Source organism: Dermacentor silvarum, chromosome 2 (assembly GCF_013339745.2).
Source record: "Dermacentor silvarum isolate Dsil-2018 chromosome 2, BIME_Dsil_1.4, whole genome shotgun sequence".
Lineage (NCBI taxonomy): Eukaryota > Metazoa > Arthropoda > Arachnida > Ixodida > Ixodidae > Dermacentor > Dermacentor silvarum.
Genome location: NC_051155.1, coordinates 135,240,277 through 135,379,961, shown reverse-complemented (window position 1 = coordinate 135,379,961; position 139,685 = coordinate 135,240,277). Strand labels below are relative to the sequence as shown.

General features: G+C 46.8%; 5 protein-coding genes and 2 long non-coding RNA genes across 9 annotated transcripts in view; 2 read left to right on the top strand and 5 right to left on the bottom strand.

Moving 5' to 3' along the window:
• LOC119441803 (uncharacterized) overlaps nucleotides 1-12,846 on the bottom strand; it is a 458,799-nt gene extending 445,953 nt beyond the window's left edge. Inside the window, exon 1 of the mRNA XM_037706422.2 lies at nucleotides 12,603-12,846. The gene's annotated coding sequence lies outside the window, so the exon portion shown is untranslated. The remainder of the gene's footprint in view (nucleotides 1-12,602) is intronic.
• A 5,279-nt stretch (nucleotides 12,847-18,125) lies between these two features.
• Nucleotides 18,126-42,476, bottom strand: LOC119441802 (phosducin-like protein 3). Its single transcript, XM_037706419.2, has 6 exons — nucleotides 42,293-42,476; nucleotides 41,608-41,746; nucleotides 39,611-39,698; nucleotides 29,861-30,004; nucleotides 25,940-26,148; nucleotides 18,126-22,011 (listed from the first exon to the last, which is right to left on the bottom strand). The coding sequence occupies exons 1-6, from the start codon at nucleotides 42,296-42,298 to the stop codon at nucleotides 21,884-21,886; spliced, it is 714 nt and encodes a 237-aa protein (XP_037562347.1). The 5' UTR covers nucleotides 42,299-42,476; the 3' UTR covers nucleotides 18,126-21,883.
• A 1,923-nt stretch (nucleotides 42,477-44,399) lies between these two features.
• Nucleotides 44,400-45,568, top strand: LOC125943162 (uncharacterized). Its single transcript, XR_007465606.1, has 2 exons — nucleotides 44,400-44,597; nucleotides 45,477-45,568. It is a non-coding gene; the product is annotated as an uncharacterized LOC125943162 (long non-coding RNA).
• A 23-nt stretch (nucleotides 45,569-45,591) lies between these two features.
• On the bottom strand, nucleotides 45,592-52,434 carry LOC119441800 (sulfotransferase 1C2). 2 transcript variants are annotated; one of them, XM_037706418.2, is made up of 3 exons: nucleotides 52,272-52,434; nucleotides 49,602-49,689; nucleotides 45,592-46,675 (listed from the first exon to the last, which is right to left on the bottom strand). In XM_037706418.2, exons 2-3 carry the CDS (start codon nucleotides 49,659-49,661, stop codon nucleotides 45,719-45,721), a joined length of 1,017 nt encoding a protein of 338 aa, XP_037562346.1. In that variant the 5' UTR covers nucleotides 49,662-49,689; nucleotides 52,272-52,434; the 3' UTR covers nucleotides 45,592-45,718. The 2 variants fall into 2 exon arrangements, with proteins under 2 accessions (XP_037562346.1, XP_037562344.1); XM_037706416.2 differs by having other exon boundaries at nucleotides 49,602-49,693; nucleotides 52,272-52,433.
• LOC125943161 (uncharacterized) lies at nucleotides 46,072-103,510 on the top strand. Its single transcript, XR_007465605.1, has 3 exons — nucleotides 46,072-46,123; nucleotides 69,052-69,192; nucleotides 103,454-103,510. It is a non-coding gene; the product is annotated as an uncharacterized LOC125943161 (long non-coding RNA).
• On the bottom strand, nucleotides 68,525-73,923 carry LOC119441799 (sulfotransferase ssu-1). Its single transcript, XM_037706415.2, has 2 exons — nucleotides 72,933-73,923; nucleotides 68,525-69,612 (listed from the first exon to the last, which is right to left on the bottom strand). Exons 1-2 carry the CDS (start codon nucleotides 72,987-72,989, stop codon nucleotides 68,653-68,655), a joined length of 1,017 nt encoding a protein of 338 aa, XP_037562343.1. The 5' UTR covers nucleotides 72,990-73,923; the 3' UTR covers nucleotides 68,525-68,652.
• LOC119441798 (sulfotransferase ssu-1) lies at nucleotides 68,525-113,945 on the bottom strand. 2 transcript variants are annotated; one of them, XR_007465604.1, is made up of 4 exons: nucleotides 113,709-113,945; nucleotides 105,626-105,713; nucleotides 102,863-103,873; nucleotides 68,525-68,601 (listed from the first exon to the last, which is right to left on the bottom strand). XR_007465604.1 is itself a non-coding variant. In XM_037706414.2 (3 exons), exons 2-3 carry the CDS (start codon nucleotides 105,680-105,682, stop codon nucleotides 102,914-102,916), a joined length of 1,017 nt encoding a protein of 338 aa, XP_037562342.1. In that variant the 5' UTR covers nucleotides 105,683-105,713; nucleotides 113,709-113,945; the 3' UTR covers nucleotides 102,789-102,913. The 2 variants fall into 2 exon arrangements, 1 of the variants encoding a protein (XP_037562342.1); XM_037706414.2 differs by lacking the exon at nucleotides 68,525-68,601 and having other exon boundaries at nucleotides 102,789-103,873.
• Nucleotides 113,946-139,685: the final 25,740 nt, after the last annotated feature.

The window sequence follows — 139,685 nt, the reverse complement described above, 5'->3', positions numbered from 1 at the left end:
CTGGCGAACGCTCCGCGGGGAAACGAAAAGCTTAAATAGCTGTTAAAAGGAAAAGGGGGGAGACGCGTGCAATGTTTTGTCCATAAGACCTTCTTGGCAAATTCGCCTCGTGAAGCTAAATTACGACTCGGGTTCAGCGCTCTCGATGTTTAGTCTATTTATTTTTCTACATTAACTATCACGAGCCTTTTTCGGTTGATCATTCCTGGCGTAGACCTTACCGTTTATTTTTTTTCTCCCTCTGTGAAGATCTGGTTCACAAATTTTTTGACGCTAAAGTATGCTGTATGAAAGCACATCCTATTCTTCAACACTGCATATGTTGCATCCAATACACATAACACATATTAAAGGGGTCTCACGTGCCAAAACCACGATCTGATTGGGAGGCAAGCCGGAGATAGAAGTAGTGCGAGATTTTAAGAGCAAGCCAATAAACACTTGTATATGCTAAACCGCAATGCAACACGTCGAGGCCCTCCGCTGTGCGCACCTCGTAAGACGCGCATTTCGCAAAGTGATGGAAACCACGACACCTGTCCCTGATGGGGACGAGCGATTGCACGGCCGCTGCTGTTCGGCAACCTCATTTCCGTGCTCTCGCAACAGTGGCGTGGCTGAGCGCAGAGCACGGTGTAAGATATACACTCTTAAGAGTACGAGGAATAAGGATTATAAACAGGGATAAGGTGCCTCAGAAAGGCTGGCCAACGTTTCGATAGGAGGACCTATCTTCGTCAAAGGCGGCCTCGTCATCCTCGGCGGGTTAGTTTTAAAGGGTTAGTGGAGTGACGTCACGTCGATGTCCGCTGTGGCTGTCTGTAAAGGGGGAGACTGAAAAGAGAATGAGCGCCGGCGCTTGACTGGCTAGGCGCGGTTTCTAAGACGAGGGGACAAGAGCGGGAGAGCGAGAAAGTGACAAAAAAAATTATATATATATAAAAAAAGAAAAGAAAACCACCGTCAGAGGGGGTTGGGGGAGCAAGAGGCGAGTGAGCGTTCGGAGGAGTCGTGGTTGGCGTGCGTTTGGGGTCCCTGAAGAGCCGGTCAGTGTGCAGGTCACAATACGAGTTGAAAGCATGACTTGAGTAGCGTAGCATCAAGGCATCGGGTAATTTTGTGGTTGACAGGGAGCAGCTTGGTCCGTCAAGGGACGTTAGCCTCACTAGTTCGCCCTAGGCGTTGTCGCGGCGGTATACAGAATTGGCGAGACCTTGAGTGGTCAAGGCGCCGAAAAAGGTATCCTGGCGTCTGGGATTTTGGACTGTCTCGGTGTGGATCTCGTGTGGAGAGAAGAAAAAAAAAAAGGAAAACGCGCGTTTGAGGGCGAAAAAAAAAAAAACGGCGCAGGAGGGTGACAGTGTAGAAAAAATATAATTAGAAATTTAAACCTGGGGGGGGGGGGGGGGGGGAGACAGGTGTACTTGGAAAAGCGCTCGTATGGTTGATCAATGCGTAAAAGCATGGAGGACGATAATCAATTGAGTGGTAGGGGAGATGCAGGGAAGAACTGGAAATGGAAGAATAGGTGAGGTTGAGGGAAAAAAAAAAGGAGAAAAAAAAAAACCCGCACAGGTGAGTGACAGCGGAAGAAATATAATTTGAAACATGAACACTGAGGGGACAGGTATACCTGGAAAAGCGTTCGTATGGTTTATCAATGAGTAAAAGCATGGAGGAGGATAATAAATTGAGTGGTAGGGGAGATGCAGTGAAGAACTGGAAATGGAAGAATAGGTGAGGTTGAGCATCGAGATTAGCTGGAGGTTTAACTTGTTTTGCGCCTTTGTTAATGGTATAACAATTTAAGGTTTATGTTACTGCTTTTAGAGATTCTAAGTTGCCACGCGATAAATTCATCCCCGTGGGGTGCAGGCATTTAAACTTGTGTATGAGGTATGATTCTGTATATTTTCTCTCGCGAGGTGAACGAAAATTTGTTTGTAGTATATAGAGTCTTGCTTCATCAAATATATGGCCGTGCTCATTGAAGTGGCTGGCTACTGCTTTAGGTAAATTGTGTTTTGTATCTGCGCGATGGCCGTTGAGTCTCGTGTGCATTTCTTGTCCAGTCTCACCTATGTATTGCTTGTTACAAGTGGCACATTCTAGACAGTAGACTACGTTGCTTGACGTGCAGGTGAAATTCGCAGTTACCTTGTGAATGTAATCTGACGCTGTACTTTTTACTGTAGTAGTAGATTGAATATGTTTGCATGTGGAACACCTGGAGCGGCCACAGGGACCGGATGTTGGCTTCGTCTTTGTCCTGAGTTTGGCGTGTACAAGAATGTCCTTGAAATTACTGTTCCGTCTGTAGGCTACTCTGGGCGGGTCGGGAAAGATCTTAAGTTTCTGGTTGCTGGTGAGAATTGGGTGGTATTTCCTGAGGATATTGTTCACGTTGGGGAGTGCGTTTGAGAATTTAGTAGTAAGAAGAGGCGTTGTTGTCCTTGTGATCTTAGGGCGGGGTTTGAGGACCTTGACTCGATCAAGCATGGTTGCAGCGGTGTAGGCTTTCTGAAGGGCAGTGTTCGGGTAGTTCCTGCTTGATAGGGTTTCCTTAAGGTGATCGAGTCTGTCTATGTAGTCATGGTTTTCAACGCAAATGCGACGAAGTCGTGTGGCTTGACCTTTAAAGATGCCTTGATGCTACGCTACTCAAGTCATGCTTTCAACTCGTATTGTGACCTGCACACTGACCGGCTCTTCAGGGACCCCAAACGCACGCCAACCACGACTCCTCCGAACGCTCACTCGCCTCTCGCTCCCCCAACCCCCTCTGACGGTGGTTTTCTTTTTTTTTATATATATATAATTTTTTTTGTCACTTTCTCGCTCTCCCGCTCTTGTCCCCTCGTCTTAGAAACCGCGCCTAGCCAGTCAAGCGCCGGCGCTCATTTTATTTTCAGTCTCCCCCTTTACAGACAGCCACAGCGGACATCGACGTGACGTCACTCCACTAACCCTTTAAAACTAACCCGCCGAGGATGACGAGGCCGCCTTTGACGAAGATAGGTCCTCCTATCGAAACGTTGGCCAGCCTTTCTGAGGCACCTTATCCCTGTTTATAATCCTTATTCCTCGTGTGCTACTCCATTAGTCAGCCATCTTTTTTTGACTCTTAAGAGTATATATCTTAAGAGTATACTCTTAAGAGTATATATCTTACACCGTGGCGCAGAGTAACGCGCGTTTGCAAATTGCAATCCGGGCGGATCAGCGCGTTTCACTCGCGGGTCGAGCCTCAGGTCTTTCCGCAAAAGCCACGAGCGGCGTTCGCCCCCCTCCCATCTCGCAGCTAGGGACAATCGCTGCAGTCATCGCTTCGCGTTCGCGCTTTGTCTCGCCATTCCGTTGTGGTAATTAAAAGTAACTTATTGCACGAAATAAACTCCACCAGCCCCTCCTCGAGCGTGGCTGACAAGGGAAGAAGCAGTGAGGTGTGTGTCATGATAGTGGGAATGGTATATAAATACCGTGTGTCCCAGCTTAGGTTATAGCCAAGCTGTTCAACAAGGAAAAAAAAGTTTTAAAAACACCATGCAAGATGCATTTACAAGACCTACGGTATTCGGTCATCGGAGGTCTGACGACCAAATAACGCAGGTCCGATAATTGTACCTTTCACCGTGTTTCTTTATTTTTTTCGTTGAACAGTTTGGCTAACGTATACGCTAGCTGGGACCCCCTATATAGTATCGCCCACTTTCCTGAACACCTTCAGTATTCGACGCATCACACTTTCAACATTTCCTCCGCTTTCTGAGGGATAAGTGGCTTAAATGATGCCAAACAGATATATCTGTTAACAGCTGAAAAATTAATGTGCAGACATTCGTCTCAAATTTAAGCTGCTATGAGCACTTACGTAACATATAGCGACGTTTCTTTCTTCCTTTTTTTTTCAAGTTTTCCTCAGGCACGTTTTTATCGCGGTCATTAACAAAACCTGACACGCCATCCTACAAGTGATTCTCGCAAGGATCCTACGGAAGCCACGCACGTGACAAATGAACGCGTTTATTCAAGGGACATTAAACAGGAACACTATATCAGTTTATATTGATAAATTATCCGTTCAACCAAATATATGAAAAATCTCTATTTTGGTCAATCTAGCGGTAAATGGTTGGATATTGGAAGAGAAAACGAAGCTCAAAGTTCCCTTTCCCTTTTTTTTTTTTTTTATTTCGCGTCCGAACACCAACGCCGCCGCGGCTCATCCACAATGTGACGTCACAGATTGCAAAATATATTTCTCGTGTTTTGACCATCGTGGCTCAGTAAAAGTTCTTGAAACTCGGCAACTTCAGTATCTGGCTCTTTCCGAACACACCGTAGTCCACCTTGACCGAGAAAAGATGAACTATGGGCCCGAGCAGTCCGCGTCAAAATTCATGACGTCGCGGTGAACTGGTGTAGGAACTTCAAGGCGACGGCGCCACCAGTCGATCGTTTTTCTTGCGTCTTTTCTCTCTCTCTAACCAGGCCAGAACCAGGCCTCCTCTCATGGCAAGAGGGGCTTTTCTTGCTATTGTTAGAACGGTAATTAGCTAATGCAGCTCAATTATTTTTCTTTTCTCATTAGCGTGCCTTTAAGTGGCTGCAAGGTAGTGGCGTGCACCGGAACATGCGCTGCTAGCCTAAGATGATACGGCGCAGGCAGAAAAAAAGAAAAGTGACTGAAAAGCGTATATTGGAATAAAACGAACACTCGCCAAGAAGTAAAGTGTAATAAACAAGAGCCACTGTGTTTGCCTTTATTGTGATCAAGGAACCTGCACGGGGCCCCGAAACGTCACGTTTTCATTTATTACGCTTTACTTCTTGGCGAGTGTTCGTTTTATTCCACTATATGTTCATTCCTCGCCAGACGGGTTTCCGTCGAATCCTGGATTATGAAAGGCGTGTAGTGCCTGCGAAGTCTTCTGGAGCAGCCAAGCGCTCTTCGCGACTTTGTTCTATTTCCTCCTTTAGGCCCCACGCGGAGCAAGAAATAAAAGAAGAAAAAAAAAAGCCTTCCTGCACTTTACCAACTTTTCCTTTTTCTCCTGTCGCATCTTCGACGGGGTGTTTGTGACACTCGTGCACACTTCGGTTTCTCCGGCCGCGCTGACAGAATGACGAACCTCCGGAGCGCCGCGTAACAGCCGAAGGAAAGACTTTGTTAGCTCCGCAAACAAGCGCCCGTGACAAAGTTGCCCCCACGGTGCCTTCCACCTTCGCTCTCTCGTCCCACTGCTCGGAGGGAAGCGCTCTTTTATTGGGCGAGCCGCGCGCACGTGCACGCTTCGTCTCCGAGCATGCTCATTTCCCAAGCCGCTCTGTTTTCCTTTCAACACAACTTTCTCGCTGTAGCTTCTCAACAGTCGGAGATGAGCTCTCTTACGCAAAGGAAACGCAACAAGGACGAGGCTATAGGTGCGTATACAGCAGGCGATTGAAGTTGAAGTTTACTTATATTTCTGGTTATACTCGAGCGAGCGTGAATGTCACGGCACCGGAGCTTGGAACGCCTGACAAGTGCCACGAGTACAGCGAGGAACCGCATAGCCTACAAACAACGCAAAAATAATGACAAATATAGGATCAGAGCAGTAAATACCGCAATAAAATCTTCGGGGATGTCAAAAAAATATATATAAACCCACGACACCAACGACGAATACGACTACACATGTAATGAGCCTGAAGAACTTTGCACTGAAGATGCAGCTCCGCATTCTATCAACTCGAAGGTTAATACAGCTGCAAAGCACCGTGTAGCGTCAACGATGTTTTCAAAAAACATTATGCCTAATGGCAGGCTCCCGAAAAAAAAAATAAAGAAAGAAAGAAAAGAAACACACTTCCCGGCTTTCTTCCGGACCCGCAGCGAGCAGCCTTTTCCGGCGAACAGTGAAGTAGGCGCAGTTTTTTGCCGAAAGTTTCCAAACACTCTGCGAATGATAAGATTTGTTGTCGGGATGCGAAGATCGAAAGAGAAACGACCACACTTTCTTTCCAATCTGTGGGGCTCTGAATCAACAAACGTTGGTCACGCGCCCCTATACCGGGTATTTCAGCGAATACATTCACAAATCTTTAAAGATTGCCTTTGCCAGATAGCACAATTCTAGTCAATGAGCTGGTCTACTGGATGAGGCGGACATTACTTGTACAAGAAATTGAAATGTATTATTGACCAATTAAAAAAATCACTAATTAAGTTCTTAACTATTTACCTAGCTTATGGCACATAATGCAATTTACAAATTCTAGCTGGGGTGTTCGCAAGGCGGATCCACTTGGAACGAATTCGTAGGATGTGACCAGTTTCGATATATTAATTCCTGAACTTTGCGAAGAAATGCATTGGCGTTTCGGTTACTTTCGTGCTTCAATGCATAAGACGACGTTTCATAAAGCAAGTAAGTGGAACGACAGTGCATTTTACCGCAGGTTTGACCGCACATATCTCGTAAACGGTGTCGTCCACGCAATTCTTTTCAAGTGGATATGCCTAGCAATCTCACCCGCTAGAACTTGTAAATTGAAATACGTGCCACAAGGTAATTAGTTAAAAACGTAATTAGTGATTCTTCTTTAATTACACGCTTATGCACTTCAATTTCAGGTGCAAGTAATGTCCGCCTCTTCAAGTAGACCAGCTCATGGAATGGAATTGTGCTATCTGCCACAGGCAATCTTTAAATATTTTTGAAAGTGCCCACTGAAACACCCTGTATTAGAGCACTGCACGGGCTCGGGCTTACCCGAAAGCCCGGGCCCGGCCCATGGGCTGGGTCGGCCCGGGTAGGGCAGTTTTTTCACGGGCTCGGGCCGGGCTCGGGCACGGAATGTGCTTTTTGATCCGGGCCCGGGCCGGGCTCGGGTATTTTGACGCGGGCCCGGGCCGGGCTCGGACTTTCGGGTGGTGTGCACGTAACGTGCAGCGAGTTATCCTCGCGAGTCTCAACTCTGAAAAATCTGTTACCCCGGCGCAGCTGGAAGCTATAGCTGTGCCACTCCTGTGTACTTCCATTTTCTTCCGTCGTATTTTGCGCTGTTTTAACAGAATGTAAAAGTCCAGAAAGACCGAAGTCGCCTCAACCCAAAGCATGCCATTGTATTCTTTACCTAAATCAATGTAATTAATGCTTTCAGCGCGGTGTAAGCGCGTTCGCGACTTGCTGATTCTTCAAAAGCGAATTGGTAAAGCGATGACTGGTTAGATAAGATAATTCGTCACGCGGCTGAAGTATGGCACTGCGTCCATCCATGATTGCACGCATGCTCTCAACCGGCCGCCTAGCAGCAGCGCATTACGCTGCACCATGGAGGAATGAGAAGCCTTCTTTCTCCATTGACTCCATCTATGCGCTGCACTCACGACCGGTCGTGGCTGCGCTTTGGCTAGAGTGTACTAGAATACGGTTGAGTGGAACGAGCGGCTGGGGCGGCGCATGCTCTGCAGTGAGGCACCCGACATGGAAAATACTGTGGCGGCGCTGCGATAGAAGTGGATTGGGATGCATCAAGGTCGCGCCGTTGGAATCTGCTGGCGATCTGCTCGGCAGGGTCATTCGTACGTACTACATTGCGCGCTGGTATTTGCGTTCAGACCGCTCAAATGGTGTTCATAATTGCATATGACATGTGTTTATGCCTTAAGAATAAATTCCTTTCATTCTTTTCTTTACTGTATTTTTTTAATGCCGCTGGGTGGTCTTTTTCGGTCTCGGGCCGGGTTCGGGATGGTTTCGAGCCGGGCCGGGCTCGGGCCTAAGGTAATGGTGTGGTGGGCAGGGCTGGGCGGGTAACGTAGATTATTTCCAGGCTCGGGCCAGGCCCGGGTAGCGCCATAAAACTTTTGGTCGGGCTCGGGCGGGCAGCCCAACGTAAAAACGGGCCCGGGCTGAAAAAATGGGCCCGTGCAGTGCTCGATCTACCCTGCATATCCCCATGAAACCCGAACGGGCATAATCCCTGGGGCATAATCGCCCTTCAAGGTGGTTTTTATTGTCAACTTTTATGTTATGAACTTGAAAAACAATTTTTAAAATTTATATACCACGGTTGGATACCCAAAGCTGCGTTTCTATGTACGTGGAAAAAAAAAAAACTCTCTCCATCATCTTCTTATGTTTGCTATGGTAAAAACTGCATTTCATTGCTAGAACTCAGAGACGAAGTTGGAGCTACGTGTAGTACACTGCCATGTTGCTGCCGCGTCCGCTATGTTCCTGCAATCTCGATGATTTCGAAACTCACCTCAAGGTTGCTTTCGGCCGTCTGGGACGACACAGAGGTCTAGATCAATTCAGTGTCAAATTTCTCGAAAGCGGATGACAAGAATACGAGTAAACCAGTTCTTTACCGTTACACATGCACCGTAATCCATACCCAGAGTGAATATTCTGCGTAATCACTTGCGAGCGAATTTATAAAAGAAGGTAGAAGGCAATGTGTAATGTATTGAACAAGGGATCTTAGGAGGATATAATGGCTTCAAAACTTCTGACAAGGACCCTGCATAGTACATTTAAAATAGCACACTGGCTGCTTCGACATAACCCTGAATCACCGTTCCTGGCTGAAAGGCGGCCTCGCAAAAGCGACAAACAGTAACCTCTGTCTGTCTTCTGTCTTTGTGTGTGTGTAATGCAGAAGTCAAGGAAAACAACGACACGGGCGAGAAGATTGCTTTCCGCTCGCGCACTTGCTGCGGAGGAGTCAGGCCCCTCGGCGCAACCGCCACTAACGCAAGCGCCGTGGCAGGCGGCATTACGCAGCTGGAACTAGTCATTCAGTACTCGTAGCCGCCCGCGACAGTGTCACCTTCATCTCAGTCACGGTGCGCACGCCTTTTGCAATGTCGCCGTGGATTACCCGAGGTGTTGATGACACTGCGAGGCTGCGCTGTCGCTGCACGCGAAGTTCTAGAGACGACAGACCACGAGACAAGCAGTTGGCAAAAGGTCAGCTAAACGCTTTTAACGTGAACAAATGCAACTCAAGGGGCGGGTTTGGGTTGATAACAAATTAATGCTAACTCATGGTAACGAACTAACAGCGCGAGAAAAAGACGATGGACACCGAAAACTTCCGAGCCAGCGCTGACTTCCCATTGCATTGCTTTTTTTTTTTTTTTTTCTTCGAGATAGACGTTATACAAGGTGTTTCCTTTTATGCGGAACACCTTCTTTTAAAAGAAACTCGTACCTAGCTAGGCCCCTGCCGTTCTTGCAGATGGGCTACGTGGATTGGAGGACCATAGCGGCAAGGATCGTTCCAACGATAATTACGCTAATTATCTATAAGTTTAATTACACTTTTAATTGTTCACTTTAGGGCACATGTAAGAAAGCGAAATTGAAGCCGTAGAATAGTGAAGTCCATGTCTGCTTAGCAGAAATCCCAAGACTAGCACCACTTTCTAAGATCAGCACCACTTTCGAGATACGAGACCTTAAAACGAGCTACGAAATACATCGGCGTTCAAGTTTACACTTTCCCAAAAGCGCGACTCGTACAGTTCGCGGCAATCTTAACTGGATCGAACACCAAGGCATTTTTTTTTTTTTTTTTTTTTTACAGATGTTGGGACGCATATCTCGAAAGTGGTGCTAGTCTTAGGATTTCTGAGGCATGACTTCCCTGCCTCAGTTTCGCAATTACAACATGTGCCCTAAAGTCCATAATTAAAAAGTGAATTAGCACATTTCAGGTAATTAGCGAAATGATCGTCAAAATTTTCTTGTTGCTAATGTCCGCCTACAGCTTACCTGCAATAACGGCTGGGGCCTAGATATGACAGTTTACTTCAAAAGAAAATGTCCCGCATAATAAGATGCATAAAACAAGGAAGAAAATCCAGACATAAAAATTACCTGGTAATTACACAAAGCCAAAGAAAGAAAGAGTGAATGTCTATGTCGACAGTACATTGTCGTTTTCTTTGCCTATCGTGCTTTGTAAATATACATACAGGGTGTTTTATTTTAGCTGCACCAACTTTTTTTAAATTGCCTGTGGCAGATAGCACAATTCTAATCCTTGATCTAAACTACTAGATGAGGCGGTCATTACTTCCGCGAGAAATCAACACACCTAATTGGCAGTTAACTTTTTGAAGAGACCGCTGTTTTATGCATTGAAGCACGAAAGTAACTGGAACACCAATGCATTTCGTCGGACACACTGAAAATTAATATCTCGAAACTGGTACAGGCCTGAGAATTCGTTCCAAGCGGACACGCCTTGCGAACTCAGCGGCTATAATTCGTAGATTGAAAGATGTGCCGTAATATAATTAATTAAAAAGTTAATTAGCGGAATTATGTTAACTGCTCAATTAGGCGTTTTGATTTCTCGTGGAAGTAATGGCCGCCTCATCGAGTAGTTTAGATAAAGGATTATAATTCTGCTATCTGCTACAGGCAATTTTTTAAAAAATTGATGGAGCTAAAATGAAACACCCTGTATATTACTACATACGCGACTACGCAAGCTTCCCTGGGGCCACATATGCGCTGAGACAGAAATGAATGGCTTATAGACAAGTTCTATTGAGCTTCTATAGTAATAGGTCGCGACGACAAAATGACCCCGCCTGCGGGGAAAACAAGAGTGCCTTCCAAACACCTACAGCACCACCGGAATGATCTTTGAGAAAGTGGAATGCAGCCACTTAAATCCATGTGCACGAACAAGACGACATTACAGCCCTGATCATGGGCGGCGGAAGATACACGCGAGCAAACCTTCAATGAACCACCAGCTTTGTTTTCCTACTCATCTCTCTCTGCCGCTCTGTGGATACCAGGAAACCATTAAATATACCAGGCTTTGACTTTCTTCGCCTCCTCTCCCTTCGTGGCACGACATGCCATTCCAACCCCAACGGTCGCACATTGGTACGGAGATAAAACAAAGCGGGTGGTCGCTCGGAGAACCTACAAAGCAACAATTGTACACCGTTGATGACGCGCAAGGATGATGGAAACACGAATTTCTACCGGAAGACGAAAGAAAATAAACAGCGCAAGGCACGGCGCGCCTCGACATGAGGTGCAATCCACAGGTCGAAAAACAAACGAAAAAATGCCGGCGACGTCCGTACATTTCGACGAAATTGTCCGAACTCCCACGGCGTCTCCACAACATTCCACTAAAGAGCGCCGCAAACTCTGGAGTCACGCCCCTAAACGCAGTGACTGACTGCACTTGGCAGAACCAAGGACGTGACGGGAGAATAAGCGGGCAGGCGGTTGCAGCCGCGTTACCACACAGAGCGCGCATTGTACAGCGTTTCTGTCGCCGTGATTCCCGCTGATAGTGACAGGTGCACTGTATCAAAACGATGCGGTGATCCCACTGGCAGCCGACACCGCGCGCTGGCCGTTGGCTTGGCCGAGCGCCAGTACGGCGCGAGGGGAAGAGGAACCGAAGAAGCCGCCGGGGCGCGCGAAAGCGAAATAAATGCCCCCGCCTGTCTCACAGACGAAAACGTCCCGTATGAATCAGGTGGTACGCGCTTCATCCGCCGCGGTGTACACGCTTTGAAAGAAAGCTGCTTACGCGTTTTGCGCAAGGTGTTATCTTCTGCCGTAGGTTTTTTTTTTTTTTTTTTTTTTTTTTTCCTCGAAGACGGCTCCTTTGAGCGCGCGAGGAATGCTAATAAGTACAGAAAGGCAGCGTATCGCTGGCGATGCCTTCGGAGTCGTAAAAATGCTGACCTGTACAGGAAGCGAGAAAGGGAACACCAGAGAAGCTGGAAAATTTTTTCACGCGAGTTTTCGGAATCTGCTGATGTCACGTCCCTTTGAAAAGGCGCCGCACAAAAAAAGAAATCGCATCCATGTAATTGATAAGTGGCGAACAAGTGTGTGCCGTCGTAGTGGTACGAACTGAAATTGATGAGGATCCGGACCAACTCTCCCGCGGGTACCGAGCCAGCTGGATGTTTAGAAAACAGACATATCAGGGAAGTCGTGTCCCTGATCATGCACACACAGACAAGTTCTCATCTGTTAAGGCGTACGTAGCATGACCCCCACAGCCACGTCCACGACTGAACATGTCAAAATATGCGCTAAAGCAGCATTGTCGTTTTGGAAGAATGTTGACGGAATAGTGCGAAGGGGGAATGCTGCCGCGCATTTGAATGTTGGTTGCCACCCCATACGCTGGTGCAGTCGGTTGAACTTGAACTCCAGGCAAGTCCGTCACTCCAGGCAAGTCAATTCGCTCGCAGTACGTTTCTCACCGATAGTCGTTTCGACGCGCTGAAGTTACTCCCCACTGGAAATTAACTTACGCGCAACGGCACGAGCTCATCCCAGTGAAAACAGTCGAGCGAAACACGTGATCGAAAACAGGACTTGCACTCGACGGGGCCAACGGGGCATCCCACCAGTCCCTGGCGAAATTTCAAACATACTGTACAGTACGAAGCCACCACTGCGGTTCCTTGCTTCCTCATAATCCACACACGACCTTATAAACTCCTGTCAGACAGTAGCTTCGCTTACGGATAGGCAACATTCCAATGCGCGCCCAAACAGGGATCTCCCTCAACAACAAATCCCTGATGACAACCTGCCGCCGGCTCTTACCTGGTGTTTGGGCCGGTGACCAACGCGAGATGAAGAGATGACGGTGTCTTCGTCTGGTTAATAATCCTCGTCTGCGTAGTACATCCTCTGAAGGTTACTCCCACCACAATGCTTGATATACGTCGGTGGTCACATCGCAGGGCTTCGCACAAGCACACGACAAAACAACACGCTGAGCACAACCTGCGAGCCAACGTCGGTGACTTCACGCACGCCTGCTCGACCAGCCAACCTTCTTTCGCTGCTGCGCGCCACTCTCTCCAAACTCGTTTTGCAAAACGGCCGCGTGGGGCGCGACCGCGCTCGAATGAAAACGAAACTGCGTTCTGGCGCGTTTCGGTTTCGATATCCCAGCGCAGAAAGTTAAAGCGGCGATTTTGAACCGCGGTAATCACTTTGTCAATATTCACATTAAGTTTACTTAAGGTTAAAAAAAATCAGTTGCGCTCAGTATGCATTGTTTATTTCATACAGATGAGAGCAACACGTCTACCGCTGTTTACGCTGCAGTTTCTGCCAAACAACCCGACTTTCCTTAAAATCTTAGTACCTACGATTCACTGTTATCACGATATAAGGGCGCGAATTCCTCTGCTCTCAATGCATCTAGGCATCTCTTGTGCACTATGGCGGAGTCAATATTCCAAATAATTAGGCTTGCTTCGTGTCGAAGACGGACTTCCCGCACAATCGCGGCTATTGTATTTTCAAGTTTTCTTAGCAGCAGACCTGACCAGTTCAAGCACATGGCGTGCATTTAACTCATGCTCTTGAAACGCCGTACCGCTTCTCGCAATTGAGTGCGAGTGTAAGTGATCGCAAGTTCCGGGAATGTTCTTTGCGTTAGGCGCAAACGCAGCGGGCACCGAGTACCGCGCGTCCCAGTCACTTAGGAGGGGAAGGGAGCGGCGGCTGCCACTCATGGTGCTCCTCCTTACAACCATTTGACTGGTTTGTACGTGGCAAAACATTGAACCGATAACTCATTGCCTGCATTCAGAACAATTAAGACACTTCTTGCACTCTTATCGCCATCTATGGCACACGCTGGAGCCACCGATGTGCCCACCGCACGAAGCTCGTCAGGGGGCTAAGGGGAAAACATCGGGGGATGTTTTCAGCAGGTGTGAACCTGCTGAAACAAACTGACAACAAAGGCAGCATAAATTCGAAAAATGGCAGCCATGTTCCAGAAAGGCGGAAGGTGTACTCTATCAAGGAATTGCTCCTGGAAATAGAGCATCTGGTTGTACGTTAGTCAGCGCTCTGTCCTTTCGTTCTATTGCTATGTATTGTGTCACAATATTTAAAGCTGCTGTTTGCAAGATGTACTACTAGCACAAATGAACGCGCTGTTAACAAATTCTATTTACTGTCCTTGCTGCAAACTCCACAGAAAGGAAATAACTACAGCATCATCCTTTATTACTGGGCTGAGCTCATGGTCGAAGCTGAACTCTATGGTAGCTGAGCACGAGACATCAGAATTATGCTTGGCTTAGCACAATCAGTGGAGGACATTTGACGTTAACTTCGAGCAATTCTTACAATTGAGGTGGCCTTGCAATGAGAAAAGGAGGCTAGTAGGCAACGCTGTAGAGACATACTAAACAGTCTCCTAGACAAAGTCCATTTCTAAGATTAACCTATATTTTCACGGTCGCAAATATATTGGTTCAAGTGACATGAGCAACTTCCTGGAATCAGTGGAATTAATTTCAATTTGCAGCATTATTTATGAGGAACATTTCACAATAGTAAAGCCGGCTATTCCTGCCGACAGGAGACTGACCTCATTTTTCGCTGCAAACACAAAACGAGTTTACCCAACTGTTAGGTGGAGGTGGGAGAATATGAAATGTTTCGATTACAAATTGAATACAAATAGTAAGTATCGAATATCAAATTGAATATTGAATAGTGAAATGCAGACACATATACATATTTAGTGTACTGTAGTTCTGTATATTTTAGGTACCACGCCTGTATTGACAAGTCCAAAATAGACTGCTATCGGTGGAAAATAATAGGATTTAAACACAAAATCACTACTATCCTTCAAAACAGCAAAAATAGCCTCTCAACCTCATTTGAGCATGGTTGCAAACAAGCTTTCGAAGAATGACTGGCTACTATATGGAATGGAGATTTATAAAAATGCTAAATAAATGATTGCCAAAACAGCATCAGAAGTTGCATAAAAAGAAAGAGAAAAGCTGCAGAACGACTTGTGTGCTGTTTATACATGTAAAAGGGCCTGTTGGAAGTAGAACATGACTGGTCATAGAGCAAAAGAAAAAAAAAATTCATGTAACTGCCAAAAACATTAAATGACAACAGAAGCAAAACTCACAGGTCATAATGTAGGCCTTTCGACACAAAATCGAAAACAAAACTTGCATTATCTATTTAGCGTCTGCAATCTTATGAAAAATTTTGTCGTTTCACTGCTGATAATTTGCAGTGCTTTGTCTAGCAGATAGGGAACAGTAACAAGACTTTAACAGTCAGTTGCAAAATATTTGGTTAGCTTCAAATATTTGAAATTACCAAATAGTTAATTTCAGAATGTGAATCCGAATAGTTCATGTGCAATCGAAACTTTGAATATTTGGCCACCCCTACTGTTAGGTAAACACGTAAAAGGGGAAATGATGGCAGAGACCACAGAGTCTAAATATTCTGGCATTTTGTTCGACAGCACTCCAGGCATTTCAAATGTGGACCAAACGTGTGAGGTCATAAGGTAGGTACACATCAAAGATGCCAAAGTCAGACAAACTCATTCTCAGGCTTCTTCATCACAGATGATAAAACTGCTGCCAAGATCAGATAATATTGTTACAGTGCGTCAAAGATAGTGGAGCGGCAGCATCAGCAGCAACAACATTAGGAGGGCAGCGAGGAAGAGAAGGATGACGTGTAGTATCGGCACCCACTTGCCCTACGGCTCTCTGCAATAAACGCCTTCTACACACCCCGTAACAGAGTGGTGGAGGTGCGGGGTATCTAAGCATCCAACGACGGAATCGCTACCCCCTGAACCTCGTCACAGACCATCATTCTTTGTGCTGGCTCGTGAATCTTCGCGATCCATCTGGACGCCTTGCACGATGGGCCCTGCGTCTGCAAGAGTACAGGTTCACTGTATCCTACAAGAGCGGCCGACGACATGCTGATGCCGATTGCCTTTCCCGGATGCCTCTTAGTACAACGGAATGCGACGCCGAAAGTTTCGACCACCTCATCGCATCCGTACATCATGATTTCCCAGATGCCACAACCTTCGCAAGAGAGCAACATGATGACCCGAGTTTAGAGCCACTTTTCTCTGCAGCGAAAGAGTCGACATCATGTAGTTTTTGTGTTCGGCATGGACTGTTGTATAAGAAGAATTTTTCCGCGATAGGTGCACGGTTTCTTCTGGTGGTGCCAGAAGCCCTCCGCTATTCTGTTTTGCGCGTCGTGCACGATGATCCAACTTCAGGTCCTTTAGGCTCCACGCGGACACTCCATTGAGCCAAAGAAAGGTTTTACTGGCCTCAAATGCGCAAGACCACGGAGACATACGTAGCCACTTGCGCCGAGTGTCAAAGTCACAAGAGACCTACTGCAGCTCCAGCCGGTTTCTTACAGCCTGTGGTGCCACCCAGTTCCCCCTTTGAGCCTACCTGACTCGGTTCTGCGAGACGGCAGCACTACCCTCTGCAACTGCAGGCGAGGTTTCCCAGTTTATGCTACATTGCATTATACTTCGGCATGGTCCCCCTCGAGTGATCATTAGCGACCGTGGCCGTCAGTTCACAGCTGATGTTGTTGAAGAACTTCTACGTTTGTGCGCCTCCAACCTGCGACACTCAACGCCTTACCACCCGCAAACTAATGGGCTGACAGAACGCACGAACAGAACACTTGTGAACATGATTTCCATGTACGTAAGCTCGGACCACAAGAACTGGGACGAAGTATTGCCGTTCGTCACATACGCATACAACACCGCGCAACATGAGACCACTGGATAGTCCGTTTTTCCTGCTCTACGCTCGTCCGCCGAGGTACACTTTGGACACTATCTTCCCTTTTGGCAGTCACGACGACGCTTGTATCGCGGAAACTCTCTGCCGAGCAGAGGAGGCTCGGCGCATCGCTCGATTACGTACTCTAGCTTCGCAAAAGCAGTACAAATCCAGATACGATAGTCGGCATCGGCAAGTCACTTACGAACCGGGTGACCTAGTGTGGCTATGGACTCCCGTGCGTAAACGCGGTCTATGTCAAAAACTGCTCGCTGACTATGGTGGACCGTTTATTGTGCTTGAACGTCTCAGCGAGGTGAATTATAGAATTGCGCGCCTCACTTCCAGTGGGAGACGGTCATCCAGGACCGACATCACGCATGTAGCCCGCCTGAAGCCGTTTATTCAACGAAAGCCCCACTGACTACTCGCCCGGAGGGCTTCGTCTGCGAGAGGAGCCATGTTACAGTGCGTCAGATAGTGGAGCGGCAGCATCAGCAGCAACAACATTAGGAGGGCAGCGAGGAAGAGAAGGACGACGTGTAGTATCGGCACCCACTTGCCCTACGGCTCTCTGCAATGCCAAACAATTTATTGGACATCAAATTTTGTTGTGCCCGACTCGGTTGCGGGAGGCTATGGGTTCGATTCCCACCGCCGCCGGGCACCCACTGGTTCAAATGGGTACAAGCGTGCCCCGGCCTGGCGTTCGGCTTTCTTCAGGAGTGATGCGCTTGGGAAAGGAGCCTGCGCCCTGAATTCCCGTCGAAACCAATGTGAGCACGGAATTATCGCAGCCTTTATGGCTGGGAGCCACAATAGCATAGATGCCAGAATCAAGCAAATTAATTCAAAAGCTTTGTTAGTAACTTGTGCCAATCATTCGCTGAATCTTTGCAGTGTTTTCATTTGAAAACGTCAATGTGGCATGATGTTTTTTTGAAACTTGACCTTTGCCATGCCAACAGATCGGCATAAAATACACGGGGAGGCATCTGCGTGGTGTAAAGATGGCATTCAAAGACCCTAGAAGCTGTAGTCTAACAGAACCCTTTAATTTGTTATGTTTCAGTGTAACAAGCTGCTAAACATTGTCATGAAAGAAAAAGTATCTTTATAGTTTGCTCCGACTGTTCTTGTTGAGTTCAGATATATGCATTATCGTCATCAGCAGCAGCCGCCTATTTTATGCACACTTCAAGATAAAGCCCTGTCCTATCGATCTCCCATTTATGCATGGTGGTATCATAATGCAATCGGTCACTGGTATAAATGATCACATTTGGATAGATGATCGGCACTTAATAGGAAGCTCAATTTAGTACATAAACTGATAGGAAAATTTCAAGCCATTAGTGCATCAGATGAAATGTTCGATTTACACATTTTAAGCCAGAGCTATCATAATGGCTGACCACACGACAGACTTCCCAGTATATCGACACAAAGAGAATAATCAGCATTTTTCGTGCTTGCTAAATATGAAACAAAGTTGGGCAACACCAGCTCTTTGTGTAATTTTTATTCGACTTCCCTTTACAATAAATAGAACAATGAAATATGCATCCAACAGTCTCCAGAAAATTCACGCACAGCCAACAATACGCCGAAAGACAGAACCCTGCAACATAATTTCACTAGATGGCTCTTGCAGAGTGCCGTGTAATGAATATATTATATTATCTGCAACAACACAACAAGGCATGAACCAGAGCACAGGGTGAAATGGAGGAGGACAATACTTATCAGCAAGTTAAAAATACTGTGTGAAATACATATCCAAGGCATTCAGATTACAAAAAGATATTACTACTCTATAATAATAAAGGAGGTTAAAAGAAAGCCCTTGGATCTTTCGTCATGCATAAAGAGAGACTTAAAAGATTGAAGGAGCTTTCTTAGGTTGACAGAATCAAATAAGAATAATTTGATCTTACTGACATCACAGATCTACGAGTCAGACAAGAAGACTGGGAGTTGCACAGCTCTCAAGTCAATTGAATTCAAGAATATCCGCACCCCTGATCGTCCCGTCTTCAAATAGATTAATTATAGTACTCACCACCAAGCACTTATGTCAAATTGTATGCTGCAGATGACGCAGGTATGAGCAACTTGGCACAAGCAGTGGCAAGTGTTTACCACTTCACAATGACAAGTAGCCTAGCTTGCCAGTCAATTTTTCTCTATTTTCATGAGTCCACTTGTTGCCAACTTAAGTTGGCATTACTCAATGTTATGCGTGTTCTGAGCACCGTTACACCTAGTCCACTGCTTTCTGCTTTGTGTCACTTGGTGACATGAGAAGGCTTACAAGCATACCTCGATATCACCAGACATGTTGTACATACAAGCACCCCTGTTGCATCATGCACTATCGTTCAAAATTTCATTAAAATAAGTATTCAGATTTTATGTAAATTAACTACCTTACAAATGTTTTGCAATGTAAAACAATTATTAAACTTATATGAGATAAAAAAGGTGACGCTACACTCTACATGCAAACAGTGATTCAAGGAGCCAAGACTGATTCTGAAGGTATGTTTTACGAGTTGATTTTGCCATTGTATTGAGCCAAATTGGTTACAGCATTGACTGCGAATGAAATGATGCTTTCGAGTGATATACACATCCTCATTATACTTATCTTCTACTGCAGGATCGTGTTGAAACATTTCTAGTACTTTGAAATTCTAGCACAGTCGTTGCCAACATGGCAAACACATCAGCATTGTCAACTTATGCAGCACTGACATGCAGGAGAGAATGATTAGTAGTTTGGTTTCCTTTTCCCAAAGCGCCAACTGGGCCACGAGGTACATTGTAATGAGATATGTAAATTTTGTTTTAATGAGGTTCTTCAGTGTGTACTTAAATCAAGAATAAAGACGTCTGTGCAATCTTGGATTGGATTGGTGCATGTTCGAAACCAGGAAACTGGCCTTCTACGTTGTACTCAGCAGCAGAATGCCATGTATTATTAGCGTGACAAAATCCAAATATCTTTGCATTCTTGGCATGCACCCTGGTATTCAGATTTACAGTCTAAACTAGCGTGGGCAAAAAAGATACCATTGTACGGTTTTATTAGCTGCAGGAACAAACTCTTAGGAAATTAACCTCAATCATGGAACCCACGTCCCATAATATTTTGGCACCGGCTGTACACCAAATCTTCTTGACCCATGTGCCTAGAAAAACTATTTTCTTCCTATGCATGTAATTATGTGTGCATATCATTTGCATTCACTAAGTAAGCAGTGTTACAGAATTATTGCTGACATGTGATGCTGGGACAGCATAGACAATACTGCATGAAGTAAATAATTCCTCAGTGAATCATCACAAGTGAGCTGTTACTGCACTGTCTAGTGACTTCAGTAAAATTCTTTCACTCAGCATACTGTGCATAACCTTCTGCACTCTTGTGCTCACGATTGCATCTCACAGTCACAGCAATACAGACTAAGCACTTAAGCTACACATTCCGAGTTCCTCGATTCTCTGCTCAAGACTTTCACACACTACACACAATGACACACATTCACTATCATTCTCTTGCTCCTTTCACCTACACTGCTGCTTTCTCGAACCTATCTGTGACAATCAATTCTTCCCTCTTTCATTTCACTCTCTCACCCTTATCTACCCGGTTTCCTCCTGCTCACCAGAAGGGTAACAAACAGAAAGTTATTCTGGTTATCCTCTCTGGCTCCCTTTGCTCCTCTCATTCTCTCACCCACCCTTTGCATCTTTGTGAACATGGGCAGAAGAAAACAACAGTTACTTTTGGTACATGAGAAAATGATGCAATTGTCAAAGGCACCACTTCAAAGTTTCCCACACCAGTTCAGTGGGTCTACATAGGTTTTTACAATGTCTAGGCGAGCCTACGCATCCCAATGCCCCGCATTACAAGGAACTGCAATGCATTATGAAAAAAAAAATGTCGCAGTTTCACCCGAAAGGCAAAGCATCAATTGCGATAGCAACTTAGTAGACAGCTATACGGAGTAAGGATAGGAGTTTTATCAGCTGTATAAACTTGGACATGCAGCAGCACCAGCAACGCGCAGAACTGTTGTCGACGCCGTCGACGTTTTGCCCGCGTTCACACCGAATGCGCGCAGCGTTGGTGATTGTTGCCAGGGCCTCTGCAACAACCCAGGGAGCCGCCGACTTTCCGTGGTTCGCCATGTGAAGACCCCGAAAGCTGGCTGGAGGCATACGACCGGGTCGCTACGTTCAACAAGTGGGACTGCGACGAAAAGTGGCGGCTCGGAGGTTTTCGACGATATCAGAACGGGAAACTCGTCGAGCAGCGTCGGAAGTCTTTTCTACCTTCTTGCCTCGCAATGTTTTTATATAAATACGCATTTGGTGCCGCAGCTAAACGACGCCTCCCCTCCCTCCCTCCTGTCCCCCCACAGCCTTTCACGCGACGGAAGAAGTCGCGTTTGCTCTATATATATGGTGATTGTAAAGGAGGAAAGACATGCTTAGTTCTGCAGCCCTTCAGGAAGCACGGCGCAGAACGCGCGTTTGTTCTCCACCGTGCGTTCGCTTCCCGTGAAAGTGCGCGTCCCTTGTGCCCTTTCGAAAACTCGCACATACAGTGTCCGGCGTGCGGTGACGATTTCATTGCCGTTGACGTCATACGGAACCTCACGGCGACGACGGCGGCAGAAATCCTCTTTGAGTGTCCATATAATTGTTATCGCAATAATAACATTGTTGAACAGAAGACACCTAAGTAAGCAATAACGCCATGACATCAATGACATTGCAACATTATCAGTGGTTTGGGCACACAATTCAAGACAGGATGCTTGTTCGCCACGGTCTCCATTATTAAGCAACATTCTTATGCAGAACAAATGCATAATCAGGGGTTACAAAATTTCGTCACCTGTGCCTTCCAATGATTGATGCACGTTTGCCGTCTCCAGTGAACTGGCAGAAAATTGCACAGTAAAGGCCATTCTGCTACTACATTAAAAAGGCACAGAGAACAGGCACACAATATTTTTTTAACACTAAGCACAGGTTGCTTTGGCCAGAAATGAACAATGTAGAAAGGCGGTGTCGATCTTTACAGTTCACACCGATGTCCACATCACTCCACAATTAAGGTAAGGTCGCATGAAAGACCAAAATGTCCAATAGATAAAGATGTTTCAGAGCCTGGGAGAGCGGTGGTGCATGAAAGACCAAAATGTCCAATAGATAAAGATGTTTCAGAGCCTGGGAGAGCGGTTTGCTTCACCAGTCATTAGCGTCATCATAGTTCGCCTTCAGGGTGCTTAAGAGAACATCCCTAGTCTTCGGCCGGGGATCCTCTTCCAAGTCAGTTTCGACTGCACCAACTTCTGCAAGCATCCACTCCAGCTCTGGAAAATGTAGACAAGAGACATAAAGCAACTCATAAGCTAGAGAATGTATTAAAGTTGGGCTAAACGGTGTAGGAAGAAGTTTTTAAAAAACTTTACGCTTGTCCAACTCATGTTGGAACCGACTTACGCAAAACATTTGGCCTCCTGTTTCCAGATGAGGACGCGGTCCTCCTGAGCTCTTTTCTTAGTGGAATACTACCTACATCTCAACTGCTTGGCATGTCACTTATGCTGCGTCTCCTTCTTTGCAACCTCAAGCTCTCACCACACGGCCATGGGGGAAAACTGACACATACACAGCTGCTCTCGTTTCAATAAGCAAATTGTTATGTGACATGATGCGATCATTTAATGTCTCAAAAGTGCCACAAGCAAAGGATAGTGTAAGTTTTACAATCGTTCACTCACTACATGGCTGCGTCAGTGGCCTAATGGGCAGAGCCCGCGGCAATTGCACTCGAGAATTCTGATTCGAAAACCAGTGCCAGACAGATTTTCTGTTTTTGAAATCGCCTCAAATGAGGTGAGACGGGAACCTGCCTCGAGCAAACTGCCTGGTAAGAGGCCAAGAATGCTTCAAGTTAAAACAGCAAAAAGGTGGCATTTAATGAAGGAGAAGAACCAAGGAGGGAAGCTAGCCACAATAAAGAGGGAGGCTACAGCAAATCAAAACTGACTACCCTTGTTCAATTCTTGCTTGCCTTACTCCACTTCTGCTTTTATTATTGCGCCCAAGAACCCAAAGCATCCCAGAAGCCAAAGCATTACATTGGAGACACTTGTTAAAGTGCTGTGTTATTCTTGCTATCACTGTGTGCACATTGTGTTCTGCACTCATGCACCAAGGATGGTAGCCCTGTGTCAAACATCAAGACTTGTCAACCTGAAAATTTAAAAAATACTACCTTCGAAGCAATAAATACTAAAATTTGGTGAGAAATGCTAGACATTACCAAATATTTATAAAATAATCTGCAGGCATTGTTCTATAGAGATGCCCCCGTGAACGGGCCGCACGCTTCACAGACTCAGCTAAAGTGATCTGTGCCACAGGCACAAGAAACAATTCATGAAATATTCAGGAAATATTCATGTACTGGTAGCCGAACGTTCGATTGCCATTATAAAATGGTTTCATGGAGTGCATGGTGGTGCTGCAGGTAGGTCTGAACAACCGAGTGGGTAAAAAGCCTGGGCTCTGAAAATTCATCAGTGACTGCATTTGTATTCATCAAATTAACTTTTGCCCTAAGCATGACACAAATAAAGGATAGCAATATTATTGGATTAACTTTTGCCCTAAGCATGACACAAATAAAGGATAGCAATATTATTGGTGTGTATGTGACAATTGTAAACAAGCTCTAAAAAATCGGGCATCAATAAAATCGTAAAGGTTGGCAGGTATGCACATGCATTAAGGAGCTAGTAATTGCAATCCTACATAGAAGTTAGTCTAGGATCCAGACTAGCTTCGATCTCGAACTACAGACACTAATCAACGTCGACACCAGCTCCCCAGCACACACGATCATAATGCTTCTGCAGTGGTGCCCAAGTGCAGAACATGACATACACACTGCACTGGTTCAGTGGAATCTTTGTGACACTGCCTTCCAAGCTTCAGGTAGTCAGTCAAAGACAAGGCAGGCAGAAAAAAGGCCGTCAACAATGTATCTCAAGCATTCACCTTTAAAGGCCAACTTCAACGGAATTTCACTGTGGCTCAACTGATATAGATGAGTGTATATACATTTAAGCAAACTTGGCAAAGCTGCAAGGCTGGTAATTGTATAATTTTCTTATTAGAAGCCATTAAATAACAACTAAACAGACGATGCGAACACCTGGCGGTTAGCTCATATGATGCAAGTCCAAGCACAGTGCCACTGAGATTTTTCAGCACACTGCAGGGAGCTGCTTCAATTTCGGAAGTCTTGCTGAGGGGCCACGTGTTCTAGGTCATTTCGGCCAGTGGCAAAACAGATCCCCAGCAATTCTGAAGGGCGTGAGAACTTCCTTACGCAGTCGACTTCTGTTAATTCTACCCTGACGGGACCAGTAAAGGCGATTTAATTATCCAGCGGTAGAATTAAACCAGATGCAGAGAAAACAGCAAAACACACTGCTGATTTATTTGGTAATATTTTCTCGATTGTAACACACAAGAGTGCGCTAACTTTCAATGTGTCCAAAGCAGAAAACTAACATAGAGATGACATTAAAGCTCCTAAACAAAGTAGAAATCTAATGAGCATTTGATTTTTTAGCAAGAAAAATGGGCAACGGTTTAATACGTGTAGCATAATGACGGCCGGTTTCCTAAAGTCAGCTTCCCTGCACGGTTTTTAAAGCCAGCTTTCCCACAATACATCCGCGTTACGCGGTAAATTATTACCAATGACGCGAAGGCAGTTTTGGTATCGTGACCGACTTCGCTCAGGCGGCTATTTTGGCAAATTTTCTCGAAAAAGAAGTGTGTGTTAAAATTGGGTAAATACCACAATCAGAAATTGTGAGCTATGGTTATTGCTTGAAAATATTCCTATGGCGGGCCGAAAATACTGTTTTCGACAGGAGATGACGCGTGTTCAAAGCCATCAATGCCCCATAAGTTCCGCCGAGACAGACGCTGCTACTAAAAGGGTTGCTATTGGGATCACCACAGGGGTCAGGTGCATGAATGCTGGCTGGTAAAGTTCTAATTATCCGGCAAAGGTGAATTTTAGGATGAAAATAACGCAAGATTAGACCCATAGAAAAATGCATGGGTGCCGACAGGGACCTTCAGCTGGAATCGAATTAACCATTAGCCAAAAAATCAAATTAACTGCCGTCGAAGCAACAGAGGTCTACTCCACAACTTCGCAGTCTTCGATGTTTGAGTTGCTCAGAGTGGCATACATCTGTGGATGCATTTTCGTACTACACCTTTCGTGCCAGATTTAAAAAAAAGAGAGAGAGAGAGAGAGACAGAGCAAGAAGAAGAGAAATATATAATATAGTCACTTGTGGCATCTTGCACACAAGTGATTTAAGAGCAGCACCACCACTCTGTAATTCTTATCTGAGAACCTTGCATGAGGTGCAGAGATAGTACTGCATACTTAAGACATACCCCTTGACTGCCAAGTTTTTGATCACAGTTGCTACACAAGCCGCGTTTACATGAATGCGACAGTGGCGTATTGCGTCGCACTTCTAGCGCATTGCGTTCATGTAAACAGCGGTAATGCGCTAGGAAGGCGCATCACAGTAATGCGCAAGGCCAGGGTAGATTTGCGGGCGCTAGGTGACTCACGCACGTGGCGCTACGTATTCGCGAGAGTTAATGCGCTACATGTAAACGGCGTCGCATCGCCTTTCCCGAATGCACTTGGAAAGGCGATGCTCTACTGTCGCATCCATGTAAACGCAGCTACAGACCATGCCAGGTATTTTCACGTGTTGGTTCTGTGAACATTTCATGCTACATAAGAGCTGTTTTTTCGACGTACGCTTTTTGCAATTGATAATTTATCAAGTATTCATAAATCTCTTTGCTGTGCCAAAGTGTGGACAGACCTTCCACACTGGTTCACCATGGCTGCCCTGCTATGATAGATCAACAGAGCACTGAGATATTTGCTCTACCTGCAGTCAGAAATTTAACTTATTTTCTTGTGTATTTATACGACCTTTCCTTAGATGGCACAACAGGTACGCAATACTATTTTTTGCACAACTTGCTTCTGGAAAGGCAGTGAGTATGCTGAAAAACGCAAAATGAGCATACTCGGGAGTAGCAGGGGCTGTGCAAGGATGGGTGCCCGAGTATCTTGGGAGAGGAAGTCAGAGCAATGTTATGTAAACATTGCTCTGGAGGCACTACCTGGTGTGGTGTCTGAGTAAAAGCAATTACTCCGAGTGGTATTACTTTACGTACCGTCTACTTTCAACTTCATGCCTCCAAACACATCAGGTCCGACGAACTGCTTCTTCAGCTGGCCATCGCGGTACACGAATATGGTCGGCAGGTTGTGGTCTGGGTAGTTTGGGATGCAATTGGACGACACACTCCTTAGGAACTTGGTCATCCTGAACTTCGGCGCTAGTTGGTTGAGATGCTGATTGATTAGTGTGCAGTATGGAATGCTGCAAGAAAGGAAGGGTTCCAGTGAGAACAGATGCAAGAAAAGACAAGGCAAGTGTTGGCACTGCCTACATTAATCCCAGAAGCCACAACTCAGATTTAAATGCGTTTATGAATTCACCTTTTTTGGCCATGGTACTGCTCAGTTACACAGACATAATTCATCCTCAGACTAACTCTTTGTTATTTATCAGAAATGTGCATCATCAACAGCTGGTTTTTGGAGTAGTATAGCATCCGCCGAAAACCTTGAAACCACTGAAAGAATGTTGGGAGGTGTTGCCCCCCCCCCCCCCCCCCGCTTTATACCAGCTACATACCACCTGCCTTGTGGGATAGATAACAATAAAAAAAATAATTTAGGGCCACTGGCTCTCAAACTAAATCTTCCAAGTCTGCACTGCATGAGCCTGTGAACTAAGTGAGCTACTGATCCTCTGGCACCAGGAAAACAATTGGATGGAGCTAGTCGTTTGGGTGTTACAGGCAGCACTTGCTGGTTGACGAAAATTTCAGCAACTGATGTAGCTGCCCTATAGATAGTGCTTTTTCTTTTATTTCAGAAGTTTCAGCATGTGAAAGCATCTCAACTTATATTTAGGGCCATGATCCTTAGATAAAGCAACATTCTTTTTTCAATCTCATGCTCAAAAATTTAGCAAGTTCAGCCGCTAGATGAATAAGCTTTGTGAGAAATCCAACCTCTAAAATGCAGTATATGCAGGTCTGCAAATAGTGAGGGTGCAGTTCATGAATACTGCACAATGACATAATGATAATAAGAGTGTCGACGACAGAATGATGGTAACTATATGACAGCAGCGTAATGACTAGGGACCGAAACTTTAGGCCTAATGCCTATTTTTCCTTACATCTTCATTGTGCCCATTTAACATATAACCACTAACTATGGGTCTAGAAACATTCTAATGGCACCTTCATTGTGCCTATAAATGCCTATTTTGATGTTGGTGCCTCTATTGATTCTTCAGAGCCCCAAAATGCCTTTTCGCATGTTTTGAACCTTATTTTGTTTACAACTTTACCACCCGCCGGGAACATTTGCTGAAGGTCGCCGATTATTGCCACAGAAACTTTGCAGGTGTAAAGGTTGTTATGGTTGATCCAGTTGTCATGTTCAGTGTTAATTTTTTGTTAAATTTGTACAAGATTTCTGTGTTACTTTACAACAGTTTATATTGTTGTACGAAACAACAAAGATAGTTCTTTGTATCTATGCAACCCCACCTGCATGGTCTTTTTGACTGCAGTATATCCTAAATAAATAAACAAATTGTAATGACGAAGAAGAGCACATGGACAAGGCCAGCCAGATCGTCTATTTGATGCCTGCAGTGCAACCACTAAGCCCAGTGCTTGAAACGTGTGTGAGCCTCTCGGGCCACCAGTTGTTCCTGCTCTGCATCACCTGACTTATAGGTTACGCTTGACGCTACCAGCTGAACTGTTCAGTAAACCCCTTTACAATTGTTAAGGGGTGTACCCAATGAATACAAAAATGAATGAATGAATGAATGAATGAATAAAACCTTTGCAACAGACGGGAGCACTGTTGTGACAAGCGCTCAACCTGCTCTAGGCAACAATACACTTGAATTTGATTTATTGTACTTTTATGCTCACTTCATGTTTTTAGCCGACCTCATCAAGAAACACGAATGCTTGAGCATAACTCTGATCCGAAATGTGGCGCTCATTTTGGACTTACAGGAAATATTTGCCACCATTCCCAATGAGCCTCTTGCTGATGGAGCTAAATAGAAACCTCAATCTGCCCCGTAACAAATTTGGGTTTTCACCATTGAAAGAATTGTCAAAGGTTCTGACCAGCGAACATTCTGGAATTCCAGAGGGCATTGGATCGAAAGTATAAATATGTGCCCCTAACTTTGGTGGATGCTGAGCATTCCTTTTCTGCATACAAACCAATGCTCAGTGAAAAAAGGCGCAACATAAAGCCAGAAAATTTGGAGATGGTGCCTGTTTCTTCCTGCTTTCATTGTTTGTTACTTTTTTCATGGTGTCTAGTCGCACTACATTTCAGATAAATCTTGTAACTTATGCTACTTTCTTCACTCTGTTTTATCGACAAAATAAAGTGAATTTTAGAAAACAGGGGTTTAGTGGTTGTGCAACTTGAAAAATTATAATTTATCCTCAGATGCACAACGGAAGAAGTTCTAATTAATTGAGCATGTACATGCGTTAAGGATACCATTTGTCACCTATATATGCCTTAAAATCAGAGCTTTGGTGTCCGTTATAGGCACCTAAAACAGCATATCTTAGTGCCTAAACATCCAATTTCTAGTAATGTCAATGAAATGACAATGCAGTGATGATGACAGAGTGAATACAGCAGAATCATGATGACAGCATCACAATGAAGGAATTCACAATGGAATGAACACAATGAAATAATGATAATGGAATGACAACAGCGTGCTTGTGTTGGAGCTAGCGTTTGCGCTTATGTGTATCGCCTGCCACTCAAGCCTGCCACGCCGGCTGCCAAGAGTGAGAAAGCAGCACCCACATGTGCGCGTCACGTGACTGCCTCGCCGACAACACCCCATTTCGCCCCGGGGCATCGCGTCACCGTATCTGCTCCGTTGAGGCGCATTGGTGACGTGGCATTGCGGCAATTCCCACTGCCCTCACGCAACTTTGTTTCGCCCGCTCTGTTCCATTGAGGCGCGCCCGTGACATGGTGTTGCAGCTGATGGTAATTTAGGTGCCGTTTCACTGCTATAGATGCCGGCTTTTTCGCTCGATGGGCCATTTGATGCTTTCGCATTAAAAGACAGCTCGGAAACTCGGACCAGGATAACTGTGTGTGGGTTGCACACCACAAATAGTACATTCAAATGCCTTTATAACGAATGCCTCTACGACAAAATTATCCGCATAACGAAGGATTTCGTATGTCCAGGTTGAATTCCTATTTTCATATGTAATGTGAATGCTTCTAGAGTGGAGACCAGCACAACGAATTTGCCTGTACAGTGAAGGAATTTAGATGCCTCTAACGGCTGGTTCCCTGATGTCCTCGACAGCATACTGTGTGAGCTTTATGATGAAAGCAGATAGTGGCTCCACCACGGCTCTTTATAGCCACCACTGTGTTGCGATATCAATAAGAAGCATCGGATGACACAACACAGAGTGCACTGGAGAGCCCAGACACTGCTGCAGCTATGGTAGCCTCCCACCAACAAATTGATCTGCTCAGGACTGATGACCGATGATACTGTCGAAGCCATACAGGATGGGAAGAAAGCAAATGCCGATGAAGGCAGCAGTAAAGTGCCTGCAGACGAACTAAGAATCTTGACAAGGAAATAAATAGCATCATTCAACACTCTACAGTTGTACCTTGTGTCACTCTGGGTTTCAGCGGGAAGCATGCCGTGAAGCTCAATGCAGTCAGGTTGGCTGTAGTCGCACGCTCCATAGGATAAAATGTGCAAAAGAAAATTTGCAATTTCTTTCAATAAGTGTCTCTTGAATTCGTAATAAATAAGGGTTTTCTTTTGCTGAATGTGCTAGCCTGCTCTGTTGCGAGTGGTACGGTGCGCGATCACTACAAAAAGTGACGTGTATAACTAAGTATTTTGAAGGTCTCAAACGCTTCACTGAAAGTGAAGTGCTTGGGGCCTTCATATTCTCATACTGTGTGCGAGAAGCACTTACCCAGGTTTGTAGAGATGGAGGACGACCCAAACACCTTCGCCAGCCTTGTTCACTTGTTCCACATAGTCGTCTGCAGAGATGTCCCGCACGTCACCATATCGAGACTTTTGCATCGTAGCCTGTATCTCTGCAAGACGCTTCTGTCTGGAAGAAAGAGAGTGAAACACACATTCCTCAAAAGTAAGTCATGCAAATTGATTAAATGATTATGCATTATGCATAACATTACGGTGACCTGATTAAGAAAACATCAGGCTTTCATAAAGTCAATGCATACCTTTTGCCAAAGTAAAACGCACAATTATTTCCATGTATCTAAATTAAATAAACAAATACCGTGGTATTGCAAGGTTCAGCCCTCCAGCATGCTAGCAGATAAGTGCACCTACTGCAACGCCTACAGTGTGCTTTGTTGTTCCTGATAAGGCTTTTATATGAAACAGTAATAATGTTGCTATTTTCATAAGAATTGTGGCAGTTTTCAGATAAAAAAAAATTATCCACTGTCACATACACTGCAAAATATCATGTGCTCATGCAGAAATATAACAAATGATCACGGGAAAGAAAGCGTGGGTGTATATTCAGTCGCACATTTGAAGCACAGATGGAGTGCAATACACCGGCCACTTCTGGAGTATGAAAATTCAATCCAGCAGCGTGGCCACTTGGCATGCCCAGTAATTGCCACTGACTACCCAGTGCAGCACTAAAATTAAAAAGGCAGAAATTGCTTAGGGGGGTTGGAGGGCAATACAAATAAAAATGCTATTTTTATTATTTTACCACCACAATATGCCAGCATTCTTGACAAATGTTTCCACCAAGTGTCACCCTCAGATGCGCAACGAAAGGTATTTAGAAACGCCTACCCCCGTGACTGCACCTACTCGCAGCACAAGTTTGTTTTATGTGCTGTGGCATTTGCTTTATTATTAAAGGACACCTAAATGTATTTACAGATATAATTATTTCAAAATATAGTGTATCTAGCTATATTAATGCTTTCAGTAGTTCAGCATGGGGCCAAAAGGGGCCATGACAGTCGCGGGAGTTTGCATGCGAACATTTGTTTACGTCCGTGTTCCCCCCATTACCACACCTGCGTCCTGCTCAGAAAAGGAACATTTTCTCTGCAACCACTGCAGTTTTCAGATGGCAATTTTGATGAATATCATGGGCCACTACAGAACAAAATAAAATGTGTTGCCACCAGAATTTCGTTTTTTATTAAAGCTTTTGTTTAAGAAAAAAACCATAAAATTTAAGTCCTCAGGAAACACAAATTTTTTACTAAATCGTCAAACCTACAGTTATTCTTTTGGTTCAGAAGAACACCTACTGCACGTCCACCAACTAGATAAGTTTTGACATTTGTACCTATTAAGAATTTTTCAAGAATGCTCCTTCAAGAATTTTTTTAAATATTTTAAGAACAGTTCAGTATTTTCGTACCAAATTTAAAACGCACTTTGTAAATGCCAATTTCAAACAGCCTGGAGAACTTCATTGAGTTTGCGTCAAAAATAACAAAGTTAGAGGCAGTAGTAGCTGAACAGCTAGGTTTGCTATCCATCCCCCCTTAAGCCATTTCAAATTTCTGCAAAAATGTACTTCCAAGGCATACAGTTCACCACCATGATAATTTATTGAACCCTTAAGAGCCCCTTGTCAGGGCATATTACATAAAAAAAATGTGGTTGATCCCTCTTATATAGGAATCGGTATAGAACACGAAAGTGAAACGTGTCTTCACAGAAGTAGTGTAATGTTTATTGCACATTGATATATAATGTCTATTGGTGTTTTGTGGCTAAAGCGCCCTTAGGCGTTGATGCACCCACGCTGACGCCTGGTGGCACGTCTCCTCCATCACGACTACCAACGTCGATGACCATGAGCAACCGTCGTGCATATGGAAGCTGCACTACGCTGCACACGCTAGCACAACGCGAAAGACGAAGCACGTAACTGACACACTAATACAACGCGCAAGACAAAGCACGTAACTGAATCGTCACCGAGTCAAATCAGCGCGTACAGCGCGTCGTAATTGCAGCCTCCGCGATCAACTTCAGAAACATTTTCAGAGCTAATTGCGGAGGCCACGCTCCGCTGTGCTGAGTACGGTGAACGCCACCTGGCGTTGGTAGTGCTTCTTGATGCCAGCGTCCCTTCGAATGCTGGCATCGAGGCGTCGTAGTGCTGAGACCACCGAAGCGTTCACTGTCGGTGCGCATTACATAAAAAGGTACGTGCTGAATTGTCTCAGTCTTCTGAACCTGAACAATTATTATTCTTAATCATATAATCTTATAGTATGTGCCCACTTGGTATATTCCCCTTGGGATTAGCAGTACTATCATCATCATCACAATTTATTTAACCCTTAAGGGCCCCTTAAAAAGAATTATGGGTTTTAATGTGCCAAAACCACGATATGATTATGAGGCACGCTATCGTGGGAGACTCCATAATAATTTCGACCACCTGGGGTTCTTTAATGTGCACCTAAATCTAAGTACACAGGTGTTTTCGCATTTCACCCCTATCAAATGCAGCCGCCGCGGCCAGAATTCGATCCCGTGACCTCGTGCTTAGCAGCCCAACACCATAGCCACTAAGCAACCACGGCGGGTTAAGGGCCCCTTGTCAGAGCATATTACATAAGGAGGTACTTGCTGAATTGGCTGTCTTCTGAACCTGAACAATTATTCTTAATCATATTAGGTTAGAGTATGTGCCCACTTGGTATATTCCCAAGTATGTAGATCCCATGTATGTAGTTGCACCTATGCAACTACATACAAATGAATTAACGAAAATATTAAATACCCACACACACTCAAAAGAGCACACATTACAGGGTTTCCCAGGGTCCAATGAACAGTTACAAGAAGGGGGGGGGGGGGGAGGGGTGAGTGAGCCTTTCCTTGTCACTATTTGATTTTTACAGCCCATCAAAATAGGCCACGAGTACATGCTATGTCAGCAAATGGCATTCACTCACCATGGTGACTCAATCGCTATAGCATTATACTGCCGAGCATGGGATCATAGGTTCAATTCTCAGCCACTGCGACTGCATTCCAATAAAAGCGAAATGCTGAAATGCCTGTGTACCAAGCAGTGAGTGTTAACGACATGAGGTAGGCAAAATTAATGTGGAGCCCTATGCTACAACGTCTCCTATACCCCCCCCCCCCCTGTCTTGCTCTTTTGACGTTAAACTCCATCAATCAATCAATCAGATAATGAATGTAATCAGAAATGATGTTGAGAATTACTTTAACCCATTCGCTGCCAAAACCTGCAAATCGCCGGGCAGCCATATGTTGTATTTCTCGAAACTACTGATGGATGGCAGCATTAGTCAGTTTATCTCAGTATGGTTAGACATGTTACTGTTAGATGGCAATAGTTACCTGTGCTGTTTGAACACAATTTTGTATGTTTTTGGTTGTTTTTTGATCGTCCCGAGGGGCACAAAATATGGTGGCGTCCAGTGGTCGGTGTGCTCTCTTTAAGCGTGAAATATTGGATGTTCTCTTTGATAGCAACAGCGATTACACGACTTGTGACAAAGCACTTTCACTGAGCCTTATTCTGAAGAAAAAGTGAATCTCTGACAGTAGGTGTGACTTAGAATCACCAGAGGACGACGGCTCCATGCCGAAGTGCTTCCAACTTTTTTCTAAAAGGAAATGCCTGTGACTTCAAAAACTGGACAGAGTAAAATCTGAATGATTCTCAAATGAAAATAAATGTATGTTTCATAATTTTCCCACCAAATACTAAACCTAGCCACTCATGATGCTAAGGAAAATGAGCGTATGGGATACTACTGCTTTTGGTAAAAAAATGCGCAGTACAGAAAGCCCGCGTGCACCCGCTGCGGGTAGCAGCTAATGGGAGTAAGGGTTTACCAAATGTTGAGCCCTTGTTAATTGCATAGTGAAAGTCTTGACTGTGGCAGCACTGATGCCTTCAGGTAGCATACAAGGGTTTATTGGCCAGTTTGCCTGCTCGACGTTCTGGTGCTATGTGATGCCCGCGGTTACAAGGACATTTTACTTCCTCCTCCATGCGCATGGGTGGTGCTGGCTAACATTTCCAGGGTCAGATCTTTTACACGCACAAAAAAGTATCATCAGTTTTGCCTGAAAGGCGAAGCATCAATTGCGATAGCAAATTAGTAGAGAACTATACGGAGTAAGGAGAGTAGTTTTATCGGCTGCATAAACTTGGACACATTCGCTTACTAACTGAAGTAACAAGCGTGGTGTCAGCGCACACAAGCAAACATGAATAGATTACACTCGATGACTGCAGACCACTGTCAAAACGCTGGCGTGAGCAAGCTCGGCGGCAGCAGTGACCGAAGGTTCGTGCGGTCTATCGCTTCAACGGAAACTGAGCGGCGAAAGCACAGCGCACACACAGGTAAGAGCCATGTGGAGATTGTTTTCAAGATACGGTGCGTGCGACAGCCCGCAGCCGCACAAAGTACAAGTACGCGGTTGGTGGCAAAGTAGAAGCCACGCCCACCTCCCTCCCGTGCTGCCTTCCGGCTTTCCTCTTTTTGCGTGGGAGATTGAGTCGCCAGTTTCCCTTACGAGTCGCAACATACGCATTTGGTGCCGCAGCTAAACGTCGCCTCCCCTCGCCCCCATCCCCTCACGGCCTTTCGCACGACGGAAGACGTCCTGTTTGCTCTTCGCCGTGCGTTCGCTCTCCATGAAACCGCGCGTCCCTCGCGCGCTTTCACTCGCACATACAGCATACGGCGCACGGCGACGATTATATCACCGTTGGACTTCATATAGAACCTCACGGCGACGATGACGACGGCATAAATGCGCTTGGAGTGTCCATATAATTGCTATCGCAATAAAATACCCAAGAAACGGGGCAGATAACAGTCGTTGCTGTAACTTAATTGGTAGAGCACCTCAAGCATGATGCAGAAAATGTGGGTTTGGCTCCGCCCAGCGGCAAGTTGTTTTTTCGTCCACTTTCACTTCGCTTTCCCTTATCATTTCTACATTTCAATTAAAGCCACAGGTAATTTCCTCTATGCTTTCCTTGGCTTCATTGTCTGCTGGCTTTATGTGGTTGTATGTACCAAAAATGTAGCCCCTCAGTTCCCCTTCTCGCTTATGTAAGGTGTGGGCACTATTTTGATCAGTATGTTATGGCATGTACAACAGTACACTCTATGTTGCTATTAAAGATGTGCCAAGAGGTTTGATACTAAAGAAGAAAAAAAAAGGAAACCACCGTTGTCAGTTTTTGTGACACATTCGATTAGCTTTTCCTATGAGTGAAAAATTAAAGTGTGCACTACCTTGCAAACTGTAATGGCAAAAGCTGTGAACCAGGATGTTTTGACCACTTAATGATATGACAGGAGCACATTTAGTGCTATATTGGGGCGGCAGCTAGTGCTACGCAACTGCCAATGCTACATCAACACATGGATGATCTAGCTTTAACTTACAGCAGAAATGAACATAGCAAATTTTATGAATGTACACTACGTTACAGCATGCAACATGCTTTTCCTACAGCACAATGCACAAAGCCTGTTGGCAGCTGCTGGCACCAATGTGCAACATGCTTCCTATTAAACCATAGTGTTGCTGCAGGGTCCAGGCTTGTGGTTTCAGTTTTGACATTGCTAAGCGCAGCTTATGAGTTTTGATTGCCACATCATTCTGAACAAAAATTCTAGCGAAAGAATTGATAGATGGACATTTGACAACAGAAGGTGAGGGAGCAAATTCACCCCTTTACTGGGAAATTGTTTACTCAAGAATGACTATGGTTCGGAGAGGTTCTTTTTCTCGAAATTTTGTTTTAGACAAGAAAAATGCTTTGTTTACGAAGCTTTGCTATGTAGCCAATAATTAGTTATTTAACATTGTGTTATGCTCCTTTTCACTTAAGAAGGTCGTTTTCATGTGAAAAATCTTGAAGCACAGTGCAGCACACAGGGCAACATCACAGCCCATCCCAAGACTTCGTTGAAAATCAGAGTTCTTGTGGCTTCCCTGTCATGGCATTCTTTAGAATTCACAGGTGTTGTGAGTGGCTCTTCCAAGTTGTTCTTGTCTTCTCTGTCGCTACTTTCGTTGTCAGAGTCCCTGTTGAGCTCCAACCCGTATTCATTGTCAGAGTCATCACTCTGCTCTGGGAGCGCCGCAATTTTACTGTCTCTGAAAGCGTTTCGCTTCTTTGCGGAATCCATGTTATGAAGTTTTGCACAATTCACACGAAAATCGAGTTCCTGCACAAAGAAAGTCGTACTATGCTGGCTGCAAAAGCAAAGTGGCGCCATCTGGAAAACAAGCACCTCACTACCAATAACTATTTTTTTGAGACATGGTAGCACATATTATGCTCAAATTTTAAGTATGTTTCCTTTGAATCGCGCTTTTAAATGCAGCAGGAGAGTCGTGCATCTGTAGGTGCCCTACCCAGTTAAGTGGTTAATAACATTAAATGTTCAAGACAAAATAAGCAGCCAATGCTAATTTTACTAGCACAGATTGCATTTTCAGCTTTATTTTTCTACCACGGGCAGCCTCCAAGATCAGGCCATTCATGCACATTGTTGCCCTCTACTCAAAAGAGTACGCATTTTGAAAGCCCACATAGATGTGAAGGTGCTAAGAGTGACCACAAAGGAAAAGGCAGAATGAAAAAGAAACGGGCACTACCATACAGAGCAGCAAAACACTTCCGTACTCCTAAGCTGTCTCTTTTTCCTCTGCACATGTTCAGGAACACACATTATAGGTGTGGCTTCCTGGGCACACACGCACACCTACAGGGTTTGTCCAAAAAGTAACGTCAGAGATTATATTGTGAAGTGACTATACGTTGCAGCGTGCTAGGAGAGGTTGGGATTGGTGGAGGGGGAAGTTAGCTTACGCACACGCGGTCACTCAGTCGTCTGCAACTATGTGGAAAGTAAGGACAGGCTTTTTTTGTGGAACTAGTTTTCATTTCCTGTGCAAACCGTAATGCAGCGCTCTTTGGAACAAAGGATTGCCATCAAGTTTTGCGGGAAACTTGGGAAGTCTACAGTGGAAACTTTTCCTATGATAAAGACGATCTTTGGTGATAAATGTTTGTCAGAATGTCAAGTCTATCGGAGGCATAAGGCCTTTTTAGAAGGTCGTGAAGAGGTTAGCGATGAAGCCCACTCTGGACGGCTATCAACGAACATCACCGACGCAAATGTAACGCGTGTGAGAGATTTTTATTGCGATAGCAATTATATGGACACTCAAAAGCAGATTTCCGCCGTCGCCGTGAGGTTCCGTATGACGTCAATGGAGATGAAATTGTCGCCGAGCGCCGAACGCTGTATGTGCGAGTGGAAGGGCGCGAGGGGCAGCGCGCTTTCACGGGGAGTGAACGCACGGCGGAGAACAAACGCGCGTTCTGCGCCGTGCTCGCTTAAGGGCTGCAGAAGTAGGCGTCTCTTTCCTCTATTACAATCACCATATATGTAGAGCAAACGCGCCTTCTTCCGACGCGCGAGAGGCCGTGGGGGAGGGGGAGGGAAGGGAGGCGACGTTTAGCTGCGGCACCAAGTGCCTATTTATATCAGAGGCTCCGACAACAGTCACCAACGCCGCACGCATTTTGAGCGAACGCGGGCAAAACGCCGACGGCGTCGACAACAGTTCTGCGTGTTGCCGGTGCTGCTGCATGTCCAAGTTTATACAGGTGATAAAGCTAATATCATTACTACGTATAGCTCTCTACAAATTTGCTATCGCAATTGATGCTTCGCCTTTCAGGTGAAACTGCGACAACTTTTTTAACTCAGACCATCGTTCGAGTGACTGTTTAGTGGCACAGACAATAAACATTCCGAAAAGTACCGTTTCACGAGATTTTGACAAATAATTTGCAGATGTGAGAAGTGTGCGCGAAGATTGTGCCCGAGGTGGTAACGGACTACCAAAAATCGTGCAGAGTTGAAACATGCCAGGAACCTTGGGACTTCTGTGAAAGTGACCCCCCTCTTTAGACAATGTAATCACAGGTGACGAGTCCTGGGTGTTTGAACATGACCACGAAACAAAAATGCAAAGTGCCAAGTGGCACACCTCGGCAGTCCTTGCCCCGAGAAGGCCAGAATGTGCAAATCAAAGGTCAAGAGCATGTATAATGTGTCCTTTGACATCAGGGGCCTGTAACGAATTGGGTTCGTGTCTTATTTAACCGGCCGAGGTGTTGCCTCGGGGCAGAAAGAAACAAAGCCAGCTGCAAATTAACAAGCACAAAAACCACACTTTATATAAAAAAAAACATCAAGCAATACAGAGCAGGGACAAGATATTAATTCACTGAATCTCAACGTGAGTTGGCTGATACTATGATAACCAACCTAAAGTGCAACCTTGTGCACGCAACAAACAGCGCGAGGTTCAGCACAACGCTCTCAAGCTGAACGCGGTGGACGCGAAGGCTATACAAAGTCCGGTTCTGCTCACTCAAGTCGTGAAAGAAAGTTCACCGGTGTTAAGTTCCTGCTCGAAATGGTCTGGCTGACAAGGTATAGGAGCGACACTCACAGACGCTCGAGGACGGCCGAGCCATGCAGCTGTCTGGTCGTAGCAACGCCGCCTCGTCTTCGCAAACCAAGAGAGACGCCACAGGTCGCCGGGAAAGCGCTTTGCGTCTGGGTGGAGGCCTCTGTGAGCCCGGGTCCAGGAGCCCGTCAAGCCCGTACCTCCGCACCCCAGCAGCCTTCCTCGAACGGTCCCTGCTTTAGACGTGCCCGGTAGACACCAGGCCATCGGGGAAACATCGATGCGGTTGGGTGAAGGCCTTGTACGCTCGGGTCCTTCTGGCCCTACGCGCGTACACCTCCGCACCCCAGCAGCCATTCTCGAACCACCCCGCTGACGTGTCTCTTCCGAACTTCTTCTTCTTCAGATTCCTTTTTTTTTCTTGCGCCGCTCAGCGCGCTCGCGCCAAAGCCACATCGCAAGTCGTCGTCGTCGTCTTCATTGCACACACAGCTCACGCGGCGCCGTAAATTTGCAACTCCTTGATCATCTGTCGATAACGACTAAGCGCACATCATGACAGGGCCTCATCCACCATGAGTTCGTACCACATGGTAAAACCGTCAATGCCAAATTCCACGTGGAAGTGCTCAAGAGACTCAAATGAAGAATTCATCGCATCCGGGCTGACATCATGGGCGAGTGGAAACTTCACTGTGACAACGCGCCAGCCCACACCGCCTTCTTCGTGACCCGCTTCCTGGTCGATTCAAAGGTGCCAGCGGTTCCCCAGTAGCCAAACAGTCCTGACGTGGATCCCCTAGACTTCTTATTGTTTCCGCGCTTGAAAACTCCCATGAAATGACATCATTTCGGCACAATTGAGAAAGTCAAAGAGGCTTGCACCTAGTCTCTAAAGGACATTCCAGAGGAGGCCTACCGTGACGCCTTCGATGCCTAAAAATCTCTCTGGAAGTGGTGTATCGACGCAGGAGGAGCCTATTTTGAAATATTTTAATGTATTGTACAGATCAGACCATTAAATGTTTTTTTAAGCGATACACTGAAATGACTTTTCAGACATACCCGGTAAATATCAACAACTCAGTCTTAAACACATTCCATAATGCCCACAGATGCAACTGTCAATAGTTCCGCAGCCTCTGCAGCATGTTACAAGGACACTAACTGCCCCAAAGGTTAGCTCAAGACATGTTACCTGTATTCCAGAAGTACTCTTTCATCTTCTTCATCCTCAAGTTCTTCAAGTTCTTCCAGGGTCATGTCTCCCATTGCCTTTTCAGCACCTGCATACAGCAAAATCAATTAGAAACCGGCAGTGCCTCATTATGATGAGGACCTCTAAAAGAGAAAAGTTCACGTGGACAAGAGATTATACCAGAGATAATACCAGTGATGGAAGCGACATTTTTGCTTTTTGGAGCAGAAAAAAATACCAATTTGGAGCAGCTATAAGTGTTTTCGGAGCAGAAAAAATGCTAGTTTGGAGCAGCTATTGGTGTTTTCGGAGCAGATGGCAAAATGCACCATACGACTCCTGGTGTTAACAGCATCACCGAAGCGTCTCATAAATATTAATATTTATCATGGAACATATTGCACATAAAATAGTCACTGCAAATTGCAAGAAACAAACAATGAAGAATATGGATGGTTGTCGAACACGCAGTAAAATGAGCTATATATTTCTGCCACAAGTACTTGTGGCAGAAATGAGATCAAACCGGGAAAGCTGAGCACCACATTATAAATGTAACCACAGTCGCATATAACCGTTGCCAAAGCAGCAGTTGATAATCGGTATGAGGTCAAAGTAACCTCAGTCACTTTCACATTTCACCAAAATAGTCTGCATGCCAAGATCAAAAATACAGCTAAATGAGCTATATATTTAAAATGTCAGTTCTTGTGGCAGAAATGAGATTGAAGCCGATAAAGCTGAGCATCACAATGTAAAAGTAATCAGTCAAATCTCACAGTTGCCACAGGAGCAATTGGTAATCAGTATGAGACTGAATTTCCCAGCGCCGTTTCGGAGCAAGTTCGGAGCAGTTACTAACAAAAATGACAATTTAGAGCATCATGTAGCAGCATCTCTCTTTTTGCATCTCGCAGCATCTCTCTCAGTTTGGAGCAATTGGAGCAGCACTTCCATCCCTGTAATACCGCAAAGATGTTGGATGAATTCGGATAAGCTGCAAATGCCAGCACACAACTCCCTTTTCCCAAATGTGAGCTCTGATTGCTGCTAACTACACGGCCAAATGTAAAGCATATGCAGGCTTTCATTTTTTCTTTAGCAGCTTGTGAAGTGAGCAACAGGGGTGATCATTTAGCACAGCCCCCCCCCCCCCCCCCCCTAACTCCAAAGGAATTCTTTTTATGAGCTCTTATTTGACTCTTACATTGCTATAAATTACTACTTTCTATTTTTTTTTTTTTTGTATGGTGAGGCAAGGAATGCACAATTTTTTTTTTCTTTGCTGTGATTAACACTGACTAACTACATAGAGGCAACTGACAACAAATAGAAAGCACAGAGTACAAAAACAAGTGGGAACAAACTGTAAATGTAAGGCTGCTCATGGTTTTAAATCCTTCATGGAATGCTGGGCAAGCCTTTTCCTTTTTGTGTTTTGCTTGAACTGGCAACAGATGCCAAAATTTTAAGTTTTCCTTCCAGTCACACAAAACTTTTGGCAATGTTAAACTGTTTGTGTGTGCAGGGGCACCCGAGTGAAACATATCATACTACTTCTGGTTTGTTCTCTGTCTGTGCCTCAAGCAATTTTGTTTTAGGTGGCCCAAGCAGATGCACACATGTACGAATACAAACATCTACAGGTAACTATCAAAATATAAGACAAAAACAAAAAAATAGGGTAGATACAAGCTGAGTATGACTATATGGTGTATTATTGTGCTGCTAAGGTGACACATAAACATGAAATGAACACGGACCTTGCGCCTTTCTCCTCTTTACGTGACAGTGTCCCTGTGTGCGCCCCCTTAGCAGCGCAACCATACAGCATACATTCATGCCATACCATCTAGCCCTCGTCGAAGTACTTCTGCGAGCTAAGTGAGGCGCTACTTCAAGGTGCTTTGCAAGAACCATCAAGCTGCATAACAACTGTGTGGCACCGCTGTTCATGCACTGTTAGCATTCACTTCTATGTACAGCGAGATTTTCACCATTGAGCTTTTCTCGAACTGTTGAGTCCACGATATTCACTATCTCGTCCTCCGTGAAAGTTTTCTCCGCCTCTTTCTTGGGCGGCAGGATTCCCTTCTGCCTAAGAACGTCGTTCCACTGCGTGTCTTCATTGGGGTTCTGTGAAAGAAGTGAAACAGAAGACTGTTTGCCTACGTGGTGTACTAAATCATTGCCCTCAACACCGTGACAAAAACGCTGACGGCATTTGTACGCAACACATGATGAGGTGCATCCCGATATTCTTTTTCCCAACGCGGACCGAATTTTGCGAGGAGCCGGACTTGGTTTACCTAGTGTTCAATAACAGCCATAGAGTAAGTAGTTTCCATGACATAAAACAAGAAACAAGATAGTGAAGCGAACGTGAGATCGTCGCTTTTCTGGTTTAATTCAGCTGCATGATACGTCGCAAGCAGCTCAATAATGAGTAGGCCACGAAAAACGCACGGCGACTTACAAAACAACTCCTTCGCAAGCGATTCACAAACAAGGATTTCTGGTAATAACACAGAAATTAGTGACCCCTCGGATCACATCCGTCCGCGAAGGTGTCAGCAGTGGACATGCGCATGACGCTCCCAAGACAACTCCCAATTTGGACATGCAACGAGAAGTCGACACGGCAGTAGCAAGCGCTGTTAGAGAAACATTTTGCATTCATACCGCCATGGTAAAAACTCGACGCAGGTGTGGCTGAAGTAGTTCTCTTATCTATCACAAGCAAACAGGCAAGGAGTTGGCGTCGAAGATCACTTCTGTCCCGAAACTACAGCCGAAACTTCACTGTAAACCGCGGATCACCACCGTAACCCAACGTCCAGTCCGGTCTAGTCACACCTCATCGACATCACCAGCGTGTGTCATTGTTGACGTCACTCAAATACAAAGCCTAATATTTGTAAAATTCACTTTCAATAATAAAAGTATTATTAATTTATTTACTCTTTATTATCGTCAATTAAAAAACTAATTATGGAAATTTTCGAATAAAGTGGCGCTGCTGCTGCGAGCGGTGAGAAACAGCAAGAAGCAGACGCTCACGGCAACTCGCGGCGCCCAAACCCTGCGCTAGCCACCGCACCTGCACTGTATTTGCAGTTCACAAACACGATGTTCGCTCGCGAGTCGCGACATGTATTGAAGCTGGGCGTCCTCTTCCCAGTGCCGGCATTTTACGTATATTTTTAATTTTTATTATAGATGCAATTCACCACTGGCGTAGCCAGAAATTTTTTTCGGGGGGGGGGGGGGGGGGGGGGGGGTGGGCAAGCTATTGCTTTCCTCTAGGTCACGTAATCGATAATAAATATCGGTAGTTTAAGCAGACTCTATACATGTATATCAAAGACATGCGCATTTGTTGCTTCAGAATGCGGCCGCCACATTCTCACCCAAAACTTCACAGAGTGTCAAAGCCTTGACAAACACCGTGACAGTTTTTTTCCATATGCAGACATGATTCGCTGTAAAGCACCAACCCAAACGGAAGCGCCCAAGAATGAAACTGTGATAGTAGCACCGGTTTCCTGAATTATGTCAGCGCGAAGCGCCGAGAATAAAGGGTGGGTAAGTGGGGGGCGGGGGGGGTTGAACCCCCCCCCCCCGCCACCCACCCTTATTCTCGCGCCCCCCCCCCACCCTGCCTTTCCACACTTTTACCGACAAGAGCATTGTTGCAAACACCCAAGCCCACTGGCAAATATCGCGCTATCTCGGCCTCAAAGGTAGATGTTGCTAAATCTTGGCACCCCCCAGGCAGGTTGCTTTGGTGCCCGCTTCCCAGTATGTGGCATAAACTGTTTTGTTTGTTATTTCTCTGTCTGAACGTAAGTTGTTTATTGACAATGTACTGTTTATCAGTGTCTCCTAAAGTCTCCTGGCTTTATCATGCTACTTTCAACCACCCCATCGCTATGGGTCTACGTTTTCATTTCGCCGACAACAGGGCTCAAAAGTATGCTCTGTGAAGCAGTAAGTGCATATTGCAGTTTTAAGCCCTCACTTAGTGGACGAAAAACAGTGAACTTCAGTGAACACCACGCGTACTGAAAAGATCCTCGAATGCTTCCTGAGGACGTCCCTTGACGGACATGTGGCTTGATCGGGTGTTTTGAGGCTCACGCACGTCCTGAGGACGCTACGCACGCACGCACGCACGCCGCACGCGCACACACACACACGCACACACACACACACACACACACACACACACACACACACACACACACACACACAGAGAGAGAGCACATGGCAGATTGAAGACTCGGAGCCCAAATTTCCAGCGAAGCGCGGTCACCACACTCGAAGAGACCGGAGTGCTTCCGGCAACGAGATGTCTCCGGTTCTAGTGCAACTTTTTCTCAGTTCCTGTGGGGCCTCTCGCCGCGCCTCAGGTGTTGTACCAAGTGGGGCTGAACGCGCGACTGCCTGCATGCAGTTGACACTCTCATTTAAACACTGCGGAACTTTTTCTCTGGGTGGTTGATTCTAGGCGTGGATGTTTTCCCGCATACGTGTGAAAGCCTCAAACAGAAATGTTAATCCGTTTTGGCTTACACAACATGTTACGCCATGTTCGCGAACGTCTGACGTTTTCCCACACAAGCTTCGAGAACTACACAACACAAATTTGATAATTTTTAGTGCTCCAAAGCATCCACAACATCGCAGTTTCTACAGCATGTTTTTAATAATGCATGCTTTATCATTTCTCTATCAAGTTTTATTTCTATACATACGAGTGTTCTGAAACAACGGATTGTTGAAATCGCCAGAAAGCTTGAGCGCCAACACAATTCTTATTGGTAACAGCGTAAGAAAGCATGTAGAGAATAACGATTTCTTTTAGGTTACAAGAAAATTAATGCACGAACGTCGCACTTGAAGTAAAAGCAGATTGGCGATGAAAAGGTAAACCAGCGCAGGCCCGCCGTTTGACAATTTATTGCCACAGTATTTTAACACGAAAGTGTTTTATGCCGGGGTCCACCAAGACTTCACTGACGTATTTCCGTCACGGAAATACGTCATAGAACATAATACAAAGAAAGAAACCAGAAGAAAAAGTTCCACAAACATGCAAAATTTGGAAATCGAACCCACGACCTCTCGGTCCGCGACGATAGATCGCCGAGCGTTTAACCCATTGCGCCACAAACGCATTTGCAGAGAGCTACACAGACGCGCCTTATATATCTAACACTCCTCCGTGTACCCGCGCTCTTGCTCGGGGCGGTGCCGCCGCCTACGAGCAGAAAAGAGAAGTACTGCATTATGACACTAACGCGCACCGACAGTGAACGCTTCGGTGGTCTCAGCACTACGACGCCTCGATGCCAGCATTCGAAGGGACGCTGGCATCAAGAAGCACTACCAACGCCACTTAGGTGGCGTTCACCGTACTCAGCACAGCGGAGCGTGGCCTCCGCAATTAGCTCTGAAAATGTTTCTGAAGTTGATCGCGGAGGCTGCAATTACGACGCGCTGTACGCGCTGATTTGACTCGGTGACGATTCAGTTACGTGCTTTGTCTTGCGCGTTGTATTAGTGTGTCAGTTACGTGCTTCGTCTTTCGCGTTGTGCTAGCGTGTGCAGCGTAGTGCAGCTTCCATATGCACGACGGTTGCTCATGGTCATCGACGTTGGTAGTCGTGATGGAGGAGACGTGCCACCAGGCGTCAGCGTGGGTGCATCAACGCCTAAGGGCGCTTTAGCCACAAAACACCAATAGACATTATATATCAATGTGCAATAAACATTACACTACTTCTGTGAAGACACGTTTCACTTTCGTGTTCTATACCGATTCCTATATAAGAGGGATCAACCACATTTTTTTTGCACTAAGAGCGGCACATACACATTACAAGCACGACATCTTTGTGAAAGAAGTGCTCGTTTGTGGAGAAAAGAAAGCACATGGTGCAAGCTATTCGGCGATATTGTTTAGGAAAGAACTTAAATAAATTAATGCACTTTATTCGATCACCGTACGACAAAGACCAAAAACCAGTACCTGTCATTTTGTGAATAGCTGCCCAGGAAATAAAAAAATAATAAAATAATAAGGAAATTGTCATTGTTCTTTCTTCATCGGGGTAGGTCCGTGTCCTTCCAGATATCCATGACGTCACTACCGGCGGTCCTTGCAGCAATCAGCTCTTTCATTCTCGCGACCTGCTCCGACGAAAAGTGGTTTTTCCAGTCTCCCACAATGCCTTTCCTCACGAAATCTCCTTTGATAGGCGTTGAGAGCATTTGTTTCACAGTTTCGATTGCCGACCTCATCGCTTCGGGTAGTGCTTCCAAGGGCATGCTGGCCATTTGTTTGGCCCATTCTCCCAACTGGGAGTAGAGTTTTCTCATGGACTCGATGCTAATCGTGTCGAGAACCTTGTCCAAAACTTCCGGGTGCTGCCTCAACCTGTCGCCGTACTGTTGCTTGTCGACGAAGTCGGCGATCTTCAGCACGCAGCCACGAGTGTCCTTCTTGAGGTCTTCGTACGTCAGGAAGAGCACGTTGCCGTCGCCGCGGTGCTCATACCAGGACAAAAGGTGGGCGAAGTAGCTGCCGTAGTCTACTTTTCCTTGGACGAACATGTCAAAGTACTCGTCGAATGTGCCGTCGAAAATCATCGAATGGAAGTTCTTCACGTGGTAATAGGCCGACACGCAGCAGTCGTAAGGGTTACGGGTTACGTAGATGTACTTGGCCTGAGTCGAGTAAGGGACCTTGTTGAACGGCAAGTGGGTCTTGATGGCCCCGGGCCGAGGCATAGCGCGCGCTCCATCAGCTCCCATAAATTCCAAGAATGGACTGCTGCTCATGAATTCCATGATGTTCGCCGGAGCCGCGCCGTCGCGGAGTATGCTGTACACAATGTGCTGCATCCAAGTAGTGCCGCATTTCGGGTAACTCGCCACGAAGAGGTCACCGTCTAGCGGTTTGTAGGATAACGCGGAGCGCACATTCTGCTCTGGATACCCGATGTTGAGGTACACTCCATCCACATCTCGGTAAAAGTTCTGAGAGCCGGGCTTGCATGCCTGAAACAATAAAATAAAATTAACCGACTTCAGAGACCAATTTTGTCAGGTCGACGACGCCAAGCAGAAGTGGGCTCGCTCAAGTCTCCGAAGAAAAGACGAATGTTGATGTCTGTTTCGTCGCGCAATAGCCGAGCTGTCTGCTTTCAGCATGGCCTTCAAGATGGGCTACTGTTGAGGATTGGGCGAGTTGCTAAATTGTATTCTCAAACTGGCACAGCGCAACCAGGAAAGGAAGAAACAGACGAGCCGGCCAACTGATCCTTCTTTTGACCAGCTCGGCTGTTTCTTTCCTTGTTGCGCTGTACCAGTTTGAGACTCCGAGATTGAGAATTGACAATCGGAGGCAAAATGAACGAATTCAATTTTTTTATTGTTTGGACTAGCTTGTAATGTATTTTTCTTCTTGCTCTTAAAGCGAGATTTAAGCAGCATGTGGCGAAGAGCGCCGACACGTTTAAAAGTTGCGTCAGCGTTAAACTCAAAAGAAAAGGTACGCAGCGCTGAGCCCAGCCTCAACTTCTGCCACATTGAGCGTTGTCGGCAACGTCATCAGCGTCGGTCTGGTCACTACAGTCTGCGTAATTTATTGTGTTTTGAAGCTTTTAGTAACCGCTATACGTATGAGGGGGCGTCCGCACTGGCAGGTAGGGGTCGAATTGACCGAAGCGGCATGTTTTCGCGCTCAGACTAAACGAGTTTTCTTTCCGTAGCAATGTATGACATTTCGCCAGGACGTATCAGTGCGTTTTAATTAAGCGAAAAGTCGAATTAACTAAGATCGAATTAACGGGAGTCGACTCTATTCCTCTTTGTATCCCTTTAAGTCACTGCAGAGGTTCCAACGGCCGCCTTTGGCTGCAAGGAATGACAGCATGGTGTCGAAAATTAAATAAAGTTCTATTAAAAAGAAGGCTGCTGATATTATACTATTTACTTAGACCAGAAGAAAAGAGGGGTGTGTGTAGAGGGGCGGAGGAGAATCGAATAATCTGCTGTCCTCGATGGCGGATGATTTTTTCAAATATTTTTGTTTACTTAGAGGCCACTGGTTATCTGTTTGTATCATCATATATGATCTACCGAGAACTACTTTTTCAGCGTGATATCTACTATAGCATATCATATTCATATACTCCGTTTTTGCTAGAATTCGTACTACGGTCGTTAAACCGGGTGTATCTAGCTTCAAGCAAACTTTGAAAAAAAGAGAGTAGTACACCTTAAGCGATACCAACCAGGGCGCATTGAGTGTATAGAGCGTGCTCAGAAACACCCAGTGAAGTTGTTTACATGACGTTATTTTTAACAGCGGAGCTGTTTAAGCCGGAGGCTAGCCCGTATAGCGTAGACCAGGAACTGCGCCTGGCGATGACGTCACCGCGCGTTGCCTAGCAACCACTTGGCACAGCTGCGTCTCGGTTCGCCGCCGTTCCGCACCGCCGCGCCGAGCTGCTACGACCAAGTGGATACGCCTGACAAACTCACCGGCTACAATTCGTAAATTGCAATATGCGTCGTAAAGTAATTAAATAAGCAGTTAATAAGTGAATTTTTGTTAATTAGTTGAATATGGGCTTCGATTTCTCGCGCTACTAATGTCCGCCTCGTCGATTAACCCAGCTCAATGATAAGAATTATGCTACCTGCCACAGGCAATTTCTAAAAATTCCGTAAAGCTTAATTTTGAACATCCGGTATAGTGGGCCTTCATACAAATGAACACTAAGCCGCATGTCCGCTGTAAGAAACAAAGAGATTCCTGCTATTACTATAGAGGGAGCTCTGTAGTGCCGCAATCGTTCAACCACCATGGGAATGATGGGTAGTACATGGATTTGTCTGATCTTCGTGCTTGGGGCTTCAGACGTACTTGTGGCTTCGTTCATTACGCTTTATCTGTGCCTAAATTGGCTTAAATTTCAAAGCAATTCACACTTTTTATATGCAGAGGGTAGTAAGACCTTGCAAACACGCATAATCGCTGCTTATTGCAGTGGTTCCACTTGTCTGCACGTCCGTGGCGTGATGGTCTCAATATCGGGCTTCTGTGCTTAGAGGTCTGGTGTTCAAATCCTGCCGTCCGGACAATTTTAATAGTGTTCATTTAATTATTTATAACGCCGCAGTAATTTCTTAAAAATGGTCACTTTGCAAAGCCACGAAGCCGTTTAAAGCCAGAAGGACGAAGTCTAGGCAAATTCATGTATACTATATATATATATATATATATATATATATACAAATCAGTACCATGATGGCTGAACTGCCCTGCTCGCAGCTCCCCCTAGCGTCACAGTTCTATCTAGTAATTGTGTGAAACTCTATATGGCAAGAAAGAAGCGATCGATCGACCAGACACGACTGGCTAGGCAGCATGTCAGCACCGGCGTTGTGTCGAAATCCGCCAGGCTCCGAAATGACAAGCGATGTGCCGGGGCTCGAAGTGGATCGAAACGCACCCGTCGGCTTCCATTACATGGGCATGCGGGCTTTGTTTTTCGGAAACACTGTTCAGAGCGCGGCAAACCATTAGCGCAGTGAAGTCTTTCCTTTCTTTTTTTTTTTCGAACCTCGAGGGCTTTATAAAACACTAAAATGTGACATCATGAAACCAGCTTCATAGTGAGCACGCTCTATAATTCTTCTACGCAAATGTACTTATAATAAAATACTTACATAATGAAACTTAACTAATTGGTTACCTACGGACCTTTCAAAAAATATATCAGTAACTCCGAGGAGGACTGCGAATTATATGCCGTTGGCCTTAATCGATTACGGTCTACCACTTTGTTTTTAGCTTGATTCAAGTTACGTGAGACATCCGGCATATCGTCATGTTACGAATATCGTTTCACCTTACACCGCTAATTGCGCATAAGAAATAATAATTTGCAACAAAAGTACAAGGACGCCTTTGAACCTGTGCAGTGGCCATTTCCTTGCCGCTTTTCTCCTCATGTGGGTTTGGTGCAGATGCCATGGCAAACCGATGTCAAGAGCTGCTCCTTCTGCCTGTGACAGATGATAAGCGTACAAGAGAACAAACATTTGAATGAGATTGCACAGGCTTACGGCATACAGTATATACGCTATTACACCATAACATAAACATCATTACACCATATATAATGCGATCGTTTCTCGCAGACATATCCAACTAGGGCTCACGGAACGTCGGTTTGAGTGAACGCTTACCTACTGTGAGCGAGAATGCTGTATACGAGAGCATAAGCAACGAAGTGATACAAACAACCGGAAATCATGCCGCCTGTCTTTTGGTTCGGCAGCGATGTACGACCGATTGTAGACGCTAAGGGAACGTTGAGTGTGCAAGGCAAGCTCTGTTTAGCAGGGCATGGTCATCGAGCGGTACCAGTCCACAGCCGGTAGACCACAACACCGTGCGAACAATGCGCTTTCAGAAAGCGGATACCATTGGTAAAACGAGAAAGCTTTTGAATCGAAGATTTTCTCTCTTCTTTACTTTTTCTGCCACGCAAAGATACTACAGACATGTTCATGTACTTGAGACTTTTTATGAAAAAAGGGAGCGCCTTTAGTAGGTTTTCACGGTATAGACCCCATGTGCAGTTTAGACTGCTAAAGCACTGTTTCAGAACTCTATGTTCGCTAATTGGCGGTACGAGGCTGATTACTAAAAAAATAAAATATATAAACTGACGTCGTGGATTTCAACGAATTAAGTTGTATTTGGGCCTTACCACTGGGAGCTTACCACTGTCGTTGAAAAGAAAAGTACACAATCATTGCATTCTACCGGTGCTAACATATGGGGCAGAAACTTAGAGGTTGACAAAGAAGCTCGAGAACAATAGCTAAGTATACAAGCAAAGAGCGATGGAACAAAAAATAGGCGTAAATTAAGAGAAAGGAAGATAGCGGTGTGGATCAGAAAGCAATTACGGAGACATCTGATATTCTTATTCACAGTAAGAGAAAAAAAAAATGGAGCTGGGCAGGCAATGTAATGCGTCGGATGGATAGCCGGTGGATCATTATAGAGTTACAGAATGGGTGTCAAGGGAAGGGAAGAGCAGTCGAGGACGGCAGAAAACCAGGTGGGGTGATGAAATTAGGAAAATGCAGGCGCGAGTTGGAATCAGCTAGCGCAAGACAGGGGTAATTAATTGGAGATCGCTGGGAGGGGCCATCGTACTGCAGTAGACATTAAAATAGGCTGTTGCTGCTGCTGACGATGATAATTTGGGCCTTTATGGCGCAGTAAAATTTCTCGAAACTTGCCGTGTTCAGTCGTAGGAAATATTAAAACGTAGTCTATCCTTACCTATAAAACAATTAATTAGGCCCGAGCAGACGGCGTCAAAATTCATGACGTCACGGCAGACGCCGTCAAAATTCATGACCTCAAGGCGAAACGACGCGCGGGCACTTCAAGGCCGCGTTGCGACCCTCTTTTTGGTTTTGGCTCTTTTCTTACTTATCAAGGCTCTTCTCATTGTGAGGGTGGTGTTTTTTAGGCATTGTGGAAGCTTAATTTACTATTTAACACTGTATTAATTTTTTTTCCCTTAGTGCCCATTTAATGACTGACTGCACCCTGGCGACGATGCACACAGTGCTCTAATCGCGCTGCTGAAATTAGGCTTGGAAGCAGTTCTGCAGCGTTACGGGTCATTCTATATTATTGGTCATTAATTAATTAATTAATTAATTAATTCAAGTCAAACCAAAGTAGTACAAAAACCTCACACTTTCTAGACTCAAAACTTATTTTCAATAGCTCCTTTTCAGGTTCGAACACGTACTTCTAGGACCTAGAGCATAAGATTGACAATCGCCTACAACGCGATTGCAGTTAGCGCTATGAAGTACTTGGCCGTAATATTTTTAATACGTTGGCATTAGAAGCATCAAAGTGGAAAAAGACTGCGTGTCTTTGAAGTGTGGGAAGCCGGTAGCCCCTGAACAACACTTTGCATTGTAGTCAACGCGGTTTAAATCATGGATCCGAGACCTCAAAGACGTGCGACGCAATTAAATGCTGACGTATTTCTCTCCCATCATCATCATCATCATCATCATCATCATCATCATCATCATCATCATCATCATCATCATCATCATCATCATCAGCCTATATTTGTGTCCACTGCAATAAGACGATGGCGCCTCTTAGCGATCTCAATTACCCCTGTTTTGCGCTAGCTGATTTCACCTTGCGCCTACAAATTTCCTAACTTCATCCCCCCACCTAGTTTCCTGCCGTCCTCGACTGCGCTTATCTTCTCTTGGTATCCATTCTGTAACTCTAATGGTCCACCGGTTATTCCACTTTTTTCTCTACCCATTTACCGCTAAATCGCCGCTGATTTTTTTTCTCCGTTAGGTGTTTTATTGTATAATATTTCACATTGATACCTCAAGGGACGGTGCACGTGGAAAATATATTTAGTAGGACACTTTTAAAGAACTAATTGGTACATATGTCTCTTGGAACAGACTATAAATGCGGATGCGGGAAGGAACACATACTTTTGCACTGAGCGAAAAAAAAAAAAAAAAAAAAAAGCTGCCGATGTCGGAAACCAGACAATGAGACAAAACCAACCTTGTGGGTAGATCAGCAGAGCTGCCGCGTCAGCGCACGTCCGGGTTCTGTTGGCCGGCAAACGGCGGGAGCGACCGAGTGAACGTCACGCCCACCCGCCACCAAGCGCTCCGCGAGATGAAAGCGCACGAAAGAAAGCAGCACTCAACGGAAAAAGTGCAGTCTCTATGCTTGAGGCCTTCGGGATCACCGGCTCGTTGGGCAATCTCAGAAGCCACGTTCATTGCATTCTCTTTCCCTTCGCAACCGTTAGTTGCGTCACCACAGTGGCGTCACAATATCGTCACTTCCGGCGTGCTCGCGGCCTTGGCGATGAGCGAAAACGGCTCTCGTGTGATTCTGCGTTGCGGGGGAAGGAAAAGTAACTTCCTCCACGTTCGGAGTCAAGGACGCCGCTACTGCCGCATTTTCTCGGATATACTGACCACGTTCGAGCCGACGGTCGCGTTGTTGCATTTTAGAAAGCGACGGTGCTCAACCAACATCATTCGGCACGAAGGATCCCACGGAAACTTTTATCTTACAGAAGTTATGCAGCACTAATGAGTGACATCAGGGTACATAGCAAGCTGCCGTTTAGGCTATAGCAGCGCATGATTCCCTTCTTGTGCATGATAAAATTTAGAGCATATTCAATAAAGTCTTCTTGTACAACATAACGATACGTATTTCGATATTTATCAGCTTCTGGTGGATTCGTCCGACGACATTTTGGTAGTCAGTGGCGTATAAAAAAGGGGCGAGTGGCCATGGCTATAGATTCGGCAGGAAGCGGCAGTGCGCCACGGCGTTTCTTAATGCGCCTTCTCTATTCAAAGAGGCAGCTGCAGCTACATGCGCAGTGGTTTGTATAAAAAACAAGATAAAGAAAAAGAAAGAAGTACTAGCAGGAGTCTCAAATCGCTTATGCGCTCACGGGGTCGCTCGGGCACCGCATTATCGTGTGTACAGTAGGCCGCAAAAGCGTAAAAAGCAGCCGCTCTTGCCACCGGATCGTGCAGTAGTCATCTCTTGCAAGTCAGCTGGCACGTGTGCACGCCCGCTCGATGCAAACACACGTGGCGCGTTTTTATCGAGCGACCGTGATCGACGTAATGAAGCCCACGCTCTCGCTGCGGGCTAGCGCGGATGACTATATATATATGCTCTAAGATTGTGGCACGCTTCACCTTAGATGGCTGCAACCCTTTCAATATTTTCTGACAGAAGGCCCACTAAGTCCCCAAATTTCTCAATTTTTCTTTCATTCTTCTTCTTATTGTTGTTGTGGTTTGTTTGTTTGTTAAACATTTAAATTAAATTCTATGGTTTCACGTGCCCAGACCACGATCTCATTATGACGCACGCCGTAGTGGAGACTCCGGATTAATTTTCACCCCCTGGGGTTCATTAACGTGCATCCAATGTACAGTACACAGGCGTTCCACTCCCGTCGAAATGAGGCCGCCGCGGACGGGGATCGAACGCGCGACCTCGTGCTTATAGCAGCTCAACGCCAGCCACTAAGCCGTGCCGCTTATACCAACAGTTAAAGCTCCACCTAAGATTTCATTTTTTCTGCATAGGTAGCATTCTCCCCATGACCGGACATAAAGAAAGACACGTTTTTCTAATGCTACTTGATGTGGAACTGTGTGCGAGCATTGGTTAAAGCGACGGCTAGCAGGTTTGTTATATCACGGTCTAATAAGAATAGTTAGGGTGCTGACACTAATCGCCCGCCAGGGCGTAGAGCACGGTCAGATAGCGCTCGAAGCTCTGTTCTTGGTTACTTCCCCTTCGAAACGGGGCAGCGACAAATAGTCACCCAGCCTGCTCGATCTAATCAGGTATCATCAAGTGGGCGATGACGACGACGACGACGATGATGATGATGATTTAATGGCATCCCCTTTGAAACGAGGCGGTGAAATGTAGTCACCCAGCCTGCTTGATTTAATCAGCTATGCTATATATGCTTTTCATTCTAGCATTTTTGTATTCATCTCCTTAACCTTTCTTTCTCTTCCTCAAAACTTATCTACCTTGTACCGCTATACCTATGATCTAAGAGATCCGGTAGTATCAATCTCTTCCGTGACGAGGGAACACTACCGGCGGAACAAAAGATAACCTGACGCCACATCCGTTAAAACCAGAAGTGACGTCATTTTCGTTGTCATAGAGGCGATTTTTTTTTTTTGGCCTGCCATTACAGGTGGATTTCCAATTGCCCCGCAATTCAAGTCGATGGGCGTTTTCAGCTTCTGGCGCGGAAAGCGATGCAACAAAATGTCAGCCGTACGGGTGCCAAAATCGCACCCATGCACAGAACGTCGTTTCTTTGCAGGCCAAAAAAGGCTTTGTGTGTCGAGTGGTGCAGCATCATCAGACGCCATATACGCGTTGGCCAGTGCAGCCGCACGAAAGCAGCTGAAGTAAACGATCACTTGGCGTTCGTAACTCACCAATTTTCACTGAACACTTTGAAGAACGACGAAACACAGCCCAGAAACATCGCGTCACCGCAATCCTGACAAAGGTTGACAATTCAAGCAACGCAACGTTTTAAGGAGGCGTATAGTATATAGCAGGTGAATTTTGCGAGCACGCCTTTCTGCGGACTTCAAGAGCTGCATTGTATTGCAACTGATGGTGGCGTGAACGCGCCCGTTCTTAGCAGGCGCTGAAAAAAGGCATTTATTGTTAATGATAAAGAAAAAAAAGTTGATTAGGAATTTTATTTTCGTTAGAAGAAATCAAGCAGTGTCTCGTTTCACATAAAAAACGTTTTTTTTTAATGCGTAGGCATTCTTTGGCGAGTACCTCGGCGAAACGGTGTCTCCCGTAACACCTTGTAGCTGGGAAATAAGTGCGCAATTGGTCAAGTCTACTTAATTGTTATAATAGTGCAACTGTAGATGATTGGTAGCTTTTTAATCGATAGAAAAAGTCGAAAAGAAATTAATATACAGAAAACAAAATACATTCAAAAGGAAGAACGTTGGTGGTGGTGCGTTTCGAACCTATCGACCCTACACTAAGAAGCCTAGTGTCTTACCCACTGAGCTGAACACATATGTTTTTTTCCCCCTCTTTGACTACAAGCCTAAAATCAAGCCAGTTTATCGCTTGTGAAATCTGATAAAACAGTGGAGCTCTGTAAGCGTGGGTGTATAGCGTAGTGGGTATAAAGTTCGCCTTCGGACCGTGAGTACCCAGGTTGAAATCCCGCCTCACCAAGAAAGTTTCTATCGTTTCTTTATCTTTCTCTCTCTCTTTCTTTCGTTCTCTCTCTCTTTCTCTCGCTCTCTCTCATTCGCTCTTTCTCTTGCCCATAGCAAGTTGTGTTGCAATCGTCGGTACAATGCAACCATATGGTTCCCATAAATGCATGTTCTGCAAGCGTGGGTGTATAGCGCAATGGTTATTAAAAAAATTGCAGTGGTTATGACGCTCGCCTTCGGACCGTGGGTACCCGGGCTCGAATCCCGCCTCACTAAGAAAGTTCATAATGTTTTATTTATTTCTTTATTTCTCTCGCTCTCTGTCTGTCTGTCTCTTTCTTTCTCTCTCTGCACCTCCTTTCCTCCTATTCTCTGCTTTCACTACTGATCAACGTTCGGCACGGTTCAACCTCGGCCTTAAAACAGTTCCGCTGTTAATGGATGTTTGTGATCACAGATCACACTCGTTTTATCTGTCTTAAAGCATCAAACACTAACATCACAGCTTCATCGCAGTAAATCGTCTTATACACATCACGTACTTTCATAACCATTTCCACAAAGCATTCATGCACAGATCGGCCTTTAACATCATAGTGTCCATATGCCGACTGAGCTAAACACCCACGCTTGCAGAAGGTGAATATATCTGAAGTTCTGAACCATATGAATGTGTTGTACTTGCGGTACAAAACAAATGTCAAAGGAGAGCAGTTTCTATGAAAGCTTTGTTGAAATATTTGGTAATTATGGAACAGAAGCCATCACTAGGACAATATGTGGAGCCGTCTTAGAGCTCTGTAGACAACAGAAAAATTCGGATTTTGCGAAAATTTGATGCCAAACACACCGCATCCCCGATGCGTTTTGGTGGTCGCGGGATGCGCCTTTCGTTGGGGCTTTCCTTCACAGACCGAAATGCCACCGATCTGTGAGGGCTCATGCACTTCACAACACAGATAGGTAAGCAGCCAGAGTTGATAAGAATGATAAGGAGTGTTGAGGGGTTATACGAGTCTCATCACGGTTGATAATGAATGTTTCGACGCGGATGGATAAGGCACTGTAAAAAAAGTTTACATCCTTTGGGTTGTGTCTTGTTCCCACACAATAATCGTCATCTGTCTTGTCCGCATTTCCGTTCTTTAACGCTGCGAGCCCGGTACTTCCTAGTCACGATAGGCTTGCGCGTTATCAGTGTGAAACAGCATTCTCGGCAGGAAAGTAGCGAGCGTTGAGTTTTAAAGAAAGGAAACGCAAGCGTTTGGGGACAAAATACAACCCAAAGGGCGTAAACTTTTTTTTTAGAGTGGGTGCTAAAGAGCGATAAGGGCTTATAATGGTCGGAGCAATTCTGAGAAAAAGTTATCACCTATAAGGGCTGATAAGGATCGGATCAAGTCAGATAAAATTGATAAAGACCAATAAGAGTTGATAAGCGTCGGATCATGCCCGATAAGGTTGATAAGGACAGCTAAGGGCCGGATCGATTGCGATAAGGTTGATGCTGACCGATAAGGGTTGACAAGGCTCGGATCGAATTCGATAAGGTTGATATCAACCGGTATGGGTTGATAAGGGTTTGTACTGGTCGAATCAAGTTTCATAACATTGATAATGACACCGGACTGCGTGGATATATGAACAAGTGGCACAATGCTTACACATACTTATACCCCTGACACACGGGCAAAAGTAAAGTCCTTTGCCGGAAACCCCTTTTGTTACTCCGAAGGACCCTTTGCAAAATGGGGTTGCGCCGATGACACACGGCACCGCACTAACTTCTTTAATTGGTTCCTCAGATGAACGCCGCAAAAGAAATTGCGCTGCTTGTTAAAGCATCAAGAGAGAAAACATTAAAAAAAAAGCTGCGGATGTAGATTACATTTAGCGATTTTAGAACTGAAAAACATTTTTTTTCCATTTTCGCAAGGTAAAAAAAAATGCTTACGGGGCACAGTAGTTTTGCGACAGGTTTCTTTCTATTGATTAGTTGCGCACGCTGTATGCGAGAGTACACCTTTCCGGTCGAAAAGTAGATGCCCGATCTTCTTTCCCGCAAAGGAACTTTGCCCGGAGGGAGATACTCCTTTGTCGTGTGTCACTGCGCATGAACGCCTTTCCGGTAGATGTCCCCTCACATAAAGGACTTTAGAGTGCCCGTGTGTCAGGGGTCACTAGACAACTCCCAGAGGAGTTTCCGCGTGATTTTCTGCCACAAACTTGACTCCTCCCATGGTCGCGCTTCAATCACCGCTCGCATAGCCACCCTTGGTGATGTCGGTGACAATTGGTTATGGATCGCTTTTCGCCGAAGCTTCATGACCCATTTGGATTGACCTTGCCTGTGCCGCGCAGCGGCGAACGCACCAAAGCGGTGCGTTCGGCTTTCGGTGACGTCGGCTTTTATGCGGCAACAGTCCATCTCAGCGCTTGCACTTCAGATTGTGACCTTTTACGTTGTGGTGAGCACAGGGCACATACAGGCATTTTTACCGCAGAAGCGGGTTCTCTCGAGGTCTACCCAGGCTTCCGCTTTAAGGAAACTACGTCATGGTCCAACACGTCCCAATGAACACCTAGAATTGTTATGAAGTGTTGGCTCAGCACAGGACAGGAAACATGTATATCGAGTCGGCGTCTACATACGCATACAGCCACCGTCACCTGTACTATGCCAATGCAGGTGTGCCGTTTGCCGGCTCTGTTCTATACGAAGTTTTTTTTTTTTAAATGTGGGCAGCTTGCAATAGTGGTTAGGAAATGCTAAGTGCTGCTAGACACGGTATTCAGAATCGGCTCGCCGCCGACGCGCGGATTCTCGCTTGGCTGCGCGACGCGCTTCAAGATGAGCGGCTTCTTCTTCGGGTGTCCGGATCTTCTTTGGTCGTCCCGTGTCAAGGCTACATGTACTCGCCACAGAGTCAACGAGAGTTCCGCCGCCGTCGCAGTGGCTCCGAGCTTTATCTCCCCGTTGACGTCACGGTCAAGCTTCGCCTCCACACTTGCCGGGGTGTGGCTGGTCGAAACTTGCCGTGCCGCCGCCAGAGGCGCCGGCTGCCGTCACGCGCGTTCGGCGCGAACGCGGGGAAACGCGTACGGCGTCGGCAGCAGCTCTGGCCGTTGCCTCGTTGGTGCTGCTACAGTTTCTTTCTCTTTCTATCTCGCTCTCATTCTCTCTTTCTCTCTCCCGCGCTTTTAGACGTTTATAAACTGCGCAAGAAAACGAAGACACAAGAAGGAAATCTGCGCTCGTGGTGTCGTGTGTGTTTTCCTTCTTGTGTCTTCGTTTTCTTGCGCAGTTTATAAACGTCTAAAAGCTATGAACCAACTAGCCCACCAGAACGTCCTACTCTCCCGCGCATTGCGCGCGCCACGCGCATGCTCTGTTTCCCTCTCCTCAACGCCCCATGTCAAGGCAACATGTGCACGGCACGGAGAGAAGGCAAAGCGCACGCCGCTCCGCGAGGTGGTTGCTAGGCAACGCGCGGTGACGTCATCGCCAGGAGCAGTTTTTGTTCGCACTACGCGGCGCAAGCAAGAGCTTAAACAGCTCGGCTGTTAAAAATTAAATTCTGGGGTTTTATGCGCCAGAACCACGATCTGACTACTAGGCACTCCGTAGTGGGGGACTCATTTAAACAAACTGGGGTTCTTTAACGTGCAGCAAGTGCACGGTACACGGGTGTTTCGGATTTCGCTTCCATCGAAATGCGACCGCTGTGGCTGGGATAATTCATCCTGCTCTACCTCGGGCTTAACAGCACAACGTCAAAGCCATTACGCCACCACGGCGAGTATAGATATATACTTTTCACAAAAGTGGGACAATTACTTCAAGGCTTTGCGCTAGTACACCTCTCTTTTAAAGCAAACAAAGCGTAAATTTTATCACCAGGATCTGTTGAATATCCTTCGCGATAACCCCCTTAAAGTTCTGGAATGTACTAACAAACAAATCTGCTCCCTCCCAACACATCGCCCTACTCAACCCAGATGGCTCCCAAGTTCCTGTTCATCAACGCAGCGATGCCATGAATTCTTATTTTTGTTCAATTTTCACTCAGGAACCTAACCAAGTAATACCTCCCCTACCTCCCCTCAACCTCACGCAGATGCCACCCATAACAATTACAGCAGAAAGGTATATCCAAACTTATCGATAACCTGAAGACTTCAAGTACTCATGGCCCCGATAACCTACCTGTTAAACTCCTAAAAGGAACTAAATCAATTTCCAGTGCCATATTAGAATTTATTTTTGATCAATCAATTTCCACCAGCTCGATTCCCGAAGACTGGAAGATCAGCCATGTCGTTCCGTACACAAATCTGGCAGCCGTTCCGATCCATCGTATTATCGCCCCATCTTTCTGACATGCATAGCTTGCAAACTCTTAGAGCATGTTATATACTCCCACGTAACCTCCCATCTGGATAACCACTCGTTCTTTTTTCCTAACCAGCATGGTTTCCGGCGAGGTCTTTCATGTGAAACACAGCTTTTCGAGTTCACCACAGACATTCACCTCAACCTGGATTTCGGCTTCCAAACAGACGTTAGCTACCTCGACTTTTCAAAAGCATTTGATCGTATATTCCATCGTCGACTATTGACCAAGCTTTCTTGCCTCAGTCGTGACCCTTTAATATTATCATGGGTCCATTGTTTTCTTACTAACAGGTCCCAGTACACAGTAATTCACAACCGTAGCTCGGCTAGCAAAACCGTGAGGTCCGGCGTTCCTCAAGGTTCGGTCCTTGGTCCCCTTTTGTTTATATTTTTTATTAACGACCTCCCTAACGACATAGCATCCTCAGTGCGTTTGTTTGCAGATGACTGCGTCCTGTACCGGCGCATAACCTCGGAAACTGATCATTTGTCGCTGCAAAATGACCTCAACAAAATAACTAACTGGTGCTCACGCTGGTTTATGGTACTTGACACTTCAAAATGTAATTTCATGTCCATTTCTCGGCAGCCAAACAACAGTATTTACCCCTATTCCCTCAATTCATCGGTCCTCTCATCCACAGATACATACCGATACCTAGGCGTCACAATATCAAACAAACTCACCTGGTCCGGCCACATCTTACAACTAGCGGCTGATTGTTCTAGATCGCTCGGCTTAATCAAAAGGATCCTATCAATGTCACCCGCTTCTATTCGAAAACTAGCCTACGAAACATTCATCCGCACTGAATTCAAATGTGCGTCACCAATTTGGAGCCCTCATCAGACTTACTTAATTAACGCATTAGAATCTGTACAGAATCGGGCTGCGCGATTTATAGCTTCACAACGCGATTGGAACACAAGTATCAGTAGCATTAAATCTTCTCTTAATCTCCAGTCCTTGTCAACTCGTCGCACGATTGCACAACTGTGTCTTTTTCACAAACTCTACTACTATTTTCCCCAGTTGCGTAATACACTTCTTCTTCCTCCTCACCGCACTTCTCGTCGACTTTTCAACAGCTTTCGTGTACAACATCTTCATACAACTACTACCGCATTTCATAAATCTTTCCTGCCCATCGCAATAGAGCACTGGAACGAACTGCCACAATCAATAGTTATTGAGCGTGATAGCTCAAAATTCAAGCAGTTACTCACAGCCCATTATCAAACCTAATCACCTTGCTTACACCTGTGCCACGTCTTACTACTATTGCTTTATATATATATATATATATATATATATATATATATGCGTGTATATATATATATCTGTATATGTATATTTATTTTTATTTTTCCTATATTTAGCGTTCATACAATTTTTGATATCATGACTGCTCTGCATTTCTGTCCCCCCCCCCCCCCCCCTTTATGTAATACCCCGAAAGGGGCCTTTAAGGGTTATTACATGATGATGAAGATACGGAATTACGCAACGAAACCAAATTCTATACCAAAATAGCTGCATCAAATATACGCCTTGAATGACACGATTCCTTTAATAAACCAAATTCATTTCTTTGGCTATTTCTGCCGTTTGAAAGCGAATTGCTTTCTTTGTTTTTTTCGCCCGTTTTTGTACTCGAACGGGGGAGCACGTTGGTGGCCGAACGTCAGATATATACAGTCGGGTTGAAAATTTTGCTTGTTGGCACATTTTCAAACTTATTTGGAGGAGCGCTGAACGACGGGACAAAGAAAGACAACACAAGTGCGCAAATAAGTTTCAATATGTACAGCTTTTTGAGACGCACATGGTGTCGTGCGAGAGCTTCAATTGTGGCGTCTGAAGGCTCAGATGTGGTTGTTAATTGTTGGTGGCGCTACGTCGTGCTTCTCCGCGTTGTGGTCCATGCTCTCGAAAAGTACGCAATACGCATTTCAGTGCAATATATTCCAAAACCCATTTGTGGCTATACTTTCACTGTTCCTATGGCAACAGGGAGGTTCCTAAACTAGGTTCGTAAAGCTCGTTTAGTTCTGAAATGAAATATAGTCATATTATATTTCGTTCTGTGTTTTTTACTGGGATTCTGTGTAGTGGTTTGGAACCACCGTGCATGTTCAGTACGCAAGCTTTAGTGATGGCAAGGGCCGATGTTTTCCGCCGCCTATGCACCTGGTGGCTGCGATGCGATGACTGTGCCCGTATACCGGTCGACCTGAAAAAGCAGACGGGACCCAAGTGCCGACTGTGGTCAAGAAGATAAAAATATTTAATTTTGGGAGTGATTTTAGGCGCCAAAGCCACGATCTGTTTATAAGGCCCGCCATAATGGGCGACTCCAGATTACCTTTGACTCCCTGCAGTTCCTTAACGCGCACCTGAATCAAAGTAGACGAGCGTTGCTCATTTTGACTCGAGAAATGCGGCCGCCAAGGCCGTGGGACCGAAACCACGACCACGAGCCTCAGCAGCGCATGAAGAAGTGCTTTGTTCCAAAATGCAATTCGTTACACTGTATACTTCCGCGGATTTATATTATATATAATTAGGAAGTGGTGGACAGTCGTTCGGGTGTGTCAAAAGAAAAAGCTTGCAGTAAGATGCACCTTGATCACTAGCTACTAAGGACGAAAAGGGGACGTTCTCGTTGCTGTTCCGCCCCCCTTGGTAAAGTCCCAGTAAATATAACACGAGAAGCCACATAAATGAAGGATACACACACGCCGCTCTTCTTGTCCTCGTCGCGTGTGGTATACATCTCGCTCGTTTCAAGATGAAGACCAACCAACTAGCCCACATCGCCATGCTCTTAAAACACGAAGTGAGGCAATATAGGGTGTCGACTGCAGCTCGAATACTACTGCTACTCCTGTGGACTGTGGAGTACTCCATAGTTAAAAAGAACACCGCATGTCCACGAAGTGAATGATGATGAGTGGGCGAAGCACCGGGGGATCATTCGGGCAAAATGCCGGAAGCGTTCTCCGGAAGCCGGAACCGGAGCTTGGCGTACATATACTGCGCGCGCACACGCACACGCACACGCACACGCGCGCGCGCACACACACACACACACACACACACACACACACACACACACACACACACACACACACACACACACACACACACACACACACACATTATATATATATATATATATATATATATATATATATACTGTACATGTGTGCATTACACATGTACAGGCTGTGGTATACACAGTATACATGCAAACCAGAGCTACGGACAACGGACAACTACGAGGGACAAGGCTCGGCCCTAAGGTGCTTCGCCCCTAAAAGCAAGCTCAGCCCTGGAGGCTGGCGACCAGCCCGACAGGACTGAGAGCCGAAGAAGCCTTTGCCGCGTTCATCTTTTCACAGCGACAAGTGTTGCGCACTTGCCAAGAACGACTGATGACAATTGACTCTCACGGGGCAAAAGTTTGTCAAACTGTACCCCGCTGTTTGTGCCAACTTTGTGCACTCAACCTGCAACGCATTTTGACAGGCACGATATGGCGTCACCGACGAGATCGCGTTTTCGCGACTCTGGTGTACCGGACGTGCATTATGGGGGAACCGCTTTCCTAGCTCTCTCGAAATTTATCCATTACAGGGGGGAAGCGTATTTTGAGTGTCGGGGCAGGAGCCGGGATTCAATTCACCTAAATCGAAACTCAGAATCTTCTGCAATTCTCTGCCGTTTAGTCGCCGTTTCGGCGGCGCGATACGCTGGATCGGCCCGAAGTTGTCTCACTCGCTCTCGAGTAGTGGCGCGTCGTCTTTCGCGCTGCGCTTCCTCTTTCTTCGGAGTGACGACCTTCTTCGATCGCCTCACTCTCTCCACAGCAATGCTCACGCGGCGGCGACGCGGGAGCCATGTATATATACCCCGCGGTAACTGACGTCACGGCTTAGCTCCGCATCTGCACAACTATGGCGACCAATCCGCACGGCGTGGTGACGTCACGGCTCAGGTGTACTCGAGCTGCGGTCTTTCGAGCGTTTGGTAAGCATGTATTATTACAGAGGACGGTACGCGGCACAAGTATATATGACGTAAATAAGCAAGGATGCAGTTAGCATCATTGGTAATGTTAATTTTGTGTGAAGATCATGGCTATATCACGAGGTTAGGCAGACGCCCAGCTATTTATATGAGGGTAAAAATATTTCATCACTATTTCGAATGAAAGTAGCTTGGCAGTTTTGGGCACTGTACAGGTCAGTATAGAATTCTTCCGCTGCTTTTATTATGTCATCGAAATTGCTGATGATATTACCATGCTTATCTTTCAGTGCATACATCTTGCCTTGTCCTATGCCAAGCTTTCTTCTTACTGATTTAATGTTGCGTCCATATTTTACGGCTTCCTCAATCTTTCCCACGTTATGATTTCGAATATCCCTTACTCTCTTCTTGTTGATCAGTTTTGACAGTTCAGCGAATTCTATCTGATCTCTTGAGTTGGACATTTTCGTGTTTTGTCGTTTCTTTATTAGGTATTTTGTTTCTTAGGAGAGCTTAATTACCTACTGGTTGCCTTGGTTGCCTTGTCGTTGAGAAGAAAAGTGTACAATCATTGCATTCTACCGGTGCTAACATATGGGGCAGAAACTTGGAGGTTAACAAAGAAGCTCGAGAACAAGTTAAGGACTGCACAAAGAGCGATGGAACGAAAGATGTTAGGCCTAACGTTAAGATACAGGAAGAGAGCCGTGTGGATCAGAGAACAAACAGAGATAGTCGATATTCTAGTTGACATTAAGCGAAAAAAAATGGAGCTGGGCAGACCATGTAATGCGTAGGATGGATAACCGGTGGACCATTAGGGTTACAGAATGGATACCAAGAGAAGGGAAGCGCAGTCGAAGACGGTAGAAAACTAGGTGGAGTGATGAAGTTAGGAAATTGGCAGGCGCAAGTTGGAATACGCTAGCGCAAGACAGGGGTAATTGGAGATCGCAGGGAGAGGCCTTCGTCCTGCATTGGACATGAAATATAGGCTGATGATGATGATGAAAAATATTCATTTGTGAACCATAAATGGTATAACGTGGTGTGGAACACGCGGACCGACGGTGGAAGGAAATGAGCGTAGTTTTTTTTTTGTGTTGAGGAACTTCAACCACGTGTCGCAACATTTTTCTATGCGAGGCAGACCCCCTTGAAGTTTATCAGTGATGGTTGTTATTGGTGCTGCCGTAAATAACGCAACTATTATTATTATTATTAATTTGTGAATAGGACTTTCGGAAAACATCGCAAACATTGTAACAATCTCACGTAAGCTGTAAATTCATACATCACATTTGTCCGTTTGAGATGCTGTGACCGAAGAATTTTACAGAACAGCGATATCAGTTTTTGGCAAATAGATACGGATTTGTGAACTTTTTGTTTCTCATTTTTTTAAAGCTTACCGATATTTGGCCATCTAAATTTTTTGTTAAAGGTTCTTGGTGTCTCTATTTTTACCGCCTCGATTTATCACTGCACTGCAAAAGAAAAAGAAAAACGAAACCACAGAGCAGAATACCTTTAACATCAGCACAAATTATTATTATGATTTGGTTTAAGAACATATATGCAACTGAAAGAGAGAAATATAAAGAAAGGAGCACGTTGACAACTGCTACCGGAATGGGCACACCTCCTGCCTATACTCTTCAGGAATAAGGGAACAGAAACATAGACATGGAAGATGGGAAGAAGGGCTAGGAAATTGAGAACAAAATGACAGACCACAAAGACTGAAGTAAAACAATGACAAAGAATAGAGTACATTGAAATGCGAAAAAAAAAGCAAAACCCAAATTCATAACAAACTAGAACATGTTCATGCATACATATTTGGATTCTATTGTGCGTGCGACATCACGTTTACAGGTTTGTATACACACAGTTTTGGCACTGAAGCACGTTTAGCGATTGCGTATATAGGCAGCAATTGCACCTTGCACAGTCAACGAATCGACAATATTTACTTTAAAAGGCGGTCGCAATGTCGACTAGGAGGGCGGATAATTTATGAGACAAAACAAACCTTAGGCGAAGATGAGAACCGCTGCTGTGTCAAGAAACGAACGCGTTCGGTCGGCCGCAGCACCGCACTTGCAACTTGCAGCACCGCACGTCAGTACATATAGAAGCCACAGACCAGAGAGCAGCTCCAGTGAACATCACGCCCCCAAAGCTGGCCGTGATAAAGATATCTATAAAGTGGAGTACACGCATAAAAAAAAAAAAAAACAGACTCCAAGGTGGAGTGCATTATCTACCGAGAATCGAAGTCAAGCAGGCTGCGATGCGGCATGCAGCGCAAGAACTCTCGTATTTTTCCTCGACTACAACAACGGCACCCCCTAAGCACGGCCTAGCACCGCTTTAATCACCACCGCTAATGAAATGCAAGACGTGAAAGCTCTTAACTAAGAAAGAAAACTTTCTACACGCATCTATCCATACGCACCCTGTGTGCTTCATATTTCTGCAGCGTTTTTATACAGAGACAGCAGTTCAAATCTTGAAACTGGGTTTGGTGTGTTCGTCCTTTCCGTGATGCCATCATGCCTCACCATATGTCCCGAGAAGTTATACCCACCACGGGCGTCGAACTATGCTGTCACTGTGCGGTTAGGAGCCGGTCGCGCTATAACCAGTGAACTGCCACGCAGCTTCGCCGCCTTTGTTTACTATGGAACGCAACAAGCGATGAAACAAGCGTGCGCATTTGGGCTCATTAGTACTTGGCTTTAGCAGAAATAGCGCGAAAGAACAGCGAAGACGTACGAAAGGGACAGACAACGGCGATGAAATATCAGCGCCGTTACCTGTCCCTCTCTCGCGACATGGTTCTTTCGCTAGCTCTGTTGCTGCTCAAGAAACGATCACGTGCCACCTCGAAAGTGACACGACCCTTGCACCATCACGTGAGGCCTTCTTCTTTGGAGATTCTGAAGGGAATTATTTCTGCAAGCACTGAGCAGCACCACCGCATAAACCAACGCCGAACACAAAGCGACAAGTGTTTTATCATACCGCTCTTGATGGAAAAGCAGTGAGTGCTGCTTTTTCGCAGGCTTAATTTTTTTTTCAAAAACGAACCGAAGGATTATTGTGAAGACAACATGAAGGCATGGCAAAGAGTGTAATAAAAGAAAAACAATGAATTTCGGCGCTTCGTTATTTTCATTTCTTTGCCCTCTTTGTCCCGCATTTGCGCTGCGTGTTCAGGATAAACCTCGTACGTGAACACAATGCTGAACCGAAATGTGTTTTTCATTTTGTTGGGAGCGGCACTTGGCTGCTACTGAAATCTTACCATTGCCTATGCCGGGTGCGTTGCCCACGACCATCACAAATTGGTGAGGAATAAGATATGGGGTCTCGTCAAGGTTACCTTTATACCTTTACCGTACACAGGTCTGTTATCGTGGCCTCACCTCTGTGCTCTTTGTGTATTGAGGAAGAAACGAGCAAACGTTGCTATCTTGTCGCCGCCTCGCTGTTGAAAAAGAAAAAAAAAAGATGGAATAAATCTTGGAACTTTCTTTTCATATAGTTTATCTGACCTGAACGAATGATGCTATTCTTTCTTTTGAGGCCTCGATCCTTAAATTCAGCCACGGGAATGTTCGGTCAGCTGCACAGGAATTCTTTACTGAGTGCAGCCGATTGCCCAGATAGATTTGCATCTCTTTTCATCTTTTGCACTTTTCAGTTAATGGTTATTGGTTCTTAATGTTATGCTTCTAAGTGTAACAATTATTTTCGTATCTTTACTTATTTTACTCTATATCAGTCATGAAATTTTATTTCCGTTTGTAATTTGGAGTAATCTCTACTTTTATTGTCCAATATCTCATAAAGAGTATGAGTAACATTTTTTTTCTGGGTAACAACGAGGTTATCTGCCCTTTCACAGGTTTTCATGACATCAGGTCTGCGTAATAGCGTCAGCAACAAGCGCTATAATGGCGCCTGTTCGTGTCGCTGATCCGGCATACGTTTCAGGCAGCTGTGCATCCTTTGTACTATGCAGAGTGACAATAATAAAAATAAGAATAAATGATTAATAAAATAGATAAGGCAGGGGTTTTAATCAGGAAAGTAAAAAGGTGAGAACACAAGTTGGCGGAAGGCCGAGTCAGCCAGCTTGCGGAACGAAACACCCGCGACAATAATGATAGACAAATCTTGTAGTGCTACTTGCCAAGAATTTATTTTTTTACAACAAATTTTGGAATGTTAAGCGAATAGCTTTATTTCTTCAAGGACGTTAAATGAATATGCTAGCACGCGGCGATAAACTTTGCGTATGCATACACAGAAACACTGTAAAACGAACTTAACAGAACAAATTTAAGCTAGCCGTGTGTTCTGAACTTGGTTACCGCAAAGTTGTCAGTCACAAAATCTGATGGTGCCGCAGTCATGCTGACTGTACTTCACTGTGATCACAAATACTCCCCATGCGCGTCGCCTCAGAAGTAACTTGCTCTCTAGATTACTATATCATAGACCCTAAAGGTAATCGTGATATAACACGTGGAATGTGGGCACAAAGCCACTGCTACGCGTTGTGCCAGTGACCTTAGCTTACATTAAAATATCTCGTGTGAGGGCCCCACCTTACGTTTCTTTATTCGCTAGATGGGGCTTATGGAAGAAAGAACGCATAGATGACCAGTCTCCTCGTGCCTCAGAGGTTTCGACAGTCAGACCGCAATATCGCCAGCTTGCAAATCATATTTAGGGCAAGCCCGCGTCTTTCCACAGGTCCATGACATCACTGCCGGCTGTCTTGAGTGCTATTCGCTCTTTCATCCTGGCGACCTGCTCCGGCGAAAAGTGGTTCTTCCAGTCCCCCACAATGCCTTTCCTCACGAAGTCTCCCTTGATTGGCTTGTCTAGCAGAGACCCCATGGCTTCCACCAAAGACTTCATCCCTTCAGGCAGCGTCTCCAGGGGAACACTGGTCAAATCCTTGCCCCAGTTGTTCATCTCGGCGTTAATCTTCTTCATGGAGTCGACGCTAATCGCAGTCATAATCTTCTCGAAGATATCCGGGCTCTGTCTCAATTTGTCTCCGTACTCCTTACCCAGGAAGTCCGCGACTTTGAGCACCCAGCCACGCGTGTCCTTCTTAAGGTCTTCGTAAGTGACGAAGAGGACGTTGCTGTCCCCGCGATGTTCGTACCAAGACAAGAGGTGGTCGAAGTAGTCACCGAAGTCCACTTTTCCTTCGACGAACATGTCGAAGAACTGGTCGAACGTGCCGTCCTCGAACTGGTACATCGGCTTGTTCTTCGTGTGGTAGTAGAAGGACACGCAGCAGTCGTACGGGTTCCGGGTGATGTAGACGTACTTGGCCTTTGCAAAATAAGGCTGCTTGGTGAACGGTAGGTGAGTTTTGATGGCATTTGGTCGTGGCATAGCCTGCGCGCCCTCGGCTCCTAGAAGCTCCAAAAACGGAGTCATGTTCATGAATTCCGTGAGGTTCGCAGGGGGCACGCCGTCGTGGAATATGCAGTACACGATATGTTGCATCCATGTTGTGCCACACTTTGGGTAGCTCACGACAAAGACATCCCCATCAAGCGGTTTGTAGGACAGGGCAGAGCGCATGTTTCGATCCGTGAACAGATTGCTGACATGCAGACCTTCGAAATGTCTGTAGGCGTTCTTGTGCGGAGGTCCGACCTTGGACGCCTGCAGCGCAAGCACATAAATGCATAACGTGATAAAGTACCATAGATAATGCGATTACAGGTACAGCGGAATCTCGTTGATACAATTCTCGCGGGAACCGGAAAATAAAATGTATCATCCAGAAATCGTATTATCCGAACCATGCTCCAAAAAGTATGAAAATAGGCGTACTCCGTGACAAACTCAGTAGCAAAGCTCCGTGTGGTGTCGAATGATACTGCTCCGCATAACACGTTATGCAGAGCAGCATATCACTCGAAGCCACACAAACCGCAGCCAACGCGCCTTTATTTAGCAACGTTAAAAAATGAGTGAGTTTGCGATGAGCTTTCTTTTTTTTTAGTATCTGTAAAAAAAAAGTTCTAGAATAAATAAGCCGCCGTTTCCTCACTCAACTGAGCCGCGGCGCACCGACACTCGGTGTGGCCGCAATGCCGCAGCAATGTTTTACCGCCGACGGCGCGCCCCCTGCACTTTTCCTCCAGTGTGGCTGAGGCTCAACACGTTTTTCGTACGTCTTTCGAATGTTATTTAAGCTGATACACTGGAATACAAAGCTACGAGTTTTAGAAATAGCAGTAAAAGCCCGCATCAGCAGTAGCATTATCCAATTTCAGTTGAGAACGCGGCCGCAATAATCATATGAAAATACATTGCTCCCATGGGACGCGTTGGCCGGGAAAAGAAAAGAAACGTATTATCCAAAAAACGTATTATGCAGATTTGTATCATTGAGATTCCACTGTATTGGGAGCTTTAGGCATGTGCAAGAATTATATTAAGCATTGCATGAAATGCGCTAATAATCGAGGTTTGCCTTGACATACGCGTAAGGCGAGAACAAAACTCAAAGTGTAAAAAAAAAAAAAAACACCGCATATCCACGGGGTGAATGATGATGAGTGGGCGAAGCTCCTGAGGGAATCATCGGTAAACCGTGAATCTTCCGTGTAATTCGCCCAGTCTCGCCGCACTAAATCGAACGATTGTCTTCCACCAATGACACGCGCCATAGGTGACGTCATTCCTATTTTATAACAGCGCCCTTCATTGTAATTGCACCATCTCCCGCTTAAGGGGACGCTAGCACAAACGCGTTAGAAACGTGCAGTACTCTCTAGTAAGGGGGAGAGGCCACAGCGTCTTACGTAGCCGTTTACACATGCCGGAACGTGCACCGCGTTTGCCGACGCCATCACATGACTGCTGAGAGAGTATAACCCCCGTATTCATAAACGCTCCTCGACAATGAACCACTTACTACTCGACTTGAACTTGACTTGCCACCGCCTTCAACGCGTTTCGAACGCGCTGCCCAAGGCGGTGGCAAGTCAAGTTCAAGTCGAGGAGCGTTTATGAATACGGGGGTAAGGCGGAGAGGCCACTGCGTCTTGCACCAGTTTCTTACACGGGCCGTAACGCGCTAGCACAAACGAGTTAGAAACGCGCAGTCTTTTGTTAATGTTGGGTATTTATTGCCATCGTGGTGCGTGTGTTCATGTGCGCTTCGTGGCGTAGTGGTTAGCGCCGCGCGTTCGGGAGCGAGGGGTCCCTGGTTCGATTCCGCGCTAGGGACACAACTTTCGGAATTTTTTTTTTCTCATAGAAGTAGACGTGGCTACCTACTACGACGACGACTACTACTACTACAGAGGAGGGACAGACCCACACCCTAAGGAGCTTCGCCTCTAAAAAACAAAAACAAAACTTGCCATTAGTGATGTCAGCGGTGTACAGCCACACAACCGTGGTATTCGCTCTATTGTAAACAGAAAACCCTCTTGTACCAGTCATAGCCGCTTGAGGTTCTGTTCACACCCCCGCGGACAAAAATTTTGATCACTTTCATCGTTAAACCAAAAATGATAATCTAAAATACTTTGGTGCAACATTAAGCTATAGATGCAGTGGACACCATATGTCAAACGTGTAATAATTTTATTGCCAATCATTTTCGAGAAAATCGAAAATTTTGCGTGAGACGTACTATTGCATTGAAACCGACGACGCAAAATGAATACGTTGCACATTTTGAACGCCACCCGATGACGCAGCAATCCCGGATGAAAAGGGAAGGTGAAGAACCGCCATTAGATGTTAAATCCGTATGCATGTCTGTTTGCCGGAAAACAAAAGACGCTTTTATCCGAACGAACCGGAGACATGAACTCTCTATTTCACAGATATGCATGAGATCCTGATGCGAATGTGCCCATGCAATATATGGTCAAACAGGTACTTTATCAGAATCGTAGCAGATTGGTTTACGATAAGAACTGATTTTTAAATGTGTTTCACTAGGATCTTGTTTTGATTTCCGAGAAGGGTAGTAGCCTTACTACGTTTAGCACTTCATCCAATTATTCGGACGTAACTCTGTTTCGACCGTCTCATATGATACCTTCACGGAGGATCCACGGTCGGAAACCTCACGAAATATTGCAGTTTTGCGCAAATAAAAAAAAGTTATAACATAAAAAGATATTTAATGAGTGCTTATCGCTCTACAGAATCACTAGACGCAAATTATCACGAAGAATTAAAATCCCTGACGGCGACTGCTGTTCGCGTGCCCGTAGCAGTGAAATGATTTTAATAGAACAAGAATAATGCGAATGTGTCACATATCGAAGTGGCAGATCAGTAGCGCTACCATGACTGGTTCAGTAAGTTCCTGAAGCTACACGTAGTGCAGTCAAGACAACTGCTATCTTAGTGCGGAATAGCCACCTCTGTTTTACAACACTATGAATGCGTGATTCTGTGACATACCCTTCAATAATTTGGAGATGAAACTTTCATCTGGCCGAGATTCATAAGCTAGAGGGAAACCAAACCAAATATATAAGTTTACCGCGGATTCTGCATGTTTATACGAATAACTGCAGGTCTTCTCACTATATTTGTTGACTAATGCCCGTTTTGTTCGTAATAATATACACGCGCAAATTGCCTCCTAATTCTGTTTTAATTTCAGGTTCTTCTCTCGTCATTCTTCCCGTTGGGTCTCGTGAATTTACTCCAGTAGCATTGAGATAAATCAGCCAGCAAAAAAAGAAAACTGCTTGATCCCGTGCATGACCATATTGTCACAGACGGGACTTGCTCAAAGCGAAATATTTCCAACGTATGCTTGCATATCGTACCATTTCGGAGGCTATTGGGCGATAAGTTCTCGCAAGCACTTGGTAAATCTACCTTACAAATAGGCCATAATGGTGTTGACATCAGAGGGCACGACTGCTTTCTTAGGCGGATTGTGCCTCTGTGCCGCCTTCGAACTTTGTTCTGTGAGACAAATGAAAACGTGTGAAACGTACCTCTTCGAGGTCTTTCTTGCCCGTTTGCTCTTCTGTCGGGTTGCTCGATGACACCATTGCAGGCTGATTTCGATTGCGTCACCTGTAACTGCGTGAAACACCGACAGGAAGAGATCGTGCATGCTATCGTCTGAAGTGGGGTAATCGTGAGAACAACGCTCCCGCCACAAAGAAATGTCCGGTCCAGTGAAAGAAGTCTTAAAGAAGAAATTGCGGATTTTTCTCGAGCACTGAACTTCATTACTGTGGCAACAGCGGGCTTTCACAGTGGACGCCGACATCTTCTCAAATTCCTTGCGACGCAAGCATCATGAAGCTATTGTTGTGGCGGAAATAAAAAATAAAAAAAAAGAACAAAGGAAACGGGCAAGATGGAGGTTGGTTTCCCGTTTTAATGCGTTGCCATTCTAAGGTACTTCACGCGCCTTGCGGGGGTGGTCTATCTACCTATGCATGTTTGTATCAATGTATCTAACCGTATTCACACCTCCAACTTGGGTCACTGGGTATATTCCGAGTTCGAATGGTTAGCGCATCGGACATGCTGTGCTGCTCGAGGTAACAGGGTTGGAAACCAATCATCGGACCGACTTCGCTCACTGGGTATATGCCAATACGTACATAAGTGCCGTTCTCCTACGAACCTCTTTCATGCCGACATAGGTCACTCTAGATGCGCGGTTGGTTGGCATCATTGTTCTACAGTAGCTGTTCGAAGAAAAATTGGCTGTGGTTTAGCTTTGGGTAAACCTAGTCGAGTAGCGATAGCTACAGACCCCCGGCTGCGCTTAGGCTTCGCTTGTAGTTAGACACCATCCATACTGCGGCCTCAACTTTGGCTGCGGCGACGCGAGCTCGCCCCTTCCAAATCGAGGACCGTGGTGTGACGTCACACAGAGGGCGCGGGGAGTGCCCAACGGCAGTAGCAGTGGCCGCGCGGCAACCGCGACGATCCGAGTTGCTGGAGAATTGAGGGCCGTGGTGGTGTCGTCACAGTGCGGCCACGGTTCAAAGTGCGGCGACAGCGAAGAGGCGAAAACCTGGCGTAATGTATAGCTATCGCTACAACACTCTTTGACTCCGATTTGGAGCACTGGGTATGTGCCATTCGGTCAATTAACCTCTTTGGTGATAGCTTGGGTAACTAGGTATGTGCCACTGGGAATGTGCCGCTTTACAAGGACGAAAAATACCACTTAAATGTCTTCGAAACTAAGCGGAATCGAATCCAGGTCACAAGGGCTCCTCAATGACAGAAACCCGACGCATCAGCAGGCTGCGCCACAAATGCACTGGGTATGCGCTGCTTTCAACAAACTCCTTTCACGCTAACGCTTTAGCGAGCTGCGCCCTGATTGCGCCATGGGCATGTGCCGCGCTTCAATGAACCTCTCGCCAACCTGGGTCTCTGAATATGTGCCACTCAATGTGCTGCAGGCACCGACGCGCCACGCTCCTCGTCTCGGAGGTCGCGCGCGGACTTCTCGACAGCGCCATTAGATGGCGCAGCGTGTCCAAGAAGAAGCGCGCGAGAGAAGCCCAGTTGCCGCATGACGCGTTTCACAGCGTTCACACGCACCGGCGCGCCATGCATTTCGGAGGCCATGCGCAGGCTTCGCGGGGGCTGCGCTAGATGTCGCCGAATGTTCTTAGGGAATGTTCTTGTTGTTGCTGCTGCTTGTTGTTCTGTGGAACAAGTTATTTTGAGTTCGCATATTATTGCACACAATATTATTTGCACTCGAACATACTATTGCATCTAATATTTATAACCACCTCAATTGATTTCTCTTAGTTCTTGTTCAAGCTGGTTATGTGTTCTGTTGTTTCACTCAATGCTCCGAGAAGAGCCTGTGATGGATTAAAAAAGAAAGGCGAAAGCTTGCACTAGGCCGCGCAAAGCTCAAGACACAGCGAAGCTAGCCGATTGATTGCGTCTCTTGGTTGTAGCTAGATTATCTCTCTCTCTCTTCTTTTTTCTTTCTCTCGCTTTCTTTCTTTCTCTCTTTCTTTCTCTGTCTATCTTTCCTTCTCTATTTCTTTTTCTCTCTATCTCTCCTTTCTATTTCTCTCTCTCTCTCGCTCTCATTTTCTCTTTCTCTCTCCCAAAGGAAGTTGTGTTGCAATCGTCAGTACAATGCAACCATGTGGTTCCCATAAATGCACGTTCTGCAAGCGTGGGTGTATAGCGCAGTGGTTATGACCCGAGTTCGAATCCTGCCCTGCCAAGAACGTTCACTTTGTTTTATTTATTTATTTCTCTCAGGCGGCGAGCGAAGGTGCGGCAGGACGACGTCACGGCGCATGTGCAGTAGCGCGCAGCTGGCGGGAGCTCGGCGGAGCCGTGTCTGTGTGGCGTCGCCTGGTTGCCATGGCTACGGCGCGGCAGTTTCGTTAGCCACTATAGTTTCGTGCCACACGCACAAATCACGGCTGGCTTAAACTTCGGAAGACGACGACGACGCTCGAGCCAATGCTGATGATGATAATATCGTGGCACACGCACAAATTACGGCTGGCTTAAACAACTTCGCTGTTAAAAAAATATATCGTTGCCAACTGCTACAATATCGCCTGCCGTGGCCTCCGAATGACACGCACAGTTGCCTGCACTCTCAGAGTCAGCGTGTGGCGCAAATCACCACGCACAAATTTACAACCGCGAATGTTGCATGATATACCTTAGTGGTTAGCCCCTCTGGTTCCTATTTGCGCGTTCCCACATAGTGGAATGAGTTATAAGTACATCACCGGTGGCGGGGGTAGAAGATTTTTTTTTTATTTGCCACATGGCGAGGGTCAAGTTGATTACTAGGGAGCAGTGCTTAAAGTCTGGCTCCATCGATCGAAGGGGAGTCTAGTGATTCGAGCAAAGGTGGAGATGAAAATAAAGAGGGATAGAGAAAAAGCGGCTTAGAGCTTGTTTTACACATCGTTTTATACAAACGGGTGAAATCAGTTTTAAATGTGTTTTTTTTATTTGCTCACCTTATGACGCAGACCTGGAACAAATGATCCCAACGCTCTGCCAGTGTGCTCGACGATATCTGACGTAGAACTGCTCACAGTGAAACGAAGCGTCGGCACTTCTAACGTATGTAATAATATTCGCGAAATCACTATTTTATAGTAATCGTGACATCAAGGACAAAGGTAGCGTTTCTAAACAGTCTCGACGGTCTGGTGCGACGGAGACATTGAAAAACTAAGTAAATGTAAATAATTTTTTTTTTGCAAAATATGTGCTTTATTTACACTTTATGCAAACAATCAACGAAGCGTGGTAAATATGAACAAAATTGCTCTGCAAGTGAACGAAACAAAATTATAAAAAAATATTACAAGGACAAACTTGGTATACTTGACAGGCGACAGCACAGCAATTTTCTAAAAAAAAGAGTCAACGTTTCACCCGAAAGGCGAAGCATCGATTGTGATAGCAAACTAGTGGACAGTAAGGATATTATTTATTATTACTACGAAGTAAGGATATTAGTTTTATTGGCCGTGTAAACTTGCAAACACAGGCATACTAACTCAATGAACAAGCATGGTGTAACGCGCGCACAAGCAAACATGAACATATCTCGCTCGATGACCGCGGAAACTCGGTGTCAAAACGCTGGAGTGAGGAAGCGCGCCAGCGAGCGAATTGATCTTCGTGCTCAGTCTCGCATCAACGCGAACTAAGCCGCGAAAACACAGCGCACGGCGGACTTTGTCCCCGACGCAGATGGCTTTCAAGGTACAGCGGCCCCGGCTGCCGCGCCCGCCCGTGCGTGCCGCTGTACCTTGAAAGCCGTCTGCGTCGGGCACACAGTCCGCCGTTCGCTGTGTTTTCGCGGCCGCGAAGAGTAAAACGTCCCCCCCCCCCCCCTTCCCTCCGCCCGGAGCGTTGAGCGCGACGGAAGACGGCGCGTTTCTTTCCCGCTTCCCTCCCATGCGTGCGCGAGATTGAGTTGCTATCGCCGGCTCACCCTCGCATGCTTTCACTCGCACACACATCATACGGCGCGCGGCAACGATTTTATCACCGTTGGACTTTATACGGAACCTCACGGCGACGACGACGGCAGAAATGAGCCTGGTGTGTCCATATGATTACTGTCGCAATTAATCCTGCGATCGCCGACAGTTCTAACACGGCGCAAACTGGCGAGAGTTGGCTTGTGCGCAGTAAACAAAAAGTAAACGCCAAAAGTTCGAACATCGTAGGAGTGACTGATCGCTCACCGTGCTTTATGCGCACGTGATAATTCTTGTCGACACTCGCGCGATAATATTTTAAAGATTAGGAAGCTTTACACGTCAAGTTTAAAACAATTTAATAAGTAGGGGTAAAGGTCCGTAAGACTAACCGTAAGTGACTCATCAAGGTAAAACAAAACACGAAACAAACCTCAGCGAAACAAAGCTGACAGCAGCAAACTTAAACCACAACTTCTAAAACTTCGAGGGCCTTCTCAGCAGCACCCAACTGTGCGGGGAAGTTTGGCGAGGGGGGTCTCCGATCGCTTGTCAATACTGGAGGGGGGTCTCAGACCCTCCGAGACACCCTGACTTAAGCACTGCCATATATATATATATATATATATATATATATATATATATATATATATATATAATATATATAGGAAGTGGCTTCACACACGACGACGGCATGGCGGAAAAGTCCAACAGGTTCCTTAACAGCTGGGCCGGCATTTTGTAGCGATGACATTAAAGTAATAATGCCTTTTCGCGCTTATCGCGCTTTGTCAGTGGTCAGAGCGACGGTCCGCTCGCGTTATCAACGGGATCAGCCGGCCGTGAGCGGTGGATGATAAGACTATTCCAAAATAAGTCATAAGGCATCGCTACAAAATCGCGGCCCTGCCGCGCAGTAAAAGGTAAGTAGTGAGATCGGTACAAAGAATACCTTTGATTTCAAAGAGAAGGGCAATCACAACAGAGAGATAGAGATTAAGGTATACCTGAAGCTTTGGGGGGGGGGGGGGGGGGCGAACGAGATGAAATCCACTGCCGTGTCACTAAGCGATTGTGCACTGTCGGCCGGTGATACCTGCAGCACCGCACATCAATACATAGAGAAGCTGCGGACAAGACGGACAGTTCGAGTGAACGTCATGCCCCCAAAAGCTTGCCGAGATACAGATAAGTTAAAGGACGAAGAAAAAGAGGACTCCACGGTGGAGTGCGTTATCTCCCGTGAATCGAAGTCAAGGACGTCGCGATGTTGCATGCAGCGCGAAAACACCCGCATTTTCTCGAATGTAACCATGGCGCATCCTAAGCGCCCGTTAACATCACTATAATCACCACCGCTAATGCAATGCAAGACGTCAAGGTCCCTAAGAAAGAAATAAAAGTTTGTGCTCACATCTGTGTATACACTGTGTTCTTTTCTGTGGCGTTTTGACGTGAAACGTCTTTCAGTTCGGTCAGCATAAGAGGTCGCTTGCTAAAACCCCCATGTGACGAAAACATCTATACCATTATCACTTGTATCGTTGCAACCGTACTACCAACGCGCCTTACTTTGGTATCGTCTAGAGAAAGTCGCTGTTTCGCCCGAAAAGCAAAGCATTGATGTAACCATCAATGCAGGTGATAGCAAATTATTTTACAACTGTACGAAGTAAGGTTACTAGTTTTATCGATCGGCTGTATGAAGATCGGTTGCATGAATTAAATTAACAAGAACGGTGTCACGTGCGCACTAGCAAACATGAACACATCTCACTCGATGACCGCGGACACTCGCTGTCAAAACACTGGCGTGATGAAGAGTGGCAGCAGCGGCTAGCAAATTCCCCTTCGTGCTGCAAACGCAGGAGATTGAGGCAAGTGCAGAAGTCCAAACTATCCACAAGGGTGGTGGGCTCGAACGGCCTAAGGCAGTCATGAGTGAAACGAGCAGAGTGGGGGGGGGGAGTTCTTTGTAAACCACATAGTGCCCGAACACCCTCTTTAACACAAATAGACCCACTACTAATAGGGAATGACGACGATTAAAAAAAGAAAAAGAAAAAAAAAAAAAACACCAGCCCTTCCCCTGTTGAGAAAATGGGGGCAAGCGAAGCTTGTCGTGTGTGTATCTGACCCTCGTGGTCATTCACTTTCTCTCTCTCTCTCTTTATTTCTTTCTGTGTCTCTTTCTTTCTCTCTTTCTTTTTTGTCCCTGGAATGTGCCATTGAGCTTGGACCCTTTCTGCACTATCACCAGGATCGGCCCACTTTTCAGCGTGACACCGCCACCACCGCCGACACTTGTGAGCCTATCACAAAATTAAAATTAAATTCGCTTAAAATTAGACAGTAAGATCCCCACCAGCTTTAGCATAAGTAAAGCATGTAAGCTTTTTGATGCTGTAACTGTGTAACTTGTGTATTTCGTTATGTCATTTCTGTACCCTAGGGAACTCTCTGAAGCACGCACAGGGCGTTTTACGTGCACCACTGCTACTGCATCCCTTATACAGTCTACCCGACATAAGGGCGAAGCTGTTAATGTGACTAAAAGCGTTCACAAACGTTATATGCCAGTTCTCGCGGTTTTCTAAAAAAACGTTGAAATTTACGAATATGATGTTTTAAGGAACTGGAGGAACTGTAAAAACTGTTAGGGCCAATAAACAGGTAAATTTCGAAGTGTGTGTACCAATTATAGGTTAAATGAAAATTGCTATACCCTCTTTTTTGGCCAAGTCAGAGGCGTTATAAGAAAGGCTGGAAAAGTCACCCCATATTCCTGAGAATACCATAAATGGCAGAAATTTTATATTTGCAGGAAATGGGGGTCGATCTATATGCGACCTGTACCGAAAGTTTGAAGTGTGTACCTAAAGACTTTCAATTTCATTACTGAATACTGGCCATCATCCAATTTTTGTGTCTTATACGAGGCATGTAGTTCCTTTTCCTCCGGTTCCTCAGTGAAATATGCGAGGCGCTGTGTTTATACTTTGTTGAAGAAGGGAACATGCTGTGAGTGAAAAACGAGAGATGTTTAAACAAAGTAGGTTTTTACAGCCTTTGTAAGAATTCAATTCAATTCACCTTTATTCAACATCTCTAAGATGTTTGGAGCACGGACAAAAAGCCTGAAAAGGCTTGACTGGGTCCGTGCACCAGAGCATGGCATACAGTGGTATAAGTCCCATACATGTACACAAGAAAATCAATATGCAGAAAACGCAAAAAACTTCAGAAAACTGTACAAGAATGCAATCAGTGGGCAAATATGTGCATAAATAAATTCCACAAATATATACAAAACATTGCGAGAAATTCCCTGAATGAGAAATGGAGGAAATCGAGAAACACAATTAGCGTTTCAACAAAAAGGTAAAACATTAGAGAGTTATACGTATAAGCTTCGAAGCTCATTAAAAGAGATCATTTCTACATCTGTGCCATTTTTGGCCAACTCATTTAACAAGTTAGGTAAAGTGTACCTTAGCATTTGCTTACCATAGGTCGTGCGGCATTTGCCAACTTTCCATTTTTCGGGATAGCGTGTGTGGTATGTAGGGGAATTTTTTGTCAACCTCGCCAGTGATTTCAGAAGGTAATTTTTCTTATTTGTTTCCAGCTTATGTTGCCGAAGTAGTCTGAAATTGTACATACATTGTACGTTAACAATCTTAAACTTTTTGAACATGTCCTCTGTGTGACTTAAGTAAGGAGCTTTAAAAACTAGGCGTATTGCACGCTTCTGAAGTGAAAGAAGTTTCTTTATATTTTCTTTTGTTGTTGTTCCCCAAACTAGTGCACCGTAGTTTAGCGTGGAAGAAAATAGAGCATTGTACAGAATATTATTAACCGAACGAGGGAATGTAGCACAATGTCGACGCATAAGACCAATTACTTTGGACAGCTTTTTTGACAGGTAATTAATGTGAGCATCCCAGGACAAATTATTTGAAAAAATTACGCCGAGCGTTTTAAAACTTTCTACAACTTCTATTTCGAAATTGTTTAGCAATAGTCGGGGGAGTTCGCAGAATTTGTTTCGTGGGTGAAACAAAACGGCCTTAATTAGTTTTATTAATGTTTAGCTTTAATTCATTATTTGTAGCCCATAAGTGAATGCGACGAAGTGTTTCGTTTGCGCGAGAAGACAGGCACGCGACATCCGAGCCGGCAAAAAATAGGCTAGTATCGTCAGCGTATAATATATGCTTGGCCGTATGATCAATGTTAACAATATCGTTAATGTAAAGAACAAAGAGAAAAGGACCCAAAATGCTTCCCTGTGGAACACCTAAATTAACTGGCTTTACTGAAGAAGGGTGACCATTAATCGTGACAAACTGCGACCGATGCTGTAGGTACGAAGAAATAAGTGACAGAGCTTTCCCTCGAATGCCATAATGCTGCAATTTTTGAATGAGTATGTTGTGATTAATATGATCGAATGCTTTTGTGAAATCTAGAAAGACGCCAAGGACGAAGCTCTTAGTTTCAAACATTTCAAGTATTAGTTCTTTTTGAGTGAGCAGTGCCAGCTCGGTAGATTTATCTTTTCTGAAGCCGTATTGGGAGTCAGTTATTATATTGTAGCGATCAGTAAATGAAATTAAACGCGCTAAAATTATTTTTATTGCGATAGCAATTATATGGACACTCAAAAGCAGATTTCTGCCGTCGGCGTCGCCGTGAGGTTCCGTATGACGTCAATGGAGATGAAATCGTCGCCGCGTGCCGAACGCTGTATGTGTGAGTGAAAGGGCGCGAGGGACGCGCGCTTTCACGGGGGTGAACCCACGGCGGAGAACAAACGTGCGTTCTGCGCCGTGCTCCCTTAAGGGCTGCAGAAGTAGGCGTCTCTTTCCTCCTCTACAATCACCATATATGTAGAGCAAACGTGCCTTCTTCCGACGCGCGACAGGCCGTGGGGGAGGGGGGGGGGAGGGAAGGGAGGCGACGTTTAGCTGTGGCACCAAGTGCCTATTTATATCAGAGGCTCCGGCAACAGTCACCAACGCCGCACGCACTTTGAGCGAACGCGGGCAAAACGCCGACGGCGTCGACAACAGTTCTGCGTGTTGCCGGTGCTGCTGCATGTCCAAGTTTATACAGCTGATAAAGCTGCTATCATTACTCCGTATAGCTCTCTTCAAATTTGCTATCGCAATTGATGCTTCGCCTTTCAGGTGAAACTGCGACAACTTTTTTCAAGACCTTTTGAAAAGACTGGCAAAATGGAGATTGGACGATAGTTTGTAAGGTCGTTCTTATCACCTTTTTTATAAATTGCTGTAATTTTTGCGCATTGCATTTTACGAGGAAAGACTGCACGTGAAAGGCAGTTGTTAATTATATGCGTTAAGCAATGTGCGATCAAATCCATAACGAATTTTGCCGGTTTTATCTGCAGATCCATCATATCTGTGGCCGTGCTGTTTTTTAAACTAGTGTAGGTTGTAATAACTTCCGATTCAGACACTGGCCGCAGAAAAATTGTATGCTCGCAACGCGGTTGCATGTAAGACAGGCTATCGCCTCCAGACGATAATGGGAGATTAGAAAGAAACGAATCATTAAATGCATTTGCTAGTTCTACTCCAGAAATTTCCACGTTGTCTTTCGATATCCTTGTGATAGGTTCAGTACGTCTGCCAAATATCGCATTTAATTTGCGCCACATGTCCCCAGAACGTTGACTCGAAGAAATTAAGCGGTTATAATTATATCTGTTTTTAGCAGCACGAAGTTCTTTAGTCACGTGATTTCTATGTTTTTTGAAGGCACTAAGCGCACCAGGACATCTAGTTTGAATGAATGTTTTGTACAGCTGTTCCCGTTTTCTTATTAGATGTAAAAGGTCAGTCGTTATCCATGGCTTACGAGCTTTCTTCGGTTGGTTCAATGTTTTTTGTGGAAAGCATGAATTGGAGACAGCTGTAAACTTTACTAAGAATCTGTCGTAAGCGATTTCCGGATCAAATTCACTCAGTACATCATCCCAGTTTATACGTGAGATAGATTCACGAAAAGTGGTTAATGTTAAAGGGTTAATTGATCTGTAAGAAACCTGTCCTACTGGGGTAGAGTGATAAATAATTTTTGAAGACTCATTTACAGAAATAAATATTGGAAGATGGTCGCTGAGGCAGTAGTTAATGACACCAGAGTGCACGCGGTGCAAATCAACATTTGTAATGAAGAGATCGAGCAGCGTTTCCGTGGTTGTTGCCAGCCTCGTTGGAGAAGTTATTCCATATTACATTTTGGCAGTTGTGTATGTCTAAGAGAGACTCAAAGGCAGCTTTATTAGGATTATCTGCAAGTAAATTAATATTGAAGTCGCCGCCTAACATTATATGATATGTATGATAATTTACAAATTCAAGGAGTGCATCTAAAAAGCTAAAAAAGCAGGAAATGTCACCGCGAGGTGGGCGATAGCAGACACAAAATAAAGATTTCCGTGATTTCAGAACAAGTGTTTCGTAATCAGGAGTAGAACAACAAAATTCAGAAAGTAATTCGCACTGCACTTCCTTTGAGGCTAGAATAGACACGCCTCCGCCGCGCTTCTCATAGCGGTTTACAAAGTAAGACTTATATCCTTGCATTTCAAACACATCCTCTTCGCAAGTAAACCACGTTTCCGTAAACATCACAATGTCAAACACAATTTTAACTTCGCGAAAGAAACATTCAATGTCATCGTACTTATTGCGACCGGATCTCAAATTAAAAGGGACACAGTTACAGCATTGCTGAAATTCAGTTGCTGTTAGGTCACTTAGCTGCATCAGTTTTGCAACTTCATTTGTGGACGAAGCCATCACGGACGAGAAAAACAACGCTTTTGCACTAGTACTGGCTCGATAAAAACACAGATTGACCAGGATGCCTTAGCCACTATTACCGCGCATGAACGACAGCGCCATGTCTGCCAATTCATGAAAAAGATTATCAGCACGCTCGTCACCAAAATGATAGCTGACATCACACTATATCTGACTTCATCATGCAATGACCATCCCATTTCAATGATTGTACTCAATATTGACAGCATTGCAGCTCGCGAAACTGTCCTCGTGTATGAATGCATCCACGATAACAGTCGTTGCCAAGAACAGAATCCATGTTCGTTATAGCATGTTTCTACAAAATATAATAAAAGAATAATGTGAGGTTTACACCTCAGTTTTGCGGATTCGCGTTAGATTTAGTACTATCCGATTGGTTTCAACGCTTTCTGTTATAATATGGCTTTTCTTACTAATGTGCCGCCGTAATCCGCTGTCTTCGTATTGCTCCATTTCGGAGTGTACTCGATAAGTATGCAGAGCTGTTCATTGGATCTTGTCCAGATCGTGCTCCTGCCTTATGGAAAGTGTCTCTGAGCCATCCGATTTTTTAGCAAAGATCTTCCCATAACGGCACCATACGTATTTCCACCCGCTTTCCCGCTTTTTAGTCACAGCCATTCCGAGAAGACGTTTCAGTGTTGGACATAAGTGCTCATTCACATAGACAGGCGACGCTGATTTATTGCCAAAGTCGCTGTTCTTAAGGCGCAGCTTTCTCGCCTTCTCAAGCAAGGCATCCCGTTTCTGTCGTCGCATGAACTGTACAATAATACAGCCTGGCTTGTTTCTAGCATGAACACGGTGACAAGACTCAATGTCGTCTGGTTCAACGCTCACCCCTGAAAGCTGTCTAAGTTTGCAAACAACAGCAGTTACGTCCTCGTTAGGGCCCTACGTAGTAAGAATAACGAGGGCCAAAAATGGCACCAGCGCACAAAAAAACTAACCTGTAAAATAGGCAATGCAGATGTGTGAGATGCTTTGATCGCTTTGCTGCCACTGCTGCCAAAGAAGTACACGCCCGCTGAATAGCTCCTTTTAAGCAGTCCGGTGATGCTGACAGCGCCAAATGCCGTAGTGTCCAGGCACGCAGGTGAGCCACACGTGTCCAGAGGCTGGCAGTGCGCAGAAGCGGGTGACGTTCCTGTGCGCTGAGATGAATCAGCGTAACCGAGAGCAGCAGTCAAATTTCCCGGACTGTCTCCTGAATCCTTGAAGTATCCTGCTTGCTGAAGATTGCAGCGGGAACCAACTGTAAAATAGGCAATGCAGATGTGTGAGATGCTTTGATCGCTTTGCTGCCACTGCTGCCAAAGAAGTACACGCCCGCTGAATAGCTCCTTTTAAGCAGTCCGGTGATGCTGACAGCGCCAAATGCCGTAGTGTCCAGGCACGCAGGTGAGCCACACGTGTACAGAGGCTGGCAGTGCGCAGAAGCGGGCGACGTTCCTGTGCGCTGAGATGAATCAGCGTAACCAAGAGCAGCAGTCAAATTTCCCGGACTGTCTCCTGAATCCTTGAAGTATCCTGCTTGCTGAAGATTGCAGCGGGAACCAACTGTAAAATAGGCAATGCAGATGTGTGAGATGCTTTGATCGCTTTGCTGCCACTGCTGCCCAAAAAAGGTTACTTATTCCAGCGTTTCACAGTGTCGTACCACTGGCATCCGCAATGTTACCTAGAGTCCTAAAACAACTGTGCAAGACACCAACTTCAGTGAAAATGAAGCAGATGTTAAGCTTAATATATGGCCTAACTAGAATTAGAAAACAACTGTGCAAGATACCAACTTCAGTTAAAATAAAGTAAATGTTAAGCTTAATATGTGGCGAAACTAGAATCAGAAATAGAACTAGGCACAATTAGAAGCGTCGTAAATAATTACTGAACATTCGTTTTTCACATACTCAAGCGTTATATACAGGGTTCGTAGTTGGTTTCTCCAATGTTCTCGGCGAATTAAACTAGCTTACTTGTTTATATTTGGCCAAAGTAAGGGGCACGTTTGGGTAATGCGCAGGAATATTTTGAATTGTCTGGGTTCATTACGGCCTTTCAAAGAAATTACGTCTTCAAGTGCTCCGGAGCCGCTGTCAGTGTATTTTGCGAGAGGCGCAAAATTGAGCACGCTGCCCTGCACCACAAATTCCACCAAGATCACATTTAGCGAACACGCGAAGAACGCTCCGGCGAATTTGTGTGCGAAGTTAAATGCATGTGAATTGAATACAGCCTTTGCAAATATATATATATATATATATATATATATATATATATATATATATATATATATATATATATATATATGCGCAATATTTTGCGGAGTTCATAAATAACTCTACAAGGTAACAACTTTAAATTGGTTTTTAAACACAGTTGGTTTTTTCTGTGTCCTCTGTGAACTAAACCACACACTTTGTTTACATTTAAAGAAAATAAGGGGCATGACCTGAACAATATGCAGACAAAGTTCAAAGTGTGTGGATTAATTGAGGCTTTTGCAATAAAGTAAGCATGTAAGTGGAATTCGAGCGCTATAGAGTGCATTCAGGAGCGGCGCGAAATTGAGCCCGCTGCCCTGGTATAAATTTACAAACACCACCAAGATCAAACGAAGAAAAATGGCGAATCTGAGTTCAATGTTGAATGGCTTTGGATCAAATACAGGCAAAGTTTCCGTGCATGGATTCCCTCCCACATTGGTATTTCGGGCAATGAAAAAGCTGATGCTCTTGCATACGCAGCGCTCTATCATCCTCCCAAAGTCAAGGCCCCAAAGAGTAATCAAGTTAAAAATCTGACATTCGTAATCAGTTTAGGTCGCTTTGGGTTCCACCACGTATGCCCTGCGTGTACCAAGAGATTTCACCGAGAGTAAGCCTCACTTCTATATCGAATAAGGACAGGATAATAACCATGCAGGACCGGCATGGTTATTTAAGACGGGGCGAATAAATTCCCCGAACTGTACGGCATGCAAGCAGAAAGGACACATTGAACACTTTCTGCGGTTGTGCCCGAATATCCACGATGAAAAGGACGCTCTCCTGGAGAATCTGCAAAAAAAAAAAAAAAAAAGTGCCTTCCGCATGCGTGCCTGCAACACCTTGTATTCACCAAAGGATCAGTTATAGCCCGCAAAGAAACTTCACGTCTCCTTATCGCATTGTTAAGAGAGACTGGTTTGATGGACATATGGTGAAGCACGGCAGTGATATTGTAAGAGACACTCGGGCGGAGCAATTGCCGGCCTTGATCGCCAGGCTAAACCCGCCTGTTGTGACAATCCACTACCACCACCACCACCACCACAGTATTTGCGAAAGATTTCTTAGGCAAGTGTTACAATATGTCCGGCACCTGTTATAAGCTACATTTCCCAATCTCCCTAGAAAACTCTGCGTTGCACAAAATTTATATTCAGTTGAAATTGGGGCCATCTTAAGTGCAATGTGTCACGAAATTTTAACACTTCTGGCTCAATTAGGAGTGTTACAAATATTTATTGAACCCTTGTTTTTTCGGTTTTTCTATGGGTTATATATGAGCTTCTCCCGGTACCCTCGGCAAAAGAAACGAGGCTTCTTGTTTATGTTTTGTGTGTAAGGTTCAGGTGATAGGTAATGCATAGGCAAAATTTGTAGGGTGTGGGACAATTGAGTGCTTTGTAATAAATTACACTGCAAGCGCTCCGAAGTGTTATGAGTGTGTCTTACTGGGGCGCAGAATTTAGCTCGCTCCCCTGGTAGAGCGACAAATGCCACCGAGATCAAATTTAGCGGAAATCAAAGGGAGGGAGGGGGGGGGGGGGATTGTTATTGAAAATCTCTGTTCGAACTGGAGTGCTTTTCGATCAACTGCAGATGCTGCAAAAAAAAAAAAAATGAATACAGTGTTCGAAAGTGTCATACCGCCGTTTTCAGTTGTATGTTTGGCAATGTCCCGAGATAACTCTACTGTACACCAAGTTTATATTTTGCCGAAATGAGCTTCATGTTAAGTACATTGTGGGGCGAAACTTTAGCGTTCCGGCTCTAATTAGAAGCGTTGCAAGTAATCACTGAACAATCGTATTTTTTGTTTGTTTGTTTGTATACGTCTTACCAGATTCGTAGTATGTTAGGTTTCTCTGGTGTCCTCGGTGAACTAAACAAGGTGCCTTGCCTATTATTTTCTTTAATCACAGGCACGGTATGGGTAATGTACAGACCATGAGGTTCAAAATGTCTGTTATATTTACGGCATTAGCAGCCGATTACGTGTGCAAGCGATCCGGAAGTTTGCAGTTGTGTTTTACGAACCACCAGAACTTGTTCCTCTGCCCTGGTAGAACTGTGAACGCAATCGAGATCGAATTTAGCGAGAAAAGACAAAAAAAAAAGAAAGGAAGAAGACGTGGACCAATGTTCTGGCGCAGTAAAATGTATATGGATGAATACCTTTGTAAAAATTTCCGAATTACTGGAAAGCGTTATATGCTGCCGCGCTTCCAAACAGGCCAGCCATATACGGGCGACATAATAAAGTACATGTTTTAATTACAGGCAATCGAAATTCAGGTATACTAGGTATAGTGCTGTTCGTCGCAGCTGATAAAGATCCATACACGCAACTAATGAGCACTGTGCTTTCTCCGTTCGCGTTGGATTTTTGCTTCGAGCGTGTGAACCGAAATTGTGCGAATGAGGTCGCACATAGACGTCCCGCGAAAACGGAGGACAAACGTGATCTGCAAGTTGAGGGTCCGAAGTTAATCTGTTCTGTGCGCTGCTTTCTGCCGTTCGCGGCCGCAAGGCAAGTATCACGTTTTCGCACGAGAGGGCGCTGCGCGCGTTCTCCTGCTCACGTTCCCTGCTCTTCTTAATTCTCGCACTGCTTTTGTGCTTCAGGCGTTCGTAAGTATTGAGGGCGCGCTGTTTGCAGGTGCTCCGGCTTCAAGGACAGCGTAATTACATGAGAAACCCTGCAAACGTCGTGTTTAGGCGGCACTACTAGAGCCGAAAACGAAGAAACGCATGGTATAATTAAATGCGAAGCGGCGCGGAAAACGAACGCACGTGCGATTTAACAGCACGCTGCGTGGTGAAGCAGCGGCAGCTTTAGGACAGATCGCGTGGGCCTCGTCTATCTCTAGATGCAATTAGTGAGCTGCTAAGAAGATGGGTAGTTTTATAATCACCGCCATCGTACCCGCTATTCCATTTTTTTTCTCGTATCTGAGCTGTCTATAGACTTATCATGGAATGAATAAATGCTCCATCCGCACGCTTGTGCAAACGTGTCACAGCCCTTATTTTTAAATTTTTTGTTTCAGTAGGAATCAAAACACAAGTTTAGTGATCGCCGCGCTGTCTTCTCGGAAGTTTCCTCAATCTTTTAAAATATTCAGAGCAATATGTATGCCGCAACAACTCGTGAGGTTTTTTCATTCCGTTCGCGAAGTTATTTTTTGGCCGATAAAATTCTTAAAGCGCTTAAATATCTCTAAGTGCGTTGTTCTTGAATCAGCTGTGGCTTCACATAAAAATATAAGAAATGTAGTTGTACTTCTAGAGGCTAAACAGGCGGTCGCGTTCTCAAACAATTATTCGCACGGAAGAAGGCATTGCCCTTGTCCGCTAATTTAAACGAAGCTGAGCTTTAAAAAAAAAAAACAACAAAAAAAAAACAGAACAGATCTTTTGTTTTCTGTCCGGGGGAGGAGGTTTATTACACGCCACAGTAAACAATCAGACACGGGGGACCAAAATGGCAAGCGTTGTCTGCCTCGTTGAAGCTCTAGCATGCGGATTTTATTTTATTCGCTAATATTTCTATGGTTATCGTCGAAAAAAAGAAAAAGAAAAACAAGCCTAGCTGGCTGCCGGCGCTGCAACGAACCCCTAGCGTTGAATACAGCTATTAACACCAGTGTAAGGACACCACCATAGAGTTTCATACAATTACTAGAGGGAACTGCGGCGCTATATATAGTGTCTACGGCAGCTGCAAGCAGGGCAGTTTAGCCAGCATGGGAGTGATGGATTTGCCTAAACTTCGTCCTTCTGGCTATAAATGGCTTCGTGACTTTGCAGAGTGACCATTTTTAAGAAAGTACGGCGTTATAAATAATTAAGTAAACATTATTTAAATCGTCCGACGGCAGGATTCCAACACAGGAGCTCCAGCACAGAAGCCCGACATTGAAACCATTACGCCACGGACGGATGGACAAGCGGAGCCACTGCAATTAGCAGCGATTTTATGCTTGTTTGCAGAGTCATATTACCTTCTGCAGTGAAAGAAAAAGTATACATTGCTTTGAAACTTAGGCCAGTTTTGGCCCACTTGAAGCGTAATGAACGAAGCCACAATAACGTCTGAAGCCCCAAGCACGAAGATCAGGCAAATCCGAAGATCAGACCACCCATCATTCACATAGTGGCGGAACGACCGGCGCAGAGTTCACTCTACAGTAATGATTGTAGGAAACTCCATATGGACACCACAGAACATGCGTGAAATCAGTCGCTAAGCGTGTAGCTACATGCTGTCGAGCGAGCAGTTTCATTTTGCTGTTTTGCCATGCCCCAGACAAGATGGCGGATGGCGCCTTTTTGCTGCAAGTCGATATAATGCCGCAGAGAGCTCTCCACATGCCAGTTACGAGCACTCTCGCGAGGTACCCTTCCAAGTGCATCATCGCATCGCCATTAGAAGAGCGCCAGGAACGCCTCGCGCATGGCGAGACAGCGCGTGTCTCTCGTGCACGCGCACGCGACAGCGCCCGAGTCCCCCCGTCCAATGAGAAGTCACGGCGTCGCTAATCCAGTTGAATCTGCTTGTAAATTGTGTGAGAAAGTGTTTTGGTCTTGAGTTTGCGGGCACAAGTTCGCCCACGATAAACCAGTTGTTTAGTGTGCTTCGTTGAATAGTGCTATACAATACAGTATTTGAGATTTTGAATATCCCCACTTGTTTCATGAGTTGAGCAGGAAAAGCGCTAAACATTACTTAAAAAAATTGCACATATCTCAGCGTCTCAAAGCGCAAGATGCCACGAGAAAAGAACACGAGAAACTGGCAGATGACGAACGCGCCAAACGTTTCAAAGAGCTGGTGGTCGTTGGAACAAGAGAACTATACACGAAAAAAAAGAAGGAAGCGATTGTTGCCTAATGCTTAGAGCACCGGGTTGCTGTGCTAAACAGCACAGGTTCGATTGCACCATCGGTCACACAATCATTTATTTTTGTAGCGAGAGCTACATTGGCCGCATTCTCGCCGTTTCACTGTGGCCGGTGGCCGCACTGCGAGCTGAGAAGTTGCCTAGCAACGACCACAGCTGGCAGCGCCGCTCGCCGCGCCATCTGGCGTCGTCTGCTCGAGTTGCCACGGCGGGCGACGCGCCGCCGCCGCAGTTGTGTTGCAAGCGTTCGCTGCTTGCATCTGGCATGACGTCAGAGGAGGAGCCTGTAAAACCGCGTTGCAACGGAGGAGGAGCCGGCGTTGCATCGTACATATATCTCGGTGGGATTCGTCGACAGATCTGGAAAGTGAGTCGGACAGACTGAAAGAAGCCAGGCATCGTCGTCGGAACGAAACCAAGAGGAGGCAGCGAGCCGAGGAGGCGGAGGAGGAACGAGCCGCACTTCTCGAGAAGCGTCGTAAGTACGAAGCGGCCAGGCGAGTGGATTCAGATGAGGATAGCACCCGAAACGTGTTCAAGTCACTGGACGACAACCCCTTATCCTCCCGCCTCACCGACCATCACTACGTCTCATTACGTCTTTGTGCAATTGAGAAACAACAAGATGAAGACTTTCAAAATAAATGCGTTACACTTTAAAAATTCTTGTACCAGCGTAAAGGTGCTTTTACGCTGTTTCTGTTCAAGAAATAATCACACGCAGCCTCCAAAGTGACACAGCCCTTGCACCATCACGTAAGGCCTTCTTTGGTGAAGTTGCTCTTTTTGCAAGCATTGTGCAACACCAAACATAAACTAACGCGAAACATATACCTACAACTGTTTTCTCATCCTTTTATAAATATTAAAGGAGCGGGTGCCGCATCTTGGAAAACTTTACTTTCTTTTTTTCGATGACGAACGGAAGGATTATTCTGAAGACACAGAGGGAAGATGGGATACACAGGGAAAGTAGCAGACACAACCAAGCGCTTCGATGCGTCTGATTCTTGCCCACTTTGTCCTGTCTTCGCGCTGTGTCTTCAGAATAAGCCATGTACACGCCAGCCCAGAGAGACAGACAGAGAGAGAGATTTACAGAAAGGCAGAGAGGTTGTCCTGAGGTATAACTTGCTCTCGCCTGCTACTCTACACTGGGGAAAAGGGACGGGGAGAAAAAGGACTGATGAATGATGATGATGATGATATGAGGAGGAGGTGCATATATGCATATATACAAGTTCACAACGTTGTGGTATCTCTAATGCCATGCGTCCAGCCCAGTGGCTTGTAGAAAGGCTATAGTGGCAGTTGTTTTCAGGGCTCCACTGTTTGCGTTAGGCCAAGGACCTAAAAGGAAACTCGTCTGATAGCGGCCTCTTATCGACGTTCGCAATGGAAGAGACCAGTTTCTGTCGTTCTCGCGCGTACGCGGGACAAACGCAAAATGCATGATCAAGTGTTTCTGGTACCTGACGGTATTCACAATGTGGTCTAGTATCACTGCAACCTATCAGGTGTCTATAACGCTTGGTGAATGCGACACCAAGGCGAATCCGGTGCACCACGCTTGTTTGGCTTCTTTCGAGCTTGGGAGGCATACGGAGTTCCATGTCTGGGTCACATTTAAGAACTCGCTTGTGTCGTCGATCAGGTTGGGTCCATTGCTCCAACGTAAGGTTGTGTATTACGCAACGAAGTAGGACGTTTGCGTCTGTTCGTGAGAACGCAATGCGGACTTTAGAAGCATTATTTAAAGCAGTTTTCGCTTCAGCGTCTGCCTGTTCATTCCCTATCACGCCACAGTGTGAAGATATCCATTGAAATGTGATATTATGGCAATTTCTATTTGCACGGTCGAGAGGCTCTGTAATAGTCATTGAATATTGCTGCAGTGGAGGCATATGGCGTGACAGAGCCATCGGTATACACGTGCACAGTAGCGCACCCAGGATCTCTGCCAGGAGGGGGGGGGGGGGGGGGTTGACAGGTTTGCCAATACCATTTAAACAGCACTAATTTCAATTTCTTCGCGGGAAATTGTCAAAAAATTAGCTTTTTGCGAGTGTGCCGGATTGTGCGTCTTACATCTTAGTTGCAGTACTCAAATGCGCAAGGAAAGAAAAGGGGTTAAACAAAAGGGGTTAAACAAAAGGGGGGGTTAAGTCGGCCTCGGGGGGGGGGGGGGGAGGTACAACCCCCGACCCCCCCCCCCCCCCCCCGTCGGTGCGCCACTGCACGTGCACAGTATCTCCGTACTTTGCATAAGTGTGAAACAGCGTACATTTCTCGAGGCCAATGGATGCAACGGTAACCTTTTTTTTTTAAGTAATTACAGGGATTTGCAGAGTAACGAATGCTTTAGGCAGGACCCACGGGGGTATTCTCGGAATACAAGCGGGATAAAGTCTTGACGGTAGAATATTTTGATGACGCGATAGAGAGCTTGAAAAGCGGCAACTGGGGTGGGTTGCAGGGAGCGATGACAAAGGATGGTGTCTGTGCCGGGTCAACACGCGAAGGTATATTCGAAGAGGCGCGCAGAGTAAGTATACAGCAAAAGCACAAGCACGAGCTTCCGCTATTGTTTCATTGGTTGACGTGCATCACGGGAGGCCCAAACATGTGCGCAATGCTTGAGCTTGAATGATATCCAACGTGCGCACACAGCTAAGTCCTATGCTTGAGAGCGCCGGCACGCTGTACCGTGCATATCCTATGAATAGTGCTTGGTACAGTTGGAGTAATGATGACTTCGAGGGGCCCCATCTTGTTCCTGCAACGACGCGAAGGACGTGAATGAAACTCCTCAGCTTTGACTTTAGTGCGGCGACGTGCCTTGACCAAGGAATCTGTGATTTGTTACTGCAGGTATCGCTGTTATATTAACAATTATGGGATACCTGGTCATTCGTTTCCGCATGAATGCAATCACGGAACATTTTTCTGTTGAGAACCAGCCCAAGGGCACGCAACCTTAAACCAAATGATGTTTATTGCGATATCAATTATAGGCACACTTCAGCCTAATTTTCGGTGTCGGTGTGGTCGCCGTGACATTCCTTATAAAGTCCAAGTGCCGTGAGATTATATCGCACCCCGCACGTGCAAGTGTGAGCCGAGAAGTATGGTAGCTTAGGTGACTATAAGTAGCGACATTTGTGTCAGTGTGCAGGCACCTCCTCTCAAATGCGTTTTGTAGATTGTAAATCAAGTTAGTTGAGGCGCGGAGCCCGTGGAGCATGTTCATTGGCCGGAAAGATCGGCTTGTGCAATTATCCAGATAGGGCACACCAGGGCGGTGTGGTGTAGTGGGAGAGGTTCGAGAGAAGGAAAAATGCGAAAAGGTAACGTTGAGTACGACAATAGAACGTATGTCGAAGCAAGTGGCGTGATTTTTGTCGTATCTGAAAGTGTGAAAATATGCGGTATTCAATTAGTCAATACACGAAGTGCTCGGAGTGTGTTTAGGTGCGTGACGTAAAGCCCCTGAAAAAGAAACCCATTTTTTCAGGGGCTTTAAACTGACAGGTTTATGCCGATGGTGCGGTTACCACTTGTTAACTATTTTAAGAGTACACCGTGTCATCGAAGTGCTTTATAGAAGATTTAAGTCAGAAGAACGCTTCTAGTGGCAAAAATCATCCCCACAAGCAAGCACGCGAGCGGACGCGAGCTAGTGCGTTTTCATGCAGACGCCCTCAGCGTTGACACGCCTTATGAAAGGAGGCATTGCTTTATGGCGCTTCTGAAGGCAGCGCCACTTCGCTGCAATGGACATCGGAGTAAGCTCGGCGGCGCTGAGAAATCGCAGGTGTTCAAACGTGACGCACTATGTTTTTAGAAGGTCAAGCAAGCGCCATTTTGAATGTCCATTCGATTTTGGGTTGTTTACTTAATGCAACGCAGAACGCACGTTTGCCCTCGGTCGCTGCTGCAGCTGAGAGGAGGCGGAGGTGAAGGGGCGCACTTGGTGCTACTTTATAGGTGACTTGATGTGCGCGCCGTCCTTCCACTCGCCTATTGTAATGCGCGCAAGAGGAAGGAGTGGAAGGAGGTGCTGTGGCGGCAGATGAGAACGCGTCACCTCTTCCGAACATTGCTACGCAAGGTGCAGCTGAGCATGGCTCCGCGCGACCTATCGTCTCGTGCGCAATCTGCCGCGGGTGCCAACGGTAGGCGAGCCTAGATGGCTGGTTACTTCGTGTGCACTGTGTTCTCGCGCGCCTATTGTTGGAGGTCGCGTAGTCAAGTTTCGCAGACGCGTTGAAGAGAACCGCAGCACGAAGCGTTCGCTCGCCGCTGCTGCTGTCGCTTATGTCAGCGTATAGTGACAGGTACTGTTGGCGGCCATCGGGCGAGATCTGTTGGTGTCTGCATGTGCGCGCGTGACACCGCGTCTGTGAATTCAATTAGTAATGAATTATTTACTGCAATTTATGTGGTTGCTAAATCTACGACTCTTCGTGTAGTCGTTTAATACTTACCTATCGCTATCAATGCTTTGCCTTTCGGGCGTAACTGCGACTTTTTTTTTTTTCATTTGTCATGGCAGCACCATTCGGCTGCCACATTGAACTTACCGTTGAATATACCGGGTGCATTGTCCGTGACCGTTGGAAATCGACAAGAAAAATCACCGCCCCTTTCAGTCCGTGAAGATGGTCGAACAGCGCTACTTGCGGAGGATGTGACGCGTCGGCGTCCATGGGCGACGGCGTTCCTAGCGCGTCCTTCACGCTTTTTTTTCTGTGACGTTCCCCGACAAGAGTCCGTGACCAAAGCTCCGTATATACAACCAACGCTAACGCGAACTCCTCTCACACCCCACTCCTCCGTTGACCTTTTTTTCCCTCCACCGCCATTAGTTGGCGCACCACACGCTCTCCCCCTCAAATGCGTGTATTGGACGGAGTCCGGAGTTCAATCCAAACGCGTGTATTAATTGGACGGAGTCCAATACACGCGTTTGGATGTCCTCACTATTATTTAATAGTGAGGACATCCTCACGCGAGGATGTTCTCACTATTAAAGTACGTCGCCTCACGTACCCCCTGCCGCAAGAAGTTTTCCAATCCTTCCAGTATAACTGTTGCGTTAGAAGTACATAGAGGTAACTACGATTCAGAGGTAGTTATCGCACCGATGCACGGTTTTCGCTTTTCTTTCGCGTCCACTAGCGCGCTGGAAGCTACACGTACAGGGGGCAATGCTACGGCCAACGATTGTGCATTTTCGTTAGTTTATTTTTTCGACGCCAAATCAACGTCGAGTGAGGCGTTTGCAGCGCTCACTCGACGCGAGCTACGTAACACCTACATACCAATCAGCGCACGTGGTTGTCTGATCATCTCGCAGACGAGTGGGCCGGTCGCGGCACGCCGTGGCGGCCGCGATATCTACACGGTACCTACGCCGGTGCAGTTCTCGGAGACCACGCTCAGTCGACGCCGCTACGCGCAATTGGCGTGTGCGTAGACCGTAAGCGCAAAAGTGATATACATTTTTCTTTGTCTTTTAAAGAATGCAGACGTGTATTTTTCATTTATTTAACACAAGATTAGCAAATGTGGCATTACTGAGAACGTTCTCGCCATCACGAAATCAGCCAATAACTGTTGGTTGGCTTGGCTGCTTGCGACATAGCCGCATGACGACATTGGGAAGGAGACCGAAAGCGATTTCTGACAGTTTCTGAAACGAGATTGTGAATTCCCTGCTGCATGCAGTGCAATAAGTGCGGTACAGTGATGCTGTACTAGCTGGGTGACAATATTTTGCTCGCATGTGAAAAGGAATCTCATCTGTAGATCGGCCACGTTTTCCTACAATGTTCGGGAAGTGTTTCAGGGCCCCTTTCACGGCTTCAGCAACAGACGCTATAATACAGAGTGTTCGTGAATGCTGGACCAACATATTTCTCATGTAGCTATGTCTCATTTGTACACGAGTAACAATACGGAAAAAAAAAGATAAATGGGGGAAATAAAAGGCAGGGACCTTAATCAGGAAAGAAAGAAAGTGACAACACTAGTTGGCGGAAGACTGAATCAGCCGGCTCATGAAAGGAAACACCTGCGACAATATGCATAGACTAATCTTGTAGCGTTACTTGCTAGGGTTGGTAATATCAATACGATTAATCAATCAAACGTATCCCGCAATACGATTAACGTTCATCGATGTCCACGGTTCATCTAAGCGACTTAATCGATTTGACAGATTTGACATGTTCGATTAATTGTTTTCTAGAGTTTGACAGGAGTTGCGCGAACATTTGGAAATTGTACCAGAATGGCGGAGCACGAGCAGTGACTGTGCGGCTGTGGTAGAGCGACTGTCGACTGTTTTTCCGAGACCCGAGCGATGCCGAGCCCTACTCTTCCTCTCACCCCAGAGGCCCCTTCTATAACTAGCGATGAAGTTAGAAGGGCCTTGAAAGACATGACCAGGGGAAAAGCTGCTGGAGAAGATGGAATAACAGTCGATTTAATCAAGGATGCCGGAGATATCATACTTGAAAAGCTTGCGGCCCTTTATACGCAATGCCTCACGACTTCAAATGTACCTGAAAGCTGGAAGAACGCCAACACTATACTCACCCATAAGAAGGCAGACGTTACAGAATTGAAAACTTATCGACACATTAGCTTGCTTTCAGTGTTGCATAAAATATTCACCAAGGTAATTTCCAATAGAATCAGGGCAACACTTGACTTCAGCCAACCAAGAGAACAGGCTGGCTTCAGGAAGGGATATTCTACGATGGATCATATTAATGTCATCAACCAGGTAATAGAGAAATCTGTGGAGTACAATAAACCTCTCTATATGGCTTTCATAGATTATGAAAAAAAAAACATTTGTTTCAGCAGAGATACCAGCAGTCATAGAGGCATTACGCAACCAAGGAGTGCAGGATACATACGTGAATATATTGGCAAATATCTACAAGGATTGCACAGCAACCTTGGTTCCCCACAAGAAAAGTAGAAAGTTACCTATCAAGAAAGGGGTCAGCCAAGGAGACACAATCTCTCTAATGCTATTCACTGCATGCTCAGAAGAAGTATTCAAGCTCTTAGACTGGTAATGCTTAGGAGTGAGAATCAACGGCGAATATACCAGCAACTTTCGGTTTGCAGATGACATTGTGCTATTCAGCAACAATGTTGACGAATTACAGCAAATGATTGAGGACCTTAACCGAGAAAGTGTAAGAGTGGGGTTGAAGATTAATATGCAGAATACAAAGATAATGTTCAATAGCCTGGCAAGGGAAGAAGAATTCAGGATCGCCAGTCAGCCTCTAGAGTCTGTAAAGGAGTACGTTTATCTAGGTCTATTACTCACAGGGGACCCTGATCACGAAAAAGAAATTTTAGAATAATAAAATTCGGCTGGAGTACATACGGCAGGCATTACCAAATCCTGACTGGGAGATTACCACTGTCCTTGAAAAGAAAAGTGTACAATCATTGCATTCTACCGGTGCTAACATATGGGGCAGAAACGTGGAGGTTAAAAAAAAAAAAAAACAAGTTAAGGATCGCACAAAGAGCGACGGAACGAAAAATGTTAGGCCTAACGTTAAGAGACAGGAAGAGAACGGTATGGATCAGAGAGCAAACGGGGATAGCCGATATTCTAGTTGACATTAAGCGGCAAAGTGGAGCTGGGCAGGCAATGTAATGCGTAGGATGGATAACCGGTGGACCATTAGCATTACTGAATGGATACCAAGAGAAGGGAAGCGTAGTCGAGGACGGCAGAAAACCAGGTGGGATGATGAAGTTAGGAAATTCGCAGGCGCAAGTTGGAAACAGCTAGCGCAAGAAAGGGTAATTGGAGATCGCAGGGAGAGGCCTTCGTCCTGCAGTGGACATAACTATAGGCTGATGATGATGATGATTTCTAACTTGGTTCCACCTCTGAAACATTAAACTAAGGTCCTACAAATGTAGCTGATTGTGTTCCAACCTTTTTAAAGTGCCCGGCAAAAATTTCAATTCATCACACCCATGCATGGGATCCTCATGCATCGCATCCACCCGACACTACACACCTACAACTGCCCGATCTGCGCCGTGCCAGACACTCTGGCTCATTTGCTACTCGAGTGCCCGTGGCGCCCCGAAGATGCCGTTACCAAACATACAACGTCCGAAGACGTGAACCTCCTCGCGGAGACGTGGGAGGCCAAGATCTCCACCCCGGCCCTGGACGAACAACGACGTCTTGTCGCCAGAGCCCGGGATGCTATCGCGGCCAGAGGATTCCTGGAATGAGGGACCCTCCCACCTAGAGTGATCCACAGCTCAAACGCTCGGGAACACCGTCTCGAAAATTAAAGTTTATTTCATCATCATCATCATCAGTCCAAGAAAAACCTTCCATCGAAAGCGATTAATCGATTAAAAGCTAAAATGATGAATGAGGTAGAGCAAGACTTTCGACAGTGTTCATCGCGGTCTGTTGTTAAATAAGCTTTTCTTGCTAGGATTTCGAGGTGCTTTCTGGTCATTGTTAGCAAATTCCCTTCGGGATAGGCGTCAGCTCTTCTCAACTGGGCAAGTGCATAGCGCATTCTCCATTATTAATGCCGAAGTTCCACAGGGATCTATACTCAGCCCGTTATTATTTAATATTTTTGTAATTGACCTCTATAGCATGGTACCCGTTTCTCTTTATCAATACGCCGATGACACGGGGATCGTAACTTCTGCCAACAGCCACTACGATGCGATTACTTCTTTACAGTCTGCTGCCGCAAAAGCTATGGACTGGTTTCGAAATTACCTAAATAATGTAAAGGTATCTAAGGTACAATTAATCTGCTTCCACAATACTTTGAGGAAGGTAGCCCTTGACTATCCTCTTGCCTTGCATTGTTCAGATTGTTCATCGTGTTCTGTTAGACAGTTACAGTATTAATCTGTTGCAAAGCTTCTTGGTTTATATCTTGACAGTGACCTTTCTTGGAACAGCGTTCTTGCTTACGTTTGCGAAAAACTTCGTGCCGTATCATGTCTACTGTACAATATAAGACACGGCATGCCCTTATCGGTAACAAAAACAACAACATAATCTTTAGGCTACAGTCTGCTGTGGTGTGGAATAACAACTTACGCGCACTGTGCTGTTCGCTGGCACAACAGAATAAATGCCCTACTGCACTCCCTCTTTAAAAAAAAAAAAAAAAAAAAAAAAAAAAAAAAGAACACTTATGATCTCAGCCTGAATGCTGACGCAGACCGTTTCAAAGTACTGTCGATGCCGAATTTCAATGATCTTTTGATGCAAACGGTTGTTTTAAAACACTTCTGGTCCTGCGAATTCCTATAGTTCCGTACACTTCTTCGCGTTGCTTAAGGCCCAGGGACCCCTTTTGGAGGTCACGTTGTTCCACAAGGTACTGCACTAGAGCTCGCGCTCATTATGTTCCAACCTACTTGAATAAATTACGCTCGCCCTCCAGCACCTTCTGTACAAAACAAAATACAAGTTAAAGAGACTGCTAAGGCGTATGTGTTTGTAAAGGCGTATTTGTTCCTTTGTTTACCGTTATTGCTTGTATTTGTATTCCTTTGCACCATGACGGCCTGATTGGTGTATGGTTATCTATTATCGTATGGTCATTTTGTTCACACGCATTGCTGTGTTTCTGTGTTTCATTATGCTCAATGAAAATTCTTTTCATAGGCACTGTATAAATATTCATAATTTTTTTTCTGATTTGCTATACTCGAGTTCGCTGTTTAATATTATTCTAATAATGTACCGTGTATGGTTTTGCTGCCTGCCAGGCTCTGCCGCTCAAGCCTTCAATGGCTTTGGTAGGCCTGTATAAATGTACTGATTTTATTAATGACAATAAAAGTATTATTATTATTCGCTAATCGAATAAAGAAGTCGCAATTTCACCCGAAAGGCGAGGCATCAATTGCGATAGCAAATTTGTGGACAGCTATACAAAGTAAGCATAGTAGTTTCATCGGCTGTATAAGCTTGTAAACATAGGCATACAACTAAATTGACAAGCATGGTGTCACGCGCGCACAAGCAAACATGAACGCAGCTCACTAGATGAGCGCGGAAACTCCCTGTTAAAACGCAGGAGTGAGTCAGCGAAGCAGCAGCAGCGACCGAATTGAGCTTCGTGCCGGCGCTCGCAGAAACGCGATCTTAGCCGCGAAAACACAGGGAGAGCGGAGTCTGCCCCCGCCGCATATGGTTGTCAAGATACATGGCATATTTTTTTAACTGCGCTAACACACACTGACAAGGACGAGGCAGACAAGACGTGCGCATGTCAACCAACTAGCCCGACTTGGAGCTCTACTGTCAAGATACAGCCGCGCGGGAGGGGGGGTCGAATCAGAACGCCGCGAGCGACAATAAGCATAGATAAATCTTGTAGCGCTATTTGCCAAGAATTACTTTTTCTAACAAATTTTGGAAAATTAAGCGAATAGCTTTATTTTTTCAATGACGCTAAATGACTATGCTCCCCCGCGGCGACGAACTTTGCGTATGCGTAAAAATAATTACTGTAAGACGTGCTGAACAGCACAAATTTCAGTTGGCCGTTGTTCCGAACTTGGTTACCGCAAAGATGTCAGTTTCACAATCTGGTGAAGCCACAGTCAAGCTGACTGTACTTCACTGAGTTCACAAATGCTACCATGCGCGTGACGTCAAAAATATTTTTTTTTCTTTAGATTGCCATATACCACGCCGTATAAGCAATCGTGATATATTACGTGGGATGCGGGCACAAAGCCACTGCTATGCGTTGCACGAGTAGCCTTAGCTTACATTAAAATATCTCATCATCAACGTCTTCTCTTATTTCTTTCGACATCCATTCCCCTTCTCCCAACGCCGAGTTGCAGTTCAGAACATTGATTCAGGCGGACCTCTCAGCTCCTCACTCATAATATATATATATATATATATATATATATATATATATATATATATATATTTATGTTAATTTTACAACTAGAACTAACACTGGGAGTGTTAACCAGCGCCACCACTCACAAACCTTGGGGCGGATGTGGAACATTCTTTCTGCCGCATAACATAACATAAACACCCAAGAAAGCGGATGGGAAAACGGCTCCGCGGTAGCTCTATGGTGAGAGCATCGCACGTGTAATGCGAAGACGTGGGTTCATTCCCCGCCTGCGGACAGTTGTTTTTTCATCCGTTTTCATTTCCATTAATTTATCATTTCTGTATTCAATCAGTAAGCACAAGTAATTTCCCCTATGTTGTCCTTGGTGTCAATGTTTGTTTGCTTCTTATGATATGATTAATAAAAATCGGGCCCCTCGGTTCCCTTTCTTCTCGTTCATTACATAACGAGGGCTCGAATCCGGCAACATTGATGCCTTCAGGTAGCATATGTGTGGGTTTATTGACCAGTTGCCATCACCCAAAAAATATCACGTGCTCGTGACGCCTGCGGCAGAAAGGATGTTCCACATCCGCCCCAAGGTTTGTGAGTGGTGGCGCTGGCTAACACTACCAGTGTTAGTTCTAGTTGTAAAACATATATACCCCAGGAAGCGGATGGGAAAATGGCTCCGCGGTAGCTAAATGGTGAGAGCATAGCACGCGTAATGCGGAGACGTGGGTTCGTTCTACACCTGCGGACAGTTGTCTTTTCATCCATTTTCATTTCCATTAAATTATCATTTCTTTAATTCAGTTAGTAAGTACAAGTAATTTCCCCTATGTTGTCCTTGGTGTCAATGTTTGTTGGCTTCTTATGATATATATATATATATATATATATATATATATATATATATATATATATATATATATATATATATCGTGCGAGTGCGCAAGCTTACGTTTCTTTATTTGCTAGATAGGGCTTATTGAAGAAAGAAAGCATAGATGAACAGTCTCCTCGTGCTGCAGAGGCTTCGTCAGCCAGAACGCAATATCGCCAGCTTGCAAATCATATTTAGGGCAAGCCCGCGTCTTTCCACAGGTCCATGACATCACTGCCGGCTGTCTTGAGTGCGATTCGCTCTTTCATCCTGGCGACCTGCTCCGGCGAAAAGTGGTTCTTCCAGTCCCCCACAATGCCTTTCCTCACGAAGTCTCCCTTGATTGGCTTGTCTAGCAGAGACCCCATGGCTTCCACCAAAGACTTCATCCCTTCAGGCAGCGTCTCCAGGGGAACACTGGTCAAATCCTTGCCCCAGTTGTTCATCTCGGCGTTAATCTTCTTCATGGAGTCGACGCTAATCGCAGTCATAATCTTCTCGAAGATATCCGGGCTCTGTCTCAATTTGTCTCCGTACTCCTTACCCAGGAAGTCCGCGACTTTGAGCACCCAGCCACGAGTGTCCTTCTTAAGGTCTTCGTAAGTGACGAAGAGGACGTTGCTGTCCCTGCGATGTTCGTACCAGGACAAGAGGTGGTCGAAGTAGTCACCGAAGTCCACTTTTCCTTCGATGAACATGTCGAAGAACTGGTCGAACGTGCCGTCCTCGAACAGGTACATCGGCATGTTCCTCGTGTGGTAGTAGAAGGACACGCAGCAGTCATATGGGTTGCGGGTGATATAGATGTACTTGGCCTTGGCCGAGTAAGGCTGCTTGTTGAACGGCAGGTGAGTCTTGATGCCATTTGGTCGTGGCATAGCCTGCGCGCCCTCGCCTCCTAGAAGCTCCAAGAACGGAGCCATGTTCATGAACTCCATGAGGTTCTTAGGGGGCACGCCATCGCGGAATATGCAGTACACAATGTGTTGCATCCATGTGGTGCCACATTTCGGGTAGCTCACGACAAAGACGTCCCCATCAAGCGGTTTGTAGGACAGCGCAGTGCGCATATTTCGATCCGTGAAAGTTTTGCTGAGGTACAGACCTTCGAAATCTCTGTAGGCGTTCTTGTGTGAAGGTCCAGGCTTGCACGCCTGCAGCGCAAGCAATTGAACGCATAACGTAAGAAAGTGCTATAGAATATGTGATTACAAGTATTGGGAGCTTCAAGAATGTACATGAAGTAAATAAAGCATCGCCTGAAATGCGCTAATAATTGAACTTTGCCTCTGCATACGTGTCAGACCAGAACCAGCTGGAAGTGTTAAAAAATTAGCATGCGTCCTTAGCGATGTCAATGGTGTACAGACACACACCGGTGCTATTCGTTATATTGCAAATTGAAAACCCCACTGTACCAGTCACAGCCTCTTCATATCCTGTGTTCACCCCCGTGGCGAGCAGCTTTCATCGTTTTCAAAGTTAAACCAGGAATGATAAGGTAAAATATTTTGTTGTAACTTTAAGCTATAGATGCAGGGGGTACCATATGGCAATCCTCTAATAATTTTGTTGTCAGTCTTTTCTGAAAGTCGATACTTTGTGCGAGACGTACTGCTGCATTGTCACCGATGACGAAAAATAAATGTGTTGTCCGTTTAAAATGCCACCAGAAGACGCACAATGCAGGATGAAAAGGTAAAACGACGAACGGCCGTGTACGTGATGTTCAACCTGTATCTTTGTGTTTAGGAAAACAAAAGACGATCTTATGTGTACAAATTGGAGAAATGCACTCTCTATCCCAACGTATGCATGAGATCCTGATACAAGCATGTGCCCAAGCAATATGATCAAGAACTTTTTCAGAACCATAAGCAACAGGTTTACAATAATAACTGACTTTAGAAGGTGTTACGCTAGGATGTTTTTGGTTCTGAGGAGGCTAGCTACCTTACTGCTTCTGGCACTTCGTCCAGTTATACTAACATAACTCTGTTTCGATCGCCTTGTATTATACTGTCCCGGAGGAGCCACGTTCGGAAACGTAACCAAAGATTGCTGTTTTGGGCAAACGAATAAGGTAAATAAGAGATTCAATGGGGATTTTTGACATTGAAACACCGCTACACGCAGATTATCAGGCAAAATTGGAATAATTGACAGCGACTGCCTTTTGCATATCCACAACGAAATGATGTTCATCGAACAAGAATATAATGCTAATGTGTCGTATATCCAAGTGGCAGATCAGTAGCGCTTCCACAACTGGTTCAATAAGGTCCCGAAGGAACAACTCAGACAAGACAGCTGCTATCTTACCGCAGGATAGCAACTTCTGTTTTACGTCATTTAGATTGCGTGATTTTGTCGCGCTTATTTATTAGCAGAACGAAATTAGAGGTTGCAGAGACTTTTAAACTAGACGGAAACCAAATCAAGTATTCATGTTAATCGCGGGATTTGCGAATAACAGCATGTCTTCCGTCGTCGTTTACTAAGGCCCGTCCCGTTCGTAACAATATACTCGCGCATAATACTCTCTAATCCTGTTTTCATTTCACGTTCGTCTCTCGTCATTCTTCCCGTTTGGTTTGGGCATTTTTCTGCACTAGCGTTGAGATAAAGCAGCCAGAAAAACGGAGAAGTGCTTGATCTCGTGCGCGAACAGATAATTGTCACAGACGTGCCTTGTTCAAAGCAATATAATTATAACGCATGCTTCAATATCGTATCCTATAAGAGACTATTGTGCGACATTCTCGGAAGCACTCGCCGAATGTACCTCACAAATCGTGCATAAGAAATTGTGCATAACGGTGTTTACATCAGAGGGCGCGCCTGCTTAGGTGGATTGTGCCGCCTTTGAACTTTGGTCTGTGAGACACATAAGTTGTGGAACGAACCTCTTCGAGGGCTTTTTTGCCGGTTTCCTCTTCTACCGGGTTCCACGATGACGGCATGGCAGGTTGATTTCACTTGCGTCACGTATACCTGCATCGAGCACCGAGAGGAAGAGATTGTGGATGTCATGGTCTGAAAAACAGGGTAATGCGAGAGAAACACTGCCGCCCCCACAAAAATGCTCAGAATCCCAGCAAAATGCAATTCATCCGGCTCTGAACTTGTTTATTGTGACGACAGCGGGCTTTCACAGCCGGATACGGCCTGGACTGTAGGCTTTGAGCATGCCAAATTCCTTGCCGTATGTTTTACATACGGATGCCGTGCGGGAGCAACAGCTCCCAGTGGCCATCTAAGCGGCCCCAGGCCCGGGCCTCCCAATCGCCGGATTTAAAATAAAGTTATGTCACTCACTCACTCATTCTTACATCCTCCTTCTCTCGTCATCGTCACCCATCATGCGCCTCTTTCTTCCCTCTTTATTTCCCTCTTCCCCTTCTCCCCCAACGCCGAGTAGCTGGCTAGAGGAATTTACCTCAGGCCGACCTCTCCGCATCATTAAGCTTCTCTCTCTCTCTGCCATCTTCCCAAGAATTTCTTTGTGACGTGCACGTCTTGACGCCACTGTGTTACAAAGAAAACAAACACGAATAACCGACCTTGCAGAGGCCCTATACACCGTTGTTGTCAGGCCTTCTATTCTTTATGTTCTCAGTTTTATTTGCGCTACAGTGGTTTCAAGTATTACTAAACTTGTTCAATTTGTTGTTGCTGTTATTGAGGTTCAAAGAAGTTACTTTGAGTGCATATCGTCGTCGTCTGCTCCGCTATTGCCAGCTGTGGCCTCCGAAATGCATGCGCACATTGCACCACTCTCCGAGTCTGCATGACAGGGCAGAAGAGGAGGGAATGGGAGATAGAAGTTTAATGACAAGAAATATGCGGAGGTCGGCCGGAGAAGCGTGTCTTTGACCTGCTATCCCTCAACTGAGGTAAAGGGTTAGAGAGAGAGAGGGAAGGAAGGGTGGAAATTTAATAAGGTGGTGATGTAATACCACGGTGAATGTCAGTGATCAGTTAAGTGAAGGGTATTATGCACACCGCCGACAGTTCATACAGATGCCCGACATGCGTTGTCTTCAGCGTATTGCAAACGAATAGTATTACGGCATTCGCATGTCCATATGCCGGACGTGCCCTGTATACGTACATTATACATATACTCGGTACCATGACGAGGTACACGAGCGTCTTACATATAGGCACGTGTCTGGCGAGTTATCGAAAAAACGCATTTTTCGCTTTTATATCATCATCATCATCACCATAATTAGCCTATATTTATGCCCACTGCCGGACGAAGGCCTCTCCCTGCGATCTCCAATTAGCCCTGTTTTGTGCTAGCTGATTCCAGCTTGCATCACCAGGAATTCACCAGGTTTCAGCAACTCACGCTTGCATTCTCTCGACCCTAAATTGCGACTTCGCCTGCCACCTGGACTCTCCCGTGGTGAAACAACTTTACTGTGTCGCGTGTGGTTGGGCGTCGCATTTACAAATTCCTATTCATTCCTAATAGGAATGACTAACAGTGCGGCATGCAATTTGTGCGGCTGCGATGAGACGCTAGAGCACCTTCTGTGTCATTGCCCAGCTTTTGACGCTCAACGACGGATTCTTCAAACTCAACTCAGCATGTTAGATAGCAAAGTGCTGTCAGAGGAAAAGATTCTGGGACCATGGCTTACGCATTCCTGCATGCGAAAGGCCACAAAAGCTCTTCTTCAGTTCTTGAAGGAGACTGGACTATACGAGCGCTTGTGACAGTGGACCTTCCTCTGCGACTGACTGTGTGAATAACTGACTCTTTATGTGTTTTTTTTTTCGTATTCTCGCTTCTTATCTATTCTTCCCCTTTCCCTCTCCCCAAGCGTAGGGTAGCCAACCGGGCACGTCCTTGGTTAACCTCCCTACCTTTCCCTTCTCGTTTCTCTCTCTCTCTCCCAGCTTGCATCACCCCACATTTTTCTGCCGTCCTCGACTGCGCTTCCCTTCTCTTGGGAGCCACTCTAACTCTAATCGTCCACCGGTTATCCATCCTACGCATTTATATAAAGAACCTGAACTAATTGGCAAGCGCGAATGATGCACGATATATCAAGCCGGATTCCCAACTGCACATTCCCATACAGAGGTATGAGTAAAGTCTCTGGTAGCAGGGGTAGACAAAGTTTTGTTTTTATTTGCCCCATCACGAAGATCAAGTTGAGGTTGTGGAGGTGACATGACGACGACGACGTAATGGAAAGGGCGCAGTCGCGAGCTTTTTAACTGCTGTCACGCGCCGTAAAATGTGTCCAGGGATGCCAGTACAAGGAAAACTTTGGGGTCAATGAAAATGGCGATCACAATATTTCTTAGGTCGTGCAAACTGAGAAAACTCTGAGCACTATCGAAAAAGTCGGGTTACTGTGATCTGTATATCCTTTAGTGATCCGCGTTATATCAGTATTCAATGTGGTGAAGCAGGATTCAGTGTAACTTGAAAAAAAAAAAAAAGTGCCCGGCGTGGTGCTGAATGAGAAACGGATATATAATTCCACTCTTCTCACAAAAGAAACATGTTTTATGGCAGCATATACGGTGTTTCATTATCGTGTATTTCACAGAAAAAACTATAAGAAACTGCTAGACAGGCCCTAAACATGTCTTATGTTACTAACGTATTACTAACATCATATCATCTGCCAACAAAACACTTGGATTCTTAAAACGCAACCTCCGACATGCCCCCATACATGTAAAACTTCTAGCTTATAAAACGCTCGTCAGACCTAAGCTCGAATACGCATCCGCCATTTGGAGCCCGCACCAGTCTTACCTCGACACTGCTCTGGAAGCAGTTCAAAACCGCGCTGCTAGATTCATCCACTCCGCTTATCAATACCACGTTAGTGTATCATCTTTAAAAGCAGAATCCGGCTTATCAAACCTCTATCTTCGCCGTCGCATTGCCAAGCTGTCTTTGTTCCAAAACTCTTTTACAGTTCTCCAGGCCATCCACATTACATCGCACCCGGTGCCCGCGTATCTCTTCGCGTCGGCCATGAACTTCAATTAAGTGTCACACCCACGTGCCCGCACCGTTGCATTTTGATCTTCATTTTTCCCGCGCGCAGCATCAGAATTGGCCTTTCCCACCAAATAGCAGCAATCGCTTGTCCATCAACTTTTTTTAATGATATAACCGATTTTATTTGTAAGTGACGTCATGTGGCTATATTGTAAAGCCACCCCTTGTGTAATACCCCCTAGAGGGGTCTTTAAGGAAATAAATTGATATGATGTGATATGGCAGCTCATTCGACGTGCCATTCTTGCGCATTTAACTGCAAAAATTATTATGACAAACTGCTGTTGACTGTGGTACTAAAAATGTTATGAATGCGTATTCTGCTTGCGATTTTCATGCACTTCACTGGGAAAATGATCATGAGAAACTGCTGTTCATTTTGGCAATAAACATCTCTTATGGCAGCATATTTGGCGTGCAATTCTCGTGCATTTCACTGGAAAAACGATAATGAGAAATTGCAGCGGAAGACGAGTCCCGTTCGGAGGGGCCATTTCGGACTGCAGCTCCGTTTTCGGCCCCGGACTTTAGCTGGCGGTTACAGCAGGCGAGGCTTTTATGTCGCTCGGGAGATTTTTTTAAAAGCGGAGATGTTAGTGCGCATTCTACGTCACTAGTGCCCCAATGATGTTTGTATGCAAAAGTTATATATAGGCGTAAAAGACATGCGCTTCCGAAGGCGGTTCGCACTTAGAAATAATGGTTTCGAGGTATACATATTAAGCAATTTACGGGGCTAGTTGGTTGACGTTCATGATTGTATTACGCTTAGTATTACACTGACGGAAGAACAAAAGAACGAACATAAAGGAACAAAAAGCGAACGTACGTGACAAAAAGTGGACGCACTTCGCACGCGTAGGTCCCGTTTTTGTTTCTTTATGGGCGTTTTTTTTTGTTCTTCCCTAAGTGTAATACTAAGCGCAATGCAATCATGTGTACATATAAGTACTCCATTAGATCACCTTACGAGAATCCATCCGCACGTAACCTTGAGTGCTTTCCGTTGCGCAGTCATGCGTGTCGGCGCATCTGTGCGCTACGTGCGTCCTGGAGTCATCACGTGTCTTGCAAACGTTGACAACGTGTTTGTCGCAACTACAGTTCATAGACAATGGCGCTTTTGTTTACCTTTTTTGGCCCTGCCGCTCAATTTTTGACATGTCACCCCCCTAAAAAGCCTGGCAACATTGCAGCCAAAGAAGGCTGCTGCCAGGCAACAGCAGCCAAAGAAGGCCGGTTGCGTAACCCGACTAATTATCTCTCACAAGGCACGCGCACATTCGGAAGACCCGGATGGAGACAGCATTGTTATCGTCGTTAGCTACTGCATGGATTGCGCTAAACTGGAACAGCGTGAAGTGAAGCAGTTGTTTCGTATGCATGTAGGCTTTAGCTCACACAGTTTTGCGCCGTAATATGGAAACAGAGGAGCGCAAATAAGTGTACACGTTCACTTTAGTTAAACGAGATGAATATTATGATGGGCGCTGTGGCGGCTGCTTTTGTGCGATTCAATGCGATTGCGGTGTTGCATTAGTCAAATATATTTGACAACGTCTATAATAGCGGGGTACATCGTCACAGCAGCAGCGTTCAGGCCTCGGGTAACTCTTTCACTACCGTGCACACACTGCAAGAACCAGCGTAAATATTCAGTGTAAATAACAATGTTTGAAACATAGCCGCGTTCGGGCTCACAAAGCAAAAAGAAGTCTACGTCAAACCACGCTCTCCTGATAGGGTTAGCTCCTTCGAGCTTAGCCGTCCCTTGTACAAGAGCAGGCTTTCATTCACGCTTAAATCACTTAAGGGGTTGCACACAGAAATAAATGCTCTTTCGTCTCTTTGGTCACATGCCAGACTTTCCACAGCCTAGGTTGAGGATCAGCTAGGAGGCATGCATGGATGGGTGGATTCTGGGGTTTTATGTGCCAAAATCCCGATTTTATTATGAGGCACGCCGTAGTGGAGGGCTCCGGATTAATTTTGACCACCTGGGGTTCTTTAACGTACACTACAACGGAAGTACACGGGCGTTTTTGCATCTCGCCTCCATCGAAATGCGGCCGCCGCGACCGGGATTCGATACTGCGATCTCGTGCTCAGCAGCGCAACGCCTTAGCTGACTGAACCACACCGGCGGGTACAATAGCCGCTAAGTCACCGCGGCGGGTGATGATCAGCTAGGTCGATGTCAGCTTCAGTGTCAACAAAACGGAGGAAAATATTTGAACGGTTCCTGTTGATGATATTTCCGGAAATTGGGGTCTCGAGGACAGCGCGCCTGGACCAGTACACGGAAATTTCGGGCTTCTGCAGAATTCCGTGCCAAATAATTAATGCAAGAAATAGGCGAAGCTCTTCCACATCCAGCTCGTTCCACGCGTGACAAGGTTCTAATTTGTGTACCAGCAATACTGTGCTGCGTAATGATTTGTCTCTCGAAGAACCATACCACAAATTTCCGGCGTCAAAAACAGATCCAACTATCGCGCAATCACCTGTGTCATAGATGTTGAGGCCTGCCACTGTCGTGAATGGAAATCATGCACGCGCTATAGGGGTGTGTTCGCCAACTTGATACTCGCCCATTGCCGTCACGCTGTGCCACTGTCACCTTCTGAATCCGAAGCGTCTGAACACAGGCAGACAGATCGGTGAGCTTGCTGCCTTTCCCACAGTCAAGTTCACTTCTTGTTCTGAATTCTACCATAGCTTTGAAGAAAATTCCGTTTCTGAATTCTTTCGCAGCCAGAAATAACTGCCAAACGACGACGTCATTTTGGAAAGCTGGTTTCGAGTACAATAATAAGATGCTGCTCTCAGAATTAGGTGTATTCGTCGATATATAACTTTTGCCGCGTCACCTGTCGCACAACATCGAGAAAAAAAAATAAGGTGTGGAGTTAAGACAACCTATCTTATGCGCCATGAAGCCGTACTTTTGTTTGCACGTTTTAGTATGGCCGAGCCCAGCTTGTCCTCAGTAAGAGCGGTACAAATTTCAACCTTGGCCTGGCTCGTCCTCGGTAAGGAATGGGTTAATGGCCGGAGCTGTAACAACGGCTCACACACACAAAAAGAACCACATGTCGATGGAACGAGTAGAGTGCACGGGCAATTTATTGATTAATTGCTTATTAATGAAATACACGCCAGAGCCAGTGTTCGAAGCGCTGCGCAATATCAGCATTATCGATACCCCATCGAAATTCGCTGGTTCTGCCAAAACCTTTATTCCTTGCTTCAGCTCAGTCAAGCAAACTGGAAAAGCACGGCGGCTAAGGCCGACGTTTCTATCACTGTCAAGTGTATTCTTTGCTTTTCATATCATTTTAACAACAGTAAACAAATACGTTCTCGCTCTATAAATGGGCCCTCGTAGTCTGTCATGCTGTGCTGGGTGATTATCGCTCGTCTCTCTCCCTCTCTGTCACTCCCTATATATATGCGAACGCGAAGAAAGAAAACCGAGGGGGCCCGAATTGTGCATGTATACATACACATATTTATATCGTAAGGATCTATTCAGTCGGAGCGCATCAAACCGGTTTCGTGGCGTGCCAACACCAATTTGGAGGCAATCTTTCCCTCCTCCAAACTGCACAGTGATTTCTCGTGCCGGCGACATCATTTTGCCTCGAGTACGCGGCGAGTGCATAACTGGCGGCGGCCTTCCTGGAAGGCGTTTCCCGCAGCAGTTCTGCTCCACGTGTCACGAGGTTCTTCCTGCACGCTAAGGCCATGCTCGATACCTCGAGGTCGTCATGGTTTCATGGCGTCGCGTCTGCGGCATTCTGTCTCAGAACCTGACGCCACGCCAAACGTGAACCGCGCAAATGTAACACGGGGACGAAAACGACACGGGACCCATGTTGACTCTTGCGCTGTACACGTTTGAGGTGGCTGAACAGCTTAGTTGGTAATCCGCGCAATGTATCCGCAACGGTAGATGATACGCCAGACGCATCCTCGTTTATCTGCTTTCACTAAATTTCTCAGCGCGAATTGTACAAGCATGAAACGCGGACCGACCCAAATATTTCATCAGCGCTAAAGAAACCTTAAGTTATGAATACCTAACTAGTTGAAGGGAACACGTGCCTCCGTCGTGCCGCAGCTCGGGCTTCGCGTGACTCTAAACATGGCTCTCAAGTACCCAAACATGGCTCTCAAGTACACCACTAATATGCAAGTAGGACTTTTTCAGCACCCTCATAAACGTTGTAACAAGTTCACGTGAAATAAAAAAAAAATATATATGTCAAATTTGTCCACTTTGATGAAACTTACAGATGAAAAACGAATGAAACATTTAGAGAACTGTGATATCTGTCCTTGACGCAGAGTTACATAATTGTAAACTTCGTGTTTCTATTTCTTTTAAATTTGTCAATTTTCAGCAATTTCTGTAAAACGAATTCCAGAACTAAGTCAAAATGCCGCTGCCAAGAGTCACTAGAATGCAACTTTCTAAAATGCAACAAATTTCATTAAAATCGGTCCAGGGGTTATATCAGAAAGGTAATTCTGCGTTTTACATGTATTTGAATAGATGGAGTCCGAGTTGGATCCGAGCAAAAGCTTCCTCATATAAGGTGCATCTAAACAGGCGGACGGAGGAGCGACGGTCGAGGTTACTGCTTGTTCTTTGTAACTGGGAATCAGCAGTTGCGCGGAGACTCGACTCTGGTGGTGTCTCCCATTTTTCCGAGCGTACAGTCGGCGTCAAAAGTTTACGGGGTGCGAGATCTCGGAAGTATCTGAATATATCCGTAGCCTGAACTAGCATACGAGACCAACACAATGCTGTGTTGCATACTTTACCGGGCTGCAGGCGAAACACTGAGCGGGGAACACGTGCTTTTTTTTTTTTTTGAAGCGTGCCTAGTAAACTTTCGACGCCGTGTGATATATACCAAGTATGATAAATGTAACAAGCAACAAACCTTGTACGGAAGCAAGCAAGCAGCTCGGTTTGAGTACAGTCGCCCGGGCTTTGTCGGCTGGCGCTTCTTGCACGTTAGCGGAGCCAGGAACGTTACGGCTGCAAGGCACTCGAGGTGGAGCGCACGGTGTCTATCTACACTCCTGACGGCTGCTCGAGTCGCCGCTTTCTTACACGCCCCTTGCGACAACTTTCGTGCGATTGGGAGTCAAGGCCACCGAACTTCTGCCGCCGCATGCCCTGGCCGCTTTGTTGCCTCAGCGGCTGGAGAGTGTGAAAGCAACGGGAGCAGAGAGTAGGAAAGAAGAGAGGAGGAACGCGAAAGAAGAACGGGTGCCCGCCTTTCCTTTCCAGCAGCAGAATTTGCTCAGAGGGGAATGGGCGCAGGCTATGCGTCTGATAGCACTGGCATACACTTGTCAAAAGTTAAGTACCTACTGCCGCGGTGAAACTTTCTGTAGTCTAACAAAGCTCCACAGGTCATGCCTGGCAGTGACCTTGCCCCCCCCCCCCCTCTCTCTCCTCATCTCACTCTTTATACGAGCTGAAATTTGGGCGAGTTTGTGAGAATTCATTTCACTTGAAACGCAAAAGAAGCAAAAAAAACAAAAAACAAAAAAACAAAAAACGAGGACACAAGAAAGGAAAACCAGACAGGGCGAGCACTAACCAAACGATAGCTTTATTCTCAGAAAACCACGCCTATTTATTAGTGGACACTTGTCAGAAACAAAATGCGTCATTGCGTAAGCGCGCTCCCCCCCCCCCCCCCCCCCCCCAAACAAAAAAAAAAGTTTAAGATAGTTGTAAAATTCAATCGTGACACGGCTACACGCATAAAAAAAAAAAGAAAAACGCTAAGCTCCGCAAGCGTAAGACATAGAAGCAAGCTCTGAATCAGGCACTTATCATGTGGGCGCTGAAAGTGTTGGATTTGCAGCGAAAAACGCTTTGTTGAGATATGACATTTCACTTGTGTGAATGTTAATCGAGGGCTGGCTGACAGACGTGAAACCGTTTACGTGACAGACGTGAAACCGGCGTTAATGTAGAAAGCTTCTACAACTTCCCTAGTTGTCCTATCTCGGTGCCGAAACAGGACTATTGTGTCGTGTAGAATCATCTATAACTCTTTATCATCATTTCCAGAGTGAAAGATGAGCGTAGGAGCCCCTAACGGGTACAGGCGACAGATTTGGCACTCGCAGAGTGGCTTGTGAACATGGAGGAAGGAAAAAGTTAGAAGAGAGCATTAGGTCACGCAGCCAGCCTTGGCAAGCGAACATTCCGTGAAGCCAGGCCTTTGTACAGTGTCGGTCCAACCCATGACCTCCTGGGTCGAGATCACGGAGCAAGAATCGCGATTTGCCGAGACGTTTGGTGCCCTGTGGTTTTTTTTAATCAATGCGCAGTTGGGGATCGGGGGTCTGCCGCAGCGCTGCTTGCAGAGCGGGAGCCCCAATTCCCGCGGTTAGACGTGACTATCACGTGTTGGGCCGACACACTTGGCTTCAGGCGCATTGCGCGATGCTCCCTCTTCAGTTTTTCCTTCCTCCATGCTTGGGAACTTTTTGGAAAAGCTGCACTTACCTCCCTCGGTGGTTCAAGGCATTGTCGTTATGCGTCAGAACACGAGGTGGCTGATTATCGCTTCCCAGTCTCCGCGGCAGTATTCCGACTTAACGAATTCCTTTAAGTACAACGGATTCCACTGGCAGTTCAATTATGGCTTTGTCAACTGGAGCGCCACTGTGCATTAGCTGGCATGCGACGCCGCAGCCTCGTGGTCTAGTTAGAAGCGACCACAAGGGAAATGCAGAATTCTATACTTTTATTGCGATAGCAATTATATGGACACTCCAAGCGGATTTCTGCCGTCGGCGTCGCCTTGAGGTTCCGTATAGAGTCCAACGGCGACGAAATTGTCGCCGCGCGCCGTATGCTGTACGTGCGAGTGAAAGCGCACGAGGGACGCGCGCTTTCACGGGGAGCGAACGCACGGCGGAGAGCAAACGCGACTTACGTCACGCGAAAGGCCATGGGGGTACGGGAGGGAGGGAGGGGAGGCGACGTTTAGCTGCGGCACCAAATGCGTATCTATATATAAAAAAATGTCGCAGTATCGCCCGAAAGGCGAAGCATCAATTGCGATAGCAAATTAGTAGAGCGGTAATACGGAGTAACAGACAGACAGACAAAGAACCTTTAGTCATGTCCTGAGGAACTGCGTTGGGACTGCGTGCGTCTCAGGGGGAGTCCGTAGCATTCGCGGGCCGCTCCCACGCAGGGACCGGAAGAGCGTGGCCCTCCGCCCTCCCGTAGGCCCTCTCGAAAGCCCGAAGTTGAACCAAGAGGTCGCCGCTTTTAAGGGCTTCCTCCCAGTTCTCTTCGTTGTTGAACTCTGTGTCGCGTAACGCAAGACATTGCCAGAGCATATGAGCTAATGAGCAATACGCCTTTCCGCAGTCTGGACATTGCGTTTCGATGTTGGGCGAGAAGTGACTCAACCTGCCCCTCGAAGGGAAAGACCCTGTTTGGAGCATCCTGAATGCCGACGATTGCGGTCGAGTGAGTTTAGGGTGAGGAAGTGGAAAAGCCCTCCGAGAGAGATTATATTGAGTCAAGATCTCGTGGAAAGTGAGGAGCGAGTCCCTGTAGCTACCGGCGTCCCTGCCTTCGAATCCGCAGGGAACGCCGCGGTGAGCGAAACCTCGCGCACGGTCATGGGCAAGCTCATTGGAGTTGGGAACATCGGGATGTACGTTGGCCTCCATGTGGGCCGGGAACCATTTTATGGTGTGAAACCCGGGAGCCCCCTCGCTGCCTAGGATGACCGCTGGCTCCCGCGAGATCGAGCAAGAGGCGAAAGCCCTAGCTGCGGACTGCGAGTCTGTGAATATATTTGGACGCGATGGGTCCTTCATTGCTATAGCGATGGCCATTTGCTCAGCCACCGTTGCCGAAGCATTTCTAACCGAGGCAGAACAAGGGGTTTGCCCCTATGGTCGACCGAAACCACTCCGAAGAAATCGGAACGCCCGTACCGGGGTGCATTGACAAAGGCTGTGAGATCCCGACTATCTCCAACCGATTTCAATATAGAACAGGCCCGAGCTATGCGGAGCCCTACATTGTATTGCAGGTGGACATTTCTTGGAAGTGGTGCTACCGTAAACGTACCTCTGATCAAGGACGGTAGAGTCACTTTACTCTCGTTAGTCTCCTTAAGACCGCAGCTTATGGATTCCAGGATGCGCCTACCAGCCCGCGAGGACGATAGACGTACGACTTGAGGGATCTGCTGGGCCTCGATAACCTCCGAGAGGGAGTTATGCATGCCTAATTGCATGAACTTCTCGGTGCTGGTGGTGATAGGCAAGCCTAGAACTCGCTCTATGCTTTTGCGCATTAGTGCATCGATTTTTGCCTCTTCCCTTTTGGACCAGTGCAGCGCCAAAGCGACGTAATTAATGTGGCTCATGAGAAACGCATGGTAGAGCCGAAGGAGATTGCTCTCGGTCAGCCCTCCCTTGCGGTTCGAGACCTTGAGTATGAGCCTAAGCATGCTTTCCTTCTTGGAGGTGATGCGAGCTGTAGTCTGTGAGTTGCCCCCCTTGGAATCCAGTAGGAGTCCAAGGACCCTGATGGAGTCTACCCTGGGGATTATCAGCCCCTCCTGTATGTATAGAGCTATGGGAATCTGCTCTAAAGGAGTGAGGTTCCTCACCCCTTGTCGGGTGAGGAACCTCATTCTCGCCTCGCAACGTTTTTATATAAATGCGCATTTAGTGCCGCAGCTAAACGTCGCCTCCACTCCCTGCCGTCCCCCCCACGGCCTTTCGCGCGACGGAAGATGTCGCGTTCGCTCTCCGCCATGCGGTCACTCCCCGTCGGAGAGCTCGTCTGAAATCGAGCTGAAATCGTCAGCGCCGACGATTTCATCGCCGTTGGACTCTATACGTAACCTCACGGCGATGGCGACAGCGACGGCGACGACGACGGCAGAAATCCACTTGGAGTGTCCATATAATTGCTGTCGCAATAATACGTTGCAAGGCGAGAATATGGTAAAGACTTCCGACGCTGCTCGACTAGTTTCCCGTTCTGATCTCGTCGAAAACCTCCGAGCCGCCCCCAGAGGCACCGGCAACAGTCATCGGAGAGCGCTGCAGACGTTCGCTGGCGACGGACGCACTTCGCCTCAGCTCCACAGATGCCCATTGGCTACTGCGGTCCATCACCACAGATCCCCGTAAGCTTGGTACCATCGTCTTCTGCAAGCCCAGGCATCCATTTGGACCCCACTTTCGTCGCGGTGGGTCCACATTTCACGAATTCCGGACCCTTTGAGGGCGGAGGCTCACGGGCTTCCCGTCCCAACGTGGGTGCGGCCCACGACCCCTGCCGACCACTAAACCAAGAGTGGGTGGGGAGGGGTTCCTCAGGACACAATAACGTTATTTCCTCCTTTTCCGCACCCTTTGAAGATTCTCCCAGCGTTCGGGGGCGCTAAGCCTAACAGGTGCGTCGCGCCGACGGGCCTCGCCGGCCTCCCCCGCGATGGCGGCTTCAACCCCGGTTACGGGCTACGTTCGCGCCTCACATCGAGTGGTTATCATGGATGTCACCCCGGCGGACTAGGATGTCCCTACCGAACATGAGTATCTTGAAGATATGATCCAACTATGAACCAAGATATGGCAACGCAAGCAACGCAAGTCCCCTCCCCAGACGCCCAAGCTCAAGGGGACGCCGGCCGCCTCGCAATAGGCGGCTGCGGCAATGCCGACGCACCTTCTCCCAGGAGGTGCTCCCAACTCGTCTCCTCCTCAGGCGCCACGTAAGCCTTCTTGGCGGCCGCGATACACGCCCCGCATATAGGGCGTGACGACCTCATCGTTGTGCTCAAACCGCGTGCCTCATTTGATCTCAAGACGGTGCTCCCATCGGAACGCGCTGGTGACGCGGTGCGTTCCTTTCTGGGGAGCTGCTCGGCTGCTGACCTCCACGTGTGGCCAGTGTGGGACCAAAATGTGCTGATGGGCAGCCTTACCTCGATCCCTATTGCTCATCGACTCCCTGGTGACATTATGCTACCCGTAGGGAACCAGCAGCTCCCGTTTCGGGGCCACGCCAAGGCGTCTGGGGGACATCTGCCGCGGCGTCAACAATATCGACCCGGCTGCATCGTCCTCGAGCATCAAGCCGAATCCGGAGTGGCCGAAAGGCACTATCCTCACGGCCCGCAAACTCGGGGACTCCAACGTGACGGTTGCGACCTTCGAGGGCCCGAAGGTCTCCCGTTTCGTCTTCTACCGCTGCCAGGTGGCCTACGTCCGCCTCTATTAGAAGACGGCTCCTGTATGTTCTTGCTGCGGCACCATTGGCCACGGGGCCACGGCTTGCCCCAGCCGCCAAACCAGGCTTCTGCTCCCGCTGCGGCACCACGCCTGAGGGCCTTGCTCAACATGACTGCCAACCCCACTGCATCCTGTGCACCGGGCCGCACAAAACCGGGGCTCGGGGCGGCCCCGGCAAGTACTGTAAGTCCATCAAGCCCTCCCAGCCGGTTCCCCCACACCCGGTCTCGCCATCACCCCGTACTCCACCTCAAGGCCGCACGCCCTTGACTCAACCCAAGTGCGGCTCCCTGTCCAAGGCCCCGCCACGGCTACTCCGGAACACTTCCTGCCACTTGCGGCTCCACCTCAGGTGAGCAGCTGGGCAGGGGTTTCCTCCGAGCCTCTACCCTCCCCTCGCTCCGCTGCCTCCACCCCGCTGGAACTTACTCTCCAGTGGCACAACTCCGAGCTTCAGCGCCAGGTCGCTGCTCTGGCCAAGCAACTCGAGTCCATTCGCTCCCAACTCCTTCCCCCCCAACCCAAGTCGGCCCTTCCACTTGCCCCAGTGGCCGTCCCCCCACCCCCTCCGAACCCCAGTTTTTCTTCTCCCCCCGGGCCTCCCTCCCAGTACCGCCCGTAAACTCGAGCGGTGGCCGCCGCGGTCTCGTAGGATCCCTCTTCGGCCCTCCCCCCAATTCAGGCCCCCCTGGATGATCTTCCTCCGATCGGTACTGCTCTTCTCATTCAAGACCGTCTCACGGGTCTCGAACAACGCAGCCTTACCATAGAGCGGGCGCTCCGAGCCCTACCCGATCTGCTCATCCAACGCATCGGAGAGACCATCGTGCCCAAAATTACGGCTGAGGTTCTCAAGGCCGTCCAGATATGGGCGTGCTCTCAATCCAGGTTCAAAAAGTCGCGCTCACGCTCGGCGTCTCCCAACGCCACCCCGCGCCGCCGCAAACTCACTGGGACCGCTAACCCCCTCCCCCCCCCCTTCAACCCGGTACTCGTTCCTCCCTCTCCTGCTCCTCCAGTACCGGACCCGGTCCTGGTCCCGGCACAGGCGATGGAGGACGACCCGTAACTCATCTCTTTCACTATGGCGGTGCGCTCCTCGAGCCCCTCGCCTTCGTCACAATTCGAGCTCATCCAGTGGAACTGTAGCGGTTTCGGGAATAGGCAGAAGCGCTCTCACCTGCTCCTCTTCCTGCAATCCCGGGGCTCTCTGCCGGCCGTCCTGGCTCTCCAGGAGGCTGGTCTCAATCATTCTCTTTCTAGCTACTGTTCTTACTCAGGGGGCCCGACGACCAGTATCCTCGTTCACAAATCTTATAGCGGTGCAAGTCGACCTCAATCTCACCATCCAACACGATTACTCCGTGGTTATGGTGCTCCCCTCGCGGCGCCGTGACCCCACAATTCATGTCTATGGCCCCCCTCATCTTCCGCGCGTCACCTTCTCGGAACTCTTTTATTGCGCCCTTAACATCGCTGCTCGTGACCCCCTGGTCATTGTTGGGGACTTCAACGCCCCCAGTCTGCACTGGGGCTACCGCTATGAGTAGGCCCGGGGCCGCAAGCTCAAGATCTCCATGCTCGGCCTCACGTTGCTCACGGACCCGGCTTGTACCACGTGGGGGGGGGGGGGGCAACTCAGTTGCTCGTGACACGTGTCCGGACCTTTCTCTCACCAAACATATCCGGGACGCTACTTGGGAGAACCTCGAGGAGTTTCTTGGTAGCGACCACTGTCTGCTGCGAATCGCCTTCTCCACGCGGATATTGCGCAATACATGGGGTACGGCCCGCCTCCCAGACTGGCCTGCTTTTCGAACCCAGCCTTTCCTTCCCCTGTCCTCCCCCGACGGTTACTCCACCTGGGTCGCCCATCCCCTCTCGACTCAATGCTCTCACACCCGTGCCATACAGACAACTCAGGCTGCTCCCACCGTGGACCCGCACCTTCTCCACCTTTGGGACGCTCGCCGCGGCCTCTTGCGCCGCTGGCGTCGCCACAAGCTCAACCGCAAGCTCAAAGCGTGCATTGCTGCCCTCACAAAGGAAGCGGCTGCTTTTGCTGCCACCTCTCTGATACAAACTGGGTCGAAACCTGCACGAAGGCCCGCGGGTCAGATGGGTTCCAAGGGGACGTAGCGCCTCTTTCGGAGCCTTCTGGATCCCTCTTCCTCGTCAGGGGAAACACAACGGCCACTGCGCCGCACTCTGTACGGTTTCCCTGGCACCTCGGCTCAGCTCGCGGACAAGCTGCGCGACCGGTACCTCTGTCGCACGGTGGACGTGGTTGGGCCGGTGTATCAGTACTCGGGCCGTCCCAACCCTGAGCTTGATGCTCCCTTCACGCTGCCTGACCTTCAGGCTGCGTTGGCCAAAATGAGACGGGGTACGACCCCGGTTCGCGATGGCATCACGGTCACCCTGCTGGCTAACCTTCCCGACTCGGCCTATCTCTCCCTTCTTCACCTCATGAATTCTGTCTGGGATGGGTGCCCCTTCCCCATGGAATGGACAACCTCCCTCGTTACATTTATCCCCAAACCTGGCAAACCCATTCACATCGAGGCCGTCCACCCCATTTCTTTCACCTCTTGTGTAGGGAAATTCATGGAAACGATGGTCTTGCCACTGGTCTTGCCACCTACCTGGAGCAGGAGAGGACCTTCGCAGACACGATGTACGGCTTCCGCCCGCATCTGTACGCGCAGGACATCCTCCCCTAGCTTCACCACGACATCATTGATCCTACTACTATGCGCCACAACGACAAAGCCATTCTTGCGCTCGACCTGCGCGGCGCGTTTGACAACGTCACACATAGTAGTATCCTCGCCTATCTCAAAACGACACATTGCGGCTCGAAAGCGTTCGCGTACATCCGCGCTTTACTTTCTCACCGCTCTGCCTTCATCAGCGTCGACGACTTTGAACACGGGTCGTACCCCATGGGCACGCGCGGCACGCCTTAGGGAGTGCTCTCTCCGCTCCTCTTTAATCTGGCCATGCTACGCCTTCCTGCTCTTCTCGCCCAGGTGGAGGGTATCCAACACGCACTTTACGCCGATGACATCACCGTCTGGACTAATTCTGGCAACCGTGCTCAAATCGAGCAGCGCCTTCAACAGGCTGCTTCTATAGTGGACACTTACGCCACTTCTTGTGGCTTGGTGTGCGCCCCGCAGAAATCAGCACTTCTTTCTCTTTCCTCTTGACCCACGCCCCGGCTCTGCTTGCCCTCGGGCCCCATCCCCGTGGTCCCCGAGCTCCGGTTTCTGGGACTTTTTATCTCTACCTCTCTCAACCCGGGCTGTACCCTTACCCGCCTCCGTACCCTTACCCGTACGGGGGAGCAGGTGAGCTGCATGATCCGTCGGGTCTCTACGAAACGTGGCGGTATGCGGGCGCGGGATGCCCTGCGTTTGGCCCAAGCGTTCGTCATCAGTCGGATAATGTACGCGGCCCCCTACCTTCGTCTCGGGCGCCACCACGAGGCCCAGCTGGATGCCCTCATCCGGTCTGTGCATAAGCGTGCGCTGGACCTCCCGGTGTCCACTTCCAAGCGTCGTTTTGCGGCTTTGGAGGTGCACAACTCCTACTCGGAGCTTCGGGAGGCTCACTTCGTTAACCAACTTGGTCGCCTGTCTCAGACGTCTCCTGGGCGCCGTTTGCTTGCGTGCCTTGCTCTTCAACTTAGTCTTCCTCCAGCGCCCCCCGATCGGATTCCCGACTCCTGGCGCCAGAAACAAGCTCGTTGACTGTCGAAGAGTTTTTATACACGATCAGGTTAAACGCATCATCCGCGATCCCTTTCAGCACGTGCGCAACCTTATCGGCTTCTGTGATCTTGGTATCAACCTTCCGGCAAAGGGTCAGCACATCCTGAATGTACGTCAAGTACGACTGGGTAGGTGTCTGCACAGGCGAGGCAAGTTCTTGCTTGGCAGCACGCTGGCAGCCGGCAGGTTGGCCAAACAACTCGCGAAGTATAGTCTTACATACGCTCCAGCTTGTGAGCTCCTCTTCGTTGTTATCGAACAAGGCCTTCGCCGTTCCCTTTAGATAAAATATGACATTCGCCAACATCATGGTCGGGTCCCACCTAGACTCCAATCCAGTTGTCGAAGAACTGTTTTTATTGTGCATTTGTGGCGCAGACGGCTAATGCGTCAGATTGCTGTCCTTGAGGAACCCTAATTGTGACGTGAGTTCGATTACGCTCAAGATGGAGGCAATTTAAGGGAACTTTTTAGTTATTGTAGAGCAGAACATTCCCATTGGCACATACCTAGTGTTTCAAGTCGGTGTTAGAGAGTTTCTGCGAACAGCGGTACCCACCCAGTCCCACGTCTACAGTGAACCATGCCGGGGTGAAGAGCGGTGCGTTGAATAGCGGCACATATGTACACATTGCCACATACTCAGTGAGACAAGTTGATCCGATGGTTAGTTTCAAAGCCTGCTCTCTCAGTCCATCGCTACTCATTGCGCTACCCATTGGACCATGGACTACCCAGTGACCCAGGTAGGCGGGAAAACGGTTAGATACAAACATACCTAGACACAAACATAGCCGACGGAAAGTTCGCAATGTATTCTAAGGATAGAAACGAATTAAAATCTAAAGGAGCCACTCATTAAATCTAAACTGTAATAAAACAGCTTGCCTTGTTGGTTGCTGTCAATGCTGCTTACATCTTTATATACTTTTTAGTATTTGTTAGGGACCCTTAAACAATATTGTTATGTCCCCGGAAGAAGTGTTGAAGACAGCCGTGTCTCACAGGTCACAGTGGTTTGATTGATGCGACTTGAATTATTAAGAAAAAAAAGGAAGAATGCTCACAGGAAGCAACGCAGGGCTCAAGTTTGTCGCACAGGAACTCACACATAGCGTCCGTCGAACACGCAAACGGTCTCTGGCACTCGCACTCGCACAGCCTCGTCGTCGCACGATCTAGCGCGCACTCTCTCAGTACAAAAAAAAAAAAAAAAAAAATCCCGCCACCACTCCACCAATAGACGCATCTCGGCCGCAGATGGTGGTGTACAAGGTAGGGGGCGCTAGCTAGCAGCTTGTGAAATAGCTAACACTCGGCCGTCCTGAAATCTTAGCATCCTCCTTAGGGTAATCGCACACACACACACACACACACACACACACAAAAAAACGCTAGCTGTTTAATGGCATGCGGTCGCGTAGTCTGGCAGGTACTACTCGTTGCCTGCGTGAGCGTCTAACTGCCAAAGGCTCGTCCCACTGATCCTGGTCAAGTTGGTGGTCGGATTCATCTGACTCTCCGTCGTCATCTAGATGAGACGTTTTGCTTGTCGACGACCACGCCTTCAATTGCGAAACGTGTGCCGTCGTTGCGTACTTATTTCGATAGTTCTTGTTGAGCTCTGTCACTCTGTACGCGTGGGCAGGCAACACTTCAGTTATTACCAAGGGGCCTCGGTACTTGGGTTGTGCTTTAGTTAGATTTGCCGTGTGTTGTGGCGCTGTCTTCAAAAATAGCACTTCGCCCACATCATACATCCTTGCAGGTTGTATGCCGTGGGCCGTATGCCTGCTTACTTTTTTGCTTGTTCTTCCAGCAAGTGCTGCCGTGCAGTTTCTCTGAGCTGACTCGGGTCCTTCCAAGCGTGTTCACCGTCCATTTTCTCCTCTTGCGAGGCTAACCCATAAAAGACGAGTTTGTAACCATGAAGCATTACATAAGGGGCCTTTCCCGAGCTCTTACTCACAGCGTTGTTTAAGCTACATTCAACATACTTGAGGTTAGCATCCCAATCCCGGTGCTTTGGGTCTTTCATTGCTGTGGTGATGACCGGCAATACAGTACGATTCACTCGTTCCACTTGTCTGTTAGCTTGAGGGTGGCGTGATGAGTTCAGAACGTGTCGAACTGCCCGAGTCGCACAGAACTCCTCTAAGGCTTGTGAAGTGAAGCAAATGCATCGATCCGTAATGATGGTCTGGGGAAGACCTCTCTCAAGGATGAATTCCTAGATCGCGCACTACGTGCTTTGTCGAAGTATCGCGAGTAGGAAAAAGACGCACGAACTTCGTCAAATTATCGATGATTACAAGAAGGTGTTGGTTCCGTTTCTTGCTTGGGACGAATGAACCCATATGTGTTCCAGGTGCACCGTCTCGAAGGAGACCTTCCTTCTGCCCATATCAGGGAGCTTGTTGAAGATGCATTCAAAGCACTGTGAGATATGCTTTCGCACGTAGTTGCGCATCCGAGGGACCCAGAAAGTCTCCCGGGTCTTTGCTGCAGTTCGGTCCACCGAAAAATGAACAAACAGATCATGACATCGCACCACGACCGCCTTCCTTGTGCACTTAGGTAGCACAAACTTCATTACCATCTCTAGCACTGTCGTACAACCCAGTTCTGCCAGAGTCATTGCAAAACGCTCACGGAATTAGTTGAAAACATTCACCAGTTCTGAATGCTGCGACTCTGTCACAGAGGATCCAACGTTCACTTCACAGCGCCGTATCGGTTATCGTTCAGTTGGCACAGGCGCCTCTTTCATCGTTTCGCTTCCCTGCTCAGTGTCATCCATAATGGAGCTTTGAGCAGAAACCTGTAGTATCTTTACAGGTGTTGCTTGTCCAAGCGGTTGACTCTTTTGTATGAAAGCCTGTCCGTCACTCACTGGGTGCATGGGAACAGGGACTTCTCCAAGCGTCATGTCGAGCAGGACACTTTACCCACAGTGCCTGTACACGACGGGACTTGTGATACCTTGCTCCGTAGACAATGTAATTCAGTTTACGGTGTCCTTCTGGAGTACGCCTTCCTCCTTGGTTCTCAGCTGCAGTCTCTGGCGACTTTCATAGGGCTCCAGATGAGCGAACGGACAGTGACTACAATGCCGAAACCGCAGAGAACCTCCAATTCTAGCATACGCGATGTAAGGCAACTCTGTGAATGTCCTTCCGACCAATAAATCTGGAACTACAAGGATGGGTATGTTCTTTGCTAAACACCGCCAATGCATAAATCAGCCCTGCACCTTCCAATGTTTTTTTTTTTTTTTTTTTGCCGCAGGCATCATGCTATTTCCAAAACCGTACAGGGTTGTTGTCTCGGGAACGATTTCTATGCCACATCGCGCTGCTTGGGAGTAACGCAGGAGACAGCCAGAACTGCCTGTGTCAATAACCACAGCGACAGTGAACGTTCCATTCAAAGTGACTTCCTTCAGCAAAACGCTTGCGCTCTTGATTTCACATACTGGCTCAGTTACTGTGTTCGCCTCGTTGCGCTGCAGTGCCTCCTTGCCGTGACGCTGCGTGTGGTCTTGTCCGTTGCAGAGGAGACATTTCATCGGTCGTTTTGGTTGCGGACAGTCTCTCGCTATATGTCCGTACTGGCTACAGTTGTAGCACTTTCTGTAGCACTTTCACGCATTTCGATGGGGGCGAAATGCGAAGAACACCCGTGTACTTATACCCCTGTCACACGGCAGATCTAATGTCATTTCCAATGAATGACATTCGCTCGTAATGTCATTTGTTTGCTGTCACACGGGAAAATGTAATGGCATTCATTGAAAATGACATTTGCAAATGAATGAGTTCGCCGAACTCATTCGCATTCGGTTTGGAACCTAATGTGTAGTCTCAACACCAGGAGCCTACCAATCAGCTTCGCAAACAGTGCATGTTTTTTTATTGTTTAACAAAAATAACTTTTGTTTTGTCAATTTTTATTGCATAATGTTCTACTTTCATGGCATTTAAGTACACCACAGTGCATAATTGCCGAAAGCTACTCTCAATCCAGTGACTAGGCGGCCGTCTTTGGCTTTGGCTGTGGCACGGTGGCAGTCGTGTTTATTCGCGCCAGCCGTAGCCAGCAGCGCGCACTTCGCAGGAGCCGCTTGGTTAAACACGTGCGTATTTTGCGATGACACCAAACCAAGAAGACTGTGATGTGGACATTAGGAGCCGCACGCAGTGGTCCGAAGGGGAAACCCACACACTCAGCTATGTGAATGAGTTTGTGCACAGCCGCTCTCCGTACTCCCTAGAAATCGCTTCTTGCACTTCCAACTCGAGGTTCAGCGATGTCTGGCCCGCATGCAAATCAGAGCAGCGATTACACGCAACTGCCGTTCTCGTGCTTCTTCAGCAGACATAGCGGTAGTTCTAGATACCGTAGCGGTAGCGCCCGTAGTGCTTTCCGCCATGTTGTTTGCCTGATATTTGGCTTGGCTTGACTAGACTTAGTTGCCAGTGTCGACGAGTTAGTGATCCATAAACACAGTGTGAAAGGGAGGGTCACTCATTGCAACGGATTTTAGCATACTACAAAATAATCATCGCACTAAATTAGGGAAACGACACTATTATTGTGTCTCTTTTTTTTACTATCGTCATTGTCATCATTTTCAAATGACATTAGTTCTCGCCGTGTGACAGCGCGCGGTGAAAATGACATTAAACCCCAACAAATGTCATTCGTTGGAAATGACATTAGATCTGCCGTGTGACAGGGGTATTAGATTTAGTTGCACGTTAAAGAACCCCAGGTGGTCTAAATTTCCGGAGTCCCCCACTACGGCGTGCCTCATAATCAGAACTGGTTTTGGCACGTAAAACCCATAATTTAATTTTAATTTTGTAGCACTTTCACTCTCCTTTTTCGTTAGTCAGAGGGGGTCGCCTGCCCTTGGTACTTCCCTGCTCGACGGATTTTCTTGCATGCAGCGCGCTCACGTTCGGAGCACGTGCTTCGTTGCTCGCCGCTCTGTGGTCATGCTCTGAACCAAAAAAAAAATCTTGCCTTTCACGCTCGATCCTCTCGAATGCCTGAATGTCGTACAGGATGTCGTCGTCGTCATCATGACTTTTTCCGAGGAACATCACGCTGAGTTGCTTAGAACGTAGTCCTGTGATTACCTGCTCACGAGTGTCCCAAAAATCCAAGTTCGCCTCCCTGCACAATCGCATCTTGGCGTGCAAATAGGCCACCGAGCTTTCGTTGCGCTGTTGCACACGCTCGTGCATTTTGCGCCAGCGTTCCGCCGCACGCGTCTGGCTCACAAAGCTTCGCCGAAAACGCTCTTTAAATCGTTCCAATTTTTCATTTCGGATCTCCTTGAACGCAGCCAGTCTCTCGCCGGTCCGGTCAAACGGGACCTTGCGGTCTCAAGCATGAAAGACTCAGGCCAGCTGTGCAGCGTCGCAATTGTACGGAGATTTTCAATCCAATCTTTTGTAAGGGTGCGTCCTCGCAACCGTTAAAGCTTGTTATGTTGTTGCTTAGGTCGGGCATCACTTGGACCGCAGCGATTCCACCGGGCGTTCCCGCGGACATGGGCTGTGGCGTCGCTGACGGAGTCAAGCGTTCCAGCTAAAGTCGTTCGGAGGCGGTCTTTTTCCACAAGGGCGTTCAATAGTTCGCGCATGGTAACACCATAACTTTGGTCGGTACCCATAGAAGAAACCGCCTCACGCACAGTCTCACCAGTAACACTACTCTTGTTGTCGCTGTCGGTTGGGGCGTTTCCACTCCGAACTTCCTTTACATTCATGGTGCCGCTCAGTTCGCTGGGCCTAGTAATCCCACTACTGAGGTGTTAGGAGACAGCCGCGTCTCATAGGTCACAGTGGTTTGATTGATGCCACTCGATTTATTAAGAAAAAGAAAAGGAAGATGTCGAGTGTTGAGGCGGGTCGGATGCCGCGTGCGAAGGAGAGAGAGACGTCTACTCACTTGAGCGTCGCAACATTAAGGGTCTTTATTGCGCGTCGCAATCCCTGCCTCGACACAGGCGGCGCCACCAGACAGCTCATAGAATATAGGTGGCGACCACAACACCTCCTTCCTTTATGAAATTTTAGCTTTTGTTGCACAACTTACAAGTTCAAACGCACGGAACAACGCGGCGGCCACTCCGAGTCCTCACAACACTGCCGTCTTCAGAGCCACCAACGGCCTCTGGTACTCTGGTCGATGCAGCGCCTGGAATGTCCGTTGTCGAATCTGCAGATGAAGTAACCTGCGTTGTGTCTGTAGACCCTTCGGGGTCTGTCCGATTCCCCTGTGAGAACCCCGACAGGTGACGCCGGTTACGCTGCAGGACTGTTCCTTGATCCGTCTCCACGATGTAATAGCGAGCTCGTTGGCCCTCACTCAACACAGTTGCTCGAACTACTTCAGGTCGAATCCAGACTCGTTCTCCCATTTCTAGTGCTGGGAGTGGCCTAACCCGATGAGGCTGGTTAAAGTTGCACTAACTTTTCTTCTTGTAAGTTGCATCTCTTGTTGCCACAATGTCTCCAGCAGGCTAAGCCGGTTGCAGCAAGTGTTTCGTCTTCGGAATGCGAGTCCTGAGTTGTCTGCCCATTAGGAGTTGCGCGGGCCTGAAGCCGTTCACACTCGGCGTGTCCATCATTTTAGATGCGAAGCATCTTATGCTCGGGGCTATGTCACTCCCTCCCTCCCTCCGCCGTGCGGCGTCCACTTCCGGTTCCGCTTCCGGTTCCGGAAGCCAGCTTCCGGCTTCCGGAGAACGCTTCCGGCGTTTTGCCCGAATGATCCCCAGGCTGTACCCAGGTGCTTCGCCCACTCATCATCATTCACTTCGTCCTCTCATTCTCCTCCCGCAACGCCGCGATGAGTGCAACGGACAGCGCCAGCGTCAACGCCAGTGTCAGCGCCGTGGACAGCGCCGCGGAGAAGAGGGCTCGAGCTGCCGCCACGAAACGGCAGCGGCGACAGGCCGATCTGAAAACTAATGGGAACTTGAGTCGACCCCATGGCTGCTTCGCATACTACTCAGGGTTCCCCTACGGGAAGATGGTGTAATTTTTTTGATGAGTTATGCTCATGACTATGGCTTCTACTGCCATCCTTTAGTGCTTCGTTCACTTGGTACCCACGTCCAAACCCATTTCAATGGTTTTTGAGTGTTATCTTTTATTGCGATAGCAATTATATGGACACTTCAACCGGATTTCTGCCGTCGTCGTCGTCGCCGTGAGGTTCCGTCCAAGGGCGATAAAATCGTCGCCGCGCGCCGTATGCGCGAGCGAAAGCGCGCGGGGGACGCACGCTATCACGGAGGGCGAACTCCCCCGCGCGCTATCACGGAGAGCGAACGCACGGTGGTAAGCAAACACGACCGTCGCGCGAAAGGCCATGGCGGTATGGGAGGGAGGGAGGCGGGGCGGCGCTGTGCTCCGGCACCAAAGGCGTATCTTGCCACTCAATCTCCCACGCGAAAGCAAGAAAAGGGAAGAGGGGGGGAGAGGGGGGGCAGCTTCTCCTCTGCCAACAACTTCTCATCTGCCCTTTGCCCGGCGGTGCCCGTCGCCCGCACCGTCTCTTATCTCCACACGTCTCTGACCTTTGTATGTGCTGTGCATTCGCCCCTCAGTTTCCGTTGAAGCGATAGACCGCGCGAACCTGCGCTTGCTGCCAGCGTTTTGACAGTCGTTGGCTGCGGTCATTCAGTGTGATCTATTCATGTTTGCTTGTGCGCGCTGACACCACGATTGTTAATTCAGTTAGTAAGCCAATGTGTCCAAGTTTATGCAGCCGATAAAACTACTTTCCCTACTCCGAATAGCTCTCTACTAATTTGCTATCGCAATCGATACTTCGCCTTTCGGGCGAAACTGCGACATTTTTTTGCTGAGTCATTGTCATTTTTGCTGAGTCATGCTGATGACTGACTTCTAGCATCATCCTCTAGTGTTGCCTTCACTTAGTACCCACGTCCGAACCCATTTCAGTGGTGTTTGAGTGTTGATGCCTTTTCGCTGGGTCATTGTGATTTTAGGCGGCTGTTTCATGACCTGCATGACACGCATATTCTGATCTATCATTTATGTTTGTCATACACTGTTGTCATACTATGCTAATTTCGGTACCTATACTGTGGGGAGCACACGCCGCCACCTTCTCCCGCGGGCGCTCATCGTCCGCTTGCGCACGTAGCGCACTCGGCGTGAGCTGGGCGGACATCTTCTCGTGCGCGCGCAGCGGGCTGCGGGAGCCGGGTGGACACGGGAGAGATGCACTTTGCCTCTCCCGGTTCTCGCTCGCCTCTCGCGACGCGCGTGCCCGCGCGGGAAGAGGGCAAGTATCCGACGGGCGAGGAGGACATTCTCCTCGCGAAAAGGTAAAAATGCATAAAAGAGCGCACCTACCTGCCCATACGGACATACCTGCTGCAACCCGTGAGTGACATCGTTTGCGTGACTATCACACGCGACGAGGCAAGCCTATTTTATTGCGATAGCAATTATATGGGCACTTCAACCGGATTTCTGCCGTCGCCGTCGCCGTCGCCGTGAGGTTCCCTATAGATAAAATCTTCGCCGCGCGCCGTATGCCAGAGCGGAAGCGTGCAGGGACGCGCGCTATCACGGAGAGCGAACGCACTCACCCACGCGCAAGAGGAAGCGGGAAATCAGCGCCGGAGGGAGCGCGGGGGGGGGGGGGGCGCACTTCTACTCTGCCAACAACCGCGCTCGTCGCTCGCTCGCCCACACAGTCTCTTATCTCCACATGGCTCTGCCCTTTATGCGCCGTGCATTCGCCGCTCAGTTTCCGTTGCAGCGATAGACCGCACGTACCTTCGCCCGCTGCGCGGCGTATGCGCTCGCTGCCAGCGTTTTGACAGTCGTCGGCTGCAGTCATTCAGTGTTATCTATTCATGTTTGTTTGTGTGCGCTCACACCACGCTTGTTCATTCAGTTAGTAATAGTCGGGCCACATTTTCCAACGCACGCTACACATGCAATGCTCCCAGATCGGCAGTGCAGCACTACAGGTGTGTCCCTTCGCACGCGCTGCCCACGGTAAGCGCTTCTCATCAACACCACCGTTTCACACGCGCCTTCTCGTGGTCATCGAGTCTCTCTTCATGTCGGTCTACTTACGCCGCAGCACACCTGCTTACTTAATCAGCTCATGTTTACTACAACTCATATTGCTACCAATGCCGCTCACCTTACTTCGTATGACATTGCTGTGTTGCTATCGCATTCATTGCTTCGACCTTAGGGCGAAACTGTGACATTTTTTATTACTTATTATACAGAGCGGACTTCCCTCTGCAAGTGTGCTTTATTGCCCACAGCAATAAACGTTGTTGAGTTGACTCGCTTGTTGCCTTATTCGCCCGAACCCTACGTAGCTGCGATTATACGCGCTACGGGTTGGGGAAGACCCCCACATCTGGCTGCCCAACGTGAGGCTCTTGGGGAATCGGACGATAAAGTTTTGCTCGGTTCGAGACAACCTTTGTGGTACGCGGCCACCCGGGAGCCGGGTGGCCGCGTACCGCGGGTGCCGCTACGGGCTGACTGGTATTGCGGCCTGGCACTGGGCGCTGCGACACTGTCTGGGACGGTGGGCGCCGTCAACTCGGATGCTGTGTGCACCGTGCAGGGTAGGACCACCTCACAGAACTAACGTCTACTCGCGGCTGCCTGTTGTGCCCATTTTGGGTGATGTTTTTTTTTATGCTTGTTGTTGTCAAAGTAGCGACGCATTAGGCCTAAGACTTTACAAAGCCGCCTGTCGCACGTTGAGGGACACAACCTGGTGGACAGTGTTGTTGAGGTGTCGCACATTGCTTCCCTCATTAGTTCGCCTCGCACGAATTTAAATTACTTGTTCGACTCAAGAAAGCAAGCTTTGTTCACGTGAACTTAGCATCTGAAATGCTGCCCGAAATTTTGCTAGCCGAATTGAACACCTTACCACGTGGGCAAAGCGCATACAGAATTCCTCCCCCTTGCACTACTTCAGTGTTTGTCGAGTGCGTTGAGTGTACGTAGCGTGAGCGGAGTCCCCTGGTTTGCTGTCACCTGCACATCGTCTGCGCTACTGCCCCGGACTACGACCGAGCCACCCCAGGCGATGGACATGCCTGTGGCCAGTTCGGCGCAGCGAGTTCGGCGGTCGCCTATGTCCGGCTCGCAACCCTCGGCGGCTGGGAAAAGAGCCGACAGTCACCAACGGCTATACTGTGGCTCTCGCCAGCAGGGCGCGTCGGCGCGAGCGACGCTTGCTCGTCTCGACTTCTGCGTCGCCGTTTCCGGAGTCCTGTGCTGGAGTCGTGCCATCGAATCTCCAGAGGTGGTGCTGTGACCCCACGGACGCCAGCGGTGAACCCCAGAGACAATGTCGGCTCGCATGTTGTGGATAACGTGTGTACATTTCCTCGGCGCTGCCACTGTCGCATGTACTGACTTTTCGCGACGCGCGCGTTGATAGACCGTGTGACATGTTTCGCCGGAGTATGTGTAGTGATTTAAGGTTGGGGGGGATGTGGGAATGCGCGACTTTCGCGCGTTCCCTGATGTTGTTTTCTCCGCATAGCTCGCGTCTCCTGTGGTCCAGCTTCACCGCGCGGCTGGGCGCCGGAGGCGGTCGTAGTGGTTGCGGCGCGTTGCGAGAGATGGCGCGAGTGTCGCGATGCTAACGCCACCGAATGGTGGGGTGACTTAGGAGAAAAAGGTCGAAGGCGCTTCCTCTTTGGCTTGGGATCGGCGACCAACACGCACGAACGCTTCGCGCGTGCGCCGGCCCGCTTCACGGGACCGTCTCGCGAGGCTAAGAGCAGGACACCGGTATGGACGAACACGGATCGTTTGAACGCGCCACCGTTCGCGTGACCGTACACGTAAAAGACTAGGCGATGGTGTCGCAGCATGGGGCGAACATATTCGCTCGCTATCGGGTCGCGGTGAGTCGGACTTCCTTGATTTGTCGCGCGCCCATGTGAATGTTCTATTGGTAGTAATTCGGATAGCGTGCATTAGTGTATGAAAGGCGCAATAAATGCCCTTTTGCTTGTTTGCACCACTATGTTGTCGTTCCTTTGTCCCAAGAGCACGTATGAGACCCCACACTACCAAGTTAACGATACGACCATGAGAGCACCAAGACATAGGCAGCTGTTTCATGACCTACATGACACACATGTCATGATATTTATGTCATGACCTATCATTTATGTTCGTCATACACTCTTGTCATAGTATGCCAATTTTGGTAAATATCAAGTTAACGATACGACCATGAGAGCACCAAGACATAGGCAGCTGTTTCATGACCTACATGACACACATGTCACTTATTTATTTATTTACTCTTATACCCACAGCGCCATTTAGGCATTACAGTGGAGGGGGGGGTCACATACAACAATGTAAACAGTTATGGCATACAACAAACAGCACCATACTATACAATATAAAAAAGGCAAGAAACGGCATCATACAACTAAATAATAAAGCACTATGTAATGATAGCAAACTCTACAATAACTATATACTGTAAAATAAAGAACAAAATTTCAAAGAGCATTTGCAAAAAGTTCATTATTAAGTATACCAATCACGGCAGCAGGCAGTCGATTCCATTCTAAAATGGTTTTGGGGAAGAAAGTGCTTTTGAAAAGTTTAGTTCTACAACTGTGTTCCCTAACCTTGAGCTCGTGATCTGTTCGTCTGGATATATAATGTGGCTGAAGAATATACTTATTGCGGTCAATTCCAATTTGGCCATAAAATATACTGTGAAAAAGTTTCAAGCGTAATGTCTGCCTTCTTTTTGCTAAAGTGTCCAATTTTAATGTTCGTTTTGCAGTAGTAATGCTAAAGTTGCTCTCATAGTTGCCTATTACATACCGTGCTGCTATATTCTGAACTCTCTCAAGTTTATCTCGGTCGGTACATGTAGGAGGGTACCATACGCTGCATCCATATTCTAAAACGGGTCCAATAGGTCTAAAATGGGTCTAAAAACAAAAAAACAAACAAATAGTCAAATTGTACAGAAGATAACGAGCCTGCTGGGGAAAGAATTTTGTATTGCGCCGTAAAAATCCTAACACTTTGTCAGGCCAGCCGGTTGCAGCAAGTGTTTCGTCTTCGGAATGCAAGTCCATGTCATGATATTTATGTCATGATATTGATGTCATGACCTATCATTTATGTTCGTCATACACTCTTGTCATAGTATGCCAATATTGGTAAATATCAAGTTAACGGGCCATGAGAGCACCAAAACGTAGGCAGCTATATATATATATATATATATATATATATATATATATATATATATAGATAGATAGATAGATAGATAGATAGAAACTGTCAAAGTGGCAAATGTTCGCCAAGAAATGCCTCGCATTTAATATTATCACTGAAAAACCACTGAAATGGGTTCTGACGTGGATACTAAGTGAAGGAAACACTAATAGATGGGGGTAGAAGCCAGAGTCATACCATGACTCAGCAAAAATGACAATGACTCTGCGAAAAAAGATGAACACTCAAAAACGAACGAAATGGGTTCGGATGTGGTAATGCGCGAAGGATAAAGGTTAATGGTCGCAGTCATAGTGATGAGCATGACTAAGTCTTTCGCCTTAAAGTCTCTTAGGCATAGCTAAAGGGACTCCTAAGGACTCATAACATGAATGTCATGACATGCGTGTCATGAAACTGCCGCCGACGTCTTGGTGCTCTCATGGTCGAATCGTTAACTTGGTAGGCTCCCCGCACACTGCTTCGCATAACATCGATTCCCACAGGGCGTGGGATCTGCCGGCTTTATTCTTTATTTTTTTTCTGGCTGTCTTAATAAACTTCATTGTGATAACTCCGGATCACTGCCGAAACCAACTAACCGTTTAATGGAGCCTATGTTTATCTCACTTCACACAGACTTTTTGCTTTTCTCGTCATGCCACTTTTCCTGTTGAGCACTATCACTCCTGTATTACATGAGGGCTTGGCTTTAGATTTTTTTTTTTTTACTAATTGGCTTTTCTACGAATTGCTCTTGGGTTGCCGGCAACGACAACCCCATTTCATTTTTCTTTTCATTAGTTTTATGCCCATTATACTTTCGGGTGGTGCGGGCTTACCCCCACTTTCTTTTTACTTTATTTTTATTTGAGGGGGACAAACTAAGCCTTACCCCCCATCCAACACCCGAGCGCTGAGCGGTGGGAGTCGCTGCTGGCCAGCGAGGCCTGATTGACAGGGCACGCAGGGCGGCGACGGCGAGTGGAGCCCCCCCCTCCCCCCCCCCCCCCCCCCCCCCCCCGCCAGGCCAAGAGCCTGCCTCCGATCTTCGAAGACTCGCCGCAAATCTTACCATCGCTCAATAAAAGTTCCCATCCATCCATCCATCTGCCGTGTCGCTCGTCTGTGTAGATAAAGGCGAACGAAGGCATTCATTCGGCCACTTCTTACACCATGTCGAGTGTTGAGGCGGCTCGGACGCCGCGTGCGTAGGAGAGAGACTACTAGCTTGAGCGTCGCACCATCAAGCGTCTGTATTGCCGCGTCGCAATCCCTGCCCCGAGACAGGCGGCGCCACCAGACAGCTCACAGAATATAGGTGGCGACCACACAACAGAAAAATGCTCGCAGGAAGCAATGCAGGGATTCAAGTTTGTCGCACAGGAACTCACACACAGCGTCCGTCGAACACGCACACGGTCTTTCGCGCTCACACTCATACAGCCTCGTCGTCGCACGATCTAGCGCGCACTCTCTCAGTACAAAAAAAAAAAAAAAAAAAAAAAAAAATCCCGCCACCACCCCACCAATAGACGCGTCTCAGCCGCAGTTCGTGGTGTACAAGGTAGTGGGCGCTAGCAAGCAGCTTGTACCGGAGCAAATATTCGGAACTAGATGAGGCATGTGTATGCTGCAGCATAGCCTCCTATATAATCTATGCCTGCCGGATGAGCCCGAAAAGGCCGTCGTCTATGGCGGCGCCACCTTTTAGGGTCGCGGCTAGACCGCCTAGAGCAAGACAAGGATAAGTTAGCTAAGCGGGTTGGAAAGCTAGAAAAGGAACTTCAAATCGAGCAGAAGCAGAGGAAGGAGGCAGAAGAAAAGCTAGCTAACGCAGAAATCCAGCTGAGCGCCGCCATTCTGCAAAGCACTGATGAACGCATCGAGGCGAGCACCGCGAACGGAGCTGGCTCCGATGCGAGTGCAGAGACAGCCGAACCCGCCACGCCGGTAAGCAGTGGCGCAAACGTCAGTGATAGTCACGAAGGGGATACCACTGACGCGGCCGGGGAAGAAAACAAAGCCAAGGGCAAGAATAAGAAAGGAGGGGAGGGCATTGTGACTTCGGGGGCAGCTTTCGGCGGTGAGGGGGAAGGAAAGCGTCGAGTTGTGTTTGTTGGGGATTCCAACATGCGTAAAGTAAGTAAGTCCAGGTTAGCGCGCTTCCGGGAAAGCCGATTAGAGAGGTGATCGCGAAGGCCAAGGAACGCATGTGGGACACAATGGAGGAGAGACACCTAGTGGTGATAATGGGCGGAGTGATTGACGTACTGAACGGACGAGGAGCAGGAATCACAAAGCAAATAGCCAAAGGGGTCACCGACCTGCGGAATGTTTCAAAAGAAGTACAAATCGCGGTGTGCACAGTGCCAGAGGTTGAAAGGCAGGGTTATAAAATTGAAAGGGCAGTTCTTGCAGTAAACAGGGAAATTTGGACTCTAGCTAAAGCAATGAATTTTACGGTCATTGACATCAACCGTGAAGTGCACCGAGCAGGCCGCGAAGGCGCTTTTGTGCGTGACGGGATACATTTTAGTGAAAGTGTAGCAACACCGGTCGGAAATCGATTCGCGGCACGAGCTGTAGCTTTTTTAGGCGGGCCCCAGGCAATCAGGAAGCAGGATTAAGTATTGAACATAGCGAAACACCAGTAAAGGGCAGAATTAGGCGACCAGGAGTCAGGAAAAGACGCAGAAAGGATAAGAATAGAGAAGGTAAAATTTGCTACATTAACATGCAGGGTGGTCGTAAGCAGGAAAAATGGCTGGAAATTCAAACGCAACTGAATGATGAAGCGATTAGTGTGTACGCCTTGACCGAAACGCATCTACGAGATTTGGAGCAGCCGCCTGTTATTGACAACTTTGTATGGGAAGGGTGCAACAGAATGACCGGGTCAAGGAAAGGCGGAGGCGTAGGCGTACTAATTAGGCGAGGTCTGAAGTGGCGAAGGGTAAACGAGACATGTAAAGAGCATTTATGGATTAGTGGTACATGGCAAGGAAAAAAGACGTGGCTGGGAGTAGCTTACCTGTGGACAGGTAGTGATAGCAGGGAAAAAAATAAGGAATTGGTCGATTGCATTAGAAGCGATATTAATGAGTTCAGTAACTCGGGCCAGGTGATATTAGTGGGAGATATGAACGCGCACATGGACGATTTAGACGGATATACTGATTACAACGGCTCTCTAGTGCTGGATTTGTGTGATGAACAGAACCTTATAGTAGTTAACAGGGAGAATAAGTGTCATGGACAGGTAACGTGGCAATGCGGAAACAGGCAGTCATGTATCGACTACGCCTTAGTCTCAGAAATGGTCTACGAACAACTGGACCAAATGATAATAGACGAAAATGGAAAAAATAGCCTGGGAAGCGATCATAGACGTTTAGCATTAAAGTTTGGGAGAGATACCAGCGCAGAACATGAACCAATAGCCTCAGAGTTTTTAAAAATGAATGACGAGCAAATAACAGAGATCGCAAACAACATAGAGAAGAAAATTGAGGCTTTTCCTACAGCAGTCTGGGAATATAAGGAACTGGTGGAGGTTATGCAGCATGAAATAAGGCGGACACGGCAATACAATTGTTGGATTGGAAAGAGGAAACCACGTAAGTGGTGGAACAAGGAAATTAAACAAGCTATAGAAGAGCGTAAAGAGGCATCTAGGGTTCATCGAGAAGCCAAAAAGTTGGGATTACAAGAAGAAGAGGTGCTCCTTAGATGGAATACGTACCGAGAAAAGAAAAGGGTTGCGAGTGAGCTCGTGCAAGAGAAAATTAAATGCGCAAGTGAACGTTGGGTGCATAACATTCACAAAAGAGACAAAGGCGCCCCAAAAAGATTCTGGAACCATATAAAAGCACTCGGAGCTCCAACTAGAAACTCGCAAACGGCTATAAGGGATGAAGACGGTAACATCTATGAAGGCGATGATGCGCTGCGGTACATCACAGACGTTATCAGGCATAACTTCGGTACGAGAAAAAGCGTAGTTCAGACAACAGATCCAGCAACAACAGAGAGGCCTGAGAGATCAAAATTCAGCATAGAAAGCTTTTATTGGAAAAAGGCAGCAGAAAATGTCCCTAACAACACGGCAGCAGGACCCGATGAAATCCCAATACAGCTAATCAAAAACCTCGGTCCAAAAAGCAAGGCACTGCTGACTAATGCCATAGAGCAAGTGATTAGAACAAAGAATATTCCCGTTGGATGGCGTGAAAGCAAGATGAATCTTATCTACAAAGGCAAAGGAGATAAGGATAAGACGAGCTCGTACAGGCCAGTTACAGTAACGTCGGTGATATATAGAATGGCAATGCAAGCCATAAAATTAGAACTGTCGAAGTGGGTGGAAGAAAACGGGGTATTGGGGGAACTACAGAATGGGTTCAGGCCAGGCAGACGCTTAGAAGACAATATGTTTGTACTAACTCAGTGCATAGAGATTTCAGTAGCTCAGAAAAGACCTTTATGGATAGCATTTCTAGATATTAAAGGAGCTTATGACAACGTAGACAGGGAATTGTTG

Bases quoted from the DNA above. Each gene is read 5' to 3' on its own strand.
- LOC119441802 (XM_037706419.2), bottom strand. The intron at 39,699-41,607 runs GTGAAAATCTCG...TGCTGTATGCAG, and splicing joins AGTTCGAGAAAAGCTCAATG to GTGCTGAAAAGGCAATGGGA. The intron at 30,005-39,610 runs GTAACATGTCTT...TCTTTCTTCCAG, and splicing joins AGAGTACTTCTGGAATACAG to ACAGAAGCGTCTTGCAGAGA.
- LOC119441800 (XM_037706418.2), bottom strand. From the start codon at position 49,661: ATGGCATCTGCACCAAACCCACATGAGGAGAAAAGCGGCAAGGAAATG. The intron at 46,676-49,601 runs GTTCAAAGGCGT...TTATTGTTTCAG, and splicing joins AGGAAATGGCCACTGCACAG to GCATGCAAGCCCGGCTCTCA.
- LOC119441799 (XM_037706415.2), bottom strand. From the start codon at position 72,989: ATGGTGTCATCGAGCAACCCGACAGAAGAGCAAACGGGCAAGAAAGAC. The intron at 69,613-72,932 runs GTACGTTTCACA...CTTGCGCTGCAG, and splicing joins GCAAGAAAGACCTCGAAGAG to GCGTCCAAGGTCGGACCTCC.
- LOC119441798 (XM_037706414.2), bottom strand. From the start codon at position 105,682: ATGCCGTCATCGTGGAACCCGGTAGAAGAGGAAACCGGCAAAAAAGCC. The intron at 103,874-105,625 runs GTTCGTTCCACA...CTTGCGCTGCAG, and splicing joins GCAAAAAAGCCCTCGAAGAG to GCGTGCAAGCCTGGACCTTC.